Raw genomic sequence first — 144,179 nt, 5'->3', positions numbered from 1 at the left:
CCACTCTCACTGTCCAGGTTCTTTAAAAAAATGGTTAAGTCAACTTGTTTGTAAAGATGAACTTTGGATAGATGAGCTAAGTGCTGTTCATTGGCCACGTACACTATTGGTATCTGCCTGAGCCAGCACAATGTGGCAAATACTAATTTCTGTTGTTTTCAGTGTGTATGAGGGTGTGTGTGTGTGTGTGTGTGTGTGTGTGTGTGTGTGTAGAGATAGGCAGGGTTATATGAATATGAAAGATTTCCAGGCTTTAAAGGAATTTAAATGAGATCTTGATCTGTTAGATTGGTTGGTTTGTTTTGATTTGAATTATTTTACTTATATTTTTCAGATCTGCTCTATGTTTTCAAAGTACATTTAAAAAATGTTTCTGCTTGTTCCATCAGAGAGTGTGTAATTTTAGGGCATCTGGAGTAAATTTAATAACATCAATATTAACATTTATACAAGGAATTAAGTCACAGAACTGTAATGGGATCCATAAAGACAGGTTTGAGACAATAAACTTGGGCAACAACTAGATAGTAGACATTCTATGGTGATTACAGTAATCAGACTAATCTGTGGGGACAAAAAATACCATTACACTTCTTCTTAATGGTATTCTAGTTACTGACTTTCAAAGAAGAGGAAGGTGAGGAAAGATGGAAACCACTTGCATATGTGAAAGAAAATAAATAATGAAAGTATAATAACTTCTTACTCCCTTCTAAGGAAAATTGATCCTGATAACTAGATGAAATTTTGTCTGTTAAGCTTAAAGTCTTCATCTTTTACATAAGAAGTCTGTATGTTGGAACAAACTCTCAACCAGTCTTCAGGGATTTCATTATATCAAGAACCTAAAAATCCAGAAAGCATAAAACTTGCTTGTGGTTGGAACAGCAAACTCTGAATTCAATATCACTGGACGGTTTGGACTTTGTGTAGTCTAACCTCACTCTGCATATAACATTTTGTTAGATTCTAAAAAAGATATACTAATCCTCAAACATCTTCAAAAAACAAGTGTCCTTCCCTTGTTGCAAAGCCATAGGGTTTGGGGAATCCTATGTATAATAGTGTACCAGCACAAGGCCCTAGCACACATACTTATTTTGGACGGAATCAAGAAATGAGACAAACTCACTGTTCCTAAGTAACTAGCCCAATATGTTGTGAGATCCTTTTGCTCCTTCAACCCAGATTCTGTTATAACATTAACACAAAAAAACAGTTTTATATATTATATGATTATTTTTTCAAAAGTAGGTATCTTTTTTTCTTTCTGTGGTTGCCAGACTGCAGGAAAACACCCAATGAACTTTACCTCCTGATATTCACATCCTTATGCAGTCCTCTCTGACCTATATAATCAATATGAGATTGTGGCAATAATGGCATGAGTCGTTCAAGGCTAGATTATAAAACAAATATTGGTACCACGTTGTGTTTTTCTTCAATATTTTGCTCCAGAAGTCTATTGGTATATTGTGATGAAACTCAAGTAGCCTTATGGAAGGTCCACATGGTAAAGAACCATGGCCTGTTGTCAATAACGAGGACCAACTTATCAGACATGTGAGTAAGCAGCCATATTGGAAATAAATCCTCCAGCCACAGTTAAGCCTTCAGATGACTACGACTGCAGTCCCAGCCAGCCTCTTAACTATAACTTCGTGAGAGACCCCGAACCAGGACAATCCAGGTCTGATGCACCTGATTTTCTGACCGTCAGAAACTGTGAGATAAAATACATTATTGTTTTAAGCCACTAAATTGTGAGGTGATTTATTATGCAGCAATAGGTAACTAAGAATCATCTTTCCTTATCTTTCTTCTTTGATTTTTCTTCTTTACTTTGCATCTCTTAATCCTAAGCATCCCAAATAATATATTTTCTCACCATCATTGATCTGGATCATAATACCTGTATCACCTAACCCTTGCATTTATGTATGATAAGCTCAGTAGAACACCCATATTTTGAAGTTTCCATGAGGGAACTTTTCTTTTGCAATTATAGTTGGGTTTCAATAGAAAAGAAAAGAGAAATAGAAAAATAAAATAGCTGCATATATATAATTGGACCCTGAGATAAACTTTAGCTGAACAGGCTTTTAGTTCTGTTAGCTGCTATTCTTCCTATTTTCTGTTTTTAGCTGTGACTTGATGATTTGTTTTCTGCTTTAGAGACTAACAATGTCTATCTTAAAATAGCAATAACAGTATCCAATATATAATTTTATACATAGCTACCGACTTTTTTCTTTGACTTTTACATTAAGCACTGACATTTCAGTTTTGACATTTTATTTACCACATAATTAGGGTAAGTTTCCCATTAAGATAAAATGAACAGAAAAATATTATCAGAAATAACAAATGGAAAATGAAATGTGCTGTAATATAACCATGTATATAACACAAAATGTAGTATATTAAATACTGACAAGTTGATGTGAAGTGTTGAGATCTTTTTTTTTCTTTTGAAGCATTGAGATCTTCTAAAAAAAGAATCACACCCTTTATTCAAACTCAGTGTAAAATAGCGTAAAGCTGTGGTCTGTTTCTTATTTATCTCTTAACTCTGTTCTGATTTCCAGATTGATATAATAACGTTAATTTGCCACATAAATATTTTGGAAGTTAGTTTTATTTCATGGCTGTTGTTTTTAAAGTTTCAATTTGTGCTTTGTTATTGTTTTATTAATATTATTACTTTTATTATTAATTATAGTGTATGTTCTTGCTTCCTTGCTTAGCTGCTCATACTTTGTAAACAGAGAATCATCTCTATACCTGGTTGCATTTTCTTTCCTCTGCTTCTAGTGGAATAGAAAATTAACAAATTAGTATATTATAAAGGCTTTTTTTCTTCAAGTGTTTTCTAATTTTCAATTATTTTTTTTATATTTATTTGTCCTGTCCAAAAATCTTTTGTAGAGTGCTTTTTAATAGACTTCTCATAAATAGAGTATCAAGAAATAAGGTCAATTTTTGAAGGACTATTATGACACCACATATTGAGGTTATCTTTTTAATTCCAGTATATTCTCTTGTTTTTTTTATGTCTCTTTTTATGTTTCTTCCAAAACTTCTCTGGAAGTAGATATTAGATTTTACTTCCTGGAAAATGCATTTTTTTTAGTAACTGTTGTGATTTTGTCATGTTGTCATAGTGGTATGTATGTGTGTATGTATTTAATGTATTTGATGTTTATCATATTTGCAGCGTGGTCATTATATTTTGCTGAGAAGAAGCTTGTGGATAAAATAGCTTTTAAAATAGGGATTTTTTTTTAATATTTTATATTTGGCAAGCCTATCAATTTCTCATCGGATTCAGAGGAATGATTTTAGGAAAGTGGAATAACCAAATCTCCTTTAAGAACTGAGATAATTAAAATGCAGGAAAAGTCTTGGAAGGTACCTATTGTGTCCTTTCCTGAGAGTACCTTTTTTTAGAAACTTTGAAATTTTGAAATCCTAAATACTAAAGAAAATAACCTTGTTATATGCAGTTATATATTTTCATTGTAAGAACTTTTCCTTGAAATGAAAACATTTTTAATTTAACTAAAATTATATTTATGAATAACTAATATGGATCTTAGACTTAATTATCACCAATAGTTAAAAGCATTTTGTGGTTCCTAGGTAATAATGATATTGCAAAGCATGTATCCAAAAGATCACTATATGAATTTTAGTTAAAATAAATGTTCTAAGAATAAATTTTAGTTAAAATAAATTTCTAAGAATAAATGTTCTTAGAAATAAGAAAACCCCTTTCTCCCTCCACAAGGAAGTCACAGCTGAACTTTTCCTGGTGGAACCCAACACGGCTGTTGGCTTCGTAACATTACCTTGCTGAGCTTTGGGATCCTAATGTGGACACCAGCCCGTAAGCCTGTGCCAAGGTTCGAAGGGCAGGTCAGAATGTATCCTAGTCGCTCATTCCACATGAACTCCCAGCCTCGCGCTTGGATTAAGCATTCCACCTACAACAGTGAACAAATGGAGTTCTTAGATATCCATTCACTCGGTGCATCTGCAACATCAGGGAGAAACGTGTACTGTATGTTTGCCATGAATTAAATTCAGGTAAATTTGTATTGCTTCCTTAATGGAAAATCATACTATCCAAATATTAAAATGGTCCAATTAAATTAGATGAAGCATGTAAAGCACTGAATGCAGTACCCAGCAGATACTAAACATTGAGTGAATGTCAAAAAATAAATAAATAAAAAGGAGGCGGCGGTGGGGAAGATGGCGTTCCAGAGCCTCCGGCTGGAGTACCTACAGATCCCACCGGTCAGCCGCGCCTACACCACCGCCTGCAGTGCCAAAATACTGCCACAATGCCAAAATACTAGTTAAGCTGGGCAAAATATGGAAATATGGTAAATGATGGTTATGGGGGGGTGGAGTTGGGGGGAATGGCTGAAATAGGTGATGAGGATTAAAGAGTACGCTCATCATGATGAAAAAAAAGTTAAATAAATAAGGTATAAACTTCCAGTTAATTTGTTTGTATATACATACATATATATATATATATATATATATATATATATATATATATATATGGGTTTCATGGATGATAGTTTTGACATGATAATAATCAATACTAGCATTTCTGGTATATGCAAAAAAAATGATTCCAAAACTTCCCCCCAAAATTTTATGATTTTAACTAAATCTTTTCTGAAGGATGCTTGCATCTCTGACTTGAGTGACCTAGAGGTTGACACATTTTAAAGATGAATCAAGTTAGTTTTAATTATACATTTGTCAATAAAAACTCAGAACAATGGCCAAAGAATATCATGAAGACTGTATAATATACCAGTGTCCCCTTGGATTTCACATACCTTACAGTCTTTTTAGTCTTCTCCAAACCTAACCTTTAATCATGGCTACCACTACATCCCTTATCCAGCCAAGTATTCTGTAAATGAAACCCAGCATTGCCCAAAACACAGATGTCATTTTTTGTTTTATGAGGGGTGAATGGAGACTAGAATTGCTAGGGGCCCAGATAAGGTAGCTATCCCTCTTTGTCCAAGATTGAAAAGGTATAGTGGGACATGGGACATAGGTTGTAAAACTGGTAAGAGTCCTAGGCAAACAGGGAAGGTGAGAAAGTTGGTCTTCCTGAAAGATTTGGTATATGGATTAACACCACTGATATAACTTGAGTACATACGTTATTGGTCGGTTTGGTAGACAGAATAATGACTCCTTCCAGAGGTATTCATCTTCTCATTTCCAGAACACATAAATATGTAACTCAGTGAAAAAAGGGATTTTGCAGATGAGATTAAGTTAATGATATGGAGATGCAGAGATTATACCGGATTTTCCAGGTGAATACAATGTAATCACAAGACTCCTCATAAAAAGGAGGCAGAAAGGTCAGAGCTAGAGAAAGCAATGTAACTGTGGAAGCAGAGTGAGATTTTGAAGATGCAACATGGTGGATTGAAGGTGGAGGAAGGAGAAATGACAAAGAATATAGCCCCTAGAAACTAGGAAAAAAGGAAATAGATTGTCTAGAAGGACTAAATCGGCTGACACAATGCCTTTAGCCCCAAGAGACAGATTTTGGACTTTTGACCTCCAAAATTATGAGATAGTAAATTTGTGTTGTTTTAAGCCACTAAATGTGTGGTAATTTGTTACAGCAGCAACAGGAAACTAAAAAACAAATTCCTGAGTTTGTGCTTATTTTTGGACTGTTTTTATGGGTTTGTTTAATCACTGTTTTCATCTTTTATCCATTTGATTAAAAACATATATTTGCGGGGCGCCTGGGTGGCTCAGTCATTAAGCGTCTGCCTTCAGCTCAGGTCATGATCTCAGGGTCCTGGGATCGAGCCCCGCATCAGGCTCCCTGCTCAGCAGGGAGTCTGTTTCTCCCTCTCCCTCCTTCCCTCTGCTCTTGCTATCTCTCTCTCTCAAAATAAATAAATAAAATCTTTAAAAAAACAAAAACAAAAACATATATTTGCTGTCAATTATTAACATCTTACTTTGTGCCAGGAATTGAGCTAAGATTTTTCTGTGTTTCATTTTGATATTCTTCCTTTCAGTCATGGACTCTTATGTGTAAATGTGCATTTCTTCTCTCTCTCTCTCTCTCTCTCTCTCTCTCTCTCTCTCTTTAGCTTCCATAAATTACTGGAGTGCCTGGGTGGCTCAGTCACTTAAGCATCTGACTCTTGATTTTGGTTCAGGTCATTATCTCAGGGTCCTGAGATTGAGCCCTGTTTTGGGCTCTATGCACTGGGTGTGGAGCCTGCTTAAGATTCTCTCTTTCTCTTCACACCGACCCCACCTCTCACTCCCTCTCTCTAAAAAAAAGAAAGAAAAAAGTGTTTAACTTCCATAAATTACTAACAATATTAACTTAATGTCTTTTAATCATTTATTAATTAGAAAACACTATAAATATGCACATGCACTGACATTTACACATAGTTTCAACCAGTATCCCTTCTTGATTAACGAAACCTACCTGTGGAAATTCTGACCATGGTGAAAGAGGTAACTCATAGATACAGAGCATGATGATGTTTTCTTGGCTCAAATGTAATTCCAACCTTTTTTTCCTGTTTCCCATTATGTCCTGACATTTTTATCCAACCTACCAGAGACACAGGGAACACTGCTTATACATCAACAGCATACAGCACCTTGGATTAAGAGATGTATATTTAAATCCTGGTTCTAACACTAAAGCTTAGGCAATTTTTAAGGCTTTTAATCTGTTAAAGTAGTTTGGCTGAAATATAGTATGCTTCATTAAAAAGGCTTATATGCCAAGAAATCTAAGAGTAATGGATTCCAGGGTTCTCTTAATTACTTAATGTTAGCATTTTTCAAAGTCACCTTCTGTATTGTTTTCTGGCCCTTCTCTTTGATGATAACAGTGACTTTCAGCCTCTAGTACTCCCAAAATAATGCCCCATAGCAGGAAGAGTAGGCTAGACTCTACTTCTTTCATCATTTAGTTTATCAGAACTTGCAGAAGCTCCCAGCATATTTCATTCCGGATTCAATCAGCAAGAATTAGGCCTGGTGTCTAACACTAGGTTACAATAGAGGGAGGAATTGAGTAACTGACCTTCTCATCCTGAAGAGGGATGGGCTAGGCACTGCTGTGAGGAAGACTACATTAGGAATTGTGAATGTTTAGATAACTGAAGGAGTCTGCCATTTACTTGTTAACTGAGGTCACAAGAGAAAGACAAGCGGTGGTTAATTTGGATGAAATCATTAACTAGAAAATGATATCTGCAGTAAAAAAAACAACGTAAGCAAATTATAAAAGCACAAGAAATAAACAAACACAAAAGGAGAGATAGCAGAGGGTTGCTAAGTTTTTCTTGTATGGGATCATAAAAAACTGGACAGTACTACAAGATGGACATGATTCCTGCTATGTGCTTTACAAATGTCAGTGTTATTACCTTTTAGTCACATTGAATAACGATGAATACTTGCAGTCAGTTTCCCAGAACCTTCAAGGTGTGATATATGTGATGTATGTGATATATGGGCTAAGGTCAAATTTTATTTCATAAATCAAGGGAATGTATGACACTAAAGTTTAAAGATTAAGTTCAATGACACTAAAGTTTAAAGATTAAGTAAGTTCTTTGTCTTCTAGATTATCAGGTCATAACTGTATATTTAGAAAGATATCTCTAAATATGTCTCTATTCCATATTTTATTCAAACTAATATTTTGTTTCTCTTCAGATCCCTTGTTTACGTATGCAGAATGTATATGTTTAATAATCAATATACAGTATACGCATCCAATTAGATTTTTGTCACATTTGGCCTCATGGGTTTCTAACTATGCACTGTGGACCAGAACTAGCTAAAGTTCACAGTACTCCTTTCTTTTATTTGCAAGTATAATTATGACTTTTGAATTTCTTCTGGTTAATTATCTCCACCCTGTGGAGGTCAGGGTGAGAGCTAGGTTAGTAATACCCTATTTTGAAAAGAAATGATCTACCTCTTAAAATGTAATAGGAGTACAGGTATTAGCCCTTCTTTGCAAATACGGAGGCTGAAAACTTAAAAGATGAAATAGTTTGCCTACTGTCATATCACTAGGTCACCACTAAATCAGAGCTCAGTACCTTCCTCAGTGGTCATTTTATTGCTTTCCTCTCTGTCATCTCTCATCCTTGTAGTATTCTGCTTAGACACAGTATTCTTAATCTCAGAAATGAATTCAAGCTGAGATGTTTGTAGGTGACAATGGCTTTTGAAAACATCAATATTTTATCAGCAGCTTTCAGATGTCTATAATATAGCAATATGACAAGGCCCAAGGAAGAGATCTATTTTTTTAAAATGTGATTCCATTGTTGGGTACTTACCGAAGATCAGCATGAGCCCCAACTCTGATTTGTGTATCTAGGCCATTCAATGCTAGAGAATTTCAAAAAATCTACTCTTTACACTTAAAAAAAAAAGGGATTAATTGACCAATTACTAATGAGGAGCTTGTATTTTTATATTTGTGTTAGTGTATTCAGTAAGATTTCTATGCAAAAGTGTTTTCAACAAGTTGAAAGGCTATGAGGTTAAAGGTAACATCACATCAGCTCAAATCAGTGGTAAACACAAATCATGGGAATGATAATTATAACATTATTCACAAACTTAAGAAACAAAGATATTTTCTTGCTTACAATGTTACCTGTAAATTTTCAAGTATATTTTAGTTAAATAAAAGAAAAATGATGAGATATCATGTTTAAGCAACTTGTCAAATACTCATGTATTATGTATAGTGAGGTGCCATGATAAATGGAAACCTGCAAATAGATTGCATAGATATTCTCTTCACATGGTTTATTGTTGTGTTCTGCATTACTGAAGTCTTGGATTGTACTTTACTGTCCTAAATGTGATAAATATAACTAAATACTATGCTATCTTTTATTTTTCAAATATAACTAAATACAATCATATTAAATAATTTAAAAATGGGCCATTAAAACCACATATAAGTAAATTTCATAGCATTATACCAAAAAAAATCTATAGCTTCATATTTACACATTGATGTTTATCCATAAGAGATAAAAGTATTTTTTAAAGATTTATTTATTTTAGAGAGAGAAAGAGTGTGTACTGGAGTGGGGGAAGAGGCAGAGAGGAGGGAGAGGGAGAAAAGCAGACTTCCCACTGAGCTTGTAGAGCCTGAGGGGTGACTCAAGGTGGGGCTTGATCTCATTACTCTGAGATCATGACCTGAGCTGAAATCAAGAGTCCTGATTTTTAACCAACTGAGCCACCCAGGTTCCCGGAGATAAAATTATTTTTAAAGTGTTTGTAATTTCTTTTCTTTCTTTTTTTTTTTTAAGATTTTATTTATTTACTTGAGAGAGAGAATGAGAGAGAGAGAGAGCACATGAGATGGGGGAGGGTCAGAGGGAGAAGCAGACTCCCTGCTGAGCTGGGAGCCCGATGCGGGACTCAAACCTGGGACTCCAGGGTCATGACCTGAGCCGAAGGCAGTCACTTAACCAACTGAGCCACCCAGGCTCCCAAAGTGTTTGTAATTTCTTATGTTGCCTCAGTTTATAAAACGAACTCAGTTTTTAAATAGCATTTGGATATATGGAAGAAAAGCATCATTAAAGGATAATACACTTGAATAATTATTTAATAAATATGTTTGCTTGTTTTTTTTTAATTTTTTTTTGTTTACACAAATAGATTTAAGATTCTTTATATTGAGTTTTAAAAAGCACAGTGTTTCCCTGGAGACTGGTTTTGAAGTGACCCCCCCCACACACACCCAAGAAGTGCTTTAAAATGTTCCAAAGGGAGTGCTTTCCCAGTAGGGAAAAGGTTGGGATGCTGGATGAGTTACTACTAGTAAAATTGGCTTTTGGTTCACAGAAATACCAAGTAGCCCCTGTCCATTGGAGTTCAGTTCTGAATAGAGAAACCGCATTTCCTAGAATAGGGAATGCTTCCATTCCTGCTGATCAAATGTTCTCAATTGTCCATTTCTCTTTTTTTTTAATGTTTTTTGTTTGGGCCTAATTGACACACGATGTTGCATTAGTTTCAGTTGTGCCCCAAGTTTATACATGATGCTATGCTCACCACAAAGGTAGCTACCATCTGTCACTGTTAAAATATCATTGACTATTTTTTACCCTATGCTTTGTCTTGACCAACAAACAGTCAGTCTTCTTTCCTCCCTGCAGGTCCCTGAATTCTAACTGCTCCCAAGTCTGAGCAAAAGCTAAAAAAGTGGAACATGCCCTCTTATTCGCTTATCCTAGGAATCTACTGAGTGCAGCAAGACTCTCTTCCTGTCAGACTACAAAGATCATTTTCCCTTACTTGTCCAACTTTCTCTTATAAGAGAAACCTCACCACATAAAGGAAAGCCTTTCTTCCTTTTGATTTTGAGACACTTGTAGATTTCTAAGATTGAGGCGAGATCCCTTTATAATAAACTTTGTTCTGAGTAAAGTATTTCCCCATTTAGGTCTAGATGTATATTTATTTGACAGCACCCTGTGGCTTGAGTTAGGATGAAAAGAGAGGGGCAGAATAAGGCCAACTGTTTGTTCTGACAAGAAATCCCAGCAGATTTCCACTGATGTGGCCCCTTCTGCTTTTATCAAGCCCCTATCCATGATACATTTTTCTTTAGTGAGGCTACAGAGCTGGGACAGGTGGGGAATTGCTTGGATTCCTCTCCATGTTAGCCCTCAGAGTAAAGATCCGTTAGACAGTGAAAAGTTGGAGAAAAGTCTCAGCCAAAACTGTGATGTTCTTTTATTGTGGTCTGCCTCATCATGGATTGAGAGATAAACATGTCATCTCTATCTATCTGCCTATTGATATCCACAAATAGAGGTGTCAAAGAGTAACAAACCACAACAAAATAGTTTGTATCAAGTCTGAATTTATTAATTTGGCAGGAAAGAGAGATCCATATCACTCTGGAGAGAGTTCAGAGGTTCACTCTGGTAGTTTTGAGTGCTAGATATAGGGCCAAAATGGACAAAGTTACTTTAAACTATGACAGACTTCTGAAGACATTTTTGATTGGTTACTAAAAGAAATCTAAAAATCTCTCTTTTGACTGATCGTTTTTCATCATGACATTTTGTGGGGGGATATGAAACTGGGGCTCAGTTTCAAGTTCTGGAATGGTTTAAGTCTCAAGCGGACTATGGACTTGTGAAAACATAGAGAATTTCTTTACAGAAGGCCATAATATGCTTCTGAGATATTAATCTTTAACACAGTAGGTGAAACATGTAATGCCATCAAATATGTGTCAAATAATGGTAAAATGTGTATTAGGAAAGTATTATGTTCTTAAAGTCCAGACATATCAGAATCCTACATTGTCAACATTGCCTGCTCCCATGAAAAATTACAAGGAAATGTGTATTTAGGATAAAATAGGCAAATTTTTAATAGAGGTCTAACAACCTGGGCTTAAGGTTTTATTTTTTTTTTTTCCCCTGTCCTTAAATTCAAACCCCAGCCTCAACATGTGATTAGTCTGCTACGGTGTCACGAACTGGTTGGCTTAAACAACAGAGGTTACTCTTTCAAGATTCTAGAGGCACAAAATAAAAAATCAGGGTGTTGGCAGTGTTCATTCCTTCTGAGGGCTATCAGGTATTTTGGAAGTATAATTAAAAACAAAATTCTATCCTAATCTAGAGACCTTCCTCATAAAAGTAGTAGAGAAAGAAAATAGTTTTATTATTGAATGATCATTAAAGCAGAATGTGATGCTCTAACAGGCAATTCACTAAGAGGTTACAAAGACAGAGAGGAATCTCAGCCTTTTATATAGTCAAGCAGATACACAGATAAACAGATAGGTATTCTCAAGATGAACAATAATTAGTCTGGACAGCAGCATTTTTGATAGATTCACCTGGTAATTGCGTTGACCACCTCTGTTAGCTAATTGGCTTTATGACACGAAAAACAAACTTCTCATGTCTTTATGACACAGGAGGAGGTTTTGCAATTTGGAGCAAATGCTCATGAAGTTAGGCTCCTGTCCTTCCACAGACACTGGGAGATAGGGGTGCTATCTCTCTTGATATTTCTATTTCAAAGAAATGGCACCCAGATCTTTAAAAAAGACATTCTTAACTCATAAAGTGGACAAAAAAAACTCATTTATTTTCTAAAAATATTTGTGTACATTTCAAAGAAGCAAAGGAAAAACTTAGGCTCTCAAGTTTTCTAAAGTAAATGATTTAAGAGAAGGGAAGTGAATGGGATGTCTCTTTTATTCATAAAAGGGAGAATTGAAACTCTTATTTATTTTATTTTTATTTACTCTTATAAAGGGAAGGATCTGTTCGAGGCCTCTTCCTGCCTTGTAGAAGACCAACTTCTCCTTGTATTTCTTCACATCACCTTCATTTATGCTTGTCTGTCTCTATGTCCAAATTCCCACTTTTTATAAGGATACCCGTCATACAGGACTAAGGCCCACCCTAAGGCCCTCATTTTAAATACTTGACTACCTCTATAAAGACCATATCTCCTTTGAGTTCCTGAGGGTTAGAACTACAACATATATATTTTGAGGGGGGGGAGGTGAGAGGGGGATAGAGTTCATTCCATAATAGCATTACCTGCAAAGCTAAGAGATGAAGAAATTAGCGTTACCCAAAGAAAAAGCCACACAGGTGGCTGGCTGGAAGATCAAGTAAGAAAAAGATACACTTCTTTAGCTCACTTCTTTAGTCATAGTAAGTACAAGAAGGCAGAAGCAGTGTAAAGAAACAATACCACTAGTTTGTAAGGGATTTACCACTTGCACACTCCTGCCTCTTAAAAGGAGGAAGAAAAAAGTTCTTGACCTTTTAATTCATTACGATTTTATCAATCAGTAAAAGTAGTGGAATTAGAGATAAAAATTTAAAATTTGCACCTGAAGCCTGGAAAGATTTGCAATTCTTTTTATGGATTGTCTCAAAATTGCAGGCAAACACTTAGCTGGTGAAATGCAAACTAAGAATCTTAAAGCAATGGGCTTCCTTGAGGGGAGGGAGGGGGGCTGTGGAAACCACTCTGCCCTGAGGCAAGTAACCATTTGTAAAGGACTAGTCTATTTGCAATCCTCTAAGAAAAGGATTTTTACTCATTATAGGAGTAAAAATGTCCTCTCTGAACAGTTATAAGAAAATTTATCCCTTCTTTACCAACCACAAGCCAAAAGTCCTGAATACTTGTGCAGATATATATGTGGAGAAACATTATTGAAATTTCTTATCCTATCTCAGTCTTTGGTGATTTTTGAAAGAGTACCAGAATGGAATGTTTCAACTTACTGGAAGTACCCTTACATCAACTGAATTTTGAGCTAAACCATTTGGGAGTCTGAGTTCTGGACTAGGTGCAGAGTGAGGTTGGAGAACAGCCAAGTCTCCATTCTTTGCCGCCAATTGGTTGTTTGCATCAATAAGAACCATGACAAAATAATCACATTAATTCCCCCTCTTGTGTAACCTGGTGTCTCGGCTAGACTTTACGTTAGCCCAAAACCTCGAGTAGGGAGATTCCCACTCAAAACTGTAGGGGAATGTCAAAATCATGGGTCAGGTAAAGCTGTGATTACAATGGTAAGCCAAAATAAACAAAGGTCAGAACAAGGGTCAGAAAAATTGATAAATTAGAGGAAACACAAGCACTAAGTACAAGTGTTGAAATATGAAAATGACTGAGTAAGAGCAGAAACTAGCAGATCAAGAGCAAACCAAAAAATATTTCCAGATGAGGTTATTTTGGTCAAAGTTCAAATGAAAAGAAATGCATATGCTTGAGGTATGTATGTATGTATGTATTTATAAATCAATATGTGCCAGGTGTTATGTTGCATATGGGTGGATGACTAAATTCAAAGAATCTGGAGTAGAACATTAAAATATTTTATTTTCGATTGAATTAAATGCATTAAAGTTATATACTAGTTTTATTGAAAAATACTTTTGTTACCAGTGAGAGTCTGTATTGTGTGAATGGAGGTCTTGGATTCCCCACGAGAAGATTTACGTGGGAATCCGTGCTGGAATAAATACAGCCAAAAGGAAAGTAGCCAGCACAAAGCCGTTTATTAAAGTGAAACTACACTCAAGGTGGGAGAGCAGGCAGAATCTGGTAGATGCAACGAGCCCCTAGGTTGTTTTGGGATCGTATATTATCAGGTCTTTCTGAGTTGGGAGGAGCTGTGACGTACAGTGGGGTGGTCTCTTACAGAGGCTGCTTCCACTCATTTGGGGGATTCCTCCAACAGGCCGGGAGGGGGAGTTTTTGACCCTATAAGATTAGTACTGCAATTGTCATAGCAGCCTTTCTCCATGGGGTGCTGCACCTGCAATGCAAATGCATTAAAATGAGTCTAGGTGTTACTCTGGGGTAGAGGTGGAAGAGAAGAGCTCATACTCCTCACCTGTGGCTCTTTGGTCCATCAGCCCCAAGGTGTCAGAAGCCGCAAGGTCAGGATGTTGTGGGCCTGGCTTTTAATGTGTAGCCACACATTAAAATGTGTAGGTAATCCTTGCCTCCAGCTCAGGTCTCTTATCATTCCCCATCAAGGACTTGGGACTCTGCCTCGGGGCCTGCCTTCTACAGCTCAGGCCAAGCTTCTCTATGGAACACTCGGAATCTAAATTAATTAACTATAAGTTTTCAGATATCTCACATAAAAAGCAGAATTAATATTAACATAATGCAATGGACATTTTGAATACATTGTATAAAAGGTAAATATACTAAAGCAGTGTGTTTGTTCTGTTTCAGATTTTGTATTCTGGTATATACCACAGGTATAAAATGGCACAATATATGAGGAAAACCCAAATTCAGGAAAATGTAATAAACAGTCAAGGCATGAAAATTTCATTATAATGGTTAATCTTAACAAAATAGTGGATCAGCAGAACTCAGCAATTTGATTACACGTAGTATACAAAAATATGTTGAATACAAAAATATGTTACCTAATTTTAGTTGCTCCAAGTGTGTACTTGAAAGAAAAAAAAATTATGTAAAGAATAATTAACTATTGAAAAAAGTGAGATCTTGATTAATATACTTTAACGGGTATCTGTGATTCATTATAAGCTGGCAAAGTTATGTCAGAGGACAATTTTGCTAAATGATACATGCTCTGATTTCATAAAATATGTATGTAGATGCATGCATATGTACATATATGTCTACATATATACATATAACATGTAATTTATTTATTGCATGCAATTTATTTGTTGCAATATAAAAATTGATTTAATTTTTAAAAATAATTTAATTTCTAAGTAAATCTAATACATTGAAAGATAGAACATGTTCTAGTTTTAAATAGATGAGATGGTAATTTCTGTTGGCCTTCACTTCCCTGCAGAGAATTTTCTTTTAATGGTCTCTAAGGAAAGATAATGATGCAGTATCCCTGAGTGAGCATCTCATCTTCAAGAGAGCACAAGATTATAGTTTTTAAATGATAATGAGTTTGAATTAAATTTTGACACAGTAATGAGTTTACACCATTTCATTCTTTGTCCTTGCTTCAAACTCTGTTTTTGAAAAGGAAGTGGAAGACTGTTAGCAGCTGATATTGTCAGAGCAAATAATGGTGATATAGACGTCTTTTCTGAGGGATTTTGACAGAATCTGTACCATGGAAACAATCTCTCAGCAACAAAATTGTCCAAATTTGGGAAATAATCCTCAGATCTACGTATCTTTTTTGCTTATACTTTTGTGATTTTCTTCAAGCTACTTTAATTTCCCCTTTAAAGAAACTCCAGGGATAAAAACCTATGACTACATTAATACTGTATTCTATTTGAATTAGAAAATCAAATCACAGAATCATGGCTTTGAATGTTCTCTTAGAAGTAATCAAGAATAGCACATTCATTTGTGATAGGGAGAGAGCAAGATCCAGGATGCCAACGTGCACTGCCCAAGGCCAAGTAGTTAGTGAGTAGCAGAGTCTCCAGGGAAATAGTATTTTCCTTAGTCCTTTTCAGGGACTATATTACTTAAGCTGTAACAAATACAAAATATAAATTGAAGGAGCTATCCATGAAATTAGGACATTACACAGCATTTATTTATTTTAACCTTTTTTTATTTGAGTTAGTTGACGATGTTACATTAGTTTCAGGTGTACAACATAGTGATTCAATTTCTGTATACATATTATGCTATGCTTACCACAAGTGTAGCTACCATCTGTCACCATACAAGGTTATTATAATATCATGGACTATATTCCCTATGCTGTGCCTTTTATTCCTATGACTTACTCATTCCGTAACTGGAAGCCTCAATTTCCCACTCCCCTTCATCCATTTGCCTATTCCCTAACCGACCTCCCCTCTGGCATCCATTTTAAGAAAGACTTGATTCTAGAAAATAATTCCGTTATGAAACTTTCCGTTAGTGTTACGTTTAAAATTCATATTGATAAGAGGTATGATGCTTAATTTTAAAATTCTAGTGAATAAACTTTAATATGTATTAAATTGGTCTCATTAAATAATGCATTTATATTTTACTTTTTGTAAAACAAAGCAGAGTAATTACAAATAAGAAATTCTTCATCTTGTTATCAGTTGAAATAGGAGCTCAATTTTGTTATTTGATTTTAATTCATTTCATTTTTTTTTAACATGACATGTATTTTGTTATATGAGCAACTGCTGTCTGTCCAAATCAAGAAACAAAAATGTTTCCAGAATCCTCTTTTAGCTTATGCATTTCTGAACAATTGGTTCTAGAATGCCTCTGGCACCTTGCTTCTAAAAAGAAAAATACAAAACAAAACAAACAAACAAAAATATGATTAAGTTAGCCTAAAACCAGAATGCTTCCAGTAAGCCTATAATGGCTCTATCTGTGAGAAATGATGATATATTCTCTGGACTACTATTGCTCTACATCAGGGTTTCTGTGTATTTTTATTCAGTTTTTCTCTCAACAAGTATTTAATGAGGACATTCTGTGTGCTCAGTTCAAAGTGGACATTAATGGGATAATTGTGAGCAAAGCACACAAGGTTGTTAACCTTGTGGAGTCTCAATCTAATGGAATAGATTGTAATCAAGCAAATAATCACAAAAATATACAAATATATGTAAACTACCATAGCTCTGATGAAACAGTACATGTTGTAACCTTGAATAAATATAAAATAAATAACCTTGAAATTGTGTAAGAGGAGGAGTTAATCATTTGATAAACCAAAAAAAAAAAAAAGTCTCTGAAGATCTGATCTTTAAGTTAAAATTAGAAGGAAGAGTACAATTTCACAAAGTGGGAGGATGTGTGAGGTAGAGTTAAAAGTGTCCCAAGCAATGGAAGCAACAACTAAAAGTGCCTTTGAACAGAAGCATATCACATTGGCAGAAATATAAAAAGGGTAAAATGGTTAATATCCAAAGAAAGTGGGGAGTGTATTTGGGGCAAAGCTGAAGAGGCATATAGGAACCAGACCTTCTATGTTGTGTTAAAGAGCTTAAGAGCAATGGAAGTGCACTGATTTTTGTTTTTAATTTAATTTAAAAAAATTTTTAAGTTTTTTTTATTTATTTGAAACAGAGAGAGAAGGAGGGGGAAAGCACACAAAAGCAGGGGGAGTGGCAGGCAGAGGGAGAAGCAGGCTCCCTGCTGAGCTAGGAGCCCAATGGGGGGCTTGATCCCAGGACCCTGGGTCACGACCCAAGCCGAAGGCATTTGCTTAACCGACTGAGCCACCCAGGTGCCCAATTTTTTAATTTTATTCTTAAGGATATGGAGTAACATAAATAAAGTTTTAACTTCATAAAAATATTCCTGAGTACAGCATAGATAAAATGGTTTGTAAATGCCTAAGGCATTGAGAGTCAAATTAAAAGGCTGTTGCTGACTCCAGGAGTAATATGGAAGTATCTTGGAGTAAGAAGTAGTTTTGCATGTGCAAAGAGGTACAGTGACAGTGTTTAGGAGGAAAAAAATGAACAGGAATGTGATGATGGATTAGATAATGAAGACTGCAGGAGATTGTGATACTGTGTTTTCTGGCTTATATAGCTGGGTGGAATCCGTTGTCATTTCCTAAGATAGGGAAGGCTGAAAGATCATCACTTCTGAGGATAGAAGGATCATGACTTTGGTTTGGTCTTGTTGAGTTTAATTTGCCTTTGCGTCAGCCAGGGAGTGATTCAAGTAGGCAAGTTGGTTGTAGGTCTAGAGCTAAGAGTATTTTATGATAAAGTGTTTTATATGTGGAAGCAGACCTGGCTAGAAGTAACTTTTATTTAAAAAAAAAAAAAAAAAAAAGGAAAGCACTTTTGGCTGATAATATAGAACAGTTATTAAAACTCTGTTCATCCCAAGCCAATTTAATGTAATCACATCTGAAATCCACTCTCAGATATGACTGTTATGCAAATGAGTAAATACCTCTTCTATTCTGAAATTAATGCTGGTCTTTAAATTACTATTTAGGAGCATATTGAAATTTCAAGTGAGAATTACAATCTAATTGAATCAAAACAAATAGTGGTATCTGAATGGAATACTCTTATCATGCTTACGGATTGAAATATATGCCAAAATAAAGTTCATCACCCAAGACAGGGACATTTGATTACTTTGTTAGTGAAGAGTTAGGCTTCAGAGGTACCAATAGACACTTAACTTACTCAGAGTGGATTGTCAGAGACACTGGTGCTTGTACCATAGATTTCTGGGACTGTGTAAATAGTGCAATTTGGAATATTCCTTAATTATGAGGCTGCGGGAATTATATATAAAGCTTATAATGAGGGCTTCAAATTGAATCTCTTAATTAAGACTCCATCATTGGATGAGATATCATTTTTTTCCTTCAGTAAAACATATAGTAAGAAAATACTATGTAAAAAGCACTTTGAAAGCCCTAAACTCTAATACAAGAGTTCTTACCTTTGTGGCACTTAACAGTCTATCAGGATGAGACCACTATAAAGCTAAAGTGCCAGAGAGTACTATCAGAGGAGAACAGTATTCAGGGTCAAGTAGTAACCCAGAGAAAAGTGTGGTCCATTGTACTTGGAGGTGAGGGTTAGAGTCTGAAAAGGGTGAAAAGGAGTGAGTGCTCTTGCTTCACATAGAATTAAATTTAAGTGCAGTTGATGGCAGAGATGCACTCTCTTAGATACCTATGCCACATCTTCTCTCTTCTAAATCACTTAAGACTTCCTTTTCCTGCCTTGATCCAAGGTAACTTTAGCACAATTTTCACAGAGAAAATAGAAGCAATGAGAAGAGAATGTCTACGAGTATCTACCATGACATTTATCAGATCCATCTGAATCTATGTTTTTGTCTTTCTATCACAGTAGATATGCTGCTTGGGTTCCTTTATAGGTCAGAAATATCCACTTGTGATTTTTATGTCTTCTCTACCATCTCTTCAAAAATTGTTCCCTCTTTCTACCTCCTCTACTAGTATGTTTTCTTTCTATTAAATCATTTCATTAACATATATCTTGGCTCAAGAACTCTCTTTTGACTCTGAACCCCTTCCAAGTAACATAAACTTTTGCATTTTTAAATCTTCTGGCTTACTCCTCTCATTTTCCTTTGGAAACACTTCAGTCGTGATTCATTTCTCATGACTCCACTGACACAGCTCTTCTCAGGATAACTAATAGACCTTGGATGCCAAGTTCAACAGTTTGAAAACTTCATCATTCTCAACTATCAGCAGCATTTGACAAAACTGGTATTTATCTAAGTGATCTTATCCAATCTCTTAATTTTTAAATACTCTCTATATAGATCCGCTGCAAATTCATATCTTGAGCCCACATTTTACTCCTTGACTCCAGAAAAGTATTTGTACTTGGTTGTTTACAAGGCACTTCAAATTTAATGTGTACAAGATGAAACTATAATTCCCCTATCAAACCTACACTTTCTGTAGTACTCCAGTCTCAATGAAGAGATACCTTCATTCTTCTGCTTGCTCAGACCAAATCTATGGAATCATCTTTGAGCCTTGTCCATAATATTTCATACTCAGCACATCAATAATACTATAGGTTGTTCCACTGATATTTATCCTTGTCTGACCAGTTCTTGCTACCTCACTTCAGCCCATCGTTGTCCATGACACCAAATTTGATGCTTTAAAAAATAAGTCTAACCATATTGCTTAAATTCTTCAGGGTTTTCCTACTCCTACAATCCAAATTCCAGGAGATCTTCCAGGATGTCTATGATCTGAGCCACTGTTAGATCTATAACTTATCCGTTCCCTCTTTCCTCCATTCTCATTCTTGTTTTCTCACTCCCATTGTGCTTTTTATTGTCCCAAAGATTGTACCAAGCAAATTCCTGCCTTGATGACTTAGCATTTTTTTTGTTTTTTGTTTTTGTCTTTCTGTCTGGGAAATATTCTCCCAGAATTTTCAAGCACTTTTTTCCTTTCATTTCCTTCTAGTGTCTGCTCAAATATTACCATATCAAGGAATCTTTACCTAATACTCATAAAAAACACTACATACCTACTTAAGAATCTTTGTCTTTTGGGGTGCCTGGGTGGCTCAGATGGTTGAGCATCTGATTGTTGGTTTCAGCTCAGGTCATGATCTCATGGGTCATGAAATCGAACCCCACATCGGGCTCCACACTCAGCAGGGAGTCTGCTTGAAGATTCTCTCCCTCTGCCCCTCCCTGCCCCTCTCTCAAATAAATAAATAAATCTTTTAAAAAATCAAAGAGAATCTTTGTCTTTCCTAACCTGTTTTGTTTTCTCCCTAGCACTTAATCAACCCTCCTTTATACTATATTATATTTTGTATTTGTTTTGTATATTTTCTCCACCAGAATATAAGCTAGAATATGACTAGAATATGACTACATTGAAGTGGACTGTTTTACTCACAACTACATTAATGATGCACAAGTCTGTGTGTAGCACATATTAATCTCATAACAACATTTGCTAAATAAACAATTGACAGACTGAATAAATAAATGAAAGGTACAATGTGAATAAGGTTTCAGATGTTATGGAAAACCCAAGTATGCCTAGAAATATAAAATATGACTTCAGAATATAGTTACATTTTTTTAATAAGAGAAAAATTGACTACATTTATCTAAAAACTGGGAAGAACACTACTGAATGCTGATGGGTGGAGACATCTGCCAATGCAGATCTGAGATTATGTTGTACCATTTAAATCTACACGTGGTGGGCCATAAAAAGTAAATGTGTTCTGATGCCTTTATTTTACCAGAAAAACAATTAATTATTATTTTTCTACATTTATCTATAAAACATTAGGACTCCATTTTATTTAGGATTTCCTGATATAAACAAATAATTTTGAATGTCTATCACGTGCTTGGCATCACATTAAGTAATTGGTACGCAAAATGAGTGAAGAAGACTAGATGTCATTGACCAGGGAGAATGATCATCATGCTATTTTTTTTTTTAAAGATTGATAGATTGATTGATTGATTTGAGATAGAGCACACAAGCAGGAGGGGCAGAGGGAGAGGGAGAGAGAATCTGAAGCAGACTCTGCCCTGAGTGCAGAGCCTGATGTGGGGCATCATCTCAGAACCCTGAAGTCATGACCTGAGCTGAAACTGAGTCAGATGCCTGACTACACCACCCAGGTGCCCCCAACATGCAGTTTCTATACAGAAAAATAAGTGCTTTGATTGGAGAGCATAGTTTTAAAGTATGCTTAGCGGTGGGGTACCTGAGTGACTCAGTAGATTAAGAGTCTGACTTCAGCTAAAGTCATGATCTCAGGGTCCTGGGATCGAGCCCCATGTCAGGCTCCCTGCTCGGTGGACAGTTTACTTGTCTCCCTCTCCCTTTGCCCCTCCCCCTGCTCACGCTCTCTCTCTCTCTCTCTCAAATAAATAAATCTTTTTTTTTAAGATTTTATTTATTTAGTCATGAGAGACAGAGAGAGAGGCAGAGGCAGAGGCAGAGGGAGAAGCAGGCTCCCCATGGAGCAGGGAGCCCGATGCGGGACTTGATCCCAGGACTTTGGGATCGTGACCTGAGCCGAAAGCAGACGCCTAACCGACTGAGCCACCCAGGTGTCCCTAAATAAATCTTTTTTAAAAAGAATTATGCTTAGCAGAGGTATTTCACATGGTCTTTATTCTAGGCTTTACAGATTTAACTATTAGAAAAACTAAACACTTGCTTAATGCACCAGCTGGACAAAGATGCCACTTAAAAAAGTGAATGTATTAAATTTTTTGATGCCCAGGCCTTCAAGAAGTTTTAAAGCTGCCTCTATTGTCGTGTTTCTCAAAGTGGCGTGATCACAAGTCTTTAACCACATTTTTCTAAGGATAAGCCTATATCTTTAATTTTATTACCATACACTCAGTACAAGAGCCTTTTGTTTAATGCTTATGACTACATTTATCTAAAAACTGGGAAGAACACTACTGCATGCTGATGGGTAGAGACATCTGTCAATGCAGATCTGAGATTATGTTGTACCATTTAAATCTACACGTGGTGGGCCATAAAAAGTTAAAAGTAAAAGTGTTCTGATGCCATTTCCTACTTTCCCTGACTCTAATGGCTTCTTTTATCTTGCTCAGAAGCTATAATTGGGACACTTTGGAGTGAGATAACCAGAGTTTCATTGACAGGGGGCTACTTTTGTTTCCTGAGGGTATGATCATCTTTTTGGTATTTTGCCAAGAATCATTTTTTAAATTCAGATATGATTAGTGAATCCTTAAGAAAAAATATATAATATTCTTACTGTGCAAAAGAAGTAAATTAACTATCCTTCAAATGTAAAGTTTTAAAGGGATCACATTGCATAATGGAATATCTATTTCGCACTAATGTATTACAAGAAGTGAGATGGAGGTGCAAGAAAAGAGACATGATAAGAGGCACAAGCAGGATCTTCAAAGAGCAAAATAGAAGCATTTAAAAAAATGGGAGCAAAGGATATAGAAAGCTTATAAATTTTCTCAGTGAGTACAATGGAGGTTTCCTGGAATTAAACCTTTTTACACATTGGATCATTTCAGAGAGAGGCATTGCAGAGAGCCTTTTCAGAGCAAACAGAAATGTGGCAAAAGACAATAGAGGAACCGAAGACAATTTGAATGAACATGGATCAGAAAGAAGAGATTCATAAAATTCATCCCTAAATAGAGCCTTACCAACTACCTAGTTTGACACAAAATTGAATGACTGCACTTTTAATATATTTCCATTATAAGTGTGAGTTTTTTGTTTGTTTTTTATTTTGTTTTGGGATTTTTTTTTGGGGGGGGTCTTGTGATGAGGACTTTGAAGGTCTTTTCTCTTAGCAACTTTCAAATATGAAGCACAATATTATTAAATACAGTCACATTATTACATCCTTGTAACTTACTTTATAACTGGAAGTGTAATGACTATAAATCTAATTATAAATTTTATCTTAAACTAAGTTCTTTGTTCTACATTTTATGTTGGGTAACTCATACAACACATTTTGGTTGGCTTAGAATGGGGACACATGTCATGTCAATGGAATTGAGGTAAACTGAGCAAATCATCTTAAATGTTACTATTTTTCTGCTATTCATAGTTATCATGGAACAATGATGAATAACAACTTAGTTCGGTGTTTAAAGCATTTTTTTTAATTCTGGAATTGTTGATTAGATTGATAATGCAATTCTCCTATTCGTCCTGTAAAATGTAAACTGTTATTTTTTAAATAATTATTTTATGTGCACAATTTGTCAGGCTGGCATCTAGAAAGACAAATAGGAAATTTTATTGTAAACTTGAACTTAGAATTTGGAGCACAATAAATTGCACAGCATCAACTGATATATCACATAGTTCTCAGAATTTAGAAGAAGAAAATGAGAATTTCAGATTATATTATCCAGAGAATTATTACAGATTCTCACAATCCCTTTGGGGGGAATAATTGACTTAAGTGGTTATTATGCAAAGTAATTTGTGGGCTTGTGCAAAAAGGCTGAATTTACATGAGATTGGAAATGATGCCATTAAGTTGACCTATTCAGTAACCTTTGCATCCTTTGGGGAAACATTTTCTTTCATGTAGTTTTGAAGAATTCCTTTGTCTTCTTAAATGAATACATTAGGAACCTTTGCTTCAATAAATAACCATAAAATCCTGTAAGCCTCAAGGGATTCTACCTTTAGCCCCCTTTTTTTCTCACTCTGAGATGTAATGGGCCAATCATTTCACCATGGGCCTCTGATAAACTAACCTCATGGGAAAATAGTAAATTTATTCCAATCAGATCTAGGAAAAATATGACTATGGGTTTTAGTGTTCAGAAGTAAACATATATCTCCTAGATGCTGGAAAACAAGCTTGCACTTAACATAACCTCTGTGTATTTTTCTTTCTTGCCAGTATGTTCTCACATACTGAAAGTGCGTCAGTCCACAGTCATCCACATATCCATTCAGCTTGACCATTTTAAGGCTTAAGATAATTGTTGTGTTTGATGTTTATATGTCTAGAGAGAAAACAAATTGGATGAACATAATTACTATTTTTATTTTTAAGAAAGTCATAATAATTGCTAGAACTTGAGAAAATATGTTAAAAAGACTGCTTTCTCATGTGGCTTATATAAAATGCTAAATTCAGTGGTATTTAAATAGATACCTAGTTGACCCCTGAATAACACAGGGGTTAGGAGGCTGACCTCCCACATAGTAAAAAATTCCTGTATAACTTTTTACTCCCCTGAAACTTAACTACCAAGAGCCTGCTGTTGACTGGAAGCCTTACCAATAACATAAACAATTGATTAACACATATTTTGTTACCTATTTTATATACTGTATTCTTACAATAAAGTAAGCCAAGGAAAAGAAAATGTTATTAAGGAAGTCATAAAGAAGGGGCAGTGCATTAACAGTACTATACTGTAAAAAATACACCTATATGTGAACCAGTGCAGTTCAAATCCATGTTGTTCAAGGATCAACTGTGATCAAAGAAAGTTACAATTTTAAATGTTTTTGATGAATCACTGTGTTAACATTGGGTGACATGTCCATTCTCAGCACCAAAATCTGGACCCTATTTTGTGGTAACATAGTGTGAGAATCTTCATTGAATATGCAGGTTAATGCTTTCTACATTTAACCACAGAATCTTTTTTTGTAGTGCATCTTGCAAGATGGATATTCCATGAAGTGTATACTTTGATATATTCTATAGTCAGCTATTTCAAACCTCTCCATTTTCTCCAAATTTCCCATTTCTAACACTACCTGTCTAATATTTAGTAGAGAACAGATGCCAATAAGTAGAAAGTTACCCAAGTTCCTATCAGAAATCCAACAAAATTACTTGTATTTGCATCAATTTGTTTTGTTCTTCCCCCTCTAAAGAAATACCTCCAACTATGCTCTGAACTCATTGACTTTCATCTTCTCAGAAATTTTCCCCCACCTCAGTTTTTTCCTATGTTTTCAGCCTCTCTAATTTTCTTCACTTTTTAAAAAAGATTTATTTATTTGGGGGGGGCAGAGAGAGAGCATGGGGAAGAAGCAGAGGGAGAGGAAGAAGCAGACTCCCCACTGAGCAGGGAGCCCCCATGCGCAGGGCTTGATCCTAGGACCCTGAGATCATGACCCAAGCTGAAGGCAAATGTTTAACCGACCGAGCCACCCAGGTGCCCCCAATTTTACTCACTTTTACTCTTTTCCTCTAAGAGTTTACTATTCCTAAGAGTTAGAATTGAAGTTCTACCAAAGGCACAATTATGATATCAGTCTCAAATACAAATTGTCAAAATTGTTGCCCTAGAATCTTTAGTGTGAGTCTAGAATCCCTCAGACAGAGACTCCAGGTTAAACTTGAAGTAATAAAATTGCCACAGACAACAGATTTAATAGCAAGGCCTTTTCTGGAGATATAGTTGGAGTACTCTATCCAAGATCTTTTCAAAATCTTCCTTACAAAAGAAGATGGTTGGAAAATGCTCTTTTACAGTTCAGGTCTAGAGAAAAAAACTTCAGTGGGACCAGTGGAAGGGGGTGACAGGTATACAAAAGTTAGGGAGCCACTGTAGTCTGGGGCAGAATGCTATTATTCTGACTACCAATTCACCAAAATCATTTATTTTTCTTCCTAGGACTAGATCTAAGTTATAGTTCCTAACTTCCCTTACATGGCTATGTGTTTATCAGACTGTTGAATGAGTATAAAATAAACTTAATTTATATTGAATTAAACCATTTGGATATGCAGGTTGGCTTTTTTCCATATTTACTTGTGGAAGGTAATTTTTGCCTAAGAAATTTGGAGATAATAAAAGTTACACTGATCAGATACTTTGAAAGAGATGTAATGGAGAAACATCCTACCAAATCTAGACAGCAAACTCTTGCCCACAAAATTTCAAATGTACGTGTATGTTTGTACCAGATACGGACCATGCAGAGAAAGGTTTGAGCTATTTTATAGCAACTTTCTTATCTCTCCTTTCCTGTGTGTGCATGTGTGTTATGTGTGTGTGTGATTCAAAGCTGGAAGGGTCAAGAAGCTAGCTACCAGATGAGGGAGGAAATGACTAAAGAGAAAAGATGGACTAAACTTCATAGCAAATGATTAATCCACAAGACTCTGGCCTGGGTGGCTGAGGATATTTGACATTAAAACAAGTTCAGAGTTTGATAATTTTGAGGAAATGAACATTCCAAAACCTATAACTAAGTAGATAGCATGTTTCTGACACTTGATGACTTTTGGCATACTTACTACCTTTGTATTTATGTACAAGATGAAAAATATAACTTACCACATAAAAGTCTGCTTCATCTATTTCTTACATTATTATTTCTAGTAATTTACCTTTATATATATATTTCCACCTTTACTGCATTTCATTAGAGGTGATGGAACAGGCAAAGAGTACCATTTTAGTGGTTAAATGCATGAATCTTGCTCATACTCTAATGGTTGATATCAGTGACACGGCCACACTAGCTGCAAGGGGCATTAGAAAATGATATTTATTGTGCATGGTCATTTGCTAGGCTAAAAATGTTATTACTCTGAGGGAAGGCAGTAACAAACACTAGACTAAAACTAGCAGTTTGTAGGGGTGCCTGGTGGCTCAGTCAGTTAAGTGTCTGACTCTTGATTTTGGCTCAGGTCATGATCTCAGGGGAGTGAGATCAGGCCCCTGCTCTGTGCTCACTGGGGAGTCTGCTTGAGATTCTGTTCCTCTGCCCATATCCCCACTCACATGCACTCCTGGGCACTCTCTCTCTCTCTCTCAAAAATAAGTAAATAAATTAAAAAAAAACCCTAGCATTTTATACCTTTTTTTACTAAATTAATTTTAAAGAGGTAATTGCATTTTTTTTTAAGATTTTATTTATTTATTTGACCGAGAGAGACACAGCGAGAGAGGGAACACAAGCAGGGGGAGTGGGAGAGGGAGAGGCAGGCTTCCCGCAGAGCAGGGAGCCCAAAGCGGGCCTTGATCCCAGGACCCTAGGATTATGACCTGAGCCGAAGGCAGACGCTTAACCAACTGAGCCACTCAGGTGCCCCTGGCATTTTCATTATATCCCCTTCAATTTACTAGTAATACATACAAAGAAATGACTTTAAAAAAAAAGCCAACTCAATAAATACAACAAACAACCTTTTCTAAAATTAATTCCCAAATTTCTTGATGGAATCTTCTACCTAATTTTTCCTTCTTCATCTTCTTTCCTTATTTAATTCACAGTGGCATGATTCTACTGACACTGTTCTACTCATATCACACTCATAAAAACAAAATAAAAAATCTCTTGCTTCCAGCCCCCCTCCCACCTAATTTTCTTGTTACAACCATATTGAGTATAGTTGTCACTGGTGACAAAGATAAAATAAACATAAGCCATGAACTTGTTTTTGGCTAGTTGGTGTGTGTGTCTGTGGGTATGTACATGAAGGAGTGGTTGGGAGAAAATCCAGTTAGTGTTGTGCATTAGGTGGATGTTCCATATGATTGTTTCCAATTTTGCTGTGAACCTGGAACTGCTCTAAAAATAGTCTTTAATAAAATAAATAGAAAAACCAACAACTAATAAAAATCTTTATATTCTCAAGAAATAAAGCATATCTACACACAAAACTTGTGAATGTACATAGCAGTATTATTCATAATAGTCAAAAAGTGGAACCAAATTAATTGATGAACGGATGAACACATTTTGATATATCCAAACAATGAAAGAATATTTGGCAATAAAAATAAATGAATGCTGTTAACATGCTATAGCATGGATAAACCTTGAAAACATTGTGCTAAATGAAATAAGTCATAAGAGGCCACATACTGCATGATTCTGTTTATATGGAATGTACAGAGTAGACAAATCTATAGAGACAGAAAGTATGTTACTGTTTGCCTAGGGTTGGGAGGGAAGCTTATTACCTATGTGCCTAAGTGCAAGATAGAGGTTTATTTCTTTATCATATAAAGGTCTGAGCTAGTATATTGGGTCTGCTCCATCTACTTCTTACATCATTATCCCTAGTAATTTACCTTTGTACATATATTTCCACTTTTACTACATTGGAGACAGTCGAATAGCAAAGGAGTACCATTTCTGTGGTTCAACACATGATAGAAGGGAAATAGAAGGGTAATGGCTAAGGGGAGTGGAGTTTTGGGGGAGATAATAAAATGTCCTAAAATTTCTTGAACATGTGGTAGTAGAAACAAAATGTAGTAATGGATGCACAATTTTGTGAAAACACTAAAAATCTTTGAGTAATACACACTATATGGGTAAATTTTATGGTTATGAAATATATCTTTATTTCAAGATGTAAAATAAAAATTCAGTTGTTTTACAGAAGAAGGGACCCACAAAAGCAAAACTTCCTATGGCTCATGAAGGCCATAATGTGGCCCTGACTCTATGTTAGTAAAGACTTGGAATAAGTGTGCACTACCTGCTATTTTTGCCCCTACTTACTTTTTTAATTAATTAATTAATTTATTTGAGAGAGAGAGATCATAGAGGGGAGGGGCAGAAGGAGAGAGAGAATCTTACGCAGGCTCAACCCCCAGCACAGAGCCCGATGTGGGGCTCCATCTCACAATCCTGAGATTATGACCTGAGGTGAAATCAAGAGTTGATGCTGAACCAGTTGAACCAGCCAGGCACCCCTTTGCCCCTACTTCCATTTCTGACCTTGAAATTCAGAAGCAGAGGCAAGCCAGTACCAATAATGCTTATCTTCCAGATCCTTCTGTCTCATTTATGTGGTGTTGAAAACATACTAATAGTTCATGAGATACTTATGGTTAAAAATACCTCTGGTATTGAAAAATACCCAAGGTCTGACTATAGTAGCATGTACACCACTGAACTCCGCCCTTTTTCTAGTGTGGCAAATTTACTAAATGACCTCAGTCTGGATCAAAATCAGAACAGAATTAATGCCATATCATTTTCATAAATGCAACATGCATTCAAAGAGAAAAAAAGTTCTAAGAAAAGTTCAGTAGAAATGCAGGTTCCTATTCTGATATTTAAATAAATAATACAAGCTGGGAAATAGCAAAATGAATAGGATACTAAAGCCTTGGCTGGATTTCCAGATAGAATTTACCAAGTATGGGGCATTTCATCTAAATGGCATTAGGATTCCAGTTCCCCTAAGGATAACATTTGGTAAATGTTCGCAAATCTAAAATTGCTCCTATTCTATATTTGGAGGACAGCTAATACAGAAGCCAGATTCAGTTTTTTCTTCCAAATACATGGTTTCTTTGGTAGTTAATTATACCCTTTTGTAATGAGAAGACTTGAATTAAATTATTTAATAATCATCTTTTTTTGGTCATGGTAAAGTTAGGCTGTGACAGAGATACAACAATAATTTAACTATTTAAGAAGGATAAGAGTTTCTTTCTCTTTTATGTACTAAATCACGTTCAGTATTACAGTTGGCAGACAGACAGCGCCACTCCACAAAAGCATGGCTGTGTTCTCCCTGATCTCCAGCTCCACAAGTTCTGGCTGATATTTGAGGCTGGTTTATCTTCCCATTATAGACTATTTAACTTGTTCAGAAACTTTTTTTTTTTTCATCTTTAGAGTCCATTAAATAATCCATCCTGAAGGAAGCAGATTTTTGGGTTGACTAAAATGAGTCGTTTAGAAACTGTGAAAGCCCTCTGATAAAATACTCCTGGATTATTATATAATAGTCACATCTGCAGAATCTAGAGGCAGACTGCCTGGGGGATATTTTCGGCTTTGTTATTTATTAACTGTGAGAACTTAAGCAAGCTATTTAATGTCTCCTTGTCTGTTTACTTTTATCAGAAATCCATGTAATAATAGTCATACCTCAGGGGCACCTGGGTGGCTCTGCTGGTTAAGCATCGGACTCTTGGTTTCAGCTCTGGTCACGATCTTAGGGTTGTGAGATGGAGCCCTGTGTGGGGCTCCGGGCTCAGCACATGGAGTCTGCTTGAGATTCTCTCTCTCCCTCTCCTTGCCCCTCTCCCTGCTCACTCTTTCTCTCTCTCAAATAAATAAATCTTAAAAAAAATAATAGTCATACCTCAATGATATATTAAATCAATTAATAGATTTAATGACCCTAGAATAGTAGCAAAGCCATAATAAATGCTCAATTATTAATATTGAGTACTGTCCACTAAAATATTAAGTAACTTGAGGTAAAGTAAGGTAAGGTGTTGTCTTTTTTGTTTACTGTTTTATCTCTAATACCCTAAAGCCCTGGTAAATAGTAAGCACTGAAATGTTTGAGTTAATAAATATTGAGGCATTCACAAAATATTCTTACATTTATCTATTTGTTAATACAAAGAACCCAATACTCAAAATATGGTTTAATGTAATTGATATAGCATAACGTTTGTGAACTAACATATTCGGACGAAACTGTCTAATTTGAATGCTGGATCTTCAACCCCCTAAAGATTTATTTAACTTCTGAGTCACATTTGCCTCCTCAATAAAATAAGATTACTAAAAGCATACCTCTCAAATGTTATTTCAGGATTGGGTAATATGATAAAGTGCTCAAGATGATAATTAGAAAAAGGATGAATGTATTACTGTATTGTTATTATTACTACTATTATCACTTCCCATTTGGATAATCATTAAAAGTGTAGGGGTTCTCTTTATGCATCTATTTATACATCTATTGTTCTATTTATACATCTCTAATGTAATGTAATTACATTAACATTCACTAAGCCTACTTTATACCCTTGTTATTTTGTCTTTCATTAACTTTTTAAATGCTTGTTTTCTTAGTAGACATGTTTCATACCATTTTATATTCCATCTGCTCTCACTGGTATATGACTGCAGTGAATGCCAACTGGTGATTCATCCTAGTGATTTAGAGAAAGTGTTCTTTAGATATAAAATCAAGTAAGGCAGTTTCTCTGTGATCAATTACTCATGTCTTTCTTTCTGAGAAGAGGTATTACTTAACAGGGCTGTCACTCAGTAAACCTCTCAGAAACATGGTTTCCTCCAGATACTGTCTTTATTTAAATGAATTATTTTTGGCCATCTTGTCTCTGAGTAGCAGTACTTCTCTCAGGCATAGGTTCACTGATCCTATAGGTGCTGTTGCTAAGAGAGATCTTCACAGATTCTTTGACACTGATTGTCCTTTTGTTACTTTTCTCAGTGACAGAGGACAGGAAAATGATCTTTGACCTTATCATTATTATTCAGTAAGTCTTTTCAGCTGAGATAGTCCCTTTGGAAAAATTGTTGTCACTCATTTAATTTTCTTCCTGCAGTATCATTTTGAATATTTCCTAAGTTTTTGGGGTAAGGTTTTTCCTAGTCTGCCTTCCTCTTTGAAGACAAGGAATATTCATCCCAAATATTTCCTTTCAGGTAGCCAACAAATACACTTTACTAATTCCATAGTATTGGCATATGCTATGTGCTAAGGATAAGTAGAATTTACTCTCTGTTCCTTTGGAGTCACTACAGTACTGTGAGAGACAAATGAAGGTGAAAAAAAGTAAGGTGTACAGCTAGTGCATTAAAGGGATCTAATTTTATTAAATTTTTGAAAAACAAAAGAAAATGTCTACATTCATCCAGTGTATTATTTGGGTTGACTTTTGAACTTCGAATGCCCCTTATTTTACTCTCAGTCACTGTATTTTAAAAGACAGTCTGTTACCAAGAAATAGAAACCATTTATTTTAGATAAAGGATCCTTCTTTCTCATATTTTCTACTGAAACAGTGCCAAAATTAATAAACTACAGAAGCCTGCTAAATCATCATTGATCATCATGGTCACATTTCATGAGAATTTATTAACTTTCAGACTTTAGGAATCCAAAAGTCTTTACATATCTACAGGTTTATTAACATTAGGAAGTTATTGCCATAATGCTAAAGTCTAATACTTCCCCCAAATGATCCTTTGTTTTTGGTAAGGTATATGTTTTTTGCACTGTGGAATAATTACATAATTGTAGTTTGACCTTCAGAATGTTTTCTAATAATAGATGTTTATACATGTAAATTAATTGCTTTCTTACATATGTTTGATGAGTCGGAATATTATTATATTTATATAGGAGTTTGTAATTCCATCCCAGACATTTAGAATTGGGAATAAATTAAATTTCCACATTTCCTATGACGATTGAAACCATAAGAATTTATACAGATTGGCTATTTTGGTAATATCTTTCTAAAATAATTTGAAACTGGGGCACCTGGGTGGCTCAGTTGGTTAAGCGTCTGACTTCAGCTCAGTTCATGGTCTCAGGGTCCTGGGATCGAGCCCCGCATCGGGCTCCCTGCTCCGCAGAGTCTGCCTGTCCCTCTCCCTCTGCCCCTCCTGCTGCTTGTACTCGCTCACTCTCTCTCTTTCTCTTTCACTCAAATAAATAAATAAAATCTTTAAATAAAATAAAATAAAATAATTTGAAATAGTTTTCTCTTGAGAATGATCTTTGATTGACAAACACTATGACAATTTCTTTTAAAGTTTCTGAAGCAAATCATAGTCCTATAATAGTCAGATTGATAAGAGGTACTATCTGCCTTGAGTTGAAAGAATGTTTACTGGGGTTGTGTCCTTTGGAAAGAGTTGACACATACAGTCATTCAGCTTGTTCAGAATCCCCTTAGAAGATTTTTAGGAGACAGGCTTAGGAGACATGCTTAGGACAGTTGAGTGATATGCTGACTGAACAGCTACCAGGTATATATTAAACAAGTTTTAGTACAAAGCACTGTGTTAGAGTTTGCTTCTGGATTTTTGGGGATAATTTGTGTGGGGTAGGGGTAGAATGAGCATGACCATCTCTTCCAATCTGACTGAGCATATGTGTAAATGTAGCTCCTGGCTGAGTCTGCTCAATGTTTGTGGGAAATGATAGGGAGGTAGTACATGTACCTCTAGAATTTGGGTTCCTTTTGAAAAACCTCCTTTAATTTCCACCCATTAATTTCAGTAGTGTTTCTTAGTTCTAAGTTTCCAGGGCTGTCACTATTACTCATTTCACCAGTAATTAAGCAATTCAGAGAAGTGAACAAAATCATGTATTCTGAAGCCAAACTATCTTTTGTTTGAATCTTCCTTTTAGTTTTATGACCTTGGGAAATAACTCTCTATGCTTTGGTTTCCTCAGCCATGGAATAGGGATAACAGTGGTACTAACCTCACACTGTTTCCAAGACGGTTAAATGCATAAAACACTCAGCACGATACCTGGCACATAGTTTGCTCAGGAAACATTAACTTACATGTATAGAGTGTTATGGATGTTGAAAGGGACTTTTACTAAGGTCTCATAATAGACAACCTGATGGTTCATTTCTGTTGCCTCTCCAATCAGTTTTCCAAGCTTTGCTGATCTGCTTTGTGCTACAAGATGTTAACATCTAATATGCTGCATCCCTGGGCTTCCTTATCTTTTAGCTTTCCATTGGGTTTAGCCAATGGGAAGCACCATAAATAGATAAGAGGGAAGAAGATAGGTCAAAATATTGATGTCCCTCTCTGTTTGCTATGGGTGTGTTATTAGACAGATTTCTTTACCCACAGGGACCCTATTCCAAACTTTGTTCTTGTCACACTGCTTTTCTCCTTATTCTTTTTGAAATATGGGTGAAAAGTCTTCTCACTGTCACTCACTGTCCCTTGTTGGTTCTCTTAACTCTGTCCTCTCTTTTGCATATAATCCTTTTCTTCAGTTAAACACATTGAACACGCTGTATATGACATCTTTCGTTTTTGATGAATTAAACATGAGGACAAAAATGTATCATTAAATACTTCTTTGAGGCTTACAAAGTGACCCTTGAAATATCTCTGACCTCCAATCTCCAAACACCTACTCTTCACCTAATTTTATGTACTTAAAATTACAGGGAAGCAGAGGGATAGTCATGAGATGTCAAAGGTTACAAAAGATCTTGTTCATGGGAAACTGACGTTTTGATTCTCTTCCTCAATGCGCAGGGGAGGAAATGATTCTTTCCCCGTGCTTATGCTACATGTTGCTATATAACAAGCTACCTCAAACTTATGGGTATAAAACAAAAGCATTTCACTTGCCTCACCATTCCATGGATTGGCAATTTGGTTGAGGCTCAGGTGGGTGATCCTTCTCATATTGGTCTGGATATTATTTTCTGGGCATGATCACAGTTCTGGGGGATTAGCTGGAGTAGCTAGAGGCTCTCTTTATATGAGTATGATCTCTTATCCTCCAGGAGAGTATCTGGGCTTGTTCATATGAGGGAGGACTGTTTCTCAGGACAAGGGTCAAACTGCAAGTCTTTTTGAAAGATAAGCTCAGAACTTGTACAGGTCACTTCTGCCATATTCTATTTGATTAAACAAGTGCTAATGCCAGCCAGCAGCCTTAATTCATGGCATGGGGGAATAGATTACAATTCTTGATGGGAGAAGTTGTAGGCAATCTATGTCCAATTTTTCAGTGTACCATAGTCATACCTCCCAGAGTCAGGTGGACATGTTGCTCCTTGAGAATCAAACAAAATTCACATAAACAGATCAGAGATATATTAACAAAAATACAATGTGGCTTCCTTTCTCTTCTTAGCTAGATTTTGACAAAGTTCCTGAATAGGAAAGTTACTTTATTGTTGTCATCAAAGCGGAACAGAGAAAACAGAACAGGATGCTTTTGGAAAAGTCCAACATGTATCTTGTAATTTTGAAGAGTGGGCAAAATTCTGGAGGCCCTTTCCATTACTGTCTAGATGCTTAAAGCTTTGATAATGAAATAGCCCATGATAGTGGGCTAAGAACAAAGTATAGATTAATAGAGTACCTCCAGAAAAGATGGAGGCTGTCTTCCAGTGCCTCAACTCTGCCCCCTTCCACCACATTCTCTATGACCCATAGAGGGCAAAGAATATCTTAGGACTTCTGAAATACCATGTGCATGAGCACAGAAAGCAGAGAAAATTTGCTTGTAGTAAAGAGACTAATGATCTCCAGAAAATATTAAACTTTTATTTGTGAGTAAGAAGATAGTTGGTCAAATCAGTAAATGGTACTATGCAAAAACTGACTCAGTGCCTAAAGGCAAGGAGATAATACTTTCATAGTAAACTAAGTAAACTAGTGATGATGGACACTTGGCAACTCCCAAAGTGGAAATGGTAAAAAAAAAAATAATTTAAATAAGATAGGCAAGATACACCAGGGAAAGATGTGTGTTCTTTCTTGTTTACTGTCTCCCTGGCTACTTATTTTTTTCTCCTATCAAGATGCATTGCTAGGCTTTGTATTGATAAAGGACATTTGTATAATGAAAGATAGTGAATGCTGTAAGAGCACATAAGAACTTTCCTATGAGCACATTATTCCTTAAATCATTGTCATCTTTGTTCTCAGTGGATTAGAACTTAACTCATTTCTATGGTTGATTTTGTTCTATTTGGGATTTAATTTTAAATTAAATTTTAATGAGGTAATTTCCTTTTCCTCATAAATTGAAGAAGAATAAGGATGAACTTTCTTCTTTCTTCCTCAGAACAGAATTCTACTTTTAAAAAAAATCTTGAAAACGCAACTACCCTTTGAGATTTATAGCATATTTTCTTAGCTTGGCGCTTTTCTTTTTGATCACTTACATTTACTGCTTTTCCTCTTGGACCTTTCATAGGAATCTATAAAAAGAGCTTTTCTCTCAAAGATGAGCAGAATTTCCTCTTAATCTTAAGTTCACTTCCTTGATCCCAATCACAAAGGTGTTTTTGCTGCATATGCAGATATTTACTAAAAATATATGCCTAAAATTGTTAAGTACACATTAGTTTTTCTTCTGAAATATTATTTTATTTATAGGTTTCTGTTGCTTGGTGACATGTATATTTATTCTTAAAAGGAAGATGAATATAGTATTTAGAGAATAAATAAAAACATTTTTTTGTTAGACTGCTGAAAACAAAAACAAATCATGTTAATTAATTAATTTATCATATATGATCTAACAGCAAGCAGTTTAGCTCTATTAGTTTAAACTGAGTTAGAGTAGATTTTTAAATAATTTTTTTAGGAATTCAGATCACTTTCATTTAGCAGAGAATTGCATTTAAATATCTTTTAACATTGTTTCTAAATTATTTGTTATTCAGTGAGTAAAACTGATGGTTATTGCATTAAATTTTAATGAATAAATGTTGAGAATATTTCATATAATTTCATGATAATAAGTAAGTATGAGAGTAGATTAATAATGAAAAAATGCAAAATACAATCTTTCATTATAGCTGGAAGGTTAAGGAATTAATTTTACAGACCATGAAATGGAAATAACTTCCCTACTATTTTATTAACTGATACTTAGATCAGTATAATCAACTCTCCTATTCAGAGCATGTCTGTTCTCTGATCTAGTAGAGGTGCTAGATCGACATTTCCAGCAGTTCATTAGGTTAACATAATTCAATAAATAAATACCCAAGTAAGAACTACATCATATTACATGATTATTTCTTGATCAGATGCCTTATTTCATTAAGCAAATACATCAACAGTTCTAAAACTGAAACAAGTGTGAATTTGTTAGCAACATTTTTGTAAGTTAGGCAATTTATTAGCACAATGCCATCAATACCGGAAGCTACCATTCACCGAGAAAATGAGGAAATATTTAGAATACCGTAAGCCTCACCACTAGTTCTTTCTTATTGATTGGGCGAGTTGTAATTCAAAGTATGATTTTTTTTTTAATTAAAGTCTTGAGTGTATAAACACTCTCACATGACATATATGGATGATCCTTTACACTTTCAGAAGATATTATTATATCAATTATTTAACATACATATATTATAGATATAAATATTATATCTATCTAGCTATCTAGATTATATGTATTCTAGTTTTGCCCTTGGCGATGTATGAAGTTTTCCATCATTGAGGAGATACAGGCTTCCAGTTATGGAATGAAAAAGTCACAGGAATAAAAGGCATAGCATAGAAAATATAGTCAATGGTATTATAGTAGCATTGTACAGTGACAGATGGTAGCTACACTTGTAGTGAACATAGCATAACGTATAGAGAGGTTGAATCACTATGTTGTACACCTGGAAATAATGTAATATTTCGTGTCAACCATACTCAAATAACAAAGATATAAAAATAAAAATAATCATGCTTGGGGAATAGGTGGATATGTGTATGGAGCAGAGTGGAGAGCCATCAAAATGTCTCCCTGGCTCACCTCTGTGATCTGCTTTAATTGAATACACATGGGAAAAGAAGCCATATATTTTAATCAATTAAGAAAAAGTAATGGGACTAGTGTCATCATTGCCCATTCCTCTATCCTTTCATCCTAGCAAGATATTCCTAAATTCCAGATTGGCCTCTTTAGAATGAATGTGGCTAAAAAAGTGTGATGTTCAATATTCCTTCAAGGGATTAGACTTAATTGCTGCCAGGCACCATTTTAATTTGCTTGCTCTATAAATTAATTCAAAAGTGGTCTTTCAAAGGTTTGAAAGCATGGTATGGAAATGTAGGACATAAGGTCTCACTTCTGACCTCAGATCTTTGTTTTTAGTGCTAGTGCTTTCTAGTGCCTCTGCCCCAGTCCTATGCAAGAGAACAGGGTACATTTCCCACTATTACTTGGCTTCAAGGTGTACAAATTTACCTATTATTATTAGTGTTAACAGAAGATTAAAAACAAATCCAAATATATTTTAGTTTTTAAGGAAAAGTAGATATACCTACACATGCTCCAGATGACTTATTTTCCAAGGCATACTAATAATAGACAAAATTCTGTGGGAGTTTCTTCCAATCACACGTTAATTTCCCCATCTAAGAAAAAAGGTAACCAACAGAAATCGTGTCCATATTGTGGCATTTTAGATTTTACTGTTGGTAATATTTTTTGGACATTATCCTAACATTTTGCCTTGTTTATATAATTAATAAAACTATTTATTGACTCATTGGATTCTTTTTTTTATAAAGTAGAGATTGTTATTCATGTTGTTATTTAATAGTAAGCATTTCAATGATGAAAGTCCCATTTCTCCATTCAGCCTATTTTTGAAGTTCATGTCATTAAGGAATGGTAATGTAGACTCAGTTCCTGGCTCACTATAAGTACACAATAAATCTGCGTTGTATGTACTGTACTGTACTGTGCTGAACCACTTACTTAATACTATAGCACAGTATAAATTTTTAATACATTTTTTGTATACTGCAGTTTTGTTAGCTTTTGCCATTTATTCTTAAATATTATGTCTTCAGATTCAGGTATTATCCTTATCTCGAACTTGCTTTTATAATTTCAGATCCTTTCGTTTACAAGAAAAATAATTTATATCCTTTAGTTTTGCAAAACCCCAAACTCTTATTGGACATTTTATTATTTTTTAAAGGATTTTACTTTTAAGTAATCTCTACACGCAACTTGGGGTGTGAATTTACAGCCCCGAGATCAAGAGTTGCATCTCTACCAACTAAGCCAGCCATTTCATTATATTTTTAATCAAATTGAATATGATTGGTATTATCTGAGACAAATATATGATTAAACAATTCCTAGCTCAGTGCAACTGCCATGCTTTCAGTTTCATAAGTGATGATCCAATATAGGATACTGGCTAAAAGCAGAGCCTTTCCTACTCAGTTAGGTTGCCTAGATTTAAAACTTTCCTTCATATTTTACTAACTTGTAACTTTATATAGGTTTTAGTTCCCTGTTATATATAATGAAGACAAGGTAATACCTAAATAAAAGACTTTTGAGACTTAAGTGAATAATCATTGTAAAATGCTGAGTACAATGCCTAGCACATATAAGCTTCAATGCATGTTAATGTAGCTATTCTGTTCCTCTATTTACCAACTTCCTTAGTCTATCAATAACCAAATGCACATCACACAAATATGCTCTATGCTAAATAATTGCATTTAATAAATGAATACAATGATAATTTGAGCAATTTCATGATATCTCAATAAAGCAATTTCTAGATATCTCCTAGATATTTCTAAAGTACCATTAAGATGGGGATAAAAAGGTAGTGATAAATATTTATTTTTAAATGTTTATAAAAACGTATTTTGGGGCACCTGGATGGCTCAACTGGTTAAGCGTCTGACTCTTGATTTCAGCTCAGGTCATGATCTCAGGGTCATGAGATTGAGACCCACTTTGGGTTCCACGCCTAGGTTGGAGTCTACCGGAGATTCTCTCTCTTCCTCTGCCCCTCCCCGACTCAAGCTCTAAATAAATAAATAAATAAAATATTAAAAAAAAAAAAATTTTATCTGTTTTTAGCCTTATAAAATTACCATTTTTAGATACCAAAAACTTAGTTGTAATTTGTGTGTTGTGTTCTCCTGCACAGGTAGATGGGCTCCTGCTCAAAGTGTGATTTGGATGTGGAGACCAAAGATGCCATGCAGCCACACCAGTGAGGTATGAAAAGCTTTGTTATTTATATAATTGACTCCTCTGGAGAGAATACTGAAAGTTCACCTCTCAAGTAAGTCCAAAATGACTGTTTTTATTGTGGTTAGAGAGTAGGGCTGGATGAAAGGTTGCTCCTATGGGTGGATGTATGTGAATTGAATTTCTTGCCTGTGCCCAAGGAAGGAACACCCAGACTTTCTTATCAGCTTGTCTGGATGTGGGGCTCAAGAAGATGGAAGGGTGAGACATTAAAACTGTCAGTGGTCAAAAATCAAAAAATGGTGTCCGTGTCCTCATTGCACTGTGACCTTAAATTCCAGTATCAACATTTACTGAGTTCAATGAAGTAGAAACAGTCTCTTACCACATTCTATTCAGAGATTACTTTGATTTTTACTGGATATAGTAATTCTCATTTACCTATTTTTGAAAGGTATAATTGTGAAACAAATGTGAAGCCAAAAAATATTATTTTATCTTTTATCTTTATACTATTTCTAAGCCCTAATCACATACCACATTATAGTTTAGTTACTCGTGTTTGTTTTGTCTATTGAATTGAATTCTAAAGTCTTAAAAGGAATGGGTTCTGCATTGTACTATTTTTGTTTTTATTGTTCAACTAGTCTCACATAATGCTAGCAATTAATAAGGATTTATAAAATTAATAAATTAATTGTTAACTTTTCTAATATCCTGTCAATGAAGTTTCTTGGTTGATATACCATCCTGAAAGAAAGTAAATTATAATTTGAAAGAATAATTTTCATTAAAAGCATTGCTTTCCTCAGTATACCATTCCTATAATTAGTAGAAAAAGGCACCAATATGTTTCCTATGAAAAAATAAATTTGGAACTAACATATCACACAACTGAGTCATTCTTTAAAAGTTGGTATTAGAGAGGGTTTATAAATGTGGTATACTCTGATGATTATAACTTTTAATTCAAATAAATATATAGAGATATATGCTTTATTTGGCTTCAATTGCTGTTTATATGCCTACTGTTCTAGAGCATGTTGTACATAATTAAATGAATATGAACATACTGAAATTCCAAGTATGTGAAAGTTTTTAAGTGAATTTTGTAGGATAATATACACTGAAAAGTAGTATTGAATGGGCATAATAAAGCCAAATAGACAAAACCAGATCTGAATGTTTATATTCATCTCAAGAATATATTTCCTTATAATACGTATACTGTGAGGTCATTATTTAATGATCATATACTAAATTTATAATAATTAAAATCAAATAAGATTTATTAATAACAGCATTCATAAATACCTTAGAATTCTGGTCAATGTTTTATAATAGGCATTACAAAATCAAATGCTTAATGCCTATGAGGAACAAGCAGGTCATACAAATTAATGAAGCAGTTGTGTAAATATCCATAGAGAAATTTCTGGTGACCAAGGAGTTGAAATACTTCCTTCAGACTAGTGAAACTTCAAGGTACCAAACAGAGCAAAAAGACAATCGATTACTAAAGAATTTCTGTTTGTCTAAAACATAGTGGAACTATAATATTAGACACAAATATGCAGTAACATCATTGAAGAGATAAATAGACCAAATTATCCTTAACATGATGGAAAGAAAGAATAAGAAAAACAAAGTGCTTGACATGGGATACAGGCTTCAGGACTCCAATTCTGAAGAAGAGATCCAGGGACTACCCAGGTGAGTGGCGAGAGGAGGTATCAGGAGGCACCTGGCATAGAAGGCAATTAGTCCCTCTCACTGGAGCAGTTCAGTGCCTGAAGGAAAGATTTCTTCAGGGAGATCACATTAGCTCTTTACTTTTTTATGCTTCTGTATCTCTAGAGAGAAAATTTAGACAATTGACAGTCTGGAGCTAAATTAGTCATAAGAATACATAGAAAACCAAGCAAAAATATAGTAGGGAAACCACAAACTGTAGTATGTATAATTTTGGTTACATTGAAATTAATTACAGTGAAAAGACAAGTCACATATTTGTGAAAGATATTTATAGTATATGTTATTGACAAATGACTAGAATCAAAATTGCATAATTATGTGTTTAGAAACAATAAGAAAATACCAGCCATGAACTGACAATTTGTGAAAATTTTTTTTTTTTTTAAAGATTTTATTTATTTATTTGAGAGAGACTGAGAGATAGAGAGCACGAGAGGGAAGAGGGTCAGAGGGAGAAGCAGACTCCCTGCTGAGCAGGGAGCCCGATGTGGGACTCGATCCTGGGACTCCAGGATCATGACCTGAGCCGAAGGCAGTCGCTTAACCAACTGAGCCACCCAGGCGCCCTGACAATTTGTGAAATTTACTGGGTGACATAAAAATAATGGAAAACTGCCTAATTTCACTAGTAGTTTCCATAAGAAATTGAGAGAGAAGTATTTATGGGTGAAATATCTTGACTTTTAAATGCTAGCAATACTTTGGTGATTTTTGTTTCTTAATACTACATTAGGTGATAATATTCTGTCAAAGAACAACAACTGTAACAAAGACTGTAGGTAAAATAAGGCCCTATGTCTATACATTGCTAGCTTTAACATGATGGCCTAAATAGCTGGTGTTCTATTCCATATAAATTGTTATCAAACAATATTTATTTTTTAAAAAATATACATTATTACTGAAATTTATAATGAAATTGAACATATTTAAGTAAGAAAACATTTTCATAGTGTTGTTCAGCTTACCTTTATTAACAAACTATTACCCAAGCGTGAGAAAAGAGGGCCAAACCAGCCCAATAATTAGGTGATTATAAGGATAATTAAAACTGCAGAGATAGGGCGCCTGGGTGGCTCAGTTGGTTAAGCAACTGCCTTCGGCTCAGGACATGATCCTGGAGTTCCGGGATCGAGTCCCGCATCAGGCTCCCTGCTCAGCAGGGAGTCTGCTTCTCCCTCTAACCCTCCCTCCTCTCATGTGCTCTCTCTCTCTCTCATTCTCTCTCTCAGATAAATAAATAAAATCTTAAAAAAAAAACTGCAGAGATAAGACAATTTTTTGATTCCTTCTTTGTGTTGGCTTGTGTTTTGATTCTGACATTTAGAACTGATGGCCCGAAATCCAGTAAAATCCCATGACCATATTCTTTTAGAAGCACAGATCATTGAATACAATTTTAGTTTAGGGAGGCTTTTTTAAAAAACTGGAAAAAATTCATCATGCTTTTCTGTAATTTTAAAAAGATCTTTTTAAATAGTGACCTAATTATGATCAACCAGAATTCAGCATACAGTACCTAGATTTAACAGTTTAGGCTATAATCAATACTGTGTTGAAGGCATGTACATTGTTATGAATTTGAGTATAATTCTTTTTTGTTTACATTTATTTTATTTTAATCTCCTATGTATTCATAATATTTTACCAAATTAAGAAAAGTATCATATCTAAATAATGACAAATATTTGCTTCATGTCAACAAGGTATGATTTGGGGACCAGTCATTGTTAGAGGAGGTCATTGAAAGGATGTGACCTCAGGTTGACCCAAAAACTGGACCCCGGGCAGTCAGAAACTTCTTAAAACCCTCCCCTGTCCTTGGAATGAACATTCTGCCCACCATACCCATACTAGGAGCTGTTTCAGTGATGCAGCCTTAAGAGAGTAAGGAGTTGTTGAGACTATTTAGACTGAGTATATGACTGAATTCAGTTAAATCCTTTATATAAACTTTTAAGATCCTGGCAGGCAACTGCAGAGATCTACTTGTCCTGTTGCTGCCTAAGACAAGCTTCAGATGTAAGTTCCCTTGCTTATTAAACCTGCCACCTCTCAATCTGGAGTGGCCTGCCTCTTTCTTCGATCTCCCCTTGCCCTAGATGTAGAGGAACCAGTTGTGAACCAACAATCATTCTAGTAGAAGTGGACAGATAAAAAAATTAAATGATAAACAAATTAGCTACCATGTTCATTGGTGATACTTGCTGTGGAAAATATTTATTTTAAAATAAGTTGGGAAAGGAGAAATGGGTTTGGGGGGTTGTAGTTTTAAAAGTGATGTTTTAACCAGGACTTGAAGGAAGATCTATGGTTAACTTCATGGATATCTGGGGAAAAATAATCCCAAGGACAGTGATCAGTTGGTTCAAAGGGAAAATGCTTAACATTTTTAAGGAACAACAAGGAGTCCAGAATAACTAAAGTGAAATGAGTTAAGGAAATAGAGGAGAGTAAGATCAAAGAGATAATGGGAACTTGATCTATGATATGGTAGAGCCTTTGTAAGGACAGACTTTCACTGTGAAGAACAATTGATAAATTTTGAATAGAGAAATGAGATGTTCACACTTAATTAAAAGGAAGGAAGGAAGGAAGAAAGAAAGAAAGAAAGAAGAAAGAAAGAGAAAGAAAGAAAGAAAGAAGAAAGAAGAAAGAAAGAAAGAAAGAAAGAAAGAAAGAAAGAAAGAAAGAAAGAAAAGAAAGAAAGAAAAAAAAGAAAAAAGAAAGAAAGACTGAAAAAAAAGTGATGAAAAAAATCATTCTGTACCAGACAAATTTTGAAGGTATAGTCTATAGGATTTCCTAAAATATAGGATGTGAAGAATTATGGAATAATAGGAATGAAGGATGACTGCAAGATTTTTGGCCCAGACAAGTAGTAAGATGTTATTGCCTTTTTTTTTTTTAATCAACTTGAGCCAAGTTGAGAGTAGAACAAATTTGGGATGAAAATTGGAGGTTAGAATTTGGGTGTATCCCACTTAATTGGACATCCAATTGGAAATTTAGAATAGTTTGTTGGAAATATGTTTGGATTATAAGAATGAGGCAAAGATGGAGGTCTACATTTGAGAATTTTCAATTTATCTTTATACTGATATGTCTATGTGTCTACATAGATATTGATATAGATATGTATAGTAACTAAGAGGGTGGATAGATCATCAAGAGCCAGAATTTAAATTAAGAAAAAAAACAAAAAGAAAGATGAGGATGTGGACCACTCTAAAATAGAGTTAGAAAGAAGGCAGTCAGGGAGAGTGAGTAAAGTAAAAGAATAACCAACTTAATAAAGGATTTGGAAGACAGCTCTGGTGCTTGTGCCAAAGTGGAAGGAGTAATCAGCTGGGGTCAGTTCAACCACTGGCTATGGTAGGATTTTTTTTTTTTCTTATTTGTTTGCTTGCTTTTGTTGTTAATGCTGTTTTGTTTTCTTTACTAAATTGATTTTTAAATCATTGAAATCTATTTCATATGCCTGAGAGCAATATTGAAGATAATACTATCCAGACTACTTATTAAAATTCAAATAATATAGATAGGTTCCTCTCCCTGAAAAAAAAAAAAGTCAAGCCTAAATATAGACATATATTATTCTGAAATTTATTTAATATGCAAATTAAAACAATGATTAAGTTTTAATTGTGTTTGGAAAAAATGGTGACTTACCTAGCTTCAAATCTGTCTTAAGTTTAAATAGTCAAAGCTAGCTGATTTATTCTGTTTGGAAAGTAAACACATTAAGAATTCATTTCCCTCAAATTTTACCAATGCTACAGTTCATGAGGAAAAAAAAATGCTGATCAAACTTATAAATGCATTTTTCCCATTATAAGAATTTAATAGATTATTAGAAAACCATAGGAAGGGGCGCCTGGGTGGCTCAGTCGTTAAGCGTCTGCCTTCGGCCCAGGTCATGATCCCAGGGTCCTCGGATCGAGCCCCGCATCGGGCTCCCCGCTCCACGGGAAGCCTGCTTCTCCCTCTCCCACTCCCCCTGCTTGTATTCCCTCTCTCGCTGTATCTCTCTCTGTCAAATAAATAAATAAAAATCTTAAAAAAAAAAGAAAACCATAGGAAGTATTAATATTTCACAGGTCTGGTAATTTCTTTGATCAAATCATACCCTTTGATTTATAGCAAAAACAGTCATATACTTACCAAGAATAAAATCAGTTAGCTCTGCCCTCGTAAACTCTCAGTGTATCAGTCATTCTCAGATCAAGGAAAGGGAGAACTCAAACCAGTTTTATTAAAGTGCTGAAAAGTGGTAGTCAAATGAACATTTCTTCAAAATCTTATTCTTATTCTGTGTAGTCTCAGTATGCTTATCTCATAGCAGTTGTAGTTTACAACTTACAGGTAGCTTGGTTTGTTGTGCTGAGCTTAATATTTAAAGCATGGTAAACCCAGGCACTCAGTGTAACTATCAATTCCCCTTTTCTGACTCAACATTTTTTTTTTTTTTCTAAGCAGGTGTTGCACGTACAGTCATTATAGGCCTCTTTTTAATTTGTTTACTTATTGCCACTTATTCTTCTAGTGATTATAGAATGAAGTGATTATAAGAGGTATGAATAGATATCGAATTCATTTTTCTGACTACTTTAAGCACTCAGTGTCATCCTCCTCAAATATCTGTCTGATTCATGCTGAAATAGCTCTAGCATTGGGAAAAGTAATTATTTTCTTTTTTTAATTAAATTAAATTTTATTTTATTGTTATGTTAATCACCATACATTACATCATTAGTTTTTGATGCAGTGTTCCATGATTCATTGTTTGTGCATAACACCCAGAGCTCCATTCAATACGTGCCCTCTTTAATACCCATCACCAGGCTAACCCATCCCCCCACCCCCTACCCTCTAGAACCCTCGGTTTGTTTCTCAGAGTCCATAGTTTCTCATGGTTGGTCTCTCTGATTTCCCCCCCTTCATTTTTCCCTTCCTGCTATCTTCTTCTTCTTTTTTTTTTTTTAACATATAATGTATTATTTGTTTCAGAGGTACAGGTCTGTAATTCAACATCCTTACACAAAACTAATTACTTTCTAAATTGAAAAGTGAAACTTTCTAAATGAAAACTGAAATGAAAAACATTGTTTTCTGGGAAATTCCAATGATTAGAAAAATTTCAGATATTTCTTAAGTGCAAAGTATGTTTTATTTTCTCAGCATCAAATTGAACTTTAATATGTGTTAACTACTGGTGGTAAAGTTATTGAAATAATCTTCAAAAATTTTATAATATAGTAATAGGATACAAAAGTTTGTTCATAATTGGTATTTGCTATTTTAAAAAAAGGCTTGGTAACAGACTAGTTGATGTTAAATTTCTATATAAATTCCACTCTAGGAACCACCCTGGGCATGATATTTTCTCCTTAAAAGATGAATAATAAAAGAGAAAGAAAAGGATAATTCATGGCACAGAAAATGAATAATATGCTACCCCCCTGTGGAGTTTCTATCTTTTGGTTTAGGTTTTATTCTCCAGATTAAACCAAGGCAAGTTTTCTGGAAGTCTTTTAAAGATTTGCAAATAATTATTATGTACAGTTCTGGCTTTCTCTCTTCTCCTTCCTTTCTATGTCTTAATTTGTCCATATTCTGTTTTCTGGACAAGCCCTGTCATTAGTAAAAGTTTACATTCCCTAAGGTTTCTTATCTCCAGTGGACATGTCACTAGTTCAAGAATTTCTCAAATATACAGTGACTTTGAATCTCCTCAATAAAGTTTTCAATTAAAAAAACCCCAAACTCCTCTAGTTTGTTGGTACACATTTTAAATGTCACCCAGATTATATCCCATGAATTATCTGATCATGGAGAAAGAAAATCAGAACTATTACTTTTCATTCTGAAAACTATTCTATTGATGAAGGAAGAGCGATTTAGATTTTTTTTGTCATATACATAATATTCCTTACATATACTTCATATACTCTCAAATAAAATTCATTGGTTGATTCTACAGAAAGAAAACTGTACAAAAAACTTAATCATTTACAAGCATATTTATAATAGTTTATATTTCAAAAGGTCTCACATCCTATTGATGGATAAATACGAGTAGTTCAATAAACACTTGTCCATGTTTAAGTGGCAGAAGCAAAACACCATTACTTATACTAAAGCTCTTTTATAGTCTTGCTATATTTAGTTCCAAATCACATGCAGTAAGTTAGCTTTTTTTTTTCCCCTGAGTGAATCATGTTGTGCCTATAAAGATTTAAAAAATTTCTGTTATAAGTGAGATCAGAACTGCTTCTAGGAATTAAATAAAATGATATTTATTTTTATAAATACTAGTTTATTTCATAAAAATACAAAAATATAAATATACATTTATAAAAATATGAATGAATTAACACAAAGACATTCTTCAACTAAATAAATATGGCAGTAATAGTCATTCCTATTTCTTTAGGGATATATTTTTCATATTAATTTACAAAGCAGTTGCACAATGTTTAATAGTAAAGGTGACTGTAAGTCAGTTAAGAAAACATTTATAAAGTCTTTATATTTAAGGAAAGGCACAAAAAGCCTTTATGTAATTTTTATTGATTATTGATGTGATATACTTTCCTTCAGAGATTGTTAGGCAAAGAGAGTGAACTGGTTATTATTACTTTTTTTTTTAAATCTATATCATTCGTATTCATTCACAGAAACTTACTGATTAAGCAAACCCTTACTAAGACAACACCTACGTATTGTTTCTAATTTCAACTTTTATAAAAAATTTCCTCCAAGGAAGAGAATGCAGGCTGCTCAATCTAGTAACAAGGAGAGTACTTTCAAAAACATGGATCAAGTCATACAATACTCAATCTCGGTCACTGTCATCACCCCCATACATGTCGGCAAGCTTTTTAAAACGAGGCCCCCAGTCGCTGAGGTAATCATAATCTTGGTTACAATCGGCTGTGAGAGACTCTAAAGAACTGAGTGAATTTGCTATGGAATCATTCCCTTCATAGGCATATGTTGCCAGTGAATCATAAGGTGGTGCACTTGGGTCTGAGTCATTTTCTTTTAATCTTCTGTGGATAAAATCTTGTACATCAATATTTTCCCACAGAGGCACAGTCCTCCTTATCTGAAATATAGTTTCAGGCATTACATCCCTTCTAAGTTTACTGTCTTCTCTTGCTTCTGGATTCCTTAATGTGCCGATATCGAAAGCTTGGGTGTCTTCTTCCCCACCACCTTCATCATTGTAGGTCACGATGTTGTCCCGGACATCGTCTTTTGAAATTATCAGAGGTTCCTTTTTTCTCTGCCGCTTCAGTGCAGCAAACAGTACAACTAAAACTATTAACAACAACAACAACGAAGAGAAAATAGTGAGAGTCCATGATTCAGGTTTAAATGAAATATAGCACACTTTGCTGAGGGAAGTTTGTTAGGTATGAGAGATGCTGAGATTTGTTTGGATAAAGAGTAACTACCCTACACAAATACAGGGTGCCTTGGGCCAGTGACTAAATGTCCTGTATTGGTAAAGGACCAGATATTACAATCCCTTTATTTGCTTTCAAGACTCACTCTCCTATAGAGTTCTGGCATTGCAAAAGCCTTATTCAGTTATGGCTAATTCATTTAGCCAGCTGTTAATTATGTGATACCTCATTCCTCTCAACGGTATGCTTGCTTAGAAATACTAAAATTCTAAAGCTACAGTCATTATTATCTCAAGAGAAATTGAGCAACAATTTAATATTTTCTTAATGATGCAAGGGCATATATGCAAAACATTATTCATATATATGCATACATATGCATCATATATGTGTATATATTATACACATGCATATATATGTGTGTGTGTATACATAAATATATACATGCTACTTATCTAATTCCTTCCAGTAGCTCATATCTGTTTAAATTCCTTTATTGACTTGGTTTTGAAAGCCTACTTAAAATCTGAAATATAACTCTATAAATGACAATATAAAATTCAAAGCCTAACTTATCTTTAACCTGTACTCATCTTATAAGACAGCTCAGACTAATAATCTTGTTACTAAGGATTTCCTTGACTTGTACAGTTGCATTGGAACTTTCTGGCTAAAATGTTAATTATAATCCCTCTAGTCACTATATTGTTTTTATTATTTACATACCATGTATCAGGTTAACTGTGAACTTCCCCACATAGAATATACTTTCTTGTTTTTTGTTATATTACTGAAATTTAACATATGCGTATATGTGACAGTGAATGTATGCAAAATAAATATGTTTTGCAATTTACATATATACTTAAAAATAAGGAAAAATAAAACATGATTTCCAAAATATAAATTTTCCATTGGAAATAGGCCAAGTCCCTAATTTTATATATAAGAAAAGTTAAGAAGTAAAGATAATCTTGCTAAAGCACACTTGCACATTGCAGGGGAGAAATAAAAAACAGGTTCCCCTTACTTTAGGCAGCTAAATGTTTTGTCAATACTATTTACGTTTTATTAAAAAACAAGAAAATGTTGGCTCAAAAATCTGTCATTTCTTTTCTCAATTTTTGTATTGAGATTACACAAAGTAAACTCATTTACATTGAGACTGCATTTCACCATGGCTCTTGAGTGCCCTATAACTCCTTTAAAAGCCTGTCCAATGATATTGTCATATTGGCCAACACACTTTCCTTAGTTCCTACTAATTGGTAGAAAGAATAAAAAAAAAAAAATCATTAGAAGCATCTTTAGTTAACTTCCACAGAATAGGTTATAGGTGCTGAGCTATATTCAGAATCATCTTGGGAGACAATTAAAAAAAAAAAGACCTTTTCAATAAAAATGGAACATATCTGTACTCTCCCCTATTAAAGGATGAAAATAAATTAATTAACTCCAACATAGATCTGAAATCTACCAATCTAGTGAATCATTCAGTTAAAAAAAAAAAAGATTCCTTTTAAATTTCATATTGAATTAATTTATAAATTCTCTACTTTCCCCAAAATTTCTATAAATTCTGACTGTAAAAGAACAACAATATAGTCAAATTATTTTAAGGGTTTCTTAGCTAATATAATATTTATTAACTCCCATAAATGGACCTTAGAACCTGTTCTGAGTTTTTTTCCTCCTGTGTTGGGTTAAAATCATCTACTTCATTTCCCTAGGCTGAGGTTATTAATTGAATGGAATTTAGAAAGGTTAAGATAAGGAGTAGAAAAAAGTGTATCATTATTTTCATTAATTTGTAACTGAAATTTAGTATTTCTATTATGAATATCAGGATATATAGTTACTATAGTGATAGTAAGAGTATGTCTGACTATTAAATCAATAGAAAGCACAGATATTTTATATTGCATTTTAGTTATGACATATCTCAAATGATCATTAGACTTGCACTAGAACAAGGCACGTATGACAATAATTAAGCACATTTAGCTTTTGTTTCTTGTTTAATTTGGATACAAATATTTCCTTTGTCTAATATATCCTATCCTTATTAATTTAAATTATCATTCTGAATAGTTCCCATAAGCTTCATCTGACTTCCAAGGTGTCTAAGGAACCAAAAAAATTAAAAAGTCCTGCCTCCGGTGTGAATCCTCGCCTTTGCCTTGTAACATAGACAAACTCTAAGAACTACATTTCTTCAAACTGTAATAGGTAGGTCTAAAATGTCATTGTCTGTGCTATATCACTATCTTGCAAAGAGCAGATTCTCTTTACTATAGAAACTTAGAAATTAGTAACTGTGCACAAACAACAGGTGTTGGTGAGGATGTGAAGAAGGAGAACCCTCTTGCACTGTTGGTGGGAATGCAAACTGGTGTAGCCACTCCGGAAAACAGTATGGAGGTTCATCAAAAAGTTAAAAATAGAACTACCCTCTGATCCAGCAATTGCCCTATTAGGTATTTACCCAAAGGATACAAAAATACTAATTCAAAGGGATACATATACCCCGATGTTTATAGCAGCATTATCTACAATAGCCAAATTATACAAACAGTGCAAGTATCTATTAACTGACGAATGGATAAAGAAGTAATATCCACACACAATGGATATTACTCAGACATAAAAAAGAATGAAATCCTGTCATTTGGAATGACATGGATGGAGCTAGAGAATATTATGCTAAGTGAAATAAGTCAGAGAAAGACAAATACCATATGATTTCACTCATATGTAGCAGTTAAGGAACAAAACAGATCAACATAGGGAAAGAAAAAAGAAAGAAGCAAATCAAACATAAAACGGACTCTCACCTATAAGAGAACAAACTGAGAGATGCTGGAAGGCAGGTGGGAAGGAGGGATAGGTGAAATGGGTGATGGGGATTAAGGAGGGCACTTGCTGTGATGAGCACCGGGTGTTATATGGAAGTGTTGAATCACTACATTGTACACCTGAAACTAATATTACACTGTATGTTAACTAAGTTGAATTTAAATAAAAACTTTAAAAAAAAGATGAAATCACAGCAAAAATGCTTTAGGAACTTTGATAATGAAACCTGAACTGGAACGAATTTTAACTAAAATAATAGAAAACCACTCCATATATAGGCAACCAGTTGGGAAGGTGGAAAACAAGAAATGTGTGCCTTCTATATTGTGTAGGGCAGAAAGGTGGTAGACTTTTCAGAATAATGAAGCAGCCTTCTAGGATTTCTGCAAAGAAAAAATATTATGCAATTTAGTTTCATAATGTTCTAGTATCTAAGCTTATTTTGGGGGTGCTTTTGTTCCCCCGTGTGTGCATGCATGTCTTTATGTCTGTGTATTATCTTAATATAGAAATCTTAAAAATGAAATTTGAAATATACATATTTCCATGGTGTTCTAAATTAGGAAAGTAGAACTATGTGAGCAAATAAAACAATATAATATCAGTAGCACTTAGCTGAATGGTAAACCAAACTTTATTTTCCATGGGGATAGAAAAATATTTTACATAAGAGTCAACTTTCTAGCAGCAGTCCTGAGATGTGGATTGGTGGTACATATGTTTTAAAGCGCTTTGAGAAAATGTTTTTCTAAATAGTTGGATCATTTTAGCTGAGAGAAATGTTTTCCCCTCACTTTCATCAGTCTCCCACTGAAGTCTTGCAAGGATATCTGGCAAAAGGGATTTCATCCAGATAGCCTGAAAGGATTTGCTGGTTAAAGGAGCCAGCACATATGAGCATTGGAACATAAATTTGGCTGGCTCTCTTGCCCTAAGCATAAGCATTTTGGATGAATATTTGATGGAAACAATTTTGGGGGAGAATGTTTTACAGTGGAACAACTGTTTAATTGAATTAAATTGTTGTCCTGTTAGGGCATGCCCAAATAAAACATTTGCTGTTGAAAGCATGACTTCAGAAAACATTGCATGAGAAGATATGACCACGATGTCATAGTGATATTTTTAAAAAATGAAATTAAACTTTTAACTTGCACCTATATATAACAAATTGTATGAATAAAAAGTTTATCTTATCTTGACAATTTAAATGCACTTGCCAATTAGGTGTCTAATTTACATATCTTAGTATTTGTTAGTAATATGATTTGTAAAGGTAGTCTTTGGTTTTGAGAATAATGGTTTAAAAGGAAAATTCTGAAATAGACTTATCTAAGTTTGAATGCTAGTTAAAACCTTCCTAGATGAGTGAATTTGTAGAAGTTATTTAGTCTTTCTTGAGAAGAATCAAAGTATTTATCTTACAGAATTGATATGAAAATTAAATCAGTTATAAAATTAAATATCCTTAGAACAGTGACATGGTTAGTTAGCACTAAGCGGTGTAATATAAAATAGATTTTAAAAATATGTGTCTCTTATAGCATTAGCTATATTATCTCTGTCTTCCATCTCTAGAAAGCTAGACCTATCCTCAGAGAGAACTCAATTTTCTTTTTCTAATTGAAAGAACCATTTTATTTTTTTTCGTTTTAGTTTTATTTTATTATGTTATGTTAATCACCATACATTACATCATTAGTTTTTGATGTAGTGTTCCATGATTCATTGTTTGCATATAACACCCAGTGCTCCATTCAGTACATGCCCTCTTTAATACCCATCATCAGGCTAACCCATCCCCCCACCCCCCTCCCCTCTAGAACCCTCAGTTTGTTTCTCAGAGTCCATAGTCTCTCATGGTTCGTCTCCCCCCTCCAATTTCCCCCCTTCATTTTTCCCTTCCTACTATCTTCTTCTTCTTCTTCTTTTTTTTTTTTAACATATAATGTATTTGTTTCAGAGGTACAGGTCTGTGATTCAACAGTCTTACACAATTCACAGCGCTCACCATAGCACATACCCTCCCCAATGTCTATCACCCAGCCACCCCGTCCCTCCCACCCCCCACCACTGAAAGAACCATTTTAATAAAAAGTTAAAAATGTCAACCTTTAGCCCTAGAGAAGTGTGCTTTTCAGTTGCACCATCACTGAACTAGAAGGGAGAGACTTCTTTGAGTGAAATGAGCATTTGGAGGTATAGCTTACCGAGTAGAATGATGACACAAAGAAGGATGGCGATGAGTGCCCCTGTGCTCAGGCCAGCCGCTAGGACCAAGGCCTCTGCACTGCAGGACTGCATGTTTCCCTGATTATCACAGGCACACACACGGATAGTCAGCGTGCCGGTGCTGCTCTGAATTGGATAATCATTGTCAAAGATTAAAATCGGCAGTAGATAGGTGCTCATTTTGTTGCGGCTATACCCATCTTTCCGAGTCACGATTCCTGCTGTATTATCTAGGAAAACAAAAAAAAAAATGGGCGGGGGACTCAGACCAGTTTTTAATTTTGCAGCTGAAGGTCTCAATTTCAACTTTAAAAATGTTCTGTACCTTTATTATCTACAATGGTGAAGTTCGGATTGAGAGGAAATTCTGGTACTGGCTCAAAGAAAAATTTGTGGCCTCGGGGAGGATCATCTTTGTCCATGACACTGATAGTCTGGATCAACTGAAACCAAGTCAAAAATTAAATAAAGGACAACAAAGAGCAACTCTTGTTGTACTACATTTTTTGTTAGTGTTTGTGCTTTAAATATATCATTGACTTATTAAAGAAACAAAAAACAGGCCATTTTCAGAAATTATGCCAAAGCTTTTTATGGTTCTTTGTAATGTAACAATTAGTTAAGGATAAAATATGTTCATCAAGTATTACTGTGTAAGGTATCTCTATGAATCTTTGTCTGATTCTCGGCCACTGGAATATCCAACCTTAAAGAAAATTTTATCAGTCCAACATCTATCCTCTTTTAACATTGTTAGAAAGTACCTGTCTGTTTTATTAATAATTGGTTACCAATCTGTTGCCCCCACTAAATAATGATTGTCTCAAAGGCAGAGAACATAACAGATGCATTTTTAAAAAAACAAAAGTGATTAGCACAACTATTCCTAGAGATCAAGAACACTATGAATATAGTTTTGGTAAAAATAAGCAATATGCCACATGATACCAGAAAGCAAAAGATTTTAAAGCTTATGGGGCACCCTAACTACAATCATATTGCTTATTTTATTCAAACTATTTGTTTTTTTTAATGGTATTTGCAAAGTTTAGAAAGATATACAAATAAATGCTTTTCAAGTTTCATAAAATCTGTGTCGAAGTTGAGAAATCACAACACCTCTTAGCTGTGCTCACTATAAGTCAGAGGTGGGCCATAGTGTGAGGATGGAGCATCAAATAACAGGTCAGGCAGAAAAAGTCCATTGAGCATTTCATAGTGGAAAAAGCACTAAGCTACACATCGGGATGCATGTTTTTCTAGTCACAGGTCTGCCATCTGTGTGACTTGAAATCACAGCCATTTAATTCCTCTTACTTTCAAATTTCTTTTCCACCCAAACAGAGTTGCACCACTTCCAGGTAAAATAGTGCAACTTCTGTAATGAACAATTATTGGAATTTCACAGTGGTTTGACATACCCATTGTTTTGGTTATTGTTTACCTTCTATAGCCATACTAACCTGCATCCTCACTAGTCAACACTTTTTCCCCTTTAATTTAATATTAACTATGATTTCATTCATTTTATTGACAGAGAGGCATGGACCTTACTTCTCTTTGTATAATGCTTCTGAAAGTGCACAATTATTAATGCAAACTTAATGCACATTTTCTCCTTAGAAGATTGGATCATGACATAGAAAAAATGCTTTTAGTACTTTAATACTTTTGTTTAGCCTCCTGTTCTAGATTGGCAATGATATCTAATTTTAGTAACATAAAATATCTTATTTTTAGTAATATTTTAAATCATAAACAACATCAGTCCTCTGGTAATATGGCTGAGTTCTTGAAATGATTAGATGGGCCGCTGTATACACATATTTTAACAGAATACGTAGCAGTAGATTAAAATATATTTTCAACCTTGTTAATTTTAATAAGGAAATTGTTTTCCACCAAGTATATGAATAATGAGAGAAATGTTAATAGTAGTATATATTAAAATAATTATTAGTTAATATCAATATACTTTATCGAATATTAATTTTTAATATGTACCAATTAAATGAATCAACAAAAGAAAAGCATATTAATGGACAAATAAGTAAAGATTCTGTATATGCTATCGTCAATTGACTTATGTCTGTCTAAAATATATGTTCAATTCCTAATTCCCAGTACCTGTGAATGTGCTCTTATTTGGAAACAGGCTCTTTGTAGATGCAATCAAGTTAAGATGACGCCATAGCAGATTAGTGTGGGCCCTAAACCAATGAATGGAGTCTCATAAGAAGAGGGAAATGTGGATACAGAGAGTTGGAAAAAGAATGCCGGTGATTGCTGGCAATTACAGAAGCTGGGAAATGGCAAGAGTCCTGACTGCTGACAGAGGGATGGACTGCTGACACCATTGATTTTAGACTTCTAGCCTCCAGAACTGTGTGAGAGCACATCTCTGTTGTTTTAAGCTCTCTGGTTGGTGGTAGTTTTTCACAGTAGCCTTCGGAAACTAATACATCTGTGGAGATTATTTCAAAATGGCTACACATTTATGAAAAAATGTTCAGCCTGAATAATCTGGGAAGAATCTATGTTAAAATTATTATGAGATGTTACTATTTGGTGGACACTTAAAGTCTAGTGTTCCAGTAAATAGGCAATCATCCACTAGGCATATGACCTATTTGGGGAGCTGTTTGGAGGCACTGATGAGTATTTATATATAAAATTTAATTATTCTTACTTCAAAGGTTATATCAAAGGAAAGGAACACCAGGTAGTGTATAAATACAAATGTATTATAATGCTCACTATAGTGCTATCTGCTAGACTCACATTGTGTTTATAAACCAAATTACTATTAGTAAGTGGATAGTTGAATAAACTAATTAATGTATAGCTGTGCTAGAAAAATTCAGCATCAAATTAAAAATAATCATTTACTAAATTGAGAGTATGTCCATTACATGTTGCAAAGTAACATGTGAAAAGAAAAAAAACAATTTTTAATCCAAATAACTGTGTAATGATTCTTTTTTGGCAAATAATGATAATACCCCATTCTTATTTTTGTGTATGTAAGTGGAACTCTGTCTTGGTCTGCTTGTTTGGGCTGCCGTAAAAATCACTGCAGAAATTAATTTTCTCACAGTTCTGGAGACTGGAAGTCCGAGATCAAGGTACCAGCTAGACGGGTTTCTGGTGAGAGCTCTCTTTCTGGCTTGCAGACAGCTGCCTCCTTGCTACATCCTCACATTGCCTTTCCTCTGAGTGTGGGCAGAGAGAGAGAGAGTGCGATCTCTCTTTTGTCTCTTTTTTAAAGGACAGTAACCCTCTCAGATCAGAGCCCCAAACTTATGATCTCATTTAACATTCATTGCTTCCTTAGAAGCTCCGTCTCTAAATACAGCCATATTGGGGGTTAGGGTTTCAAATAAACATTCGGTCCGTTGCAATCTTCAATGTAATAAAAGGAGGACAGTATTTCACTTTTATTTTCTATATTTAAATAGGCGCAATGGAATTATATATGATTCTTAAGATCCATCTACTTTTTCTTTAAAGAAATATCTAAATAACTGGTTAAAATTTCTTTCAGTGAAATTTGTGCAGTTGCTGTCATTTGTAAAATACTATATTGGGGTCAAAAATGAACATACTCTGCATTTGCTTAAAGTTACTTAAGAGATCTCATATATTAGGGGGACTTTACAAGAGGACATTGTAACTCTTGTACTATCTCTTTTTTATCTCAATAATATGGAAGTTGAAAAATCACAAAGTATAATTTATCAAACCAAAATATCCTGCCTGAGAGATTAAAAGAGGAAAAATGTAATCAACAAGACAATTATTGTGATTCCCTTTATACTAACACAGAACAGTTTCACTTTCATACTTCAAGTTTTACTTAGGAATATATTTCCATTCTATTCTTGAGTATAACTCAGTATGAGCATAATTATGAATCCAGGGAGGAACTTTTTATATATATATATATATATGTATATTTATTATATACCCAGTATATAAATTAAAGTATATATTATAACTTTCCCTATTACATCATGGGTTCCATAATAAAAACAACTTCAGAAGTCATCTGTTTGGATCACTGTGAGTGTTTTCATAAGGGGAGATGAACAGGTGACAAAGAGGATTGATAGGAGTTTGCATAAAAAAGATTTTGTGCAAGTGAATTGATATAATGTTATCTGCCTTTGTGAAGAGGAAATATTTTTTTAAAGTTTATAATAATTTTATTTACCTGCCCAGGTTTTGCATTTTCACAAACAAATGTTTCATAGTACATGGCAAATTCCGGAGCATGGTCATTTATATCTAGAATTCTGATGAAGACAGGGATGTGGCTACTTTGTTTTGAGTTATCTGCAACGAGAACATGTGTAAGACTTCAGTCTCATTTACAGAGAAGCGGTGATACCACTCACCCCATTTGTAACTTAGCAACGAATCATTTCTGCGGTATTCACTTTCTCAATTGGATTGCTGATGAATAGCTCAGCTTTCTTACATGGTCCAGATGCAAAGTACGATTAAGAAGAGGAGACTATGACTGAGAATGAAGTATTATTTGTAAGACATAATTTTCTCAGATTAATTATTTTTATGAGGTTATATTCTATTTCTCTCCTAGAGTAAGGTGTAAAAGAAAATCAAGTTTAAAAAGTGGATATTTGAGAATCATTACGATACTGTAAGTCTCCAACACACTCTGAGGTTGCTAATGAGAAAGTGACTTCCCTCAAGAAACAGAGTCTACTTAATGCTATTATTTTACCACTTTGGTGTTCAGGTGGATGTATTCCCCACTCACTTATTTCTGTGGCAGTAATGGAGATGTTGTGCCAAGAAGAGGACTCCCGATCAAGGGGTTTCAAAGTGAAAATAGAGCCATTTTCGGAGTGAATGCTAAAAATCCGGTCCATATCAGTATGCCGATCAATAGAGTATCTGGCAGGAAAGAGATTCATGAATCTAGGCATTAAGATTATTAACTCATCTACTGTTCCTTAATATTAGAGGCAGTTCAAGCAATGTTGTCCTAAAGTCATGACCAGTAAAATGCCGACAATTTTCACGAATTTTTATTTAATACAATTGTCGTGTAGCCAATTTGATATATCCAGCCTTTTCCATCATTACTCTTCTGTGATTATGTGTCCTTTAGAGTTATTATTTAAGCTCATGAATCCTTGTGGCAACCTTTAAGTGAGTTTTTAATTGTCACTCGATTTACTTAACCTATCATAGACCTGTTGCAGTGCTTTAGATGTTAAATTTGATAAAGTCAATTGCATTAGATAAACTGAAATTATGCTAAAAAACATAAGAACATGTGTCCACAGAGTCCTTATGACTATAAGTGAATAGAGAGAGGCTGTTGTGAAGTACATTGCTCTTGAACGGCTCTCTATTCAAGGAACATCTCAGCTGAATCAAAGGTTATCCTCCAATCTATTCCTCTGACCTTTTGCATATAAAAATGAAATGACATATTACACAGAGTTTTATGACTCTTTTCATCAAGGCTGGATATGGAAACTGTCACCATAAACTTTGTTATCACTCTATGTTTGGCAAAATAATGCCTCCCCGCCTCCCCCAAAGGATGCCCACCTCCTAATCCCTGAAATTTGGGACTATGTTACTTTACATGGTAAAAGTAACTGTGCAGATGCGATTAAGGTTAAAGTCATTGAGAAGGGAGATTATTCTTGATTATCTAGATAGCCCTAAACTAATCATATAAACCATTTAAAGTGGAAGAAGAAGGCAGAGATGGGCTCTAGAGAAATGAGATGGGAGAAAAAAAAAGAGATTTTAAGTATGAAAAGGACTTGACCTCTCACTGCTGGCTTTGAAGATGGCGGAAAGGGGCCACATGCCAAAGGACACAGGCAGCCTCTAGAAACTCAGAATGAACCTTGAGGTGACAGCAAGAAAACAGACTGCAAAGAACTGAAATCTGCTAATAACTTGAATGAGCAAGGAAACAATTTCTGTCCTTCAGTTTCCAGACAGGAATGTGTCCCTGTCCACACAAACACCTTGACTTTAGTCCCGTGAGACTCATCCCAGATCTCTGACCTATAAAACTGTAAGATATAAATTTCAGTTGCTTTAAGTACTAAGTTTATGGTAATTTGTTATGACAGCAATGGAAGGCTGCAACATACTCGTAAGAAAGATCTTTTAAAAGACTAGCTTATAATAAAATCTTTTAGTTATGTCAGGCCATATTAGGCTATACTAACACTTTACATCTGTTTGAGACTTCTGCTGCTGAGTATCTAATTAAGCCATAGAGGAAAATAAGTGTTTTTTAAACATTAATGTTCACATGAATTACATTGGGATCTTGTTAAAAACAGATTCTGATTCAGTAGGTCTGGTGTTGGAGCTGGGATTTTTATTTCTACAAACTTCCTAGGCCAATCGCATGTTATAAGTCTATGGACAAGGCTCCTACAGCAAGGTTATATACCATGGAATACACTGATTAGAATAAAGACAGAAGAAGGAAGACAACTAACAGACTAACCAACATGTGGTGTAGTTCTCATTTTTCTAGGTATCTTATTAAAGTGACTTAGCAGGGGCTCCTGGGTGGCTCAGATGGTTAAGTGTCTGCCTTCAGCTCAGGTCATGATCCCAGGGTCCTGGGATTGAGTCCCGCATCGGGCTCCCTGCTCCCTGGGAGCCTGCTTCTCCCTCTGCCTCTCTCTCTCTCTCTCTCTCTATCTCTGTCTCTCATGAATAAATAAATAAGGAAAATCTTTAAAAAAATAAAAATATAAATAAAGTCACTTAGCAAATTAACTCCTTTTTGATCTGGTGAATTAGGAAATTACAACTCCCATTATTAATGTAATATATTCACTATCAGGCACTGGCTTTGACAAACATAAGTAATAGATACTGAGCAGCCAGTGTTCTAAACATTGTGAAACATTTGTAATTTTAAAAATATTGGATGAAAATCTATTTATCTAAAGTCTGTGATTTTTTGTTTGCCTTGGTTGTTTTAATGAAGAACCCATGACTTAGTCTATTGCTATAAGAACTATATTGAAATTAAGAGATCCATTAGTAAACTCAGATTTCCAAAATAACTGTAATAACAACATCATGGGGTTTGCCTAATTTATTTTCTGCTAAACTTTATCAAATGAGTTTCTCAGACTGACAGATACTATTTCAAAGTGAGTATTTGACCGTGTGTGGGGGAAATATATATATATATAATATATATAAACATTTTTATATATATGTATTTTATATATACTTTATATATACTATATTTTATATATATATATATACACACTGGATTTTTAAAAAGATTTTATTTATTTATTTATTTGACAAAGAGAGGGAACACAAGCAGGGGGAGCAACAGGCAGAGGGAGAAGCAGACTCCCTGCTGAGCAGGGAGCCCGATGCGGGGCTCCATCCCAGGACCCCAGGATCATGACCTGAGCCGAAGGCAGAGGCTTAACTGACCGAGCCACCCAGGCGCCCTTATATACTGGATTTCATCTCAAATGTGGAATACCTAAAAGCTTTACATAGTCAGTTTTAGGTTCCTTTCTCTACCTAGTTCCAAAATATAAAACCAGCCCAGTCACCTTCTTGTCCTTTGGAAGGGTTGTGCAATGGGCAATTAGAGCCACAGGAAAATGGTAGTATCTTCTCACTTTTTGAATAATCATAATTATAATTTTCCTACATGGTGTTATGAAAAAAATTGGGGAGATTTTTGATATATGGTCAAATTATGGATTACATAATACATGGTCCCTGCCGAAGAGTAGCTGTACTTGTGGTGTGGGAACTCTTAAAGAGATAGAGGATAACTAGAAACAGATACAAAAGTAAATACATAAAATACATAATGGTGTATATGTATATCTCCTAGGAGCAAAAATTATGTCAGGTTTTAACCAATAATTCATTGTGAGACAAGGATTTGAGGTAGATCTTATTTTTTAAAAAAAATTAATGTACTAAAATTGAGGATGGCAGTAATATTAAATTTTCAGTTTTTAATCTCTATTGCTTAATAAATGCTAAAATGGAAAAAGAAATACAAAGCTTCCTATCTCTAGGTGTCAAGCCTCCTACAATTTAGTTCCTAATGTGGGCTAAGAAAGTCAGTAGAACATTTTTAAATGTTCTATTTTACTTAAATACTTAAATACTTACACCAAATTCTGCTAGTGAATAAAACAAACCTAAAATGAACACAAAGAAAGCAGTGTAAAAAATATAACTCAACCACAAATATGAATTGAGTGGAATTCAATTTATAATATTTGCCTGAATATATTTCTTTTCATTGTTGGAAAAGTCAATAGCTAGCCATTATCTGCTTATGGCTAAACAGACATTGGACTTTTTACCTACTGCTAGCATTAAAGATCAAAATAAAAAATAAAAATCCTTTGTGCTCTTTGCTACTTGCCCTAGAGATTAGCATGGGGCTTTCTATGATTGAGGAATAGCTAACAATTCTAACATTATGCAAGTCCAGCTTTGACGTATTTGGAGCTTATGTGGGATCAGAATAAGTTTCTGTCTATCCTACTCATAGATTCAATCTTGAAAGGTACTACTTTCCAAGTTAAGAATTCATGGTGGAGAACCACTTTGACAATTTAGACAGAGTTCACTTTAACACTAACACTGCACACTTCCAGGTATATATTCAGAAATTTGCCCTAGTGCAAATGATGTCTCACAATTTGTCAAAGCCCAGAGATCATTTTTCTTTCATTCAGCAGCAAATACTCTATTTTCAACACAGAATGGGACATTCTCGTTTACCTTAATAATAAATATACCAGAAAGAGCTTGATAAACAACACAGGACAAAGCCATCTCTATATTCCAGCAGATGGCCTATTAAAACAACACTATTTTATTCATCTACTTACATTTAATTTTGAGCAATAAGTTAAAAAAAAGTCCACTGGCATAACTTTTTAAATGAAACAAGATCTGCAGAAACAGAAAATAAGTGAAAAAGAGCACAAGAGAACCGAGCCTGAGGAAGCTGAACTCTGCTTCAGTTTGTTTGCTTTTCATTTTTCATGTTCTATCATTAAGAATCCGACACATATCACATCCCTGTATTTTCATCTATCACAATAAAACACATAAATTACAAACACCAGAACAAATCAGTAGTATGCAGAAATGTGTCAAGCGTAGTACTCCTCTTTACTGCATTCCAGGTACATCTTCCACCGACTATGTCAATATAATTAGGCTCTAAGTTTGCTCTTTTCCTTTCCAGCTACTGCATTCCAGAAATGTGTTTTCCATCTATGAACCATGAAACTTTCATTGCCCTTCAAAAAGAGAACGTGGCTATGCAGTACTTGAGCAAATAGTTTAAATTTTTTTTCGAATATTAATGGCATTGTTTTTAAATAATCATGATTTTTAAATAAATTAATATTTTACTGTCTGTAATAAAATCAAGCAAGTATTAGAGAAACACTGAGATACACACACACACACACACACACACACACACACACACACACACACATCCAGTTATTCACTCATTTCAGCTTAGGGTGGAATTGTGTACATTTTATTGAAGCATAACTAAAAAAGCATTTCTTTCCAGCAAGTTTGTTGTGTACTTACTTCTCTGACTGCAGTAGAAAAGATTTCTTCTAAAATTTGTTGAACTTTAAATATGTTGAGCATAAAATAGGTGTGAAATGAGACAACATGTTCTTTCAGAACCTGTAAAGCAATAATCAACCCTATAACTTGGGAAATCCGTGATTACTAATGAGGTGAGCAGAGCTGACAACAGCTGCTAATTGTAATCATAATCTCATGTTGCAAGAGGCAGATGTATTTCAGAAAATATATTTGATGAACAGATTTACTGGTGGGTTAGAAATAGTTCCTAAGATTTCCCTGGAAAATATTTCTCCATGATGCTTATCATAGCCCGTTTCTGCTCTTTTTTTTTTTTTAAGATTTTATTTATTTATTTGACAGAGAGACACAGAGAGAGCAGGAACACGAGCAGGGGGAGTGGGAGAGGGAGAAGCAGGCTTCCCGCTGAGCAGAGAGCCCGATGTGGGACTCGATCCCAGGACCCTGGGATCATGACCTGAGCCGAAGGCAGATGCTTAACGACTGAGCCACCCAGGCGCCCCCGTTTCTGCTCTTAAGGATCAGTTCTCCTAAATTCCATAGGAGCAAACAAAAGAGTCACATGTTACAATGTTGTCTCCTTGTTGACTTATTGCTAGTTTCTGGCAGTGTAATAAGATACCTAAAAATGCTGGAGTTTTTTTTGCATATATCTTTATGCAAACAGGAACCAGCCTATATACTATATTTTCAGGCATGGCCTTATTTGTTGACAGAGTTGGCAGTATAATTTTAGAGACATAATTTGGGATAAATTTATTTCTTTTTTGGGATAAATTTATTTCTTTCAGTATTTTTCTTCTCTTTATCATTTCTGAGATTTTTTAATGTAAAACCACTGTTCATTATTTCTTTATACTTGAGTACCCTATTAAACACAAATATTTTTGAGAGAACTATGAACTTAAAAATTTATCAGCCACTTTTATATACTATGGAACAAGGTTGCGAATTTTACTATCAGTATTTGACCTAGAAATTTTACTCCTAAAATTGTATCCTGAGGAAATTCCAGATATAGGAAAGGATATATTTATATAGATTGTGTAGATTATTTATCGATATCTATTTCTATATCTGTATATCAATTTACATCGATATCTAATCCATATATATAGGATATATATAGATTGATAGACTGTTTGCAACTAAATTTCCAGTAATCATGTTTCACCTACATGATAGTGTGTTATTTATACAATAGGAGTTTATTGAGAAGTTTAATGGCATTATCAAACGTTCACAGTTAATAAAAATACATAAACCTATATGTATATTATAATGATCTCTACTTACTAAAGTTAGGTGATTGATAAGTGGAAAGTTTCAATACCTGATAAAAATAGAATAAAATACCACTGAAGTATCTATTGAGAGGAGAATTTTATAGATGTCTTCTTCACTACAAAATTACCTGTGCAAGAGTGACTAAATTATATAATTAAAACATGTTTAAAATGACATACTGAATGTCCTTTTTTAGCAACTATAGAATAACATGGGATGGATTTACCAGCCCCCCCAAACACACACGCACACACATACACACTCACACACAACCCACTAACACTAAATGAAATATATGAAACTAAATGAAAATTATTTTTGAAGGATTATACACCAGAGAACAATGACAATAATCCCAGAGAAAAGGGAAAGATATGATGTGATCTTCTAGTTTGCTGCCTGGGAGAGGTTCCAAAGAAGAATATAGGAAGTGCAAGCCCAGATGGAGTCTGTCCATCCCCTGAGTTCAAGCTGATAGTCCATGTCGAGAACAAAGTGTCTAGAATTTGAAAGGCAGAGTAATTCATGGGAGAGAGCTTCACAAAGAGGGAACTACTGACATCTGAAGAAAATATTATTCAAGTTTTCAGCTGAGTACTGATCAGAATATGTTTGGGGACAGATAAAGTGAGGCAATAGAAGTAATCAATCACAAGGATTAGGAGGGAGCAAAACTATGAACTGGCACATTGTAGTTCTAGAATAGTTCTAGTTTCCACCAACCAAAGAGAAATTCATAACTCATGGGGCTTTGGTAGACTACTCAGGAAGGTCTTCTTGATTATGGGGCAAAATTAGGTCTAGAAAAAGTGCTGCTAATAAAGCACAAAAGCAAGGTCCAAAAAGATTAAGATGTTGTGAGTAATTTAAACACACATCTGAGGGGCGCCTGGGTGGCTGGGTTAAGCGTTTAAGCCTCTGCCTTTGTCTCAGGTCATGGTCCCAGGATCCTGCTCAGCAAGGTGTCTGCTTCTCCTTCTCCCTCTGCCCCTGCTCCTGCCCTGCTCGTGTGCACTCTCTCTCTTTCACTCGTGCTCTCTCTCAAATAAATAAATAAAATCTTAAAAAAATCTGAATGCAGCTCAGAAGTATTTATGAAAATGCAAAGCTAAAAAAAAAAGAAAGAAAGAAAATGCAGAGCTACCTAACACTAAACACAATAAAAGCACAGTGTTTGTCATCCAATCAAAACTTACAGGCATGCAAAAAACAAGAAAATATGACTGCCAGGAAAAATCTGTCCATTGAAAACAACCCAGAAATAACACTTCCAGAGAAGAAATTATAATCTATGAAATGAAAAAAATACTCTAGATGGAATTAAAGCAGGTTAGATATTGGAAAAAAAAATTAGTAAACTTGAAGATGAAGATGAATGGGAACTATTTACAATGGCTAAGAGGCAAAAAGGGAGACTAAACAAACAGCACCAGGGCACTGTATTGCACCTTTAGGGGACCTAGCATAATTGGAATGAAATTTCCTTAAAGAGAAGAATATAGGGCAAAAAAATATTAAAGAGACTGGATGAAAACTTTTCCAAGTTTGAGGAAAGCCATAAAGTCACAAATTCAGGAAACTTTATCAAATACAAAATAGATGAAGCATATTATAGAAAGGTATATCATAATCCAATTGCTTAAAACCAGTGCCACAATTTAAAAGCACCCTGAGGAACAACTGGCAGTGTATGAAGAGAAAAATAAACATTAAAGACAATGCAAAATTTTTGTTGTATTGGTACAAAAAACAACACATCTAAAGCTGTACCTAGAGGGAAATTTATTTATCACTAAAACGCACATATGAGAATAATAGTAGGCTCAAATCAATGACCTCAGCTTCTGACTCAAGGACATAGAGAAGAAGAGCAAATGAAGCCCAATGTAAGCAGAAAAAAAGAATGAAGATCAGAGCCCAAAAAGAAAAAAAAAAGAAAAGAAAACAAACTATTGAAAAAGCAATTAAACCTGTTCTTTGAGAAGATCAATCAACTAAAAAGTCTAGTCACACTGGCCAAGAAAAAAATGGCTGTCATTACTAGAATATCAAAAGGATAATATGAACATTACGAACAACTTTTGAAATTCATCAACTTTGATGAAATTCAAAAATTCCTTGAAAGATGAAGAAAAAGGAAAAAAAAAAACAAGCCTACAACTACTAAGGAAATAAAATTTGTAGCTGTAACTCATATAAAAAAGATAACACAGTCCTTTGCTTTTAAGTTCTACCAAACATTTAAAGAAAAATAATGTCAATTCTATGCAAACTCTTCCAAAAAATTAAAAGAGGATCTTATACTTCTGACTGCATTCTGAGACAGTATTACTATGACACCAAATCCAAACAGACATTACATGAAAACACAACTTTAAAATTATGTCCCAATAAAAATGGGTGCAAAATTATTTTTAAACTTTAGTAAACTGAATTCAACAATATATAATTATAGTGTAATGTGGCTAAGTGACATTTATCCCAATATTTGAAAAATAAATCAAATAATACATTATTTTACTATATGGCCATCTTAATAGACAAAGAAAATACCATTTGACAAAATCCAAACTCTATTCCTGATAAAAATACTTAGAACAAAAAGAATAGAATAAAATTGTCCCTGCAGATGGCATCATACTGAATGATGAAAGACTAAATGATTTCTTCATAAGACAAGGAAGAAGGCAAGGATTTCTGTTCCTATTACTTCTATTTAACATTGCTTTGGAGGTTCTTGCCAGGACAGTAAAGCAATAAAATGAAGTATAAAAAATGTTTTTTGTAGACATAAAACCCACAAAATACAGCTGAGAAAAATCTCTATATAGGCAGAGAAAAATATATTATTTTGGGTTAATAGATTCAGTATCATTAGGATGTCATCAATTCTGCCTACATTAATCTACACACTTAACACAACTCAAATAAAAATTCTAGCAGAATCTTTTGTAGCAGTTGACATATGAAAATACAAAGGGCCTAGAATTACCAAACAAATTTAGAAAATAAAAAACAATGACAGTATTTAATTTCAAGACTTTTTATAAAAGTACAGAAAACTGTGATTTTTGCAAACATAGATAAATATATAATTGGATCAGAAGAGAGAGTCCAGAATTAGGTCCATATATACATGGGCAATTGAATTTTGACAGTGGTATGAAGGCTATTCAGTGACAAGAATAGTATTTGCAACGCATGGTGCTGGAAACATTGGGGATCCATACACCAAAAAGCAAAATGAGGTATGATCCATACCTCATACAATATAAAAATTAACTTAAAATGAATCATTGATGTAAATATAATACTGAAAACAATAATCTTCTAGAAGAAAACATGGAATAAAAATTTTGGGATCAGGCAGATGTTTCCTATATAAGGCACTAAAAACTCAATCCATAAATTAAAAGTTAATAAATTAGATTTCATCAAAATTGAGAACATTTGCCTTTTGAAAGTCACTTAATGGGAATGTAAATACAAGCCACTAACTGGGAGAAAATATTTATAAATCACGTATCTGATAAAGGACTTGTATCCATTGTGTGAAGTGTGTGTGTGTGTGTGTGTGTGTGTGTATCTCCAAATCGATAATAAAGAAATAACACAGAAAATCTAAGCAAGTATTGAATAAACACTTCATCAAAGAACATGTATGGGTGGCACATTAAGCATATAAAAAAAGTTCAACATCGTTGGTCAGATAGGCAATTAAGGTACTATTATACACCTATTAGAATGGCTATAGTTAAAAAAGGTTGACTCTTTATGGTCCAATCATAACACTTCTAGGTATTTACTCAAGAAAAGTGAAAACATAACTATACAAATTCTGATTCACAAATGTTTGTATATATACTTACATACAAATGTGTATAAAGGTATTGCAATATCCAAGTGTTTGAAACAACTCAAAATGTCAACCGATAAGTGAACAGATAAGCAAATTGTGGTATCTCTGTAAAATGGAATACTTTTCAGCAATTGGAGGGATAAACTATTGATGCACATAACAACATGGAAAAATCTCAGTATAGTTAGGCTAAGTGAAACAAGTTAGACAAAAGAATAAATACTGTATGATTGCATTTGTACAAATTCAAGGAAACCCAATATAATCTGATCTATATTGAAGAAACCTGATCAGTGTTTGCCTGGGGATTAGGGGATGGGTTTTAGGAAGTTTGGGAGGGAGGCATTAAAAAGTACATGAGCAAACTTTTGGGGGTAAGATATATGTTCGTTTTCTTGATTTTGATGTTTTAGTGGGTGTATGAATATACAAAAGTTTATCAAATCATACAAATTAAAGTGAAATTTATTGTTGGTTGGTAATACATCAATACATTTGTTAAAAAAGAATTAAAAGGCTGTAATTTTCTAAGCCAACATGTCTATAGTTGGAGCTTATGAAATTCCCTATTGTGGGCAATGGGAAAAATGAAAGGAAACTAGACCAAATTCTGAGGGACAAAAACCATGTTTTGCCCTTTGCATAATTTTGTCCCTGAGGGATCTGCCTTGTATAACTCAAGTCAGTCCAATTAGTCTACAAATGAGGAACATTATATTAATTATCTCTAATTAGTAAACAGGTCATTAAGAAAGCAGACTAGGTCTGCCAAAGATTTGGCTATGCATTCAGATCAACGATAGTTTGAATCATCAGTCTGTTAATTATTTGTACTGTGTACTTTAACCCTTTGCATCTCAATTTATTCTTTTATAAAATTTGGGTGATAACAATTGTACTGCCTAATAAAGTTGTGGTGACGCTTAACTGAACTAATAAATATAAATCTCTTTAGATTCTCTAGCTTATAGCAAGTGCTCAATAAATGGTAACAATTATCTTACAGAAGAAGGGATAGGCAAAATGTTTGACAGTCTCGTGTCATGAATTTAATGCCACAGTTGGACATAGCTACCCATCCTCACCCACCCATCCTATCCATTCATAACTATATTTGCATTCCCCCTAAGAACCACATGTAGTAATCACTTAAGATTCCAGCATATTTGAAAGCTTTGAAAACGTTAATGCAATATTCAAACTTTGGGAAAGTATTAACACTATACTTCACAATACCATATTAATTTTAATGTTTGCCATACTCAAATATCATTACTTTCTTTACTAATTCTCTGTTATTATTAGAATATAATCTACATCCTGTTTTTTTCCCAAAATTTTAATAGATGGTATGCCGAGTGATTATTTTTAAAGGAGAAACCAGTATTAACTGTATGTTAACTGCCTGGAATTTAAATAAAAATTTGAACAAACAGTGTAAAAACAAACAAAAAAGATGTTTCAACATTTTCAAATTACTTCTTAATAGTATTTCTAGAATAATTTTTTTCTAATTTATCTGTTTAGATTACTTATTATTTGAACTGTGATTTCTCCAAGAGAGACAATGAGATGGGAATCACAACAGCTAAAGGATTAAAATCACGGACTCTGGAGCCAGATGGCCCGATTCTCAAACCCAGCTCTGCCACTCACTAATAACCTGTTTGGCAGGTTATTTAAATTCTTAGTAACTTAATCTTATCTGCAGGCAGGTATAATAATAGGATCTACCTTATAAAGTGATGAGTTAAATGCAATAATACATTGAGATCACTTAGAAGGCAGTCCAGCTAGGAGTTTGTGCTATGGAAGTGTTTAGTCTTGTTACTGTACTTGATCATACATAGTACAATGTAATTCTTTTCACACACACTTATAAATAGTGAGAAGATGATTATTTTTCTGCAAACTTAAAGTTTCACAAAATACTTACTTTATTAAATTGTTCATGGCATCTGGGTCATATGCTGTAACCTGTCCAATGATGCTGCCCTCCTTTACATCTTCATCTACTTCTATCAAGTAAAAAAGTTTACTGAACACAGGAGGCTCATCTATATCTTGCACAGATATTTTGACCACGGCTGTGTCTTTGAAAGGTCCCAGGTGTAGGAATCGTGGATCAGGGTGAGTGTTACTTGCATCCACTCTTAAAGTGTACAGCATTTGGTTTTCAAAATCTAAATTCTGAAGTTAAATAAGAAAAATTAGTATAATATAGCAGACATGACAATGGAAGACAATATTAAAGTTTAATAACCAGCTCTGTTAATGGTACCAGTAATTGTGGTTAAAAAACTTTCCCAATTATTGCTTTATAGGAATATCAAATAAATTAGTAATTTTTTGTTTTGTCTTATGCTTATTCATACAGGGTAACTGAATATAATGGTATGCACATTAAGATCAAGTCCTACTTGATAATGCATTTCACATTTTGATGGCCACAGGCAAATGTATTATCTAATGGACATATAGATTATTTATTATTATTATTACTATTAAAGTTATACAAAGTTAAAATCAGAGAAAATATAGAATCAAGTAGAGATTCAGCAAACTATTCATATAAGTTGCTTCCTTTGGTCCAAAATTTCTAAAACTGTTATTTTAAAAAGTAAAACAAAACATATTTCATTAATCTGAACACTGTGGAAAGCAAGATGTAAATGAAAACAGAAAGACCAGGAAAATAGAACATAATCCACATTTAGCTGGATTATAGTATGTAAAGTTTCATAATGTTTTCCCACACTGCATCCAACCTAAAACATGCAGAATCTTCAGGTTTTATCTGCTTGAAGAGGCTAATTTAAATATTTTAAAAAGTGCATGAAACAAAGTTATGGCTGTATGACTTTTGGGGACCACAGAAAACGTAAAACAAGTACTTCTGAGGCTATCTAATCCTAGTTTGATTTTCTACTCTAAGCACAAGTAGTTAAGGTTTTGCATCACTTTTTAAGTGTCAGTGATGAAGATGGTTCACTTATTTGAGATGAAACCACAACCATACCGACTTCTATGAAAGCTGGACAGTGTGGAAAAATAAATCCTAGGCTTTTCTTCCCTTAACTGAAAAGCAAAAATAAACTATAAGCGCTCAATGAAAAAATGAAGACAGCATAAAGAAACCTGTTTGACAGTTATAATCCCTTCCTGTGTATCCTTGTCAGTGATGACATCAAACATGTCTGCTCCATCTCCTTCAGCAATGCTGTATTCCATCTCAGCATTTTCCCCCACATCAGGGTCATTGGCTTTTATCCTTCCAAGATGGGTTCCAAGAGGTACAGACTCAGGAGAATTAAATTGATACGTACCTGAAAATTAAATCAGAGATGTTTTGATATTTCATCTTTAGGTAACAAAAATCTTTCATTTCCTCTGCCTTTTTTACTTCAATAAATTAATTTTAAATTGGGAGAGTTTTTTTTCATATTGAATTGTAATTATAAACTGTCAAAAAATAGGTTTATTAAGTTGGAAAAATAATTTATAAAGGCAGAACACTCTCATTTTGTAAATGAGAAATACTAAGTTCCAGGAAGATTAAGTGAGTGAGTTTCCAAGGTTATTTAGACACTAGGTGGTAGACATGATATTAGAATCCAGAACTTTTGCTCAAGAGGGCAAGAAAACCGATTATTAACTATGTATCTAGAGCTTTTAATATTGTCATTATATATTTTTACATATTTTAAATTATTTCAAAAACACGGACTTATTCTTATATCCTAAGGCAAGGATAGAAAACTAAATCCATACACAGAAACTTTCCTTTCTTCCTTTCTTCCTTCCTTCCTTCCTTCCTTCCTTCCTTCCTTCCTTTCTTCCTTTTTTGCTTCTGAATTAATGTCTTTAAGTGGGATATGAATGTTTCTATTTCCTGCAGTTTTCAGCCAATCATTATATTGTTCTTTGCTGTCCTTGAAAGGATTTTAATTTGTGACTATTATTCAAGAGACAATAGGAAAAAGTTACAAAAAGAGTTAATGAAAGTTAAAAATGTTTTTAAACACTTAATATGTGCTGAACTCTGTATAAGGCCAAAGGCTCTCAATATTAATTTATTTAATTCTAACACTAGTCCTCATAAGACCAAGGTAGTAGATACATGATCTTCAGGGATAGGGCTCAAGGAAATCATCCTATGAAATTGAGAAATGCAGGGTGAATAACTAAGTTTTTCTGACTTCAAAGTCTATACTCTTCCCAATTTGCTTGGTGATTAAGAAGGACTTCTAAATCCAACTGCCTGGATTGGAATGCTCATCACTGGGCAAGTTAAATTCTCTAACCCTTGATTTCTATGTCTATAAGAATAGGGTGATGGTGACAGGAATTAACTCGTAGTTTTTTTTTTATGAGAATTACATGAAATTATGTCTTTAATATGTTTACTCCATGGCTAGTTCTTAAATATTTTTATTATTACTGCTATTATAGTTCTAAACCTTTGGCTAAGATTATAATAGATCCTGGAATTATAGAGTGGCAAACCATTTGAGAATTCAAGTCATACTCTTTCAGTTTATATTTAAGGAAACTGAGTGCAAAGTTTAGATTTATGTTAATTAAACTTATTATTTATATTCTCAGCAAACTTTTTAAAACATTTATCAGATGTGTATGTCAAACATCCAAAGTTGAATCATCAAATATTTTAAATTTGACTAGTTTGGAAAATGCTCTAATGTATTGGATTCAATATCATAAATTTAAATTTGAGACCCCTTAATTGAATATTTCAAAATAGGGCCCTTTATATTTTTATTCATTGCAGAAAGGAAACATCTGCAGCAAAGGATTAGAATCTGTTTTTATAGGAACTCATGGCATGCAAAGCATCCATGGTTTAACATACATGCCTAAAATGGTGATGACTAAAAACGTATTGACTAATTTAATCTTTGTAAGTAGGTAACAGGTATTAGCAAACTTTAACACGTCTCAGATGCTATCAGAACTAAGATATACCATAACTCTATGGGCCATTAGGAAGAACAAATGCTGCCAATTAAACCCACCTTGCACTGATTTTGATACAGTATCTATTTCAGAGACTTTAAAACATGTAGTGTGTGTTTTAGAATCAATTGAACATAATAAAAAATAAATACGGGAGTATTATTCTTATATACGGACAAGATAACTGAGGTCAGAGAGGTGACAGACGTGGATTTGTAACCATGTTACAAAGGCAGTCAGAATTGAGAGTCCACACTGTGAACCATGAAAGAGATAAGAAAAAGAGTGAGATGATCATAGTGAATATTGGGAAATCAATTTGTGGAAATTGTGATATTTTGTCAGGGGGACAGGTTGTGGATTTGCCTTTCTTCATAAACTAATCGTGAAAATACTAGTACAAATATTAGCCTCTGTTTGTAGTGGTGTAGGAGAAGGCTTCGGACATGAGATAAATAAAACCTTCCTTACTCTGGGGAAATCGAGGAGGATTGTTGTTGACATCTGTCAGAGTGATGTTTACTGTGGTGGTTCCAGAAAGGCCTCCCATCTGGCCGCCCATGTCTTTGGCTTGTATAACCACTTGGTACTGCTCTCTATTTTCTCTGCTCATGTCTGGTAGTGCAGTTTTTATTATGCCTTTTAGAAAAAATAGACAAATATTTTACAATGTAATCACTGAGTTTTAAGATTAACCTATGCAAGATCTATTTTACAGAAGTTCATCATAACAAACAGATAAAAAGTTGGTGTACCTAAATGTATGAAATCCATAAACATTAAATTGTAATGGACAGAACAGAAAGAGTTCTTCTGTTGGGGTTCAGTAGAGCATGAGATTAGCCATAATACCTCCCTTGCTAAAATGTAACGCGGAGGCCCCTGAGGGCAGGGAGGGTTTCGGAGAAGGGCGTAGACCTTTGGGATTCTGAGGCCCGCTTGGCCCCTCTGTCGTTGGAATGCTGGGGGGAGTTACCTTCCCCGAAGCTCTCTTAGCCCAAACAGCCGCCTTGTGATCTCAGAGATGTATGCATTGTCCCCTAGGCTATGTTTAGCAGAACACGCAGGTTAGCATATCTTTCCCGTAAATCCTCCCAGTTTCAGTAAGACCCCTTGTCACACATCACATGCTTGAGAAGCAGTGATAAAGATTTGTGATTACCCTGAAGGACTCATAAAAGCGGGAGCAAAGAAGAGCAAAGGGTCTTCGTCTCGGAGCGTTGATCCCCTTGCCTTCTCCTCTCTTCCACGACAAAGTTTGGAGTCATCTTTCATCCCTCGGTACAGGGATTGCTGGTCATTCCCAGCATTCTTCCACAGGCTATTGTACAGGGAATGAGTTTTGCTAAATCAATTTAATTATCTCTTTGATTAAAAAAATTAGCTTCATTCAGAAATCTTCAGATTAATAAGCTTGCTTGATTTTGATGATTGTCACATTCTTTAGGTTTTGAGTATTTCCTATGACACATAAAGTGCTAAATCTCTGAAATTTTGTATTTGGTGTCATGAATTTATAATAAAATAATAAAGAATAGTCCCAAAAGCTAACAGTTCAAATAATCTATTTAAATAATATGAAATTTGCTTTTATTTCCATGGAATACCTGTAGGGAATAAGTGAAAGCATGATACTGAATCAATAGCTTTTAAACTACAGAAAAATCTTTAGTTGTGCGTCCAGATGCATTACAACATGAGAAAGAGACCAAGTCTTAAATGTTATTACCTGATTCTGGGTCCACTGAAAAATATGGCTGTCCTTGCAATATGCTGTAGACCACTTTGGCACTGTTTCCATAGTTGGCGTCATCTGCATCTGTTGCGGTCACTTGTATAACAGATGTCCCTAGATGAATCCCCACCCAAACACAGACACTTAAATACTTCTAACTTCGAAAACTGTCTCTCTGAAAAATTACTGCAAGTCGTGTGGTGTGTTAGACAATGGTATATGTTTAAAGAAATTTGTTTAAATGGTGTTGCCTCAAACACACACACACACACACACACACACACACACACACACACACACTTGTCTTTTTCATTCCTTTCTTTAAATTTAAATATCCCTTAATTTTATGGTTGGAGCTATCTGTAAAAAAATCAGCAACCTATTTTATCGTAAAAATGAACATAATGAGACAAATGCACTGCATTTTTTTGATCAAAAATATTGAAAGGAACAATTTTTCACTGAATACAATGCACATACAATTTTCAATTAATGCACTTATTGCTAACTGGAAATGTGTATACAAAGATAAAACCAGCGTTGGTAAGACCCAGGCTGCTTTTTACTCTGGTAAATTAACTGTATACTGTAAATAGAAAAAAAAATAGAGGGGTCCTATTTTTATAAAAAACAAAATGACCTAAAATTGACCTGTCATTTTGTGTGTGTTTGAGATATAAATGATTATTAAACATCTGTGTCTCCCTTTAAAATGTAGTTATCAAAGTCATATATGATTATATTTATTGATATGCTACCTATTATTTGCTGCACAAAATGAAATCATAGATATTTCCCCCAAAAGTTAAGAACGTATATAGTTCTATTACAGGCAGTACTGTAATTTAACACCACTCTGTTTAATTTTATTTTATAAAACTTAAACCATTTTCTTTTAATTTTATCACAAATTATCTTTAGATGATAAAAGAATTTTAAAGGGGCTAGTTTCAGGAGCTTAACATAATGTAGTGTATTAATGGGCTTTTCTGATATTTCACTAATCATTATAAAGATTGAAAGCATCGTTATAAAACTTCTATTAACTAAAACCTTCTATGTATCCCTTGGGCAAAATGAGTTTGTATGACATTTTCTAGTATACTACATATAATTTTCCAAAGTTTGACTGATTCTTACGTAGATTTTAAAATTCCTTAGGACAGGGCAAGTTCCATCTTGGCCCTGTCACCTACTTTAATATCCCATATGTTACACACTCAGAATTTGTCTCATTGACTTGTAGTGAATGTTTCTCAAAATTTGCATGTATATGCTTATGCAAATCCTAAAAATTAATTAATTGTACATTAAGAGTAAATTAACAGCTCATTTTCCATCAGTGTATCTGAATACTAACACATGAATTTAGCAGTAGTCTTTTTTATGTTTTTTTCAAAATTCATTAACATAAGAGAACTTGAGCTCTTTCTCTTCAGGCCTAGAACTGATACTTGGTACATCCTGTGTGAGGACACACTGTGACGGATCCTAGGTGTTCTCCTTTGTCATTTAAAAAACACCCACTCACATCCTTGCCAAAGCAAAAATAATAAAGTGATCTCCACCTCCCCACAGTAATGTTTAGAAGTTAAACTAAAGTGGTTTTCTGATTTATATTGAATTTTTTTATATAAACCTATGTGAACATACATTAGTTAGAATAAGAACTGTTTTCATAGTTGAGGATTCTTTGACATATGAGTTATTCAGTGTAATCAATATGCTAAATGAAAGTAGTTAATTCATCAATTTCATGACATGTATTTTGCTACCACTTTCATTTTTCTTTTACTGTGGATATCATTTCATAATGAAAACAGGTAAAAATACTCCTCTATACCTTTTGACACTTTTAATAATATACTTTGTTGTTCAATCTGTTTTCTATTGTTTGCTTTTTATTGTGGGTATGTGATCTTAGAATATATCCAAAATACTTCACCTCAAAAAGACAAATAATTTAATCTAAAGAATAAAAATCTTGTAATGTGACTAAAATGTTATACACACTCAGACAGTACTAGTACTATCCCTTCTTTTAGAGTCAGGGTAATGATTAGGAATGCTGTTAAACACTGATGACCACTGACAGCATATTATTATGATATTTATAATGGTAGAATGAAAAAGAAGTACCTAGTGTGATGGACTTTAAGGAATGGGTAGTTGTATTTATTTCATAGGTTGTATTTTTTTCATACACTTATTGCACAGTTAATGTTTAATAATAAAATTAGAAAGTAGTTTCTGTGTTTTTTGTACTGATGTTATAACTGTGTGCTTATAAAGATGGATTAAAAAATTGTGATTTTTATACCCCTCTGAATTTTCTGAAATATTTATAATTTTCATTTGTTCTCAAATAATTTAAAATATTTTACTTTTCTATCAAACAAAGATTACAAAATTAACTATAGTGAAGCCTGAATGACAAGTTTATTATATTTGTGATTTGTAGGCTTTGTCCTGTGTGATGTAAATTCTCCAAAGGCAGAGGCCATGTCTGGTTTTATTCAACAGTTTATCTTTGAAGTGCAACAGAGTTTCTAGCAGAAAGTCATAAGGAGAATGAACATTTACAGAATGGTTAAGGTAGACTAGGCAGAATACTCAGCCCTTAATTTACATGAGTACTTTATTCTCTTGAGAAGCATGAGATGAAGGCCTTGAGACATAGAGAGGTTGCTCATGGCCACACATCTAGTAGGTGATAGAGATGGGATTCAACCAAGCTAGTTTGAGGAAAGGAGCACCGTTCTAACTACTTCATTAAATGGCTTGTCTGGCACTGTGGCTATGATTAGACACATTATTGAATCCACAGGCAGTGAACCCTAAGAAGAGCTTGGATTAAGTCTTAAAGGATTCATTAGTGAGTTCTGTGTGTGATCTGTGAAAACTACAGAGGGATTTCTTGTTGAGGAGATGATGTGGGAGGGGCACTGGATAAGATTTTTTTTTTAAGATTTTTTATTTATTTATTTGAGAGAGAGAATGAGAGAGATAGAGAGCACGAGAGGGAAGAGGGTCAGAGGGAGAAGCAGACTCCCTGCTGAGCAGGGACCCCCCCCCCCCCCCCGATGCGGGACTCGATCCCGGGACTCCGGGATCGTGACCTGAGCCAGAGGCAGTCGCTTAACCAACTGAGCCACCCAGGCGCCCCACTGGATAAGTTTTTGAGAGACCGGTTTGGGGAAATACCCAGTCCATGAGAAAGTAAACCCCGCAAATTTACACAGTAAAGGATTTTGCTTAGATGAAGATGAATGCGTGCAAATATAGAAAAGTGCTAGATAATCTCTAATCAAAGTTTAATGAACACAAAAAGTAAAAAGATATAAAAAGTTGGGATCTGCCATAATTATTTAAATCAGGGTATCCCATTTTCCTTCATTATATATCCTTGTATATTATCCAGATTATGTGTTCTGATGAGAAGATGCTAATGCATTTCAGATTTCAACAATTGGAATCATTTGATTTTAACTTTTGAAAAGGAGAGAAGCATGTGATTCTGGAAACACAATGGAATAGGGCATATGGTTTTGACAGAAAGAAGCATGGGCAGAGCAATAAAACAGGGAGAGGAGTGACTGAGACAGAAAAAGAAGAGACAATTAAGACAAAAATAAACAGGGAAAAAGGCACAGTGTGAGGGAGAACATTGGAGGATATTATTGGGGAGAAGGGTAGGATAATAATAAAGAAATTTCATTTTATTTCATGAGACTTTACCTCCAAACTTAACAGGTTTTTTTTTTTTTTTTTTTAAGCTCTGGTTTAAATGAAAATCACTAATATAATGAAAATAATATCAGAATTAAATCATTGTGCATTACTTAATTTACAGAAGCATTCTTTATTATTTGTTTATGTACAGGCTTTAACTCTTAGTGTGTAGGTTACACATAGCTTGAAAAAGTTCCCAAGTATCACCCTTTAGTTTTTCTGTAATTGATGATCTACGTGAGTAAAAACAGACAATCACATCTATAAAGTTATACTGAGTTAATATTAATTTTTTTTTAGAGTTACATACAACAAAAAAATATAATTTCAAAATATAAAATGCATAGACTTTTTATTTAGATATTTTATACATTAATAGATCTAAAATCTTAATGTAAAATGCAGTCACCCCCCTTCCCTGTTATTTGGATTTAATTTTATTGAGAAGCACATTTGAATTAAAAGAATAAAATAAGAAAAATACTGGGGCGCCTGGGTGGCTCAGTCATTAAAGCATCTCCCTTCGGCTCAGGTCATGGTCCCAGAGTCCTGGGATCGAGCCCCGCATTGGGCTCCCCGCTCGGCGGAAAGCCTGCTTCTCCCTCTCCCACTTCCCCCTGGTTGTGTTCCCTCTCTCGCTGTGTCTCTCTCTGTCAAATAAATAAATAAAATCTTAAAAAAAAAATACTATGGGGTAACTAACAGGGTGATGGGTATTAAGGAGGACATGTGATGTGATGAGCACTGGGTGTTATACGCAACTAACGAATCAATGAACACTACATCAAAAACTAATGATGTATTATATGTTGGCTAATTGAATTTAAATAAAAAAAGAAAAATGCTGCTTTTGAGGAGTTACTAAGAATCTAATAAAATTAGAAGTTTTCCATAATAAGCACAACTATTTTGCAGTAGGGGAAAATACTAAGGCATTAAAATTATCCAGTATTCCCTGCTTTTATTAACCTTTTTTTTCTTCTTATAACTAGTAAAGTAATAAATAATGTGTTTTGTGGCAAGTCAGTTTAACTTTTTTGGGCTTATTTTTACTTATTTATTAGAAGAAGTGTAATGTGGTGTCTTTGTGTGTGTGTGTGTGTGTGTGTGTGTGTTTGTGTGTTGGCGTATAATATGTATATTTCTACTAAAAAATAGTCACACATACAAAGTCTATCTGTGGGTCAAATAGGAAGCAATTAATTCAGTGATGTCATTCTTAGTAGTAATAATAATTATCGTCCATAAATAGGATCAAGATTTACCTGTAGTTTTTATTTATTATTAAGGTTTTATTTATTTATTTAGTTGAGAGAGAAAGAGAAAATCTTGAATAGACTCCTAGCTGAGTGCAGAGCCCATCACAGGACTCCAACCCAGGACCCTGAGATCATGACCTGAACCAAACCAAGAGTCAACGCTTAACTGCCTAGGCCCCCCAGGTGCCCCAAGTATTATTGGTAGTTTTTAAATCTTCTTTTATTAATATGAAAAGCTGCAACCACAGCAATACAAGTACCTGCTATATGTTTCTTCTTTTTTCAGTTTTGTTGGAATTGTAGGCACAGAGGCAATGCAATTGACAATAACCTAAATTCTCATTTTTTAAGGCCTGCAATAACTAGAAATTGTACTGCCCACAATTTAAAGTTTATATAAATGAAATATAGATTGCCTTACAGGAAGGGCTTTTTGGACAAGATAATCTGCAAGCCTTCTTCCATGTATAAACTTATATTCTGTATTTTATAATGGATATTGAACAAGTGAAGTCTTTTATTTTTAATAAAATATTCAAGTGCTTCTTTTAGTGCTGATCATATTACATACTTGATAAATATTAATAAAACAATGATATAGAATATATTTGAATTATGTAGATGTTAAACAGCACAAGATAGTATGGGGAAAATACAGGTTATTTGAGTTTCAATATTAATAGTCTGATAAGTAAATATTCTGATTTTTAAAAAGAGGTAATTTGAAAAATTTAAAAGTTATTCAAATATAAATCAGTTATTAAAATGTGTCATATTCAAATACCTGTCTCCCAAATTATACTTGTTATTCCTGTAGGTATATCAAATCTATTTCCAGAAAGATAAATGAAAGTTTTTGTACTATTAAGTGTCAAAATATCTGACAAAATAGGGGTGCCTGGGTGGCTCAGTCAGTTAAGCTCTTGGTTTTGGCTCAGGTGATCATCTCAGGGTCATGAGATCGAGCCCAACCCCTCAGTGCAGAGTCGGCTTGGGATTCTTTTCCTCTTCCTCTCTGCTCCTCCCACTGTTCACACTCTCTCTCTTCCTCTCTCTCTCTAATAAATAAGTAAATAAAATCTTTTAAAAAATATCTGTGAAATTAACATACATGCAGAATAAACAATAATGTTTTATAAAGGTTAAAGTGTGTTAACCAGAAAACCAAACTAGTTTAGAATGCTCATCAACAGGAAGTTGAGGATGCCTGGGTGGCTCAGTTGGTTAAGCGACTGCCTTCGGCTCAGGTCATGATCCTGGAGTCCCGGGATCGAGTCCCACATCGGGCTCCCTGCTCAGCAGGGGGTGTGCTTCTCCCTCTGACCCTCTTCCCTCTCGTGCTCTCTATCTCATTCTCTCTCTCTCAAATAAATAAATAAAATCTTTAAAAAAAATAGGAAGTTGAAATGGAGAGTATAATTTTAGATGTACCTTCATCTCAAATATAAGCCCATAAGGAGATCATGATATATATCTACCTTAGCTCACTGGTCGACCTATATAAACCAATCCATTACTTTCCACGGAACTATACCGAGCTAGCAGAAATTTTAAAATGTTAAAGAAACCACAACCACTCATATTTCATCCTAGGCTTTCTGATTTCATAGGACTCCTGTCTGATTTGATAACTCCCTTTCATATAATTGGAATGAATACCTGAAAAGGCAGTTGAACTGCACTTTTCTCAGATGGATGAGATTTCAATTGAGGTGAGAGGAAATAACTTCTTTACAAACACCTGTTTTTTCTGGGTAGATGACACACATAGTTAAGAAACATTTTGTATCATTCACTCAGTAAAGGTGGATATGTTTGTTTTTCCTCATAAGGAAACCATTTTAGACTGAAACATGTATTAATTGTAATAATTTCAAAGTTAATCACTGAAAACTGATTTTGAAATAATATTCAACTAAATAGTATCAAATTTTGAAAATCGGTTGCATATTTTGGTTATTTTAGTAAGTTTATATCACTTCTTTTTTAATATGTTATGGCTTAATAATAATCAGCTCTTATCTCATTAACAAATCTAAACTGACACATGCAGGTAAAATTGCATAATAACAGATGGTATTTAAAATTGTAAGCAGCCTTTAAAATGAAACAATTATTTTCAGTTTGCATAATAAACTATTATTTGGTAGTGGAACACAGCTAAAATAACATTAAAATACTTGGAATATTGTTATTATGCTACTAGGTTTTTTTTTATCTTAATTCATTTGCTTAATATTTCAGAATCCTAGGTTCCTAATTAACAGAATGGGGATTTAAAGTTCTATTTCCCATACCTTCCACATAAAGTTGTTTCAATGATCAAATGAGATGATCAAAAGAAATTTGTTGTATGCAAGCATTAGTTGTTATGCAAAATAATGCAAGCAAAACTGTCCAAAACTGTCCTAAACTGCTGACACTGTTTGATATCCCTTTTCTATTTCAGGCAAAAATACATTCAGCTTGACTGCCATTTGAATAGCAGTTGAGTAGAGGTGAAAATGTTGGTTGAAATGCAATGGAATAACTGTTCTCTGTCATCATATTTTTAGATCATATTTTTAGATACCATTTTAGGTATAAGTTACAACATAGCAGGAATCATTAAAATATATAAAATTGAAAATAATTAGAAGTGACATAGTTAAAACTAAAGAGTAGTTTTCAGTTATATATAATTCTTTTTTTTCAATCAACATATTTATTGAGTACCTCAGTTATATATAATTCTTATCTTGAAAGGGGCTACATATGGTAAATGTATGTCCATAATAATCACCTTAGCAAACAAACAAAGATGTTAAGTTTACATGGATTAGCATATACCTACCGACTCCAGACATTTCAGGAACACTGGCAGTGTATAAGTCTTTTGTGAATTTTGGTTCATTGTCATTGATATCATGGATTTTAATAATAAATTCAGACTCAGGTTCCACCTGCCGCCCGGTCTTTCTGTCTATAGCCTTGGCACGAAGAATGTATAGGGATTTTTCTTCTCTGTCTAATTTCTTTGCAGCATGAATATCTCCTGTATTTTCATCTATAACGAATAGACTGCCAGCTCCATCTCCTGTTAATATGTATTTTAAATTTCCATCTCCTTTATCTTGGTCAGTGTGAAGCTTCAGAGAGGCAGAAAAGAAAAGTTCTATAAATACATGCATTGTTATTACAGAAAAAAATTAATTTTGGCACATAGCAATTCATCTCCACATAACATCACTGAAACAATGATTACAATGATTATCTTAATTTTCAGTGTAAGAATACTAAGAATTTCAGTTTTATCATTCTCAAAAATTTTAAATATATTTACACGTCATAAGGGGCTAAATTTAAAAGTAAGATAAAAATGAATATATCTTTTGAAACAAAGTTTTGAATGGCTCGAAGATTCAAACCTCTAGTACATAAACAAGAAAAAAAGATCTGTAAATCTAGAGCTTGGGTAGATATACTCCTGATTGCATTTAACATCATTCAACTCAAAGAGATGATGTGAGACATTCTGAACTTTTGATGATAAATTTAGAATATATACCATAATTGTAAACTGATTTTACCTCCCTTCAGTATGATATTGTTTATAGATTCAGAGGCTCTGTCTTCAGAGAAACCAAACAGAGAGAGAGAATTTTAATTTTAATTTCAAATATTCTTCTCTATATGGCTTTGGGAACGTACACTTTCAAACATGGTGGTCTCATTTTTTTGGAAGTCGACATATCTATAGGCTTATTTAAAATCCCAAGTGATATTAAAAATACAGGGCTTTTCCACTGGCCATATAAATATTTTTTTTTTATAAATTATCTTTCTTTTTCTGATACATAACGATCTTAAAAGTAGACTTCTTAATGTAGAAGGCTGTCTGCCGAGTCCTTAAAATAGACAAATAGATCATGTATTCACAGAAATTTAGGAATTGGAAAAAATCTTAACATTTTTTCAAATCTAACACTATTCTGAAACTTGATTCTTAACTAGCCTATCCCTGCTTTGTTGTCTTCCATCATATACTTCACAATTCCCATTACATCCTGGCTCCACCTATTTCTTTGATGTCCCATTCCATCTTTGAATTATTTGACGATTTAAATAGTGTTTTTTTTTTATGGTAGCCAAAAAAACAAACTTGGGATTCATATTTTATTCCTCTTTACTTTTAATCCCAATGCTAAAATAATCATTTGCAATCTTTTCTTCTCTGAAATCTCTCCCCCACTCATCTATATGTCTCCGTCTCTTTGGCTATCACCCTGGTTTTGTCTTCCATCATGTCTTATCTGGACCACTTTAGTAATCTCCTAATTGACGTCTGCCTCCCCTATTGCTCTACTCCAAACAATTTTCAATTCTAAAGAAGGTGATTTTTCTACATTAAAAGTCTGGTCATGTTACCTCTTGGCTTAAAAATCTTCAACAAGTTACGGTGCAACAGAAACATGAAATCTTACAAACCTGGGTTAGTTCCATGCAAATTTTTGTGTTATATTGGGCACATTGTGTATGTATTTAATCTAAACCTATTCTATTAAAAGGACATAGTTTTCTTTTAAAAATAATCTTCATTTTTATTATTGTTCTAATTGTCTCGACTCTATCACCTTATTTATACATCTTCCATAATCTCATCCTTGTTTCCAGAGGCATCTCTGCCACCTTTACCCACTTCATTATCATTCTGTACAGACCAATTGTATTATTTTGCCTTGTACTATCTTCTTCATTTTCAGAGGGCCTGTTTCAGCTTTCATACTTGGTGTTTGCATTTTTTCCTCTTACCCTTTAATACTCTTCCCCTTCTCTGCTTTGTTTCCTAACTAAATATTTATCATAACTCATTTAAGATAGGGATGACTTCTCTGAGTCTCTAGATTAGAACAGATACGCCAGCTATGTAATTACAAAGCACATTGCAGTGTCCTATCATGATATTCATCACATTGAAATTGCTTACCATGCCCACTAAACCGTAAAATCTAAAAGAGAAAGATTGATATTTTTCTTTTAAATTGCTAAGATTTCATTGAAGATGACATAAAAATGTAAAGGCATTCCATGCTCACATACTGAAAGAAAAAATATTGTTAAAATGTCTATACTATCCAAAGCAGTCTACACATTTAATGTAATCCCTATAAAAATACCAACAGCATTTTTCACAGAGCTTTAGCAAACAATCCTAAACTTTGTATGGAAAGATTCCAATAGCTAAAGCAGCCTTGAAAAAGAAAAGCAAAGCTGGAGGTATCACAATTCCAGATTTTGAATTATATTACAAAGCTGTAGTAATCAAAACTATATGGTACTGGCACAAAAAATAGACACATATATTAATGGAACAAAACAGAAAAACCAGAAATGAACATGCAACTATATGGTCAATTAATCTCAACTAAGCAGTCAAGAATATCCAATGGGAAAAAGACAGTCTCTTCAGTAAATGGTGTTGAGAAAACTGGACAGCAACATGCAGAAGAATGAAACTGGATGACTTTCTTATACCATACATAAAGCTTAATTCAAAATGGATGAAAAACCTAAAACCATAAAAATCCTAGGGGAGAACACAGGCAGTAACTTCTTTGATGTTGGCCGTAGCAGCTTCTTACCAGATATGTCTCCTGAGGCAAGGGAAACAAAAGCAAAAGTAAACTATTGGGACTTCATCAAACTAAAAAGCTTCAGCATGGTGAAGGAAACAATCAGTAAAACTAAAAGGCAACCATCAAAAAACACGAAATCTTGCCATTTGCAATGACGTGGATGGAACCAGAGGGTATTATACTAAGCGAAATAAGTCAATCAGAAAAAGACAAGTATCATATGATCTTTCTGATACAAGGAATTCTTAATCTCAGGAAACAAACTGAGGGTTGCTGGAGTGGTGTGGGTTAGGAGGGATGGGGTGGCTGGATGATGGACATTGGTGAGGGTATGTGCTATGGTGAGTGCTGTGAATTGTGTAAGACTGATGAATCACAGACCTGTACCTTTGAAACAAATAATACATTATATGTTAAAAAAAAAAAAAAGAGAGAATAGTAGGAAGAGAGAATTGGGGGGAAATTGGAGGGGGAGATGAACCACGAGAGACTATGGACTCTGAGAAACAAACTGAGGGTTTTAGAGGGGAGGGGGTGGAGGGATGGGTTAGCCCAGTGATGGGTATTAAGGAGGGCACATATTGAATGGAGCACTGGGTGTTATATGCAAACAATGAATCATGGAACACTACATCAAAAACTAATGATGTAATGTATGATGACTAACATAAAATAAAATTAAAAAAAAAAAAAACAAACTAAAAGGCAACCTTTGAAATGGGAGAAAAGATATTTGCAAATGCCATATCTGATAAAGGGTTAATATTCAAATACATAAAGAACTTATAAAACTCAACACCCAAATAACCCAATTTAAAAATAGGCAGATGATATGAATAGACATTTTTTTCCAAATAAGACACACAGATGGCTAATAGACACATGAAAAGATGTTCCAGATTGCTTATCATCAGGGAAATACAAATCAAAATTACAGTGAGATATCACCTCACACCTGTCACAATGGGTAAAATCAACAACACAAGAAACAACAGGTGTTGATGAGGATGTGAAGAAAGGGGAACCCTCTTGCAGTATAGGTGGGAATACAAATTGGTGCAGCCACTCTGGAAAACAGTATGAAGTTTCCCCAAAAAGTTAAAAATAGAACTATCCTATGATCTACCAATTGCACTACTAGGTATGTACCCAAAGAATAAAAAAATACTGATTCATAGGGATATGTGCACCCCAATGTTTATAGCAGGATTATCTGCAAGAGCCAAATTATGGGAAGAGCCCAAATGTCCATCGACTGCTAAACGGATAAAGGAGATGCATGTGGGGGTGTGTGTACCATATGATTTCACTCATATATGGAATTTAAGAAATAAAACAAAAGAACATAAGGGGGAAAAGAGAGGAAAGCCAAGAAACAGACACTTAACTATAAAGAACTAACTAATGGTTACCAGAGGGGAGGTGGATGGGGATATAGATAAAATAGGTTATGGGGATTAAGGTGGGCATTTGTTGTGATGAACATCCGGTGTTTTATGTAAGTGTTGAATCACTAAATTCTAAAACTGAAACTAATATTACACTGCATGTTAACTAAACTGGAATTTAAATTAAAACTTGAGAAAAAATGTCAATGGAAATTTTACATACATGCACATGAATCAAAATTATTTTTAATTTTTTCTGGGTATTTATCAGTTTTCCATGTATTTAACATAATGATAATATGTCAACCTAAAAAAATAGCCACTTTATTACCAAAATGAATGTATTTGGGAATAACAGAGGAACTCTAATTCAGGACAAGCAAACTATGGCAAGCCATAGGCAAATCTGAGGAGACAAAGAGAAAGTCAGCTTTTATTAAGTTTGAGGAAGAAATTGAGGACGGTTGTTTTAAACCAAAGTCCATTGGACAAAAACAAGAATTTGAGGATGTGACAGTTTCTCATTGGCTGCAAGTGGTGGTTAGTGTGTTGTTGCTGGAGCAGAAAGAGATCATCCTTCTTGCAGGTTATGGAGGCTGCAACCTGTGTTAGGTGTGGGAGATATGTTTTTATATCTTACTTAGATTCGAATACCTATGGAAACCATTCACTTTTCATTTTTTAAAATATTTATTTATTTATTTATTTGAGAGAGAGAGAATGAGAGATAGAGAGCACGAGAGGGAAGAGGGTCAGAGGGAGAAGCAGACTCCCCGCTGAGCAGGGAGCCCAATGTGGGACTCGATCCCGGGACTCCAGGTCATGACCTGAGCCGAAGGCAGTCGCTTAACCAACTGAGCCACCCAGGTGCCCACCATTCACTTTTCAAACATTCTCTCCTCATTTAAAGTACTTTGAAGTCTGGAAAAATATTTACCCAGCATGGTAATCATAATCACTGCACTTTTCTCTGAATGATTTTATATTTGATTTTAAAAATTTCAAGGAAAATTCAGTATTAAAATTATGCTGCTGGCACTGAATATGGGGTGCAGAGAGAAATTAAATTATTTATGGATTTTCAGATTAAGTACATTATCTAAAAATACTGAATTTTACAAGATTTTTCAGAATAAGTATGTTGTCTGAAAATATTGAATTTTAATTAAAAATAAAATACTTGCAACAAAATGATATTATTTTAGTCATTCATATATTAAAATCATTATAATTTAGGTTTATATTTTATTCCTACCTGTTCTAATTCCTTCCCTGATATTTTATATATACTCTTTATTCTGTTCATTCAAATGCTATTTTAAGAGAATTATGTTACATAAAAATCACACATTTAAAGCAGGTATTTATATTATTCCATTTTAAGAATGAAAATTCACAATACTTCATTTCTGGTGCAAGCTTAGAAAAAAAAATACTATCTTAAAATACTGGAGTTTTTTTTATCATGTACATTATTAATTTTAAATTATACATTTAGAGTTTATAGAAATCAATAGTAAAATCTATTATACCATAACCTAAATATAAATAACATCTTATACATGAACCTGAGACTCAGCAATTTTATAGGATCAATGAAAACAAAATAAAGTAGTAATATTATGAATATTGCTTATCTAATAGAGAATAAAGGCCACATAGAATTCCTAGAGAAATATGAGTACTCAAATATAGTTATTTTCTTTAGCTTTTAAAGTACCAAGTAGTCCTCCCTCCCTGGAAGTAACTTACCTGCCTCTTCTAAACTTGAATAAAACCCTGATAAAACAATAAATCCTAGATAGTTTTGAAATGCTAACTATTATTTCCCAACAGTATCATTTTTGTACAGTATCAACAGCATCATAGTTTTGTCAGCTACAGTTTTTTGTTTTTAAGAAATTTGAAAAAAAAAAACCATGTACACCCAAAATAAGCTAAAAATTTAAATTATATCTGTGATGTTTTAAGACATATACACCCACACTGAAAGGGTTCAGAAAATAAATCTTTCACCACTACTAGGAGAAATATATTTGTCTGGGAACCCAGCATTATTGAAGAGCTTTGCAATCACTCCTCTCTGTAGGCCATAGCTTACTATGGGAACTGCAGTCACTGAACTGTGATACCTAAAATGTAGTGGGAGTAATTGGATCCCAGAGTCGCTGGGGCCAAGTGGCAGCACTCAGCTGCTCAAAGGAAGGTAGTAGGATTACCATAAAGGACAGTAGAGTCAAAGCAGTGGTCAGAATAGCCTGACTCACTCAGACCTACGACATTGGCTAGTTGATCATGGTGTTCCCAGAAGTGCAATAGATAGATAGATAGGAAGTCTACTAAATTCTCCTTTGATCTGTAAAAAGCAGAAAAGTTTAAGGTCAAGAAAACAAAAGACTGACTTGAACCATAAAAACAGAGAATCATTGACTCCTTAGTTTGTGCCCAGACTTGAGCCAGTTTACAGATGCAGACCCTTTGAATGAAGGACATGCTGAGGTCCCCTTGAAGGATGTCCCCAGTACATGCCCAAACATTCATACTGTTAGTCTTTTATTCTTTCTCCTGGCCTTCCCCAAATGGACCTATGCCTTTTACCAAAGTAACTGTGTACTGGAAAAAAAGGAAATAATCAGACACTTCTGGATTACTGGACACTAGCTCTGAATTGTCATTGATTCCAGGAGACCCAAAAAATCAATGTGATCTGCCAACCAGAGCAGAGGTATGTGAAAGTCAGGTGATTGATAGAGTTTTATCTGAGGTGTGTCTCATAGTGGGCCCAGTGGGATCCTGAACCCATCCTGTAATAAAAGATAAATTGTTACATCTGTCCCATCCTATAACCAAAAAAGGGCACAATACCTAGTGGTCCTCCTTAGAATCTAGAGGTAGCATATTTTTCATTTGGGTATGTTATTTCTATCCATTTACTGAAACACCTGAAAAGCTGCTAGTTGTAAATGGGACCCAGCACGTGAGAAACCTCTGCAATAGGTCTGGGCTGCTGTGGGAGCTGTTCCACCACTTGGGCCATATAACCCAGCAGATCCAATGGTGCTTGAAGTGTCAGTGGCAGATGGAGATGCTGCTTGGAGACTTTGACAGGCTCCTATAGGTGAATAGAAGTGCAGGCCTTTAGGATTTTGGAGCAGAGACCAGCTATCTTCTGTGAATATAATCTCCTTTTGAGAAGTAGCTCTTGGCCTTGTCCTGGGCCTTAGAAACTGAATATTTAACCATGGGCCACCAGCTTACCATGCAGCCTATGCTAGCAGTCACCGAACTGCATGTTATCTGACCCAAAGAGCCATAACGTTGAATGTGCACAGCAGCACCCCATCATCAAAACGGGTGCTATCAGGCCAGCACATGTCCTGAAAGCATAAGTTACCGGAAGAAGTGGCCCAAATGCCCATGGTCCCCACTCATGTTACATTGCCTTCTCTTTCCCAGCCTGCACCTATGGCCTCATGAGGCGTTCCTTCAATCAGTTTACACAAAAAGAAGAGTCTTGGGCCTGGTTTAGAGATAATTCTGCATGATATTCAGGCATCACTATAAAGTGAACAGCTAGCTGTAGCACTCCAGTCCCCTTCTGGGACATTTTTGAAGGATAGTGGTGAAGAATAAACCTCTCAGTGGACACAACTTCAATCAGTGCACCTGGTTGTTCACTTATTTGGAAAGAAAATGGCCAGATTTGTGATTATATACCAGTTCATGAGCGGTCACTAATGGTTTGGCTGGACGTTCAGGAACTTGGAAGAAACTTTATTGGAAAATTGTTGACAAAGAAATTTGGGAAAGAGAGATCTGGGTACATCGCTCTGAATGTGCAAAAAACATGAAAGTATTTATATCCCATGTGAATGTTCACCAAAGGGTGACCTCAACAGACTGGAATCTTAATCAAGTGAATAGGATGACTTGTTCTGTGTATACCAGTCAGTCTCTATCCTCAGCCAGTCCTGTCATTTCCTAATGGGCTCATGAACAAAGTGGCCATGGTGGCAGGAATGGAAGTTATGCAATCAGCAACATAGACATCCACTCACTAAGGACTATCTGGCTACAGTCACTGCTGAATGCATATAATTACATATGTATAATTGAAATTATGAGATTTTAGAACAGATGATCACAGTGGGTCATTATACTATCCATATATCATTAAAGCAGCAAATACCAATAAATATACCAACACTAAGCATGTTCTTCTAGTGCTGTACATGTATACTAATAATGGCTTTAGAATATTTTTTATTTACAGAAAAATTACAAAGATATCTCAATCAGTTCCCACCTACCTCACACCTAGTTTCTCTTTTATTAACCTCATATTACTATGGTATATTTGTTACAATAATGAACTGACACTGACAAATTATTACTAATTAAAGTCTGTATCATATTCAGAGTCCCTTACTTTTTATCTCACATCTTTTACCTGATCCACATTACATGTAGTCTTCATGCTCCTTAGGCTCCTCTGTACTGTGACAGTTTCTCAGACTCTCTGTGTTTTTTATTACCTCCACAGTTTTAAGGAGTATAGTATATTATGTGTTTAGTAATCTGTCACTTTATTGGGTTTTATCTCATGTCCTTTCTCATGATTATGGGTTTATGTGTTTTGGGGAGAAAGACCACAGTAGTAAAGTGCCATTTTTATCATATCATATCAAGGGTATAGACTGTCAACATGATACATCATTGTTGATGTTAACTTAGTTAACTTGGTGTTTTTTCAGTGTCTCCACTATGAGGTTACTTTGTTTCCCCTTTTTCTTACTGTATTCTTTAGAAGGAAGTCACTATGTTCTGCCAGCATTTTAGGAGTGGGGAGTTATACCTTTTTGAAGTTATACCTCTTCATGTGTCATTTGGAATTGCTCTACATGGGAGACCTATTTATTCTTTCCCATTTACTTATTTATGATTATTCATTAATATCAGTCTGGACTCTTGGGTTTTTTTGCTTTATATTTTGGGTTATGGTCCAATACCACTGTATTTCACTGCTCCAATTTTTTCAGGCTTGCCCATCAGGAGCCCTTACAGTCAGCTCTTGCATCCTTTTGCCACATCCCTCTTTGTTGTGTGTTTTGCGTGTGTGCATTTCCTTATTTTCTGGCAAAACAAGATACTCCACAATCATCTTGCATATTTCCTGTTCTAGTCCTAGAATCACCCAGATTTTCAAGAAGGCCTGGTTCCTTTTACTGGAGAATGACATTAGAAATCAAGATCTGAAAGCTAGATATACTTATTGCTATTGGGTTGTTATTGCTTATAGAACCTCTCAGCTGACAGAACAATGAAATATATGGCTGAACACTAATCTGCATGTATGTATATATATATATATATATATATACATATATATAGATACAGACTAATCTGCATGTATGTGTATATATATATACATATGTATAGATACAGACCAGCTGTACCTATAAAGTTCATTTGGATATCTATATTTGGATATTTTAACATACTAATTTCAGTAATTAGAAAACAGAAAGACAAATAGTAAAGATATAGGATATTTGGGCAATGCTATTAACCAAATCAATCCCAATAATATTTCTATAGCACAATACCCAAGATATCCATTATATGCATTCTTTTCAAGTACATATATAACATTCATCCGGTTATACTATATATTAAATTGGGTTGCTGTTGACCAGAGTGTCTGGCCCACAGCTTATTTATATAGGCCCTATATTATGTCTGTCCTTCCCCACATGTATATGTATATATACATAAAATATCTTGTATTATATATCATATATGGAGTCAGTGCTATCCCTATCAAAGTTTCAGTAACTTATTTTTTGTAACAAATTGATAACCTAAAACTAAAATTGTCGTGGAATGCAAATGACCTAGAGTAGCCTAAGCAATTTTGAAGAAGAAATATGTAGGAGAAGTTATGTTTAAATTTCAAAACTTATTATATAATTTCAATAATGAAGACAGTGAAGTATTGAATAGACAAATGAGAACAAAAATAGAAAATCTAGAAATAAACTCACAGATACACAGTCCCTTGAGTTTAGAAAAAGGTGCCCATGCTGTTTTGTGGAAGAATTCTCAAAATTCTTTAGCAACTTAATTGATCATCAGTATTTAAAAAATGAAGAAACTTCATTCATACCTTACATGATCCACAAAAATTGATTTGAGATATCTTACAGACTTAATAGCTGAAACAAACAAACAAAAAAACATCTTGGAAAAAACATGACCTTGACTTCATGATATTGAGATTGGCAAATATTTCTTATACAAAATCAGTAGGTGCTAACAATAAATATAATAAAAACAATATTTTTATTTAATAAAAATTAAAATATACTCCACGTATTGAATGGAGCACTGGGTGTTAATACGCAAACAATGAATCATGGAACACTACATCAAAAACTAATGATGTAATGTATGGTGACTAACATAATAAAATAAAACTAAAAAAAAATAAAATATACTCATCAAAAGACAGTGTATTTTGATGCTCTACTGTTAGGTGCATACACAATAAGGGTTGTTGTCTTTTTGGAGGACTGGCCTTTTTGTCATTATGTAATGTTTCTATTTATCCCTTATTAATGTTCTTGTTCTGATATTGGCTGCATCTGAGTTCATATAGCTACTCCAACTTTCTTTAGATTGCCGTTAGCTTGAAATACCTTTCTCCATCTCTTTACTTTTAATCTATCTGTGTCTTTATATTTTAAGTGGGTTTATTTTAGACAACATATAGTGAAGTTTTGTATTTTTTAATCCACTTTCTCTACCATTGGTGTATTTAGACCATTCGCATTTAAATAAGTTTGATTTTATAGCTGATTTAATATCTACCAGATTTGTAATTATTTTTTTTAGCTGGTTCTTTATTTATTGTTTATTTGTTTGATCTTTTTCTGCCTTTTCTGGTTTTATTGAGTACTTTCTCTCTACTTTTAGCATATCAATTATAAGTCTTTTAAAAAAACATACATGAAGGAACTTTAAAGTGTATATTACTAAGTGAAAGCTATTCTGAAAAACTACACACTGTATGGTTCTAACTTTGTGATATTCTGGAAAACACAAAATGTTAGAGATAATAAAATTACCAGTGGTTGCCACGGATTCAGGAGAGTGAGGGAGGGATGAACACAGGGGATTTTTAGGTCAGTCAGACTACTCTATGTATGACACTCTAATGGTGGATACAGGAGGCCATTCATTTGTCAAAACCCATAGAACTGTACAACACAAAGAGTGAAGTGGGCTGTAAACTATGGACATTAGTTATAAGGTAACAATGTTGCTAACATCAGTTGTAACAAATGTACCACACTATTGCATGGTGTTAATGGAGAGGGAACTCCACACATTCTGATCCATTTTTCAGCAAACCCAAAACTGCTCTAAAAAGTAAAGTCTATTATTTAAAGACAAAACAAAACAAAAAAACAGTTATAAAAAAAGTCCATGTAAAGAAATTGAAAATCAAGCTATAGGCTGTAGAGTATATGGTAGCAAAGGACTCATCTCCATGAATATGAAAATACTACAAGTCAATAAACAAAAGACAAAGAATCCAACCAATACAAAGTGGGTTAAGGGACAACAGGCCTTTCATAAAAGTAGGTACTTGAATAGTCAATAAACATAGAATGTTCTCAATGGCATTACTCTTCATCAAAATGCTTAACCATGAAAGCCCAATGGGGAATACTACACATATTCCAGAATACCTGAAATTAAAAGTTAACCTGATAAGTTTAGGCTGTGAAAAACACTATTCACTTTGAAGGGTAACTTGTATCACGATCTGATAAATTATTTTGCATTTTCTAATAAAATAAATTATATACCTAAGACCAAGGGTATGCACTCCTTGTTATATATCCACATATGCCAATGCCCCCTTCAAACACTTGTATAAATTTGTTCAGATAGATTTTATTTATAATAGTCTGACAACCAATAGAAAAAATGATTATGCATATTATGCATATCAATAAAATTCAGTACTGCTTAGCACTAAACAAAATGTTGATGCATTCAACAACATGTATGAATCTCAAATACTTTACAGTGACTAAGAAAGTTTTAAAAATACTTATGAGTTCATTTATATAAGGGTTAAAAACAAGCAAAATTTATTTATGATTATATAAATCAGAGTATTGGTGTATTGATTGGAAAAGTCAAAATGACACTTTCAGAAATGATGGAGATTCTTTATACCTTGATCTGAGAGGTAGTCACTAATGTGTGCGTGTGTGAGCATGTGTATGAGTACACATAAACCTATGTGACATCATCAAGCTCTTAAGAATAGCTTTACTTTTTATTGCGTGTAAATTATGACTTAAAATTACTATAAAATGGTGTTCCTTAAACAATCATAAAAGCAGATAACAGTTCACAAAGGCCATGGAATGCCAAAAGAGTGCCTTAGTCAGATTTCTGGAGCTAGCTATTCGGGTTTATAAAATGAAAGGACATGCTGGGGCTCAGCCGGTCACTGATGTGCTGGGAGATAAAAAATGCCCTTGGCATCCAACAATCTAATGTGTCCAGAAATCCATCCAATATCAACAGAAAAATAATTGCTTGAAATGGCTCTGGCTAAAGTTCCGAAGTACTAGGGCATGACATTGTGCATACCATACAACCTCCATGTGCAGCCCTAGGGGATACAAATATGTTATCGGCGTCTGACACTGATTCTTAGGTCAGTTTTGTTAATCATGTAACAGATATAGCATCAAAGGGTACATTTAAAGGATTAGAACAGCAAATTCCATCAATGTGGACTACAGGGGTATATTTCTTCTACTGAAGTTACATGATTTTATGCTGTTACAGATAGAATCAAGGAAATATAAATTTTGTAAGCATATCACAGTACTTATTACACACAGAGAAGTGCTCTATTCAATAGGCAATTGAAACATTGTTATTCAAAACAAGTGACTGAAAAGTCTCTATGGGTTGTCTTAATAGTTTAAGTGAACATGTCCTTACGTTTGAGTATGAGAGGAAGTGAGATCTTCATAAGAATTGTCCGTAGACTCTAGAGGTAGGAATGGACACATGGGGAAATGAAATTACAAAGCACTTCATCTTTCCATCTAAGAATTTTTTTCTTCCATCCTTCCTTATCCAGTGATGTCAGACCTATTTAAAAATTGTGTATATGTAAAGAATGCCTAAGACCTAATTTTAATATCACTGACTTTACCAGTGCATATTTTTAAAGGTATTTTGGGATGAGTCATAATATCAACTCTTGTGGCCTAATTAGGGCTACCTATACATGCAATTTCATTATCAAACAGCAGGTCTTGTCCAATATTCTCTACCTGTCAAAGACCAAATCTGCCTAGAGCTGGGGTCAGGGGTGGATAAGAAGTGTTAATAAAGCAGCTTTAATTACCAGCTCTGTAGGTAAATAACATGCCTGCTAAGTTTAAAAGTCAACCTTAGGTGGTGAAGTAATAAATAGAAATGGGACACATACCACCAAATGGAAAAGGTATCCATAAAAAGATTTAATATACCAGGAAGGAATGCAACTGTGCAATTTCTGAGTGAGCATCTCAGAGCAAGAGAATAAACTTTTAGTTATCCCTCTCAGAGCTAATGATGATTATTGGTGGGTGGAAGGAGAAACCTCAGGACTTATTATTCCCACAGAAGAAATATTGAACTCCTGCTCATTACACTCTGGCAAAAACATATGTGCTGACTTGTAAGCACTGGCCCCATTGTTTTAAGTGTTGGGTGGGTATGTTAGAAGCTCACTTGGACATTCTGAGTAGGATTAAAATAATGTTCCTAGAAGATTGTCAGCATGATGAAAACATCTTGCTTATCCAGATAGGGACATTAGAAAATGCTCTTTTCTAGGAGATTGGCAATGGCTAGAAATTGGGCTGGAGAGAAGACAAAGTTCTAATTATGTGGCTTAATTTAAATAATAGCATTAGCAGAGCTATCCACGAGAGAGCTTATTCTTTACAAGGAAAGACTACCAGATATCATAATCTCTGATGCTTTTAAAGGTCGATGACTGTGGTGTAGAGAGGCAAACAGGAAGTTCAGTTGTGTGAATTAAATTTAAATTATAAATTAAATTATATTTAAATATATTATATATATTTAAAAACTTAAAATATATTAAATTTAAGTAATAGTGGGGTCATCACAAAGAAGTGTGGTTTTTATCATCGTTTTCTGATGGCCTGAATATTACAAAAAAGAGTCTTCACTATGGTGCAACTCACTGAGTTTGAATAGAAGGGCAAAATTTAGTCATCTCTACTGGGTATGGGGGGAATAGGAGATGCAGTGCACGGTGCTGACACCTGAAAGCCAGTGTCCCAAACCCTTTCCTAAACAATGGTAACTGGAACATTTTTATGTCCACAAATCCAAACGTAACCCAGAATTCACAGAATAGTGTTCTTTGGTTACCGTCTCAGTCAGTCAGAAGGTATGGTACATAGGGAAATTACTACATTAATCTCTCTGACAGAGCTATATGATGAATACATAATTTAGAGAATTAAATTAGAACTGGACTTGTGTAAATAATAATTCTCCAGGTGGAGAAAATATTTTATGGTCTAAACTGAAACCACCACTTGATGAAAGGACTCTGAAAGCGGTTTTCCAGAAAAGGAAGTAAAGTTGGCTTTATGAAAATTACACATTCAATAAATGCTTACATCAATGTATAAAATGTTCAAATGACTGTCATCACTAGGGGAATAAGAGTAATTACACTGACAAAATAATATTAAAACAACTCAAAGGGGATATCATCATGTTTAACAAAGGAAATTCCTATTTAAAATTGCATGAGTCAAATCCCATTCATTGTCATGTTGTTAGTAAGATTAATCTTTGTAGAAAATGTAGCACAAGCTATAAAACAGATAATAAAAATGTATCTTAGAAATATGGAGATATTGACTGAGGATAGAGATTAGTCTAGAAAGTTAAACAGTTTACTGTGAATGTGTTTCTTTTGCATTATTAGAGAGACCCTCTTTAGGTTGAAACAAGGCATGTGAACATGACCTAACCTCATTGTAAACATGCTAAGAATAAATGTCCTAAAAACAAACTAACAGTATTTGGTAGGAGGAGAATACTTTTCTTTTAAATGTTTTAGTGGATTATCTCTGGTTTAGGTTTGCCTATAGTAATTAAATGGATGACAAAAAAAAAAAAAAATCCATGATTAATGAGTCATGCTGTCTGGAAAATGTCCCACGTGAGTATATGTGAGCTATTTGAGTACAAAATGGAGATGCTTCATAACCTAAATACACACTGTTTTCTAAAGCAGGTGAGTATTCATTTAAACATGGGCTGGAGATGCATCCTAAGGGGATCTGGGTTGCTGCACTGAATCCCTCCACCTCTCTCTCCTTCGTGTATGTCTATAGATTGCATGTATCCTTGAAATTATTAGTAAGGCTTGATATTGGGTAATATGTCTGATCAATGCAAGTCTGATTTGACAATTCCCAGTCATTTGTCTTAGCTCAGAAGGAAAGAACAATTACGTATAATTCCTTAATCAGAGACATCCTAATGCTGTTCTCACAGATATCTTTTTCCTTGGTTCAACAGTCCTCTCAAAACTTTTGTCTTCAGCACATAGGTTCAGTTTAAAAGAAAAGAAAAGAAAATCCCTAGGAATTTTGTTGTTCTAAGACTAATTCTAGTATTAAACCAAAATGTCTCCATTTCCTAAAGAACACACAGTTTAAGGAGAGAACATAGTTGAATAGTGAGGAGGTTTTAAAAGCAGTAAAGAAAATTAAAATAAATATATAGTTAGGAAGCATGTTATATAATTGATATTCTATGTAGTCTCAGCATTAAACATACTGCCTGTGGTAGATTCTTCACATTAACTTCAGTGTAATCTCAGTGTTTATAAAAGCTTTTACAGTTTTGCAATATATTTCCTCATTTTTATTTGAAAAGATTAAAGTTCTTACTTAGTAATATATCAAACATTCTTTTTTAGAAAACCTAATAAGTCAGTAACTTGACATATATTAAGACATTATATAATTTGGGCACAACTGTTATGGAGTAAATTTGAAATTTTAACTATCATTCTATTAAATTTTCTCCATTATATTTCAAAAAAATTTATTAAAAATAAAACTTATGCACCAGTATACTGCAAGTGCACTCACAAAGCATTCTTTCCTAGACATTGCCACGTACACCACTTTAATGAATTTATCATTATCCAATAGGAATGCTTGTCCCTGTCTTCTATCGATACTTTCTTTTCTATCGATACTTTCTTTTCTATCGATACTTTCTTTCTCAGTAGTTTATTTAGTCAAGTGACTTTACGTGCAAATTATATGTACTTCATCCTTCATTTTTCCACTGTCTTTTCAAATCTGATATTTAAATGCCTGCCTTTTATACCTATCAATATGTCAAATAAGCCATTTAAAACTTTATATGGCCAGGGCGCCTGGGTGGCTCAGTTGGTTAAGTGTCTGCCTTCAACTCAGGTCATGATCCCAGGGTCCTGGGATGGGGTCCTGCATCGGGCTCCCTGCTCTGTGGGGAGTCTGCTTCTCCCTTTGCCTGCTGTTCCCCCCTGCTAGTGATCTCTCTCTTTCACTCTCTCTCTCTCTCAAATAAATAAATAAAATCTTTAAAAAAATAATAATAAAGTAAAACTTTATATGGCCAAACAATATTCTCTCTTTGTCTCTGAGCTCTCCACTACTCATCCCTACACTTTGCTTTTTCCACTGTGGTAAATAGTGCTATCCTTTGTATGATGGATCACATTAAAATTATTTTCTCTTTATTATGGTCTCAACTCTTCTGTTAACATCTTAGTTCAGCTTAGTTTATCTTTGCCAGAACTGTTGATCACCTTAATTACTTCAGTGGCCTTCTACTCAGTCTCCTTGAATCTCATTCTCCCTTAGAATCCATGTTCCGCGCAACAACCAGACTGATTCTTTTCAAAATAGAATCAGTTTATATTAATCACCTGCTTAAAACACATCCATGGCTTTTCATTGCACTTGATTACACACACATACGCATACACACACACATCAATAATAATAAAATAAACACAAAACACAAAGAAAACCAATAGATTACCATGGCTTTCAAGAACCCACCTCACCTTGCCTCTTTCTACCTCTCCAAATTTATCTAGTCATTACTTTCCTCCTCACTCACTGAACTACACCTGCATTCGCTTTCTTTTTTCACCATAGATTTCAATACAATTGATCACAAACTCTTCAATTTAGAATGACAGATTAATTATCTTGTTTAAGGTCATGTTAGAATTTTATTGTGGAAAGAAGACTTATCATTGTTCATTCTTTTCTATAAATACCTAAATTCCAATTAACAACATTCATCACAGCTTCCTTCATTTGTGATTAATTATCAGTTATGGATATTAATTATCTAACTAGATTTCTGAAAAACTTAGAGCTTTTCCCTTTGGTAACTGCCCAATTTTTTCCATTCTTGAAAAACTAAACCATCATCACTCTTTGGATTTTAAAAATTCCCCTCCTGTGGTGAAGATAAAAAAATTGTGATGTAAGAGAGAAAATAAATGATAGTTTTTAAATTATAATAACAGTGACAAAACTTCATAAAATCAGATGCTGGCTGTGTCATGTATGGCATCATAAAATTCAGTTTAAATAACAATTTATATTGGATTGTTAGAATATGTTCATAATAAGCTGTAAAATACTCACTGTAAGCTAAAACCAAACATCAATAATCTCTCATTCCTCAACTGTTCTTTTTCTTTTTAGCTGTTGGCTTCATCTCTCTTTTCAAACATTAGCTCTCACTATCTGAAATGTCGTCTCCTCACTTCTTTTTAGTATTAATTTCTGATTGCTATTCAAGGGCAGGCTAAATGTTATAATATTCAGAAGCCCTTAGTTACACTCTGCATTAATTTCCTGTCACTGCTGTAACAATTTACCACAATTTCAATGGCCTAAACTAACGCAAATTTATTATCTTTGGCTTTTACAATTCTCTAGGTCAGAAGTCTGACAAGTCTAATCAGGCTAAAATCAAGATATCAGTAGGGTCACATTCCCTTCTGGAAATTCTAAGGGAGAATCTATTTCCTCACCTTTTTAAGTTTCTAGAGATGGCCTGGTTCCTTGGCTCATAGGCTCCTCCTCTATCATCAAAACCAGCAATAGCAGGTCAAGTGATTTTCACATGGTGGCTTTCTGAAACTTTTGTGCTTCTCTCTCTCTCTCTGTCCTTCGCTCTCTCTCTCTCTTCCTCCCTCCCTCTTTCCCTCCCTACTCCCCCCGCAACCATCTCAAGGTGAGCTGATTACCAACCTCAATTCTCTTTTGCCACATAAATGTACCAGAGTCTTAGATTCTAGGTATTGAAAAACATACTTATACATGAATGTTTATAGCAGCACTATTCACAATAGCAAAAAGGTGGAACCAAAGATCCATTAATGTATGAAGGGATAAACAAAATGTGGTATATTCATACAATGGAATATTACTCAACTATAAAAAGAAAGAATAAACAAAATATTGATATGTGCTACAGAGTAAATGATCCTCAAAAATATTATGCTGAGTGAAAGAATTCAGAAATAAAAGATGGCATAATATATGATTACATTTATATAAAATATCCAAAATAGATAAATTTCTGGAGATGGAAAATAGATTAGTGGTTGACAGGGGCTGGAGGCAGGGGGACCCCTGAGTGAGTGCTTAATGAATATGGGTTTTCTTTCTGGGGTAATGAAAATGTTTTGGGACTAGTTAGAAGTGATAGTTGCACATTGAAATGTGTGTACTAAATTCCACTGAATTATATATGTCAAATTGGTTAATTTAATGTTAGCAATACTTCCATAAAAAGTTAAAGAAAGATAAAGTGATGAAACAATAATTTGGATCCTCTTTAATTTGATTTTCTTTCTTTTCTGTTATCATGAACTTTTACAACACTACATAAAGAAAAGGCATCCTAAATGCTTCCAGTGAGGAGATCACTTGCCTGGGAGTATGCATTATGTAAACAGTAGACTTGTCATCAACAATCTTGGACACTAAAAGATAAACGAGTGTTCAGTGTTGTGCATGCTTATGTTCATGTTCAAATTATTTTGAAACTGAATTCCATACTCAATAAAATTATTAATTAAATATGAAGATAAAATCAAGATATTTCATGCATGAACACAAAGAGTTTACCACCCATGTGTCATTCATAAAACAACTGAAAAGTTTAGACATCATATTAGATTTTCAATTAATAATATAATTAATAGTATAATTATATTAATAATAAATTAATAATATAATTATCGTATAGGAGGCTTTTTGTTGAGAATGGTATTTATAAGTTTTCTCAACATAAAAGAAAAGTTACTTCAAACAAAAATATCTGGAAAATATTCGCAGTTCAATTAGAAAACAAACTAAAAAGTAGCTTGGTTTTAATAATTGGTAGATAGGAAGAGAAGAAAATTCATATGATTTTTTAAGCTTTGAATATTTTAATTTGTCATTTAGGTGGCATTAATTTTCAAATGTATATTATAGCTCCAATTGTAAATTGGGTATCAGCTGGTATGCGTCTTTAGACCTTGATATTTTAGATAAAACTGGACAAATCCCCTTTTGCTGTACTATTAAAATCCAAAGCCCTATCCATTAGCTAAACAATTACCAAAAGTGCCTATATTCTGTCACTTTTACTCTTCTCTTGCATGTTTTCCAAGTCATCCCAGATAGAATTTTTTAAGTGAAGAAAACAAGAAAACCGTTAACCCACTTAATTTCCAACCAAACTAATCAATGAACCAACCAACATATCCACTAACAGATCCATGTACTATTTTTATTTTATTGGAGGAGATATTTATTTATTTATTTATTTATTTATTTATTTATTTATTTATTGGATCTGGTTCAAAAGCAACAAGGGAGGCACACAGTTGAGTGCAAAATCTGTGCTAGGCCACACTGAAGACTAACCCTCTAACTGATCCTAATCACCAAGAGACTCTAGAACCACTCAGGATACTGACTTTCATTACAGATGTTGGCTGAAAAGCCTAATGAGGAAGCAGAAACTTCTTCACCATGTTCTGAAAATGTTTCCTTCCTTCTTTATAGCAACTCCTCTTATTTTAGTGTTTTCTGTTTATTTTTGCCCCAAATGGGACAAGGGTTAGTATCATTTCATATGTGAAAGATTGTAAAGGTACCTCAATGCAGAATATTTCTCATTTTGGCATAATGATCTTCTTATTTATATACTTAATTATTTGGGGCATATGAAAATAAAACCTTCAATATTATCAAAGCAAATAAACAGACCCAGGATTTTTTGTTATTGTTTTCTTTTTGTTTTTCATTCTCAAGTTCTATATTTATCAGAAATTTGTCAGTCTCACTTTCGTTTTTTTTTTAACTCTCTTATTACTTGATTTCAGAAAACACATACAACGTACTATAACATTTCATCATTGGTGGTTACTCAAAATTGGACTTATTGTAATAACAGAGTAGAATGCATTATAAAACAAAACCAACCAAAAAAAGCTAAGAGGACAGTAGATTTATTTATTATATAAAAGCCCAGGCACAGTCACTTTGACCCCTACACAGAAAGCTAGCACTCACTCTGTGTTCACTATGTTAAAGTCCTTTTTCCTATCATACCCAAGGTTTTCTTTCTGACTTTTACTGATTCTTCACCACACAAAACAGGTAGCCTCCTGTCACCAATAATCTCCCTGATGTCTATCCTCCTTTGTTGGACAACCCATCAACAGGACAAAAACCCCAAACTTTATCCTTTTAAGTGTGTTTCGTTGATTTAGATTCTGCTCTAAAGATCTCACTCTGTAATCAGTTTATCAAATATTTTGTAAACGAAAATTATTTTCTTAATAAAAAGAACCGTCCTGACAGCTAAGTCAATATATTTTCCTACCAAAAGAAAAAAAATCTTCTCTTTGAACAAATTAATCTGCACAGTGATTTCATGAGAATATAAAAGAAGTTAAATAATTACCCAAATTACTATTTGCAAAAGCAATTACTATAATACACAAAAATACTGAGTGACAATTGATCAGAACTCAGAATTAAATCATATTAGAATCGATCACTTAGAACTACTGGTAGTGATATGATCTTCAATCTATAGCATTTGGACTTTGTCCTTTTTCAAGGATAGTGTTTGCTTTTCTTAGAGAAATCTATAGAAAATAAAATAGTATCAAAATAATTTACATTCCTTTATAGTTTAGGAGTGGATCAGCTTCTGGCTCTAATCCCCTGTGTTAAGCTATCTGCTGGACTTTTAAGTTAATTTTGATATGTCACTTATATCTTAGACTCTCTCAAAGTATATAGAAAAAATAAGGGTAAGCACAAAGACGTTGAATGCCAAGTCTGTTTCCTAATGTGTGCTGACAGCAACTGTTCATTGCTGAGTTTTGAGCCCAGCCAGAACATTATAGGATAAAATCAGCACCAAACGAATAAATAAATTAATCAATTAGCACCATTACCGTTCTTTCAAAAGGTTCTCAAATAAGTGAAATCTGGGAGTGTTAACTTCATTATTGTATATATTTTTTTCTAGAATGATGGGCACAAATGCAAATTGACACTTACCATGTATCCCTGACCATTAGTGCAGATTGGTGATTATGTCTTTGTTACTCTTTATAAAATGATACATTATTTCAATCTACATTGCAAAGTTACTCCCAGAGATTTGGTAACTCAATGAATGTTAATTGAATAATAAAATAAGAATATGGGAAAATGTGCCTTTAACTTGAACTTAAAGATTATTAGAAGGAAATAGCACTGATTAGGAGTTTGAAAATCTTTCTGAATAAATACTAGTACGATTTTGGAAAAGACATTTAATCCATCTCACTAAATTGAAGGGCTTTTTACCAAATTGTATTCAAGGTTCATGGAAGCATTAATATTATAGTTTTCTATTAAAAGGAAAAAAGGTATGAGTACTCATGTTAAATGTAATCAAGAAATTGTAAACAGTACTTTCGCAAGCTTTGTAATAGAGCTGTCATTGTGTTTTGTTTTATTGTTTTGTTCAGGGAAAGATTCTCTTCATAAAACTTATGTTCAATATAGAGAAAACCTCTAGGATGATTCATACGCGCATGCACACACACACACACACACACACACACATTGTAGAACATGAGGTTTGAGAAATATTTTTAAATTGCGTATTTCACTAAAGCCAAACTTCTAAGAGTATCACAAGGAAACAGTTATTTCTACTCTCTAGAAATTTGGTCTACTGAGTTATGGCATATCCTTTCTCAATGAATACACAGGAATCAAAGTCATAAAATATATGAAACTATAAATTATGTGCTATTTTTTCTCCATTAATCTTTTTCTATTCCCAGAAAGATAATGTGTTGATTGAATAAAAGAATTTCACCTTCATGAATCAAATAGATTTTCTCAATGCCATTATATTGAGGCCTTGTAATTTTTTGTAAGCGATAAATAGAACAGCTTCTGATCCAGCAAAATTCCAATCACTTATTCCCTTGGTAAGAATTTCCAGCTAATAACTTTAATTCTTACTGGTCTACTGATTTTACTGGGACGGACAATGAAGAGATTAATCAATTATTAGAGACTGTTATAATATCCTTTACCCACGATATTCCTTTTTAACAGAACAGTTGTAAATCTATCCAAAAAAAATGGAGTCTCTTATAAATAAAACGTCCAGCAAACATTGACTTTTCTAGGCTATATCTGTAAAGTAGTTTTCCTATTACATATTAAAATAAAATATCTCTCTGTTGTAGTTGGTGATACACTTATGAGCTTTGTGAACAGGAAACAGTAATTGGACAGCTAGAAACTGAATTCATTATTTTAGCCTAATTGCATGAAAACTCATGGGTTCATCCCCTAGTGACAGAAAGAGCCAGAGTACTAGATTTTTGGTTCATTTTCTCTCATATTCTATGTAGAATTGATTCAAAAGCATTGCGACAGCAGTAACAACAACAAAATTAGATTTTAAATTAATTCTATGACAATATAAAATAAAGCAAAACATTTTATATTTTCATAAGCAGTTAAAATGTTAAACAACTCTATAAATCTTTTTGGTGGGCTTAAACCTATATACTCTAGTATTAAATCGTATTATATACTATTTTTGCTAGCTGAATTTAGTGCTGTAAACCTATATGTTCTGATCACCTGCTCTCCTCTTAAGAACTAGGGCACTCTTCCCCAGGTCACTGGTAAAATTCTACCGTTATTGCAGCTCAGTGAAAGGAAACCACATCACCAAAGTTTAAACCCTTTCCTTGGGGCTCCCCACAGCCAATGCTTGATTCACAGTACGAAGCGCCACATTTCCTTGTTTCAATTTGGGGTAGCTCTGAAGGGCAATTCCAGATCTAGAACTCTTCATGGGATTGGCTTTTGTACCATGTTACTGTTCATTTTTTTTAATTTTATTTTATTATGTTAATCACCATACATTACATCATTAGTTTTTGATGTAGTGTTCCATGATTCATTGTTTGTATAGAACACCCAGTGCTCCATTCAATACATGCCCTCTTTAATACCCATCACCAGGCTAACCCATCCCATGTTACTGTTCAACTTCCTCTGTCCAATCCTGTATCTTTACTTTCTTGTGGTTCTGTTTCAGAGTGTTTCTTGATAGATCTTCAAACAAAGCTCAGTCTCAGGATCTGCTGTTGTAGGAAACCATCTAAGATGTAATCCATATTCAGATTATTTTTCTAAACATATATCATCTGATTTCTTCCATTTATCCATCCAAAGAACAAAATATTTCATTTCTGTAAAGCTACCGCTTGTTTTTCCTTTTCTTTTTTCCTACAATAAATGAGAGAGTTGCTACTTTCTCCACTTACTCTTCTAATATTCCCAAAGGAGTTCTCCACAGTTTGGCTTCTACCCACAAAATTGAAATGTTCTTTTACAGTTAACAAACACAGTATTTCTCTTAGCCCAGTTAAATAAATACATCACTCTGACATCACTGATCTACATAATTATTGCAAATTATCTTTGCTTGAGCTTTGCAATTTTGAATTTTTCTGGTTCTCTCAGAGCCTGGCTTTATCTGTATTTTTCTGACTCTTGCTCTGAAAATATATGCATTCCTTAGTTTCTGTCTTAGAGTCCTCCTCTGTTGTCTTGTCTTTTCTAGTATTCTTTTCTCTTGTCTTCTCTCCCTAAACTTGTTGCCCTGGTTAGTTAATTCCTGTCAGTGTCATCAAACACTGTATTTACCTGAGTAAGTTTCGCTAAAGGAGTAGCCTTGCTCATAAGATTCAAGACCAAGTCAACAACAACAACAACAAAAAAGATTCAAGACCAAGTCCTGTTGGACTGTTTCTCTGGAAATTAAAACTGTATCTATCCAAATTTAAATTGATTATAAATCAAAATCCTTGAGAAAGTTATTTAATTACTCGAATTATAAGTTTCCTCAGAAAGAGTACTTATGAATGTGTTCATTTGTTTAGTATCAAAATATATTCCAGGCATTTTTTTAGGCACTGTGCATATAGCAATGAACCACACATGTGAAAATTCCTGCTAAATGGAACTTATATTCCACTAGGGATAAACAGCTAGAGGTATTCACATCCTATTTTACATTACATCCATACTTTTCAAACTCTTTTATTTTGTATCATCTGTATTTTGCTTTTCATTAGATACAAATTATAGACCCACTGTGAACCATCAACTATGCAATACATTGTATCTGAGAGATAAAAATAACATTATTTTAATGGATTTACACTACATTTGAATGGAATGCTAGGTATTCAAACAAAGGAAATATAAAATGGTATTATTAGAGTACATATAGAAGTATGTTCAGAAAAGAGAAGAAACCTGGAGAGATTTGAGGGAAATTTTTCTGGAATTGATGGTGTATGAGGTGAGTTTTGATAGATGAATAGGTGTAATATTAAGTAAACGGCAAACCAAACAGGTAGGAGGTGGTTTGGAACACTTAAAAAAGAATAAATCATTTATAAAAGACCAGAGATATAAGAACATGACATGATCTGAAGGCAATAACTATTTCAGTATGGTCAGGGGTCTAACCTTTGGCAGGGGTAGGGGCTAGAATTTAAAGAGAGTGATGGGGCCAAGTCTGGACAGGTTTTCATGCCCTGCAAATTAGAAGTATTAGTACTTTGTCTTCCTATAAAAGCAATACATGAAAATGATAAAGAATGGAGATACTAGACAAGTATGTAAACTAAAGTAAATATAAAGATCCCATCTGTCTTCACCTCACTGACCTGAAACACAGTCCAATATATCAGAGGTATAAATATGTAACCATTAACTGATGTTGTTTATCCTCTTGAAACTTAAAATCTCTTGCACTTTTTCAAAATTTTTTACTGATTTATCTCAGATAGCTTCTCCTATCATTTTATATAGTTTCATGTACTTGGTTCCCACAATGAAGGAATTGTTTTGCTTGTTTAAGTAATCTTCACTGAATGGATATTTAGTCTGGTTCTTTTGTTGTCATTGGTTATTATATCAAGTGCTATAATGAATACTCTGGTCCATATGTCTTCATATATGTCTGAGAATATATCTCCTGGGCAAATTTGTAGTGGGGGAATTGCTGTATCAACTATTAACTATTATTTTATTTTTGTGTTAGCTTTGTATACTCATAACTACAATGTACTTCAAAATCTCATGCCAAGTATCAGGCTTTTTCATTTGTACAAGGCTCATTGAAGAAGAACCACATTTCACTATTGTTTAGATATTATCTTTACTATTGTGGGTGGAGAATCTGTTCTAATGTTAATTGGCCAGAAAAGGATTTTCAGAATGATAATCATTTAAAATTTTTGAAATATCAGTATAATAAATTAGAGTAAAAAAGTAGCTTTTTCTTTTGTATGTATGCTCCTACTCCCATTGCTATTGGACTATGTGATTCTTGTAAACATTCACTGTAACTCTGAGATATCCTAGCATAGTGTCTAAAACGAACAGATATCGATACCTAGTTGTAGAGTTTAATTGGATTGTATTGATACTTTAAAAATTCAGAATTTCCTTCTCTTGACGTCTATGCTTATCATTTCTTTTAATTCTCTTTTCCTGACATCAAGAACCCTAGACTTTTATTTTTCTTGTTCTGCTGATTTCACTAGTAGATTGAAAAAGAAATTACATATATGTATATAATAAATGTATACATGTATATTTATATGCCTTTTTCAAAATAAGTCTTTTGAGTTTCAAAATGTCTTCATAAAAACCAATTTTAAATCATTGAAATTTTTTAATGATACTTTTTAAATTTTTAATTAAAATAAATTTTAAGATGTGAAGTAAATTTTGAATTCTAGTAGTTTGAGGGATGTCAGGTTTTTGTTTGTATGGAAATGTCACAAAAAATAGTCATTGTCTTTTTCTTTATACTACATACAATTTAAATTATAGTTACTGAACTTAAAGTTTTTACTAATCAATTAAACTTTTTCAAATAGCTTAGTGAAGAAATGAACATAAAACACACTGTTTTAACAGTAAAATAAATCCTCATCAATTTATTTATTGTTTTTCTAACAACTCACCCAACCTTAGAATTGTGTGAAGAGAATTAACCTCAGTGAGGTTAATATATATACATACATATGATATATATGGTTCCATGTTCATATAAATGGTTTTTCCAATATTGCATTGCTTGGATATTCATGATCAAGCTTTGCTCTTCAAGTTATATCATACTTACCAGGCTTGTTAATCTAAAATAAATATAGAAAATAACTAAATCATTTTAACAACTCCAAAGAAGTATGATAGAATAATTGAGTACATCCTGAAGTTTTTGCATTCGTAATCAGAACCTTCATTTCTCTGCCTTCACTGAATTTTCTTTCCATTGATTTACATGGACTAGATCTTACTTATTTTAGAAAAAACTCATTTTGCAAATTTGACCTTGTCTTGTATACCTGTATACATGTAAATAAGATGATTTTTCTCATAAATGTTGCAAGTCCTACAGTGATTCAAATGTCTAGTGTGAATATAATAAAAATGGTCCTGAGATCTTTACATATGATTCAAATTGAATACCAACATAAACTTTCATTTCCTTTAAATTTTCTGATCCATAGCGGGAAAAAGAATGTTAGCAGTAAAAACCTCAGAAATGCTTCCGACATAGAAGAGGCCATTCTTATCACAATTCACACATTTCAGCTACCTTTTATTCTATGAAGTTTCTTTGACATAAATGCAAACTCTGCTTCTTTTCGGGTTTATGCAAAGCTAAAATGGGAGCCTCTATTTCTAGCCTTGACCACAAAGTCAAAAAAGAGAATGTGTAATGTATGATTCCAGCATTATTCACCATGAAAATGGGCAAGATGAAACACATATTACCAAGAGTGAAATGACATGAGAGAAAATTAGGATTCACTCATTGGTCATATTATATCTCATAGAATACAAATGAAGGTTATTGCCTTGAACACATCATTTTCAAGAGGCAATTATTATACTCTGGGGAGTGCTAACTACAGCAATGTATTATCACTCCCACTATTTCATTCCAACTTTAGAGAAATACCTCTTCAGTAGGAACAGCTTTAAATGGTATTATCCATTGTGCTCTCAGTGCACAAAATTTATTAAATGTAAGTCAAAAAGAAGGGAGTTTAAAGTGAATCATTTTCATGCAACTTATTATTTGTGTATGTTGCTAAAATCAACTAATGGCTGAAATACATTTGACAACAGGATTTTCCTTAGGATATTTGCTCAAGATGTTTAGTCTCTTTACAGAGAAAGCTGTTCTTATTCCTCTAATGTGTGTGTGTGTGTGTGTGTGTGCACATGTGTGCATGCATGCATCTGCCTGCACCATGCCAAGGCATTGGAATGTAAAAGATTAAATAATTTTTCTTTTATAGCCTGCACAAAAATCACTCACAACATACATGAGCACAAGAACTCATGCACATGCACATGTGCGTACACACACACACAGATACAACTGTGATAAGAAGATATAAAAACACTAAAATTAGTGAAACAGGACAGAGAATAGTCCACTGACTGGCAGGTGGGAAAACAGCTCATAAGAACTATATCAAATGTAAACCTTTTAAATTTGAACAGGATTTCATATGCAGAGAATAAAATAGAAGGTATAAATAAACTGTGGAGATGTGGGGATTAAATGGTAAACTAAATATGGTGTGATTATGCTATGAAGAACAGTGAATGCCCCATTGTTAACGGTTTTAAAGTAAGAGTAATCTCAACATATTTGAGTTTTTCCCTAGGCAAGAACCATTAAAAATGTTTGAAGAGGATAACATGATTTAGAAAAAGTACTCTCATAGAGTATATAAAGGTAATTTGAAAGACAAAATGAAAATCAGAGGGAATAGGACCAGTTAGAGATTTAATATAAGAAAGCTGAGGAGAGACCCTGAGAGACTACTTAGAGCAGAAACAGATATGTCACCACACTTATGAGTTTGGAAAATAAATTAATAGAACCAGATCAATCACAGAAGAGGAATAAACTCATGCATTTGTTCCTCTTAAATCTATTTTGTATATTAGATGCCTTTCCATGACCGTGTCAGGCTAAATATTAAAAGCATCTTTATCAGTACTCACAGCACATGGTCACACATTTAAAAAAGTCTTCTGGTTCCGCACTTTAGTTGCAGGTTGGAGGTAGGAGGCAGAAACTAAAGAGTGAGAATGATGATTCTTAATCTTAGAATTGCTAACTGCAGCTGGGTAATAGTAACCTTATATTTTTATCCAACTTTGAAATGATACCTGGTCATGAGATGGGCTTTAAATTGATTATTGAATGTGCTCTCTATATTAGCTCTATACTATGGCTTCAGCGAATGGCTTAAGAATTTGGAAAACCTAAGCTACCCATGGTCTGTAACCTTTAAAATGTTGTGCTAGGTATCTGATTGCATAAATATATCATTTGCTTTTGTTCTTTAGCTTGCATTCACTTTAATGGCAACTATTTTATCTTGTATTCTCTTATTGAAGAAAGCTCCTTGAAGATTAGCAGTGCAAGCCATATTAACTATTGATACCCAGCACAGACTGAATTTAAATTTATTACAAGTATATAATTATAGAGTATTATCCATCGATTTCAACGTCTTCCATGATTGAAGCTTTTCAAGTGATTCTAACAAGAAGTTTCACCAATTTGAGTGTCTGTCTCTCTACCCTAATAAAACTTAGGGAATATCTGTTAATGAATATTTCTTTGAATGGATTTTTTTTATTTTATATCGTGATCTCACTTTTAAATATAATATCATTAATGAAAATAAGATCCAGAACAGTTTATAATGCAGTTTTACCATTTAAAATACATTGAGAAATCAACCAAATAATATGTAATGTTTATATTATTTAATCTGACTCAATTTTACCTATCTTATGTAATATATTTTAAAACTTAATTTATTGTCTCTTCTGCTTCATTTTCTTGAGCTCATGTCTTCATGTTGAGGTCATATTTAATGAGCAAAATGACAATTTTTGTACTTATGAAGAAAAAATAGTAAATAGGCATGATATATAATTTTTCCCCTATGTAAAACTCCACTAAAACAGTTCAGTGAGTTTGGAAAAGATCTGCTTGTTTAGGTTAGCTCTCTCTTGTGCTTAATAGTGATAATAATATCACAGTCCTGTGCTCAAAAACCTGGGTTAAAATTAACATTGAACTGAGTGCTAATATGTGCCAGGCACTGAACTATAAGAAAAAAAATTTTTTTCAAAGAGTAAACCGTCTGGATAGATAAGAAGGGTTTTTATAAAATGCAGTAAAAACAAAATGATGACGTTGACATTTATTTTACATAATTCTGTTACATATATAGTAGAATGAAAGATTAGATAGTTCAAAAGATAAAGGCTAGTTAGTGACACTTGAGTTCTTGCCCTCACACTCTCACTGATGTATTGATGGAATGAGTGGAGGTGTTCAAAATTGCCCTGGAAAGAAGGGTCACTAATCACTGATCTCATAAGGCATTGGAGATGCTGCAAGTGGAAGAGCAGAAGTATAACCCTAAAACAGACTTGCTGGTCCAGACAAGAAATGAAGAGAAAATGTTTAAAAATGGCTACTGCAGATTTTCATTTGAAGATCTGAGTTTTTTGCCGAGAAGGAAAGAGTGAACCACCCTATTTCTTAAAAAGGTAGAAAATCTCAAAATACCAATGATTTATCCTGTAGAGTGACATGTGACAGCAAGGAATCCATTCACACTATCACCTCTGATAAAAAACACTCTGAAAGTTTTACCTAATATAATAAAAAAAAAGACACAGAAATAATAGGTATATCTTGGGGCACCTGGGTTGCTCATTCGTTCAAGAATCTGCCTTCGGCTTGGGTCATGATCCTGGGGTCCTGGGATCGAGCCCTGCATCGGGCTCCCTGCTCAGTGGGGAGTATGCTTGTCCCTCTCCCTACCCCCACTGGTGCTCTCTCTCTCTCACTCTCTCGCTCACCTCTCTCTCAAATAAATAATAATAATAAAAGAAATAATAGGCATATCTTATTTTGAATAGGCACATTGGAAAAATACTTAAATCTTACAATGTTATAAGCCTTAGTGTTGCCTGAACCCTGCATTCACATTATGAAGTGCTTCTCAAAAGCAATCTTGGTATTTAGCTGAATTAGACATATATACCCACTGGGAATAATTGTGAAAACATGACCGAAACAAATAGATATGTAGACAGACAGGCAAAACTGATGACCAATCAAAAAAGGGAGTATTGCAAAGGCTATGACCTTGAGTTATGTTTTTTTGTGGCCTATTCCATTATCAGACTCTTCCCCTAAGGGTACTTTCCAGTTATGGAGTTAGTGACAATATATTTAAAGCCCAGGCAGAGAGAAGCGGTATTACTTGGCTGAGAAGACAGTGGTCAGAATTTGGGTTTGCCAGAGGGTCTAGAAATTAGAGAGCACAATTCCTATGATTGTGGGAATCATAGGATTAACAGGGAATAGAGCCCCCACATCTCTGCTAACATCCCCAAGTTGATCTTTTTTTTTTTTTTTTAAGATTTTATTTATTTATTTGAGAGAGAGAGCACATGCAGGAGGAGGGGCAGAGGGAGAGGAACAAACAGACTCCACGCTGAGCAGGGAACCCATGCGGGGCTTGATTCCCATGACTCTGAGATCATGACCTAAGCTGAAGGCAGACACTTAACCAACTGAGCCACCCAGGCACCCCTCCAAGTTGATGTCTAAGCTTCAGATACTCAAGATCCAGCTCTAAAATACTTACTAGAAAATATCAGCAAGAGGGCTAAGAAACTGAACAGATTCCATCAGCGGGAAACAGAAATTAGATTTCAGTTATGGCCAACTTACTGTGCATTTGCAAATACTTCAGACCTTCTATAGAGCTCAAGAAGGGAAACGTCCTGAAAGTAATGACAGCATTGAAATGGTTCTGCCATAATATGAAATCTGTACAAGCAGAAAGAGTGATAAAACAAATTGGCAACATTGATAATTGGTAAATCCTGCTGAATGGTGTATGGAAGTTCTTTGAACAATTTGAGTGACCCTCTGAAAGTTTAAAATTATTTCAAAATGACATAGAAGAAATACACAGGGATATTGATTGGGATGGCATTTAATCTTTAGACGAATTTTTAGTCTTCTAACAAAAGGCATATTGTATTTTTCCAGCTAAGTCTCCTTCCATGTTTCTAGCATTTGTAGTTCATCCTGAATCTGTGAAAGTTCCAGTTTGTTCATGTCATCACTTCCCCTTGGGATTTATTTATTTATTTTTTTACTCCTAGTCATTCTGGTGTTTGAGTGGTTTAAATCTGCATTCCCTAAGGAGTTGAGCACCTTATTATATATATGCTAATTGGCCACTTTTGTATCATCTTTTGTGAAATACCTATTCAATCGTTTTGCTCATTTTTATAGTTGCCTGGTCATCTTTTCCTTATTGATTTATATACTTCTGGAAGCATATGATATTTCTCATACTTATTATGGCATGTAGTATATGTATTAAAATTGCCTTTATCAATTTGTAGACATTTTATCAACTTGTACTTCCAAATAAATATTTCAGCATCTAAAACCTAAAAACAAGAAAAATTGTCTAATACAATCATAGTATAATCATAAAGTTAAAGAAACAATAATATAATTATATTTAACATTAAAATAAACAGTCCCTCTTCAAATACGCCAATTGTTCTAATAATGAATTTATGATAATCTACCAAAATTCAGCATTCAATCCAGGGTCACACATTTCCTAAAACACGTGTATCATTTTGGTCTCTTAAATCTGAACTGTTCTGAGACTAGAGGAAACTGACAAGCTAATTTTAAAAGTTTATGAAAATGCAAAGGATCTCAGAAGCCACAGTGATCTTGAAGAAAAGGAACATAATTGAGGGACTTAAATGACTAGATTTAAAAATAAAACAATAATGCTTTGACAATTAACACAACCTGTTATTAACATAAGGATAAACGAAAAGATCAGCAAACATACGCACACATAAACAGTCCCATGAATTACACAAAGAGTGACCATTAGAATTAGATACAGAAATGGTCTTTAAAAAAACAATGGTGAAGCAAATCTAGTCTGTGTGCGCTCTTTGATCTTTACTTTATATCTAGTCCACAAATGAATTTAAATTGGTTTAAAGACCTAAACATGGTAGATAAAACATTGAAGTTCATAGAAAAAAAGCAAAAGAAATTATCTTAGTGATAGGCAAATGTCTCTTCAATAGAACACCACAATTAATAAACTCAAAGGAAGAAACTGATAAATAGAAGCATATTAAAAGTAAGAAACTTCCTTCATTAAAAGACACTATGGGGCGCCTGGGTGGCTCAGTCATTAAGCGTCTGCCTTCGGCTCAGGTCATGGTCCCAGGGTCCTGGGATCGAGTCCCACATCGGACTCCCCGCTCAGTGGGAAGCCTGCTTCTCCCTCTCCCACTCCCCCTGCTTGTGTTTCTGCTCTCACTGTCTCTCTCTGTCAAATAAATAAATAAAATCTTAAAAAAAAAAAAAAACACTTATGATGGTAGTAAAGAAGTAAGCTGAAATTAGGAGAAAATAATTTCAATATCTCTCGAGAAAATGACTTGTATATATAAAAACCTTTATAAAGTGGCAAGGCAAAGTTAACAATAAATATATGGAATAAATGGAACATTCACAAATTCCTGGAGGAAGTGTAAGTTCGTACAATCCCTTTGAAAACACTTTATGAGCATCTACTAAAGATAAATCTATGCCCACTCTGTGATTCAGCAATCCCACTCTTAAAATATACCCAAAGGAAATGAATCCACATGTGACAATAAAAATGTGCAAGAATCTTTATCACACTTTTTATATATAATCACGTCCACTTAGAAGCACATCAATCATTTATCAATAGAATAAATAAATTAATTGTGGTATATTTAAACAATGGAATACTGTACAATCACCAAATATTAATCCTACGTATAATGTCATGGATGAATTTGTCCTGCAAAAAGTTGAAAACAGAAGTCAGACATACTGTGTAATCCCATGTATATAAAATTCAACTACTTGCTAACTTATCAATAGGAATCGGGGTCACCAAAGTGGTAATGTCTGGGAGGGCATTGATTAGAAAGGGCTAAATGAGAGGGTATCTTCGTAGATGACACACATTGTTTATATTGTGATCTTGGCCATATTAACATAGGTAAATAGAAATGGCAAATAGGTAAATAAAAATCTCATTGAGCTGTACAGTTAAGATGTACATACATTAGTTTTTACATGTACATCTTAAACAAGCCAAGTTGGCAACACATACCCATACAAACACACATACATTCATTAAAATCCTTATCTATTGTTCCAGAATTATTTATTACAGTCATTACTTTATTATTTGTAATGGGGTTCTTCATAATGTTATTTTCTATTTGACACAACACCACATAGCAATTAAAAACTATTTCTAGAAAATCATTTTAGGACATCTAATATGCTCACGCTTTAATCTTAGGTACACAGGCAGAACACAATTAGTACTTTGCAGATATTTACTACATACAAATTTTATGACAAAAAATAATACCAAAGGAATTTATCTCATCATAACCATGGTTATCAGTGAATTTGGGGGTTACATTTCCTTCTTTACTTTTTTTCATCATTTATAAATTCTCCACTATCAGTGTACATTTATCTTCTCTTTGCCCACTTTGAGAGAAGGAATATTATTACTTTAGAAAGGAGACTGTTTTATTATTGATCAATTCTAGTTTTAAAATTATTCACAATTTTCTAGCTGCACTTTTTGCACTCTCATTCCAAATCTTAACATTTTGTATTACTGTCTTTTGACTTAGAACTTAAAGAGAATAGCAAAGGACCCAGTGATAATGGCTGAGTGATCCAAGGCAAAGAAAGTAAAGTTAGCAGGCAAAATCCAGGGAACAAATGTGTCATGCAAATTTCCTGGCATCTCTAAGAGTTATTTTTAAATGTGTGTTTATGCCTCACCAACTTTCTTTCAATTTCTCTAAAGCTTCTAATAAATGGTCCAAAAATAACCTCTGAAATTAATTCTAAATGTTATTAGTTCTCATAAACAACCACTGTAGCACTGTTGTCTTGAACTTAATGGCACTCTGAATGTCACACAGCTTCTGTACATTAAAAAATATTATTGAAGTATAGTTAACATATAATGTCATATTAGTTTCAGGTATACAACATGGTGATTTGACAATTCTGTACATTACTCAGTACTCACCATGATAAGTGTTGTCACCATCTGTCACTATACAACATTATTATGTTATTGATTATATTCTCAATTCTATACTTTTTATCTCCATGACTTATTTATTTTATAACTGGAAAACTGTACTTCTTAATCCCCTTCACCCATTTTGCCCATTCCCTCCTACTTCCCCTCTGTATTTAAGAGCCTGTTGTTAGTTCGTTTTGTTGTTTAGATTTCACATGTAAGTGAAATCATATGGTGTTTGCCTTTCTCTGCCTTTTTCACTTAGCATAATAACATTCAGGTCCATCCATGTTATTGCAAATGGCAAGATTTCATTATTTTTATTATTTATTTATTTATTTATTTTTTAAAGATTTTATTTATTTTTTTGACAGAGAGAGACAGAGCTAGAGAGGGAACACAAGCAGGGGGAGTGGGAGAGGGAGAAGCAGGTTTCCTGCTGAGCAGGGAGCCCGATGCGGGGCTTGATCCCAGGACCCTGGGATCATGACCTGAGCCGAAGGCAGACGCTTAATGACTGAGCCACCTGGGCGCCCCAAGATTTCATTCTTTTTAAAGCTGAATAATATTCCATCTCCTCTTCCTTATCCATTCATCCATCAGTGGATACTTTTAGAACTAATAACTGAATTCAGTAAAGTTGCAGGATATGAAATTATTATACAGAAATCTGTTGCATTTCTATACACTAATAACAAAGTAGCAGAGAGGGAAATTGAGAAAATGATCCCATTTACAATTGCACCCAAGAGAAAAAATACCTAAGAATAAGTTTAGCCAAGAGGGTGAAAAACCTACACTCTGAAAACTAAGACACTGATGAAAGAAATTGAAGATAATACGACTAAATGAGAAGATACTTGATGCTCATGGATTGGAAGAACTAATATTATTAAAATGTCCATATTACCCAAAGCAGTCTACAAATTCAATGCAATCCCTATCAAAATACCAATAGCATTTTTCACAGAGCTAGAATAAATAATTCTAAAATTCTATGGAACCACAAAGGACCTTAAGTATCCAAGGCAATCTTGAAAAAGAAGGACAAAGCTGGAGGTGTCACAATCCCAGATTTCAAGATATGCTAAAAAGCTATAATAATTAGAACAGTATTGTACTGGCACAAAAACAGACACAAAGATCAACAGAACAGTATAGAGATCCCAGAAATAAATCCATGCTTAATTGGTCAATTATTCTACAACAAAGGAGCAAGAATATATAATGGGAAAAAGACAGTCTTTTCAATAAATAGTGTTGTGAAAACTGGAGAGCTACATGTAAAAGAATGAAACTGGGCCATTTTCCTATACCATACCCAAAAACAAACTTGAAATGGATTAAAGACCTAAATGAGGGACCTGAAAACAGAAGTCTCTTAATACAAAACCAGGCAGTAATCACTTGACCATCAGCATTAGCAACATATTTATAGGTATTTTCTTCAGGCAAGGGAAACAAAAGCAAAAATAAACTATTGGGACTACCAAAAAAAAAAAAAAACAAATCTTTTTTGACTAGAGCATTTTTTATATGTTCTTCCCATAAACATTGACCAGACAAGGTACTTTGTGGAGATAAAGGCAAGGCAGTGCCTAAGAGCATATCTACCCTTCTCATCTCTGACCCTGTCTTTCTTCTCTGGGCTGGGGATGGTCAAAGATTTTAACTTTCAGTTTGATCTTCTAATTTATCAACAGCAACACAAGTTGTTCTTTGCTAATATTAGACTAACAGAAGTAGGAAGGAAAAAAATGAAAATTTTCTAGTACCTCCAGTCTATGTAATTTGAAGACAGATACTGAAGTTTCCTGACTTACTTCAGATCTGCCATTATAATGAATTTATGGGAAATACTGACAAAACTTTGTATTTATGATCTTTCATTACATTCCTTTTAATGATTTCCTTAATATCCATTTTATAATAAAATTTCACCATTACTTCATTTACACTAACTTTGAAGTAAAACATTTATATTCATTTGTGTGGAAAACATATTTAGTTCATTGTAAATTAGAATTTAAAATTTATTTTAAAAATCAGTATATTTCATGACAAATTTTGGGACAAATGGAGTATAGTCTATCTTGTTTTGTTGTATATTAGAAAACTGGCTTCATAATATGTAAACAAATACTTTGTCTGTGATTTGACCACGACACTTTTATTTTTTCATGTACACATAAAAAAAGACTTCACTTACTTGAAATAAAGACCTTTTTTAAGACAGTTTAAGACGTGCTTTATTGGAGTAAGCATAGAAAAATCAATGAAGCTTTTTCTTTGAGAGATTTGTAAAAACCTTTATCACAATAAGTAACCTAGTATTTGGGGGCTTTAAAGATATTTAATATTGCATATTTTATTGATTGTTATTAATATGAAATATACTACAGTGACTACAAAGAGTGATTTTTTTAAGCAAGTAAGAACTTAAAAAATGTGTTTTCACAACGTACATCAACATAATTACTGGGAAATAGTTATTGATTGAAATAGAATTGTCTATGACATTTTTTCCCCTAAAAGGTTATTATCCTTTAGCTTATTAGATATACTGGCTGAATTTCAACAGTGTTTGACAGATGAAGAAACAACAAACCCAGGAAAAGTGGTGAATATAAAGAAGGGTTACATGCAAATACATACTTCTGCCTGGTCACTGCCATTATTCCCATATAGTGTTAGGAATACTATATGCGAATGACTTAATATTCCCCTCAAGCAGTTTGCTTCCTTCAACCATCTTTCTTAACATATTGACAATATTATTTCAATTAAAAATCTGAAAAAAGTCATTTAAAGCAGGAACTTAAAACTTATTATGTGGTATTCTTGGGGTACTTTATAAGAATGCCCAGGTCCTTCTTCAGTTCCTCCTGTGCTGTGGAAAAGAAAAATTACTCAAGAAAAGAAAATGGAATGAAATAATTTTTAACCTTTATGCTCTAAACCATATTTGCATTGCTGACTCAATTTTACAGGACTTCATTTTATACATACATTCACCCACAAGACATTTATTTACAGGAAACACAAGTTTTAATAAGGAAAAAATACATAAGAGTTCTGATTCTAGTCATGGAACATATGTGAGAACAACACTCTTATTGCTGAAATAATTCACTACTTTCAAATTAGTTTAAAAAAAAAAAAACTTTACAAAGTCAGTAGATAAAAACCAGGAACAAAAACTGGGAGGATTACTAGCAAATAGGTGATAGAGTGATTACCGTATTAACCCCCTTTCCTTGCAAGTATACTGCATTTCATGTGTTCATGCAGAAGACAGAGTTCAAGCAGAAAGCAGCGGTCTTTATAAATTGAGGAATCAGAGGTCAGGGTTCAGGGATGCCATAATGGCTAAAAATTGAGAAGAAATCCAGGAATGGAGGAAGCCACAGAGGAGAGAGCCCTAAACCATGATACATGCAATACGTATTCTATGTACTTCTAAACTGGCCATGTGTAGACTAAGACTCCAAGGAATCCAAAGAGGAACAGTCTGAAAGTTAAAAATTAAGCAGAGATTGTAGCTATTCCAGATACTAGGAATGAAGAGTTTAAGGTTAATGCTCCTTGTAGGTAAATGTATTTGGTAAACACTTTGAGATATCTAATAAAACAGCAGAAAAGTGATAACTTAGGAGCTAGGATGATGTACTAGGATTTTGGGTTACACCACAGGACTAAGGGAATAAACAAATTAGTTTGCCATGAAAATTCTAAAACCCTACATAGAATCAAAGTAGAGTCCCACAATTTCACTTCCTGCTGGGACAAAACTCAACAATCTTCAGAAGAAGAAAACAAAATCCAGAATCTCCACAAAATGTGTTACCCATAATACCCAGTATGTAATCTAAATTTTGTAGAGATTTAAAAAGCAGAAAAATATAGCAAGAGAATAATCAATAGAAATAGATAAAAATAACTCAGATGTTAAATTTAACAGGCAAAGACTTTAAAAATAACTATCATAAGTATATTAAAGAATTTATAGGGCATACTAAAATAATGGGTAAGGAATTTCATAAATTATATGAAAAATCAAACAGAAAAGGAAACCTAGAACTGGAAATTATAGCTTCTGTAATAAAAATATGTAACAGTAGACTGGACACAGAAACAGAAGAAAGAATAAATCTGATGACACTAAAAATAAATTAACCAAATTAAAGCACAGATATAAAAATATATTGAAAAATATATAGTACAGTCTCAATGATGTATGAGAAAATGTAGAATGGCCTAATATACTTGTCTTTGGAGTTCTCCTTCCACTCAAAAAATAGATGGGGCAGGCCATAAAAATAAAAATAAGCATACAATTTAAAAATTTGATGAAGAAAGACCCACTGATCTAAAAAGGCCAGTGAGTCCCAAGCAGGTCAAACAAAACACATCTAGGGGTAACTGAGTGTCTCAACTGGCTAAGCATCTGAATCTTGATTTCAGCTCAGGTCATAATCTCAGGGTTGTGAGATTGAGCCCTGCATCTGGCTTGCATTCAACATGGAGTCTGCTTAAGATTCTTTCTCTCCCACTCCCTCTGCCCCTCTCCCCAGGAACTTGCACTATTTAAGTAAACAAGTAAATAAATAAAATATTTAAAAAACATACAAATGCACAACAAGGTATCAAAGTACAACCCCTGTTGAAATAGACTGTCAGAGAGCAAAAGACACAGACAGAACCTTCAGAGCAACCAGAGACAAATACACATGACATATAGGGCAACAATGATAAGAATAATGACTGACTTCCTACTAAAAGTAATAAAATCCACAATGCAATGTAGCAAAAATTTTAAGTGCTAAGAGATAAACAAACAAACAATTATCAGGTCAATCTATATTCCTATAGCCAATTAAAATATTTTTCAAAAATAGAAGTGAAATGATATTTTCAGATAAAGAAAAGCTGAGAAAATTTGTTTCCATCAGATCCAAACTACAAGTTATGCTGAAGGAAATCTTTAGGCTGAAAGGAAATGACAGCACACAGAAATTCAGATCAATATGAAAAAATAAAAAGCACTGACTAGAAATGGTAATTACATAAGTAAATATAACATAACATAAATAAAATTGCTTAAATAGTAAAATATTAGTAACATATGGTATAGTTTACAATATATACAGACAGAAAATATATGACAAATACAGAATAAAGACTGACAGAGGAAATAAAATCATATTATATCTATAAGATTATTGCTTTGCATGCTAAAATATATATTTTTTTTATTTATGTTATAATAGGTTGAAGAATTATAAAGAACAAATTCAGATATTTAAAAAAAACCACTCAATTGACCCAAAACATGGCAGGAAAGCAAAAACGAATAAACCACCTCTGAGATGTTTACAAGAGCTGTGTTTTAAATAGAATTGCACATAAAGGTTGAAAGCAAAAGGATGTAATTTACAAACTGTACAAACTTAATCACAAATGATTGGTGTGGCTAAGTTTGTATCAGTCAAAGTAAACTTCAAGCAATTAGTATTATCAAAGATAAAAGGTGATATTTCATAACAATAGAGCATCAATTAATCAGAAACATGAAATATAATTGGCCATGCCTCTAATAATTGCATAAAAATAAATAAAACTTGACAGAGGTAAAGAGAGGAATTAAAAAATGGAACTTTTTAATATTCTTCTCACAGTAAGAATTGGAATGAGGAGATATAAAACTTGTAACCATAGAGAATTGAATAATACCATCATCAAGTTTATATAAGATTGCAGAATACTATACCCAGTGAGTATGTAATATACATTCTTTTTATGTAAGACAAATTTAGCAAAATCATTTTTTAAATTGCATTTTTTCTAAAACCATTAACATGCAATAGCAATAGATCTTATTGTATTTATAGAGTAAGATCAATAGAACATAAACTGTGGGAGAATCTTTTAATTTTTCAAGAAAAGCTTTTGTTATAGAAACCATTGAAGAAGCTAAAACTTCCACAAAATTGCCACCTACAAGTGTATCGCTCCCCATTTTAGACAAAAAAAAAGCCTCTTTCCCCTTAGTTTGCCAAGTCACTTATTCATTGATCTTGAACTCATTTTTGTGCCTCTGTTAGTGTATAGTTCTGAGTATGATGATTTATTGTAATCACATCCTGAAAAAATACAGGAAAGGAATTGACTTTGGTGCAACATGTGTCAGGAAAAGGGGATTTTTTTTTAAACTTTCTCTGTTCTTTTAGTGTTTCATAGTGTCAGTATCTCAGGACCCAGAGTGATAAATGCTCAATAGAGATCTATTGAGATAGGAATTGAATATTAATTTTGAGTAAATAAATATATTATGTCAAACATTTCAGGGAAGAAAAAATTAAATCCAACATGAATTCAGAGCCCAAACGTCACAGATGCTAGATGGTAAAATATTAGACCAGAATAATTAAAATTATGCCTTGAATAAGTTGATAGATAGTATAATTTTTTAAAAAGATTTATTTATTTATTTATTTGAAAGAGAGAAAATGAGAGAGAGAGAGAGAGAGCACATGAGAGGGGGGAGGGCCAGAGGAAGAAGCAGACTCCCTGCTGAGCAGGGAGTCCGATGTGGGACTCAATCCCAGGACTCCAGGATCATGACCTGAGACGAAGGCAGTCGCTTAACCAACTGAGCCACCCAGGTGCCCTGATAGATGATATAATTTTAATGGGAAATTCTAGATGGGGAGAATGACAATGGGCTTTTTGTAAGAGGATGCACTTGAGATAGGATTGAAAGCAAGGAGAAGAGATGAAATTATGAGAAAGGGGTTAGATATTCTCTGCAAAAGGCCTGTGAACCTGATAAAATAGAAGTCAAGCATATGGAAGAGGAAAGATTTCTGTTTGCCCAGTGCTAAAGCTACGTAGTTGTGGGGACATAGAGCGTAGGCTGGAATAGGCGATGATATTGAATATTTGGGATTCTACTTAAGTGAATCTGGGTTATTTTTCTATAGATACATTGTCCTGGAGATTGGTATCATGCAAGAAACAGTGTGTCATATGTTTTTAAGAATTACAAAAATAGTGGCGCCTGGGTGGCTCAGTCCTTACGCGTCTGCCTTCGGCTCAGGTCAGGATCCCAGGGTCCTGGGATCAAGACCCGCATCAGGCTCCCTGCTCTGCGGGAAGTCTTCTGCTCCCTCTGCTTGTGTTCCCTCTCTCCCTGTCTCTCTCTCTGTCAAATAAATAAATAAAATCTTTAAAAAAAATTACAAAAATAATGAAGTCAAGTAAAAAGTCTACTTAGTGCACTAATGCAATGGCACAGTGAGGTGGTGATAGAGTGCTAGCAACAAGGGAATTGGCAGTCAGAATTAAATGATAGCACTCTATTAGAAAAGCAGAGTTTTAGAGAGCTCCATGTGAAATAAGCCTTTGTAGACTATCCAGAGAACCTAGCCTTTAATGCTTAATATTTTTCTCATGTGTTTTTAGCTTTAAACAACTAACCTATAAAGAGAATTTTGGGATACAATGTGCCACTAAATCTGAAATGGCTGCTACATGCACTGCAGCCTAAGTAAAGCTTTATAAAGGTAATTTATTTAGATTTTGAAAAACACCATAATATACTATAAAAATTTATCAAACATCCTTCAGAAACTTTGAGACCCTATTTCTGTTTCTGTACACACCAACCTGCCATTTTCTGAAAGCCTAAGAGAACACTGCCTATCCAAGAAAATTATTTTATGAATGCTTTGGGGAAATATCAATATTTAGTGCTTATGTCTATAACCATAAGTACAAAAGAGAGTCACTCCAGTTTCATCACTCAGTCTGATAGGAACCAGACCCTTGTCCATTTTCCTGTTGGTACTTGTGTTTCCCTTTGTTTTAGTTAACACCTAAATCAGTTGTACCCAGTTGTAACCAAGAACTTGATAAATGTTAAAAATCCTCTTCCATTCTGGGATTCTGTAATTATACTCATGATGATTTCAGCTATGGAATGGTAAAAGTTTTTGAATTAAAACTATAAAAAATATAGGGTTAACTCTGTAAAAAATATATATTGTATTTAAATGGTGCCTAGTAATAGGTAGTTCCACGGCACGATGTTGATAACTCTGAGTAAAGCAAGTGCTTTGAATTGAAATGTAATGGTCAATTAAGCTGATATTTCAAATTATTTTATGAACATTATTTTCCATTAGAAGGAATAAACACTATACCTGTAAGTTTGGCATCTCTCCATGTGATAAATGTGTTTTAATTACTAGATGTCAAATATCAATTATCTATAATAAGCATTTTAATTATTAATTAATTATTATTCTGTGACAACTCAGGATTCTCCTAAGGATAATTCCTCAGGATCTAGATCTAATGTGTAAAAAATCAAATGCATATGAAGTTTCTCTAACAGAATAGCAGGAGCCTTTGCTATGCTTCTCGTTAAATTTACTTAAATTCTTCTCTTGAGCAGTATTATTCTTTTGCCTAAGTAATTCAGCCACATGTGTCTATTCAAACTAGAGGGAAACTACATGGCAATTGTCATAACTTAGTAATCCTCTTAAGTAAGAACCAAAGATTTCCCTCATTACAGAAAACAGAATTAATAAATCTCTGATAGCTTCCATGAAAAACGAGCAACCAAAGTTCAGATTGCATTATTGTGGAAAACAAAAATTCCTCATAATTTAATTTTTTAATATTTTATATTTAAATCCAATAGTTAAAATACAAAAATTACTCTTAATTTCAACATTCCTCACTTTTCTGTCCTATATTGTAAAAGTCTGAAATGACATACAGAAATATTCTCTAGTTTTTCTTATAAAAATATCATCGTGATCCATTTTGTTGCTCCTCCAGTCCATCCTGACAATGAAAGCAAACTGAGCATTCCACACTTGTGATACATCGATAATAAATTAGTACAAAAGCTTTCAACAGGACTCACTTTCCATGCTGTATGTAAAAACAACTTAGCATGGAATTCTGGGCCTTTTTCAGTAGTGGTCTAACTTCATCTTATTAGACCAGTCTGTGTGTGTGTGTGTGTGTGTGTGTGTGTGTGTGTGTTTGTGTGCATGTTTCATATGCATACCGTGCCATATGCTATACCACTTCCTTGGATTTATCCACATGCAAATTTTATTAAATTTTTACTAGCTCTTCTTGCCCTCAAATGCAGTCGCATCCACAATTCTAGAATACATCAGAATTTTGGAGTTAAGGAAATCTTAGTGACAATTTAACCTAACAAGAATTTGAGGTTTGGAAAGTTTAATTAACTTCTAAGTTCTGCACAATTACTGCATGGAACAATCGGGACTGACCCCTGTAAGTTTCATGTTTAATTGCATGTACAAGTATATTTTATTAAATCTTGCTGCTACTACTTTATTATTTGTTTTAAAACTTCTTCCTTTAAATTCAGAATCAAACCCTAAACTTTACATCCAAGGATTATATATCCTTCCAACTTTATACAATTTTATATCACCTATATATTAAAAGAGGTCTTAACATTGTCTACAATACAAACCTTCTGTAAAACTAAGAAAAAATATGAAAATCTCTTTACATTAGAAACTACCTATTCTCTTTGAATCATGGTGCATGGTAAATATGGTTAAGTCATTACATCACACGAAGGTCGCCAATGCAGTGGATCCTAGAAGACAAGGCAAACAGAACAGTGTGGTGGAAAAGAAAACAATTTCTTTGGCGTTCAGAAAGTTAAACCCTCACGAGAACTCGTATGTTTGACCAAGTTGAGGTGTAAAGGCCTAGTTGGTCTCTGCATATGCAAATGCATAATAAGGTAGAAGAACAGTTTAGGAGAGTTAATAGACCCTTAAGGACTTAATAGTAAGAAGTAGTTGGAAGACCACTTTCTTAGTGAACTAAATATATGGTGCATGGCCCATCTAAGACAAGGCCTTACTACAAAACAGAGAAATCATTTTTTTTTTCAAAAAGAAGTACACGTGTTTGATTTTGTTGAAGTTTCTCTTTCATATACATGTTGCTTTCCAAGTGTAATTTGAAAATAGTTGACACAGTTTTGGTTTGATTATCTTCATTTGACAAAAATTCTGATTATTATAATGGGTTTGCACTTTTGGTTCAGAATCTGATTGACAAGAATAAATAGGCACAAAAATCGAACACCTCAACTTGTCCACGGGTTAAAAAAAAAGGTTATTTTCCAAAGACAAGTTCTAAAATATTTTATGAAGACTAATTAAATAAAACTATGCACATATTTAGGAACTATTTTTGACAGATTATTGAACTAATTAAAAATAAGCAGGATGGTAAAAAAGATCTAAAGCTTAGTGTATATTTTAAAATGTCAGTGCAATAATGGTGTCTGTTAATCAATGCACATTCAGTTTTTAGAAGGAAGCATTTTTGTTTACAGCTAAGAATAAATGCTTGTAGTAGAGCCTTCATTGCCTTGCATTTGAGTATCTCTGTCTGTGGCTATTCCTCTGCATCTAACAGGATCCAAGGATGGATCTGCATCCAAGGATGAAGCGCTCTGTGAGACCTCGTGAACTGGATGTGCCCTTTATACACTGCCTTAGAAAAAGAATCATAAGGCAATTTCAAGTCCTTAGACACAAACATTTGTCAGTTGAACTTGAAATATCCTGATGTTAGTTATTAACTATAGTGTGGAAAGTGATGTTAAATGAGGGATGCAGGGGGATGCCCTATGACTAATCTGAGGAGAAATAAGAGGGAAAAAGGAATCAGCAAGTGAACTGTATGGGGCAAAATGAGTATGACCTATGGAACCAGGGGAGAGAGATATCAAAAGAAGAGAAAATAATAGGCTTCCGATAAAAGAAGCTACATTTGAAAAAAATACACTGTGACACACACAAAATGAAAAAAATTAGATCAAGATTTTGGCAATTTCACAGAATAAATGTATTTCTGGTTTAAAAGCAATAGGCATGACTTTTGTGATATCAGGTACTTTTTATATTTTTATTTTTGGCCTATTCTATCTTATCTACTTTGTGTCGCCAGTAAGTCAAAAAATACTCAGACCATCACAATCACTTCTAGAGTCATGTGCAAAGAATAAAGAAAATGATATATATGATTTATGGGCAGTGTTAGTATTCATCATTGTTTATTTTGTTTTATTCTTAGAATTTGAAATTAGCTCAGCATTAGGCACATATATGGGATAATGCAGTGGACAAAGGAATTGTCCCATATATAGAATGGTATGAATGAGGCTGGTAAGGGGAAGATAGATAATAGAAAATTCTGGACATTGGAAAGATCACATCATCTATTTTGAGACAGAGAAGAAACAGGAAGACAAAGGTATGAATCTGTTTTCTCAAAGTTGAATATAAGAAGGGGGAGTTACATAGTCTCTATTGCCATTTGTTCCAGACTGCTAATGAGCACCTGTTGCTGCTGTTGGATGGTTTGAACCACCCTAAAGGTACTGTCTTCTTTCTACTTCTGTTTTCTTTCTCCTTCTTCTAGAATCCTTTGGTCTGGCTTACAGGCAGGAAGTAGTTCACTTTGACTGATACTAAGAAACAGACCATCTAGATAGAAATATTTGTACTTATTCACATACACAGCAAACTATTCAAATCATGATAAATTGTTTATTAGTAGAGACCAATATAATTTTTGACATATTATTGTATTTTTTTGCCTCACGCAGCACACTCAGTTATTATTTATACATGATGTTAAATTTCAAATGATGTTTTTAAAATCTTTTAGATGCACACACATAAAATTAAGTCATGTGTAGCTGATTAATAATGAATCAAGTCCACAGATGACATTTTATTTTGAGGCTTGCTATGAATACTGACCTGCATTTAGCTACCTGAATAAATCACATTCCCCATTCTACCCTACTGCCAACATTTGCAATATTATGCCTTTGCACATCATAATTAGTCAAATATTTTTAAATAATCATTATTTTAAACAATCAGCACAGGGAGTTGCTATAAAAATAACTAAATTGCTATCACTTTCTAATTGCTTCTGGATTTATCATATGAAAATTCTTACCTTGCCAACATACTGTGTATCTGTACCTGTGTACTCTTCCAACAAGAAGAACTGATTCCACATCCAGCCACGCTTGGTGCGATGTAACATTTTACCATCTTCTTTTGTCAGATCCACTACCATTTTGCTTGGTAAATCACTATTAGCTTTTTCTTGTAGTGGGATAGCATCAACTGTATGAAACATACAGGTCCAGATGAATAGTGATAGGCAGTAGTAAGTCCTCATTATAAGCAACTTCAGCAGGATGTCAAATTCAATATACTGTCTGATTCCCCTGAGGAGTAGAGGGAGAAAAATGGTTTATTAGGTTTGTGTTTCATTTTCACATAACCTGTAAACTATAAAACTTTTCTAAATGTTATAAAATTTTTATAAATAATATATTATTTATGCATTATTTTTCCGTGTTACATCAGTGAACTATCATTAAAACCTCACATATCACAGGGCTAGGTAAGGAGATACATGTAGCAGAAATAAACAGGAAATTCACAGCTGACTTTAATATCACTGTATTGCGGCATATAAATGAGAATGTATTTGTAATTTAAAATACTAAGTATTTGAAAAAAATTAAGCCCTACAATATACCAAAGATTATACTGAGTGTTCCTAAAGTCTTTAAGACCAATAAAATGAATTATTTATTAATATATACATATATATGAGCTTCTATATTTTAAATAACACTTTTCTGCGCACAGTTTATCTTTTACAATGTTTCTTCTCCTTGTCCTATTTCCCCTCTTCTTCTTCCTTGTTCTTCTGTAACAGGATAAGATGTGCCTTCAAGGCAAATTAAATTATACCAAATGTACTTTGGATTGTGTCTTTCAATACTTAGCACCGTACTATATTGATCCTTTATAATTGATAACTATACTTTTTCTAACAATCTGTTGAATAAGTTACTCAAATTTATTAGAGTCTGAAGAGAGCATGCTCTAAATGGAAACATATTACCTGATCATTAAAAATAACAACACATATTTATTTCCTAAAATAATAGGAAAAAGGAGCACACAAACTGGTATGGCAAAATTAGATATGGGGGTCTCCGCTATGGGATAATTTGATCGAGAATTTTGCAACAAACAATATCTCTTGGTTGAGATAGTAAGTTGATTCTTCTTGAGGTTAAAAAGAATGATAGTTCATTTGGTATTTCAGAATTAATTTTATTTATTAACAAATTGGTTTTATTTGTGAAACATTTTATTCAGAAGATATGAAATATTAATAATGCTGCTGCTGGTAATGATTTTGGTAAGCAGTTGAAACCCATCAAACTAGGATAGGCAAAAGAAGAATTCATTGGATTATCAAATCAAATTAAGTGTGGAAAGGAAGGAATGAAAGGAGCAAAGAAGCAACTGGGCCTTTTGTGCTCATGAAAACAAGAATCAGGGGCTTGGGTACTTTAGTACTATTCTCTCTCGCTCACTCCTCTCTCCTCTCTTGCTTTCAGCTAAGCCTCCTCAACCTGATGGAATAGAGGAATATATAAAGTTCAGATTTAACATCTTCCAAGCCAGAAAACAACTGATAGTATTTTCTAATTTGAGTCTGAAAAATTATGGGAATGGACTCTAATTTACCTGGCTTAGGCCAGATGCTTAACACTGGACCATACATCTCTAGAGTCAGTTGTTATCAAGGCATAAAGGTCAAAAACATGCCTCTAGCTTGGCTTTATCCCTTACTATCTGTGTGATTTGGGGATATTTACTCGGTCTCAACTACTTCTTCTTATAAAAGGAGAAAAATTAGTATCTGACCTACAAGGTATTGTTATTCACTTTATTTTGAACTCTAATCAATACAAAGTAATAGTTATTTGTATCATAAGGACTTTATTTTATTTAACAGCATATAGCTATAAGAAAACTGAGGTGAGGGGCGCCTGGGTGGCTCAGTCATTAAGCGTCTGCCTTCAGCTCAGGTCATGATCCCAGGGTCCTGGGATCGAGCCCCGCATCGGGCTCCCTGCTCTGCAGGAAGCCTGCTTCTCCCTCTCCCACTCCCCCTGCTTGTGTTCCTGCTCTTGCTATCTCTCTCTGTCAAATAAATAAATAAAATCTTAAAAAAAAAAAGAAAACTGAGGTGTGAAGAATTTAAGTCATTTAAGAGTTTAAGTAATTTGACAAATGTACAGGTAGTAAGTATTTGACACACAGCCTTAAACAGTATGTTTTACAAAACATAAAAGATAATATATGTAAAGAGGTTAATATAGTGCTAGCATTCAAATTTTCAACATGTTAATATCATCATCATCATCATCATCAACCATGGTTGCTTCTATTATAACCATATAGACAATGGTGATTGGCAGATAATAGTATGGATGCTTGCTATGGTCCAGAGCTATTGGCTCTATCCAGTCCATATGTACTCTGATTTCCATACCCGTTATTTAAAAAACATCTTACTTAACAAAATACACATATATGGTCACAAATCCACACTCTGAAATGAGAGAAATCAAAATCACATTACTTTTTGACTCTGAAATCTCAAGTAAGGGTACTTATCTTTTAGCAAGACTTTATGTGGCTATTCATAATCCTGTAAATTACAGGAAATTGGTAAATTTAACCACAACAGATGTAAAACTCTGAAATAAATACCAGAAAACTACAGTGTCAAAAAGGGCCTGGAAAAAGTGCAATGGCAAAGTACCCTGTAGTGGCCACTGGCTCAGAACATGCCCTGCATTTTGTTGAACAGTGTTGGTGCAGTGGGAAACAAGTAGCCAGAGAATTTCAAGGACAGCTGGTGTCTCACTTTGATAAAATACAACAAATTCCTTAGCTGACCACCCTGGTCATCTGTTTTTTCCCCACTGGGAGATCTCTTTTGACCATCATCCTTACTGACCACTCTTGCAAGAGAAATTGGAGAGCATTCTTCATTTCCTGTGGTCTGTTATTACTCTGATGCCCATTTTGGGTGGAATATAAGCCGTTAAGCAGAAAAATCCAGTTGTATTAGATGGAGCCAGAGACTTAGGCAGAGGCCAGGATCCTGCAGGTCTTTGTGAACTGGAGTAAAAAAATTTGCATTCATTTTCAGTGCAATGGAAATCAGTTGGAAGAGTTTAACACGAAATGTTTAGAAAAGATCAACTTGACTGCAGAGTGGGAAATAGTTGGAGGATAGGCAAGAAATCTGGTTAAGGAGGGAGCTCAGTTAGAGTCTATCTCTCTAGTCAAGAAAGAGATGGCCAGGGCATATAGAGAAGTGGTTTTTGTTGGACACCGATACTGTGGTCAAGTTATCTTTCATTCTTTAATATGCACACACACACATGCACATACATTGCGTGCACTATAATTTCTGCATGCTTTTGCCTCTAAAGGCCTGCACCTGCAACTCTCTTTGGAGGACTTCCCTTGGCTACTTGGAACCATTTTGCTCACATGCACAGGGGGCCTAAAGTGCCTACAAGTTTACATTCATCTCCCATGAAATCCCTGAGCCGTTGTCTAACAGGTGCAGAGGTATGGAAATTCACACTTTATTTCATCCCATAGTTCCCCTACAAAATTATGCTAAGGCTGGAACTTCAAAATCACACCCTATTTGGATTCTTCTTTCTGTACTGCTTTCCCATGCTCCCTCTCACTTCCTGACCTGGAAACAATTTATTAACTCAATCACTTGCATATAAATCCTCACCTCAGGATCCACTTCTTAGGTCTCAGGACCTAAGATGTGAATATAATCCACATAGTGACATATCAAGAAGAGTAGATACTACCTTCTCATGTATTAATTATGGAAGGTGCCAAAAAAGACAACTAAAATATAACTTGTAGATTGTTAGTTTGTGAACGGAGTAGATTATTGTGCCATTCTGGGGAGTGTTGCTTATAGCAGAAAAAAGATGATCTATTAGAAAAATGAAGAATCAAGTTTTTTTCTTATTTGTGGTCACTTTTATTCTGCTACTACTGAAAACATTTCTGCTATTAGTCGTAGGAAGCAACATGATTCACTGTCCTATTAATCTAATTTAATTTAATTTATATACTTATGACAACTCTTTAAAATGGGTTCTTCTATAATCCCTCATATTATGATAAGGAAAACTGAGGCACAGAGAGGTTAAATGACTTGCCCAAGTTTATGTAAGTAGAGACAGGAGAATTGAGAATTAAATTCAGGTACGTCCTGGCATTGGACTCCACTTCATCTGTAAGGCTGGCAACCAGCATTTATTCTAACTTAACATTCTGTGTTCTAGACACTATTCTGAGTCTTTTTTTCAAGCACTGTTTCTTTGACTCCCATCACAGAAATGCTACAAGGAAGGTATGAAAACATTAGACAAAGAGTAAGCTGAGGGCTGAGGCTTTGCTTGTTGAAGTAACCTATTAATATCACAAGGTGGTAGGCACCAATGGGGAAGGTGGAAGGCATCCAGGATTTCAATTCTGTTGGACTGATGTCAATGCTTCTGATATTAATTGTACTGCTGCTAAGTAATGTTGCTCCATATGCACCCACCTGGGGCCTCCTTCACATGCTCTAAGCGCTTGCCCAATTTAGGGTCTTTATTCACAATCTAACCTGGTACAGTCTTACTTGGTTCATCCAGAGCCATCTCCCATTTCATTATTTTCAGTCAGTCTCTCTATCATATTCTGCTTTCTTGCAGAGTCTTCCATAACAACTTTTTCAAAAACAGCGTATCCTATTTTGGTTTCTATTGATTTCTTTCATACCATCCATTTATTTACTACAAATTGTTTACCATGATTTTAATGATGTCTTTCATATAGTGGATTATATGTTTATTGACTGTTTCCTCTAGTTATGGTGTAACTTGTATGGTAGTGGGTTATTTGTAAATCACTGTGTTCTGCGTAAGATAGTTATTGATAAACAGTAGGTACTTAATATGTATTTATAAAATTAATTGACTCATGCTTAAATAGATAATCCTCAACTTGAGTCTGAGATCACAAATGAGATTGACTTAATAGTCCATTGCATAGGGGGCGGAGCAAGATGGTGAAGGAGTAGGAGACCTGGATTTCATCTGGTCTCAGGAATTCAGCTGAATAGGGATCAAACCATTCTGAACATCTACGAACTCAACAGGAGATCGAAGAAGAGAGTAGCAACAACTCTCTGAACAGAGAAGCGACCACTTACTGGAAGGTAGGACGTGCGGAGAAGTGAATCGGAGGCGAGATTCGGGAGGATAGATGGCGGGGGAGGGGGCCTCCGCCAGCGCTTCTAGCAAGTGCTAGAGCAGCGGAGCACAAAATCGGAACTTTTAGAAGTTGGCTCCGCTGAGGGACGTCACTCCAGTGGCTAAGCGGGGGTGGAACCCTCGTGGGACAGTGTGGTCTCAGGACCCTCGGGGTCACAGAAAGACCGGGGTTGCCTGAGTGCATCAGAGCTCCAGGGTATCAGAGCAGGTTAGCTGGCTGCAGAGACAGAGCCGAGGCGTGGGCTCTCAGCTCAGGGTGGCCATAAACTGTGATCGGCGACACAGTTGGGCCACTTCTCCTCCAGCAGGGACCCAACAAGCGGCAGATCTGAGGAGACTCCCCTTCCTACCCCAGGAGGAGCGGCGCGGGAGCGCATCGCAGGGATCTGCTGGATTTGGAGACTCCACACGGGGTCGGGAGCCAGAGATAGAAAGGCTCAGTCACAGGCTGGGTGAGCACGGACTGCGGCCAGAGACTGGGGAGACGGGAGTGACCGACTGCTTTTCTCTGGGGATGCACTGAGAGGCGGGGCCCCGAGTTCTCAGCTCCTCCGGGACAGAGATTGGGAGGCCGCCATTTTCACTCTGGTCCTCCAAAGCTGCACCGAGAGCTTGCAGGGAACAAAAGCTCCCAAGAGCAAACCCGAGCAGATTGCTTAGCCTGGACCGGCAAGGGCGGGGCAATTCCGCCTCCGGCAAAGACATTTGGGAACCATGGCAACAGGCCCCTCCCCCAGAAGGTCAGCACAAACAGCCAGCTAGTCAAGACCAAGTTTACCGATCAAGGAGAACGGGGGAACTCCAGCGCTAGGGGAATACTGCACATAGAATTCATGGCTTTTTTACCATGATTCATTAGTTTTTCAAAGTTAATTTTTTAACTATTTTTTTGAATTTTTCTTTTTCCCTTTTTCAACCAACATCTTATCAATCCCTTTTTTAAAAAAAATATATTTTTCATTTTTAGAGTCATATTTTATCCCTTCATAGTAGTTACCCTTATTTTTGACATATATATATAAGTTGTTCTCTCTTTAAAATTTTGAGATACAGTTTCTTCTGACAGATCAAAATATACCCTAAATCACTAGTGTATGGCTTTGTTCTAGTCTCCTGCCTGATCACATTCTCTCCCTTTTTTTTCTTTTCTTTTTTTTAAATCTTCCTCTTTCTTTTTTCAAACAACTTCTTATCTTATTAATTCCTTTTATAAAATCTTCTATAATTTTCATCTTTACAGTCACCTTCCATCCCTTCATTGTATCAACCCTTATTTTGTACATATATAAGTCTTTCTTCTTTTAAAATTTTAGGAGGCACTTTCTTCTAACAGACCAAAATATGCCCAAAATCTAGTGTGTGGCACTGATCTATGCACTAGCCTGATCATATTTGATCATATTCTGTTTTTTTTGTTGTTTTGTTCTGTTTTTGTTTGTTTTTATCTTTTTCTTCTTCTTTTTTTCTCTTTCTTTTTTCTTTCTTTCCCTTTCTTTTCCCCTGCTTTCAGATCTTTTCTGATTTGTATAGAGTATATTTGCTGGGCACATTGTTAACCTGTTAGCATTTTGTTCTGTCATTCACCTATTCTCGTCTGGACAAAATGACAAGACGAAAAAAATCACCTCAGCAAAAAGAACAAGAGGTAGTACCGTCTGCCAAGGACCTACTCAATACAGTTATTAGTACAATGTCGGACCTAGAGTTCAGAATCATGACTTTAAAGTTACTAGCTGGGCTTGAAAAAACCGTGGAAGTTATTAGAGAAACCCTTTCTGGAGAAATAAAAGAACTAAAATCTAACCAAGTCGAAATCAAAAAGGCTATTAATGAGGTGTAATCAAAAATGGGGGCGCTAACTGCTAGGATAAATGAGGCAGAAGAGAGAATCAGCGATATAGAAGACCAAATGATGAAAAATAAAGAGGCTGAGAAAAAGAGAGATAAACAACTACAGGATCACGAGGGCAGAATTCGAGAGATAAGCGATACGATAAGACCAAAGAGTGGGATGCCAGAAGAAGAAGAAAGAGAGAGAGGGGCAGAAGGTATATTGGAGCAAATTATAGCAGAGAACTTCCCTAACGTGGGGAAGGAAACAGGCATCAAAATCCAGGAGGCACAGAGAAACCCTCTCAAAATCAATGAAAGTAGGACAACACCCTGATATCTAATAGTAAAACTTACGAGTCTCAGAGACGAAGAGAAAATCCTGAAAGTAGCTTGGGAGAAGAGATATGTAACCTACAATGGTAGAAACATTAGATGGCAACAGACCTATCCACAGAGACCTGGCAGGCCAGAAAGGACTGGCATGATATCTTCAGAGCACTAAACGAGAAAAATATGCAGCCAAGAATACTATATCCAGCTAGGCTGTCACTGAAAGCAGAAGGAGAGATAAAAAGCTTCCAGGACAAAAATAAAAAATAAAAAAATAAAAAAATAAAGCAATTTGCAAACACAAAACCAGCCCTACAAGAAATATTGAAAAGGGTCCTCTAAGCAAAGAGAGAGCCTAAAAGCAGCATAGATCAGAAAGGAACACAGACAATATACAGTAACAGTCACCTTACAGGCAATACAATGGCACTAAATTCTATCTTTTGATAGTTACCCTGAATGTAAATGGGCTAAATGCCCCAATCAAAAGACACAGGCTATCAGATTGGATTAAAAAACAAGACCCATCAATATGCTGTCTGCAAGAGACTCATTTTAGACCCAAAGACACTCCCAGATTGAAAATGAGGGGGTGGAAAACCATTTACCATGCTAATGGACATCAAAAGAAAGCTGGGGTGGCAATCCTTATATCAGACAAATTAGATTTTAAAACAAAGACCATAATAAGAGATGAAGAAGGACACTATATCCTACTTAAAGGGTCTATCCAACAAGAAGATCTAACAATTATAAATATCTATGCCCCTAACATGGGAGCAGCCAATTATATAAGGAAATTAATAACAAAAGCAAAGAAACACATTGACAACAATACAATAATAGTGGGGGACTTTAACACCCCCCTCACTGAAATGGACAGATCATCTAAGCAAAAGATCAATAAGGAAATAAAGACTTTAAATGAAACACTGGACCAAATGGACTTCACAGACATATTCAGAACATTCCATCCCAAAGCAATGGGATACACATTCTTCTCTAGTGCCCATGGAACATTCTCCAGAATTGATCACATCCTAGGTCACAAATCAGGTCTCAACCAGTACCAAAAGATTGGGCTTATTCCCTGCATATTTTCAGACCACAATGCTTTGAAAGTAGAACTCAATCATAAGAGGAAAGTTGGAAAGAACTCAAATACATGGAGGCTAAAGAGCATCCTACTAAAGAAAGAATGGGTCAACCAGGAAATTAAAGAAGACTTAAAAAAAATCATGGAAAGCAATGAAAATGAAAACACAACTGTTCAAAATCTTTGGGATACAGCAAAGGCAGTCCTAAGAGGAAAGTATATAGCAATACAAGCCTTTCTCAAGAAACAAAGGTCTCAAATACACAACCTAAACCTACACCTAAAAGAGCTAGAGAAAAAACAGCAAATAAAGCCTACAGCCAGCAGGAGAAGAGAAATAATAAAGATCAGAGCAGAAATCAATGAACTAGAAACCAAAAGAACAGTAGAACAGATCAACAAAACTAGGAGCTGGTTCTTTGAAAGAATTAACAAGATTGATAAACCCCTGGCCAGACTTATCCAGAAGAAAAGAGAAATGACCCAAATCAACAAAATCATGAATGAAAGAGGAGAGATCACAACCAACACCAAAGAAATACAAACAATTAAAAGAACGTATTATGAGCAACTCTATGCCAGCAAATTAGATAACCTGGAAGAAATGGATGCATTCCTAGAGGTGTATCAACTACCAAAACTGAACCAGGAAAAATAGAAAACCTGAACAGACCTATAACCACTAAGGAAATTGAAGCAGTCATCAAAAATCTCCCAAAAAACAAAAGCCCAGGGTCAGATGGCTTCCCAGGGGAATTCTACCAAACATTTAAAGAAGAATTAATACCTATTCTCCTGAAACTGTCCCCAAAAATAGAAATGGAAGGAAAACTTCCAAACTCGTTTTATGAGGCCACCATTACCTTGATCCCAAAACCAGACAAAGACCCCATCGAAAAGGAGAATTACAGACCAATATCCTTGATGAACATGGATGCAAAAATTCTCACCAAAATAGTAGCCAATAGGATCCAGCAGTACATTGAAAGGATTATTCACCATGACCAAGTGGGATTTATCCCTGGGCTGCAAGGTTGGTTCAACATCCGCAAATCAATCAACGTGATACAATACACTAACAAAGGAAAGAACAAGAATCATATGATCCTCTCAATAGATGCAGAAAAAGCATTTGACAAAGTACAGCATCCTTTCTGGATCAAAACTCTTCAGAGTATAGGGTTAGAGGGTACATACCTCAATATCATAAAAGCCATCTATGAAAAACCTACAGTGAATATCATTCTCAATGGGGAAAAGCTGAGAGTTTTTCCCCTAAGGTCAGGAACATGGCAGGGATGTCCACTCTCACCACTGCTATTCAACATAGTATTAGAAGTCCTAGCCACAGCAATCAGACAACAACAAAAAAAAATCAAAAGCACCCAAATCGGCAAAGAGGAAGTCAAACTCTCACTCTTTGCACATGATATGATACTGTATGTGGAAAACCCAAAAGCCTCCACCCCAAAACTGCTAGAACTCATACAGGAATTCAGTAAAGTAGCAGGATATAAAATCAATGCACAGAAATCAGTGGCATTTCTATACACCAACAACAAGACAGAAGAGAGACAAATCAAGGAGTCAATCCCATTTACAATTGCACCCAAAACCATAAGATACCTAGGAACAAATCTAACCAAAGAGGCAAAGGATCTGTACTCAGAAAACTATAAAATACTCATGAAAGAAATTGAAGAAGACACAAAGAAATGGAAAAACATTCCATGCTCATGGACTGGAAGAACAAACATTGTGAAGATGTCAATGCTACCTAGAGCAATCTACACATTCAATGCAATCCCCATCAAAATACCATCCACTTTTTTCAAAGAAATGGAACATAATCCTAAAATTTGTATGGAACCAGAAGAGACCCCGAATAGCCAGAGGAATATTGAAAAAGAAAAGCAAAGCTGATGGCATCACAATTCTGGACTTCCAGCTCTATTACAAAGCTGTCATCATCAAGACAGTATGGTACTGGCACAGAAACAGACACATAGATCAATGGAACAGAATAGAGAGCCCAGAAATGGACCCTCAACTCTATGGTCAACTAATCTTTGACAAAGCAGGAAAGAATGTCCAATGGAAACAAATAGTCTCTTCAACAAATGGTGTTGGGAAAATTGGACAGCCACATGCAGAGGAATGAAACTGGACCATTTCCTTACACCACACACAAAGATCTGAACGTGAGACATGAGTCCATCAAAATCCTAAAGGAGAACACAGGTAGCAACCTCTTTGACCTCAGCCACAGCAACTTCTTCCTAGAAACATTGCCAAAGGCAAGGGAAGCAAGGGGAAAAATGAACTATTGGGATTTCATCAAGTTAAAAAGCTTTTGCACAGCAAAAGAAACAGTCCACAAAACCAAAAGACAACCGACAGAATGGGAAAAAATAATTGCAAATGACATATCAGATAAAGGGCTAGTATCCAAAATCTATAAAGAACTTATCAAACTCAACACCCAAAGAACCAATGATCCAATCAAGAAATGGGCAGAAGACATGAACAGACATTTTTCCAAAGAAGACATCCAAATGGCCAACTGACACATGAAAAAGTGCTCAACATCACTCGGCATCAAGGAAATTCAAATCAAAACACACAGGGTTGGTAAAACAGTACAGGGTTGGTATAAATTGTAGGCTGTTTGAACTTGAATCCCTTTCATTAAATACATTCTTTATTTTCCTCATAATTCTTGGCATAATTCTTTCACATTTAGGAAATATTAGTATACCCCTCCTGTGGCCAATTTAACACCAGTACATTCCTCTGCTCTTAGACAAAAGTACACATTATAAAACGTTTTTTATTGCATTTTGTTTTAAACAGTTAGCAAGCTCTTATCTCATGGGGTTTATTAAAAGCTCTTCCCATCCTTTATTCATTCAGTAGCAACAAGCTGATTACTAAATTTTCTATGCTTAATTATCTCTATCAGCCTTAAATGTTCTGCATTTTAATCATATTTTTGTTGATAAATAAATACCATCAGATGCATTATAAAGTACAATATTTTAAATTTGCTTTAACTTTGATTTTGTAATCAGGGAGTTCACTTGAATCTTAACTTTAAAAACTGAAAATTGTTTTATTATTATTCCCTTGTTCCCATAATTATATTTCAATTGCATTTGAGAAAAATGGCTGTTGGCTATTTGTGAATCAAAAAATGTGCATTGTTATAATTAAGTAGGATGTTCAGCATATAAAATCCACATCTAAACTTAAATTATATCATTATTTCTTATCCCTATACTGTAAACTCAGATAAACTACTTTAAAAATTCCAATCTTGTTTTTCAGTTTCTCAGATGAAATGTAACACAATTGTATGTGATTAATTGTAGTATCTTATTATACTATTTGTAAACAACAAAGTACTCCCACATACATTAACTTATTTATCTTTTTAAAAAATGTGGATATGGTCATATAATTTAAATCTTTTTCCAGGTAAGATATATGGGGATTGGAAGAGATGGAGAAAGCTGTTTTGATTACCCAATTATTTTATGGCTTGGGCAAAAGTGATATTCGTATTATTTGATTCCTTGGCCAGTGATCATTCCAACATACTATTGTGGGGTTTTTTTTATATCAGTCGGAGAGACAAGTCTGAAATCTCAAGTAAATGACACATACATAAAGAACAAATTCTATAAATTTGAATAGACATTAAAATTATGAGTCTTACCTAATCAAGGAACTATTTAGGGATATATGTTTTAACATATCTGTTTTCATAGTAATGGATGATTCTTATATTTATCATATAAATATATGTGTGCATACATATGAATATATGTAATTGATTATTTGTTATGTTTATTCAATATATATATTTAAGGTCTCTAAAATCATTTATGAATTTTTTTCAGCAACTTCATATTGTTATGGTCACATTGCAATTTGGGATTTTATTCTTACCTCAATAAATGTTATACAATGATCTCAAGAAAAACAGAAAATGATGGAAGAAATATGAGCTGCCACCTTTGTATAAAGATTTCTGAATAGTTAAAATAAGTGAACTCTCAGCTTTTAGTATTTAGCTTTAGGTCATTAGAAACCTGGCAGGATAGACTGGTACCAGAAGAGAAGCTCTTGAATCAGGTTTTGCCAGTGTCCTAGCAAAAGAACAATAATAACATTGTTCATAATAGAATATAAAGACATATATAAAATATATAGAATTATATAATATAAAAGATGTAAACAACCTATTTCCAGAATCTGAGAAAAATAATCACAATCTGTAAGGGTAGCGAAGCTAGATTAGGAAAATAAATAATTGATGACTCTCTATGATATATGAAAAATCCAACAACTTTCAATGAAAAAGAAATAGAGAAGCAAGTTTTTCCCAGTATTGGTTCCCTGAATGGGGATGAAAAGAATCAAAACTTTTGTATAATCCTCTTCTACAAAGATACCCCCTTTGGAGTTTGCCTCAATATATTATATCTATTCAATATATCCACCCCCTGTAATATAATAAGACAGGGAGGAAAGGAGACAATTTATGGGGTGCTATTTTGTATATTAATTTGGAGATATGCCTTACAAGTATATCATTTTAGTTAGTGTCAGAGATGGAAAAACCGACTGAATCGAGAGCTGTCCATGTTCAGGACTTAAGAATGTTGGCTAATGAGGTATTAGTGGCATAGGAGGGCAGGTAGGATTTGATAGTATCATAAACAAATAGTAACATTTTTAGTCAATGTGTTCTTAAACACTAGAAACTAGATTAAAAATTTAAAAGTTGGTATGGGAAAATGACATAATATACAGCATGAAATTGGGCTATACTAAAGCCTGTGGGAATGCACACCATCCTGTCACACAAGCACATGCAATAACACTTTCACCTGAGGGTAAAAGCACAAACAAAA

At 34.3% G+C, this 144,179-nt stretch overlaps 1 protein-coding gene across 1 annotated transcript; it reads right to left on the bottom strand.

The window, feature by feature from the left end:
- Positions 1-48,585: 48,585 nt before the first annotated feature.
- On the bottom strand, positions 48,586-131,002 carry CDH9 (cadherin 9). The gene is made up of 11 exons (XM_028098028.1): positions 130,775-131,002; positions 83,578-83,872; positions 75,748-75,867; positions 74,490-74,657; positions 72,183-72,370; positions 70,981-71,234; positions 59,034-59,170; positions 58,464-58,585; positions 54,576-54,693; positions 54,229-54,480; positions 48,586-49,073 (listed from the first exon to the last, which is right to left on the bottom strand). Exons 1-11 carry the CDS (start codon positions 131,000-131,002, stop codon positions 48,586-48,588), a joined length of 2,370 nt encoding a protein of 789 aa, XP_027953829.1.
- Positions 131,003-144,179: the final 13,177 nt, after the last annotated feature.

The sequence above is a fragment of the Eumetopias jubatus genome, unplaced genomic scaffold (assembly GCF_037043125.1).
Source record: "Eumetopias jubatus isolate StellerSeaLion01/CBP00866 unplaced genomic scaffold, mEumJub1_p1.0 scaffold_5, whole genome shotgun sequence".
NCBI lineage: Eukaryota > Metazoa > Chordata > Mammalia > Carnivora > Otariidae > Eumetopias > Eumetopias jubatus.
This window is presented reverse-complemented; position numbering and strand designations above follow the sequence as displayed.

Coding starts and splice junctions, on each gene's coding strand:
- CDH9 (XM_028098028.1), bottom strand. CDS start 131,002: ATGAGGACTTACTACTGCCTATCACTATTCATCTGGACCTGTATGTTT. Junction 75,868..83,577: donor TCCTGAAATGTCTGGAGTCG/GTAGGTATATGC, acceptor GGATTCATCTAG/GGACATCTGTTATACAAGTG. Junction 72,371..74,489: donor TCCTCCTCGATTTCCCCAGA/GTAAGGAAGGTT, acceptor TTTAATTTTCAG/GTACGTATCAATTTAATTCT.